We start from the raw sequence: 121896 nt of genomic DNA, 5'->3' as shown, positions 1-121896 counted from the left end.
AGACAGAGGGAAGACTGGATTCTGCACCTTGACTGCTAATCAATTAAAAGTGTTTTTTAATTTATTTTCACCTTGTGTTGCAATCTTCACTTAGAGTAACAAGAGAATAAATTGAAGTAATCAAATTAAGTTAGTGTGGCCTGATCCTATGTACACCTATGCATGTAACTCTCCCCTCAGTTTGATTCTGATAGGCATTGACATTAATTTGCAAGAATTCTTTGGTTTTAGTAGGATTATTAGGATTAATGTTTTGGTAGCTGAAAGCATATTAGCAAACTGTTGTCATGTTGACTCTCATAAAAAAACTTTCCAGAGAGGTAGTAACAATTGCCTCGTTGTGATTTATATAAGTGAAACATTTTGAAAATTAAGAGTCTTAACTCCTTATCTTTTGCTGTCTTCATTCTTGTTCTTCCACTGCTAAGGAAGAAATACATCCCCAAACTGGTTTCCTCTGAAAAGATGTGGTAACTTCATCTACCTGCTGCTTCAGGATTTCAGTTCTTTACTCCGGGCTTTATGAACTTGAACACAAAGGCACATCATCTTACTGGAACAGCAGAAGGTGACACAGAGACATAATATACAGAGAGAGACCAGTCTTTTTTGTGACCCCGGTCAACCCATGAAGAGTGAGGGCTCTCAGCCACCTAAAAGTAAGTAAAATATATAGTAATGGAAATAATGCATCCTACTGTCAGCCTGTAAGTACTTCTGCATAGACAGCCATGATAACAAGTTACACAAAGAAATAAATTAATTGGACAATTTTCTCAGCATTTTACATTTGAACAATGAAGTCACAGCATTCGCTATAACTGCACTAACCACAGAGATGAAATAAGATAGTGATTTATGGCACTCACTATGACCAAGCTACAAAATCTGATTATTTTGTACGTATTTTTTAGGTATTTACTGCATTTGCTTCAGAATACTGTGGAGAAAATGTATGCTAGTCGAGAGGATATTGGATATGATTTTGGAGATGACTCAAAAGTTAGAAGTAAGCCAATTAAGCCTAATCCAAACATCGATGGAGGATGGGCTTGGATGATTGTACTTTCCTCTTTCCTTGTGCACATACTCATCATGGGTTCCCAAATGGCCCTTGGAATACTCAACATGGAATGGCTTGAAGAGTTTAATCAAAGTCGTGGCTTAACAGCCTGGGTTAGCTCCCTCAGCATGGGCATCACGCTTATTGTAGGTATGTGCCAGCATCACAGGTTTTAAAGCTGTATAGACTTTTAAGATATGTTTGCCATCCATCCTTGAAGTATTTTCTTATGGTTGTCCCAAGCTGACCTTTTAAAGTCACCTGGACAAATTTTACAGTCTAGATGGAGAAAGGGAATAACAGGGAAGGTGACAGGGAAGACAGTCCAGGAGACTGCATAAGCAGGAAAGGAAGCCCGTGACTTCCAGGTCTGACAGAATTAATAAAACACAATCTGTGAAGCTTGGAATCCTCCCCATACTCTGTCTGTGAGGAGAAAATGTTGAATTCACACAGTTTGTATATCAGTTTGGCAGCTGAATGAAAATGTATTTTTTTAGCTGTAGTTGGATCAACCCAAAATAATATCTGGAGGAAATGTTTGTGTAAATATGTACATACACACCTATGACTCCCTAAATGAAGACTGAAAAAGCTGTGTTTAGATCTGCCTAAATTATTCTACTGAAAACAAGATAAAAATTCTTAACTTCTGGTAACTTGCGAAAAAGTCTTGCACTCACACGGCATCAGCCTTTGGAACTTTGTTCATTGTTTTAGCATTGTTTCAGCTTATTGCTCTGTTTAAGCTGTCCCTTCTTCATAGTAACTTTGATTGTAGGTCTTGCAGATATTTGCTAAGTATTTATTCGGTTGTATTTCTCTTTCCATGATTTTAAGAAGCAATATGAAAAATAAACTGAGTGGCATGAGTTGCCTGATGTTTTAACATTTATTTTAAGACATTAAGAAACTTAAGGTGAAAAATTACTAGAGCATAAAGGATAAAATAAATAATTTATAATTTTTTCATGTTTTGTCACAGGTCCTTTTATTGGTTTATTCATCAGCATGTGTGGGTGCCGCACGACAGCCATAATTGGAGGGATACTGAATGCCCTGGGTTGGATACTGAGTGCCTATGCAGCAAATGTGCACTACCTCTTCCTCACCTTTGGAGTGACAGCTGGTGAGAGCTGCACTAATGTTGGAAGGTTCTTTCAATTATTTTTGATTCCTCTGAAGCTTATCTCAGTGAGTAAATAGGAAACATAGACTGTAAAAGTTATTCCAGCTCTGCTTTCACGCTTTTTACAGTCTGTTATCTTTTTAGGGAGCTTATTTCCTCAGTGGATTGGGCCCAATGACTTCTGTGGTCATTTAAATTTGCCATGTGAAGGTGGTGCTTTTATCAGTTTCACCCAAGTGAATACATTAGAGGACATTTTTAATTAGGGGAATTACTGTAACCCAAACTCTGCCAAGTAAAACTGAAAGATGTGTTGCATATCTAGCTAACTCCTCTCCTTGTCACAGGAAAGAATAACAAATGTTTTCTCCAGAAGTTGCTGCACATTAATAAAATAGTGGATTATGATAACTCTGCACTGCTCCAAACCCCATTTTAAAGGGTGAAGTGGGTTACAGCTGGTAGGCAGCTAAGCTGCACACAGCTGCTGACTCACTCTCCCACAGTGGGATGGGGAGAGAATCAGAAAGGTTAAAATGAGATAAAGAGGGTTTAGTAGATAAAGCAAAAGCTGAATGCACAAGCAAAACAAGAGATAAGGAGTTCATTCACTACTTCCCACGGGCAGGCAGGCATTCAGCTGTTCCCAGCAAAGCAAGGCTTGGTCATGTGTAACTATTACCTGGGAAGACATTGCCACAACTCCAAGGGTCCTCCCTTCCTCCTCCCTTCCCCCAGTTTTATTGCTGATACAACATCTCCTGGTGTGGGATGTCCCTTCAGTCAGCTGGGTCCCCTGTCCCACTGCATCCCCTCCCAGCTCCTGGTGCTCCCCCCCTCACAGGGGTTAGAAAGAGAACAGGCCTTGCTGCTGTGTAAGCACTGTCCAAAACAGCTAAACCACGCCTGTGCTAGCAGCAGTGGTTGGTCACAGATCCAAAACACAGCCCCAGATGAGCTGCTGGGAAGCCAATTAACTATCCCAGCCTCACTTGGAATAATGCATGGGGCTGTATTTCATACCTACTTTCTAGTAACTGTTATTCATATTGGATCAACAACCACTCAGAGCAAATCATGTTGCTACAATTTTTAAGACCAAAATGACTGAAGTAATGTTATGTCATTTTAATGGATTAGATGTCTAGAAAACCTTTTGACATGTGTAAGAGCCCAATCAAAATACAAAAATATGTGGATTCAGGCATATTCCTTCAAAGCCAGCAGATCCTTAGTATGTGAAGGCACAGTTTCTAGTGATATGTTTCCTGTGAAAAAATTCAGTTACTTGAAGTAAGTTATGTAGAGGAACCCAGTATTAAGTACTTTGAGCACTACTCCATTTTATTTGCTGTTCATTCCTGAAAAGAGATACTGTTAATAGATATGAAACAAAAATGTGAAAGTTATCCATGTAAAAATTACAAAATTTAGGCTTTAATTACTATCTGAGCAACACTGAGCAGTTCAAGGGGCTTTGAAATGTTACTCATTCCACAGATAACAGTTAATGTTTGCAAATGAAGCAGTATCTATGTTACATTTCCCAGATGAAAACATTATAAAAAAAAGAGATTGTTTGCAATACTATTAATAGCTTCAGTACCCTGCATTCTCTTAAACTTCCTTTCACAGAATTTCATGGAAATCTACAGAATTTCTATATATAAATTTTTGTGTAGCTTTCTGGATGGAGAAAATACTAAGACTAGCAAAGATCACTGTGATGACCCTTTATACCACCATGCTATAGACTTCAGTAATGTTGTAAATTTCTGAATGGAGAACAGTGATCACAGAGAGGATCCTGCCTTTTTCAGAATTTCTGTTTCCATATATATTGAATATAATCAAACAGGCAGGAATTTACACAGTTCTTCTTCAGCCGCTGCTGCTTTTCAGAAAGAGCACACACAAAACAACAAATGGCAGAGTTTAAATAGACAATTTAAAGAGAGGTGAACACTGTATTTTACGGGGGGAAAAGAATCAGAGACAAAATTTTATGTGAGGTGGAAAAGCGAGATGTTGCAGGAGTAATTCTCAGAAAAAGTGTAGAGATACCTGAGAGGTTCCTTCCTGCTCCATGAGACCTCTGCTCACTGTCCCCTTCCTCATGATGTCCTCACTCACCTTCAGTCCCAGCCCACCCAGGGAAGTCTCTCTGTGTTCCCAAAGCTGCTGTTCCTTGCAGTGAGCACCTCTTGCTGCCATCACCTCTGGGCCTCCACGCTGTGCTTGTGACTCTGCTCATGGCTGCAGCCTTCAGTTCATCCCTGCGATCCCACCTCCCCTATCCATCCACAGCCACCTCAGCACATTCCCCAAGGGCCCCTCTGCTTGGGGCTCCCCTGGCCCCAGGCTGTGATGTTGAAGGGCTTATTTTTGCAGGCTTTTCTGGAATCACGGCTTTCTCTGGCCTAGCTGTAGCTGCATGAGCTATGTTAGCACCTAGTTAGGAAAACTTCTAAGTCACAAAACACTTCTGAATTGCAATGACAGTGAATTAGGAAGCATCTTCTGCATACACCTGTTCCAATCCAAACTCCTCTAGGAAGAATCTGCTGTGAGAAAAAATGGTGAAGTGTTACCTGTAATGATACGTTTGCACAACTCATCGCTTTCTGCTCGAAGTAAATGCCATGAATACCCACCCTGGTTTTAACTACACGTGGGGGTTTTTACCAGAATTAGAGATCTGCCTTATAAGACTGAGCAGCTACTGTGTGGCCCTCCCTGGGCTGCCCAAAGAGAACCAGCCTGGACTTGAGGTGCCACCAGTGCACTAACCCCATGTGCTGACTCCTCAAATACATGTCACGGTCACGATGGCTCCACAGTTACTGAACACGGACAGCAGCTCAGTGAGAATCTTCATTGCTGGGGATCTTAGGTGAAAGCAACAAGATGTGCTCACTAAGCAGTTCTGGCCGCTGATACCATCAGCTGTGGGTTGCAGATAATTGCAGATATTTCAAAATTGGCTGTGTCTATGTTTGTGCCCATAGTAACTGTCACTGATTGGTTGTGGGACATCTGTAACTTTCCAGTTGTTGGCATGCTGACCTCAGATATAGATTTTATATTCCCTGTGTTTCGTTTTTCCACCAATAAACATCAGTGTTGCATTCTTGCTGGAATGAGTAATTCAGATTTTGTAAAACCTACGAGACAGAAATGAAAGCTAACATCAGAATTGAATATTTATTATAGGTTTTACTACTATGCTTATACAAACTTAGGAATAAAACTGATTGTTTTTCCCTGCTTCTTACATTGTTGGCAAAAAGTTCAGATTTATTTAATTTTTTTTTTAATAGGCATTGGAAGCGGCATGGTTTATCTGCCTGCAGTGGTGATGGTAGGGCAGTATTTTCAGAAGAGAAGAGCACTTGCACAAGGGCTCAGTACCACGGGAACAGGGTTTGGAGCTTTCCTGATGACTGCCTTACTGAAGCACCTCTGTGCTGAATTTGGGTGGAGGAATGCCATGTTCATCCAGGGGGCCATCTCCCTGAACCTTTGTGTCTGCGGGGCACTTATGAGACCACTCTCTCCCAAAGACCTCCATGAAAAATACGTGGTGAGAAGTGATAGTGAAGAAAATCGAGCAAAAGCTCTGTCCCATTCTACAGAGACTATAAAATCTAATGGAGTCCCTGGTGAAGAAACAGAGAAAAAAGAAGAGGCAGCAAATGAAGAAGTGCTTGGCAGTGTGCAGCACATAGAAATCGGAGGTAAATCTGGAAGCGGAAGGAGCATGTATGGACTGCGCCTCTTTAAGACAGTGAGCCAGCTGACAGTGACAGTCAGGAAAGGCTTTGCACTCTGGTACTCCAGCTACTTTGGAGCTGCATCGCTGTTTACCAATAGAGTATTCGTGGCCTTTGTCATTTGGGCTCTCTTTGCCTACAGCAGCTTTGTCATTCCCTTTATTCACCTTCCAGAAATAGTCAAGCAGTACAACTTATCTAGGCAGGACAACGTTTTTCCTTTGACATCCATCATAGCCATTGTTCATATTTTTGGTAAAGTGATCCTTGGAATCATCTCTGATCTCCCGTGCATCAGCACATGGAATGTCTTCCTCATGGCTAACTTTACCCTGGTCACCTGCATTCTTACTTTGCCACTAATGCAGACATACATTGGCCTGGCTGTGGTTTGTGCTGTAATAGGATTTTCTAGTGGCTATTTTTCTCTAATGCCTGTTGTGACTGAAGATTTAGTTGGAACTAAACACCTTGCCAATGCCTATGGCATCATCATTTGTGCCAATGGAATATCTGCTTTGTTTGGACCACCCTTTGCAGGTAAAAAGTTCAAATTGCTAACCCACAGATGTTTGTGTAATGACCGTGTGACTCTATATTATTAACCTTCCTTATGCTATGAGCAGGTGTAGTTAACAAAATCACAGCTGCTCTAGAATGGACATAACATCGAGCTTTACATTGCACAGATGTCCAGGTCACATCTGCTGGGCTCCAGCTCACTGCCCTCACATTGCAAATTACAGTTCTTGGACATAACCCCCAAATCTATTACAAACTATCCTTATGATGTATGTTTCCTTAAAATAGTTATCACACTTTTTTTTTTTTTAATGAGAAAAGTGTAACCTATTTTTTCATGTTTTACATACTGTATGCGCTATACATATTCATTCCTTTATCCACATGAAGAAATGGTGATTAGTTCTCAGGGCAGGCTGTTTGTACCACAGCATTACCCCAAGGACTGTGCTGTGTGTTTGGGTGTCCCCCACTGCAAACTGCAAACTGATGTGTTGATTTAACTAACTTTGCTTTGCCTTCCTTCGACCAGAAATACCTACTTTGGGGGCTGCACTGCTCATAAGCTCTTTACTGCCATCCCCAGCAGAAGGAAGAAGTGTATGTTTGCTGTCCCCACGGTTACTTAGGATTAAACAGACATTCATTATACATTTCCTCATAGAAAGAGGTGAGGGAGTACGGAAGAGATACAGGTACTGATTGTCAGTACTAAATTAGACTCCAGCTCTTTTTTGCAGAGGTGCTGCTGAGAAGAAAGTTGTGAGAAATCTTGGGAGTCATGGCCATGGTGAGCCAGGGGCAGCTCTAGGCTGAAGGGAAGCCAGCAGCAGCATGAGCAGCCCAAGAAAGCGAGAGCCCCTTCTCTCCCCACCGCTGGGTGAGAAGAAAGCTCCCTCAGTGCCCCTTGAAAGCAGCAGTGTTCTACTCTGCCACGTCCCCTCCACACCTCCCAGTCTGTGCTCAGCCCGTCCCTGTAATTGCTCTTTGGTTACAGAGCACATTGGACCAAGCAGCTGAGGTAAAGAGAGCTTCTGAGCTTGTGGGTACATCACAGTGCAGCCAGAGTGGCGGGAGGGAGTTTTGCTCATTTGGGTTCTCAAACCTTCCCAGGAGTCGAGGCTGGAATGAGAGTCACTGCAGTATTGAGATTGTATCTGCTGAACAGTCTTCTGTTGGTATGTGAGGCTTGGAGACAGCTCTGGGGAATGTGTTTGCTTGCACAAGGCACAGCATTTGAACTAATCAGTATTGGGCATTTCACAGAGGCAATGATAGGGAGGAGAAACTAAATTGCTTTGGGATTACAAAATGTCGATTTTAAAATGAGACTTGTGATGACTTGTTTGAAAAATTTTTTTCCACAAAGCATCTGTAGATTTGACAGAAATGTTGTGAAAGAAATGTGAAGTATTTTCTGCATTTTCTCACTAAATGTGCTTTTTTTGTCAAGCTTTGTAACAAACATGTTTTTTCCTTATTTTCCAGGTTGGATCTATGACATCACACAAAAATATGATTTTTCTTTTTACATAGCTGGATTGCTATACATGGTGGGAATAATATTTTTACTTATACAACCTTGTATCCAAAAGAAACAGCCAAGAGAAAAATCTACAGAAGAAGAACAAGTATAGAACAAATTCCAGAAGTTTTTTTTACAGAACTTTTTTGTTTTCCTGTTTCTCGTGTATGACAGTATGAAGATGTTTTTCTTATGGAACCAACCACATTTAGCTGCACTTAAGTGAAAAGCAAATGTGCCCCATAATGTTTATAAATTATTAGAAATATGCTTTTAAAATTAGTTAAGCTATTTTATTTTAGAACTACCAAATACAGTGATTAAAAGCACACTGCTAGGATTTTAATATTAGAACAATGATAAGAACCCTTACCCTTGCTTCTCTTTTAACTTTTCACCATTAACCATTGGTGAAGATCCACTGACTGCAGTGCAGTTTCTCTGATTTACCCTAGTCCAATGAGAGAATTTGGTCAGGACATGAATGATTTATAAAAGTCCTTTCTACTTTGTATTCAATCTAATGAAAGATTAGTTACTGAGTATAAGAAAATGATTGTATTTCTTGCCTGGCTAGTCAAGTACTGTTGAAATGCTACTATAATAATTCCATCAATTCAGCATACTAAAATTACTGTTTCTGTGTGATGCAAATCTGGAGAAAAGTTCTCATATATTTCTGAAGTGATTCTGTTGGACTCAGTAGGTCCCTCCCAACCCAGTGTATTCTGTGATTCTGCTTCAATGATTTTTAATTTTATTTTTTAAAGTATCAACTGCATCTAAAGTAGCCATCCTCAATACATTGGCTGCATTTTAAATGCTGTGACACTTAATTCACCTGAAGTAAAAAACCTATAAATGCAGAAACAGGAAACATGGAAAATATCATTGTGACTGGAAAATGTTTCCAGAAACAGTTTGAGTTCTCTGGCCCCTTTAGCTCATTAGAGCTATTGTGGAATTTCATAACATTGCCACTGACTCCTTTCATGGGAATGAACTCTACTACAGCACACTAAATTTTGTTATAATTTATTTGAATTGTTCACAAACTCTGTTCCATATGAGCAATCATGTTGCTGCCTGTGATGTACACCACGAACTGACTAAGATTCTTCATGTTTGAGAAGTTTATTCACTAGAAAATTAGACACTTCAGAGCATGGAATAGCTAAAGAGCATTTAAAGTATCCAAATAATTTTTCTTAACATTCAGAATCTGGTAAACAATGAAGAAAGTGATGTATGGTGGTACAGGGCATATTTTTTTCAGCTTTGAGAGGTGAGTCTGATGTTAATTTTCCTATAAAATAAGAACCACTGTAAGTTTTCATCTTCTTAGCTTTATGAAAGTTCTTTGCATGATGAATCAGGTTCTTAGTTTAATATTGCTACGTGCTTCTGGAATTCCTTGAAAAGCAATTGAAACTTTTTAATTATATTGAAGAACTATTGGGAAACAGTTCAGTGTGCATCAATATCAGTATCCTGTTATTTTTTTTATGGCTGCAAGGTTGGTTAACAGAAAGTTCTGAATGTGTATCTTCTATGTTGCAACTCACCAGCTTCTTAGTCTTGCACTTCTACAACTCTTGGCAGGGACATGCTTTAAAGTATTCCTTAAAGATCCCTGAAATGAGCCAAGTTAAAAAATAAAACCTTACCTTAAGAAACCCTGAATCACTTTAAGATTTACATCAGTGCAATCGTCTAGGGTAGTTATGTATGGCCTTTAAAACTCACATAAGACAACTGAGGTGGCACTGAACTGCAACACATGGTGTGAGCACACAGTCAGTAACTTCTTAAAATCAGCTTTTGTAGTTGGAGAAAATATGCACGTAAATTTTCATGTCCGTTCTTTATTACAGGTTAAATGTCTTCTTGGTGGGAATGCTGCTGATGGCTCATTTGAACTGAGCTATCTTTTACTGATGAAATATATATTGTGATGATTTCCCTCATTTGCCTTTTTTTTTTTGTTGTTTTTAAAGATATGTATCCTTCATACATAGATCCTCACTTTGTCTTTTGTCAAAAGCAACTTTATTTGCATATTACAGTGATAAAAAACATGTAGTTCACTTGTGATATCTGCAATAGATCTTTCTATAGAGGTTCTTACAGGCCCATATCTTGGGAATAAACTTACATTACCCAAAAATACACTTTCTGATCATTTATTAAGTTAGTATTGTATTTTAGCCACATAATGAAATTTTCCTAAAATGTAATAATTACGAAGAGGAAAGAATATATATCGAAGTGCTTCATATACTTAAAGATCAACAATCATGGAATGTTTCCAACATAATGGTATATAGATGTAGAACAAAAAAATCCTTAATCTAAATCAGTGACTATTTAAGTATTAAAGTACTGGTTTATAAAGAAACAGAATTGTACAAGAACTCTGTATTCATGGTTTTTAATCAATTTATAAAATTCACGTTTAGTACTTGGGATGTTAAAAAGTTGTAAACTCCTTACACTCTTCAAATATTAAACTATTATACCCAAATACTGAAATCACTGTTTTTAATATTTGGGTCCTAAATCTAGTCAATTGTATAATATGTATTAATCAGCCTCTATAAATGACAATGCCACAGCATCTGCTGTAAGCCAAGGAGTACGTGTGGCACAGACACAAACCGGAGTAATCAGAATGAAGAAATGCAAAGTAGCCACAACCTGTTCTATTGCAGTAACTGCTATGATGCTGATTAAAACACAGTTTCAGGATACCCAACCTACTAAATACTGTAATATTTACATGTTTCTCCTGGTAAGGCTTTTTTTTTTTTTCCCTCTTTCAGTCCTTAAAAAGTCTTTTCCCTGTGTCTGACCCAATTACCAGCCATGCATTGTAACAATTGCCTCAATGGAACATGCACCTTTATTCAGTTAATTTTTTGTTCTGAGCACGGTGGTTCTGCCTCCTCTGGAGCTGTAGCTGATATTTGTGTGTTTGGAGGCTCCCAGGCCACTGCCCATGGCTGTGTCACACAGGCTCTCCCTAAGAGCTTCCCAGAGCACATTGCTGTCACACAGCCACTTGTAAGAGAAAGCAGAAGCTTAAAATCATCATTTGGCTTACTCACTGCTGATTATTCCACTGCACAAAATGTGTTTAGACAGCACAGAGGCCTTGTATGAAGGTCACTTGCAGTGCAAGCTGCCCACGCATTTTGAAAGACACAGTGGTAATTAAAAGTCACAGGAGATCAGCAGAAGTTTTGCCAAGGGTTGCCAGTGCAAGATATTGCATGTTCTTCTGTGAAAAATCTGAGAAGCTATTTTTGGTATAATATGCAAGGCCCTTCTGCCACTGTAAAAAAAAAAAAAAAAAAAAAAGCAGCTGTAATGCCACGTACTTTCCTGGTGTGTAATTCATACAGCTGCTCTGAAATCAACCAAGCTGTGTAAGCTGATGCCAAAAAACCTGTTAGGACATAGAAATTGCATCAGAAATACAAATCTGTTTTCAAGGTAAGTAAAAGAGGCCTTTGGGGTTTGAACAGAAATGCGATTCCAAAAAACTTTCAGATGTATGTAAGGATTAAGCCTATTTCTCAGGAGATGCTTCCCTCTTTCAGAATGACTCCATAAACAGAATCAGGTGGAAATAATACAAGGGTTTAAAAAAAAAAAAAGGAAAAAAAAAACCTTTTTAGATGCTAGAACTATCACAAAAAAATTATGAAGATACTCTGTGTCATATATTATCTATTCCCTGTGAATTATACAAGAGCACAGAAACATTGATTTCCCCCCAGATGTTCCGCTTTTCTACAGGAGCAGTCGCAGGAGCCTAAGTGCAGCTGTACTCAATGACTCCAATGCAAGTGGCAACAGAAATAGAAAAGCAGAAATCCTGGTGTAACTTGTGTTACACACTGCAGATGTAGCTGGGTACTTTGAACTGCTTCACTCTGCCCACAGCAAAGCTGTCTCAGAGTACATGTGCTCCTGGTTGTTCTTATGCAGGCACACACAGCATACCAGCACATTCTAGCACGGCAAAAGCAGGGATTATTGGGGGAAAAAATGTGTATAAGTGCTGAAATGAAAATGTATGAACCTTTTAAAAGTTCTCTTTTCATTTCAGTTTACTCTCTGCCTCTCACCAATCTGCTTTGCCCAAGAAAAAAATGACATTATTAAGTTAAAAACAGTATAGACTGGTTATTTTTTTGCATGTTTTTATTTCCAAACAGAGTGCTCTATTAAAAAAAAAAAAACACAGGAAGAAAAGCAAAACCGATTGTCCCGGCCATTCCCGGGCTGTGGGTAACCCCGGCCATTCCCGGGCTGTGGGTAACCCCGGCCATTCCCGGGCTGTGGGTAACCCCGGCCATTCCCGGGCTGTGGATAATCCCGGCCATTCCCGGGCTGTGGATAACCCCGGCCATTCCCGGGCTGTGGGTAACCCCGGCCATTCCCGGGCTGTGGATAACCCCGGCCATTCCCGGGCTGTGGATAATCCCGGCCATTCCCGGGCTGTGGGTAACCCCGGCCATTCCCGGGCTGTGGATAATCCCGGCCATTCCCGGGCTGTGGATAATCCCGGCCATTCCCGGGCTGTGGGTAACCCCGGCCATTCCCGGGCTGTGGGTAACCCCGGCCATTCCCGGGCTGTGGGTTATCCCGGCCATTCCCGGGCTGTGGGTAACCCCGGCCATTCCCGGGCTCTGGGTAACCCCGGCCATTCCCGGGCTCTGGGTAACCCCGGCCATTCCCGGGCTGTGGGTAACCCCGGCCATTCCCGGGCTGTGGGTAACCCCGGCCATTCCCGGGCTGTGGGTAACCCCGGCCATTCCCGGGCTGTGGGTAACCCCGGCCATTCCCGGGCTGTGGGTTATCCCGGCCATTCCCGGGCTCTGGGTAACCCCGGCCATTCCCGGGCTCTGGGTAACCCCGGCCATTCCCGGGGTGTGGGTAACCCCGGCCATTCCCGGGCTGTGGGTAACCCCGGCCATTCCCGGGCTCTGGGTAACCCCGGCCATTCCCGGGCTCTGGGTAACCCCGGCCATTCCCGGGGTGTGGGTAACCCCGGCCATTCCCGGGCTGTGGGTAACCCCGGCCATTCCCGGGCTGTGGGTTATCCCGGCCATTCCCGGGCTCTGGATAATCCCGGCCATTCCCGGGCTGTGGGTACCCCCTGCCATTCCCGGGCTGTGGGTAACCCCGGCCATTCCCGGGCTGTGGGTAACCCCGGCCATTCCCGGGCTGTGGGTAACCCCGGCCATTCCCGGGCTCTGGATAATCCCGGCCATTCCCGGGCTGTGGATAATCCCGGCCATTCCCGGGCTGTGGATAATCCCGGCCATTCCCGGGCTCTGGATAATCCCGGCCATTCCCGGGCTGTCCCCCGGCGCGGTGACAGTGGCCCTGCCCCGGGGCGCCCTCTGGCGGCCGAAGCGCCCCGCAGCGCCCGGAGCTGGAAGGGCTCGTCCCGGACACGGGACACGGGACACGGGACACGGGACACGGGACACGGGACACGGGACACGGGACACGGACCCAGCCGGGACCGGCCCGGGACACAGCGCGGAACTGCAGCCGCTCCCCGGGAAAGTATCGGAAAATGCAGACAGTGCTCACACCGCGGTGTCCGCGTTGGGAGTTCTGTTCGTTGTTTCTTTTGACGTGGAGCTTCTTTTACAGGACGTAAGAATAGCTACTCGTGAACGATCTCAAATCCTCTGGAACGCACACACTGAAAGCGTCTGGATCTCCTGGAGAGCCGGATTTATGACTCCAGTCAGAGAAATGCCGTGCTTGGGGTAACAGTGCAGATACTGCTGGGTTCAGCCTACAAGGATGGGATGGACATCCCACGCCCACACGGGCACACTCCATTCCTGAGTGGAGAGACCGTTCTACTTCCTCTGTTTGGAAATCTGAATATGCTACTCTATAATTCCACAGAGAGCAGCATTCCAGCATAAATTACTCTGGAAATAAAAGCTCATCTTATTTGGGCAAATTTTTAATTCCCTAAAATGCTGCTGAAATGAGAGAAAGGGAGCATGGCTTTACTTGTTCTGATAGTCTACTGCATTGTGTCAAAATCGTATTTGTTTTATTATGCAACTTAATTATTTCTAGGATTTCTTTATATTCCAAAATATCCAAGGCTTTGTGTTAAACTAATGAAAAGTTTACTGCCCTCCATAATACCTTATTCTACTCCACTCACACTCTTCAAATGACAGATGAATTCCAAATATACTGACAAATAATTTCCTGGTCTCTCTTCAATCCATTCTCTTCCTCTCCTTCAGTTATTTTTGCTCCCTTATTCTCCATTCAGTTGTTCCCCTGTCACAATATCAACTGATTTATCTTCAGACTGAAATAAAGCCCAGAACTTCAGCTTATCTACTCCCATCTGGCCTTCATCTCTAAATTAACGACACGCTCTATTTTCCTGTTTAGCCATTTCCTCCCGTGCTTTCTTTGCCCTGTCCCCTTTTTCTTCTGCACACTTGAACTCATTCTCACTAAAGCATCTGTAATGCCTTGGTAGCCACACAACAGGAACAGCAGCACAGCCATGTTCTCTAGAAATGCCAGTCTGACACAGAACTTTTTTTGAAATCCTGTCCCACATAGCCTCAAAATAATACAAACTCTGTGAGCAATCTCATTCTGATTGGGATGTACTCTGCACCAGACATGTCCTACTCTCCATATTGCAAGCTTAATCTGCCTCTCTGAAATCTTTCAGAGCATATCCAGTTGTCACAGCAGAAACAAGATAACCCGTTTTTAACTCCCTCATAAGGTCTCTACAGCACCCTTGGGGATAAGAATAAAGTTATTTTTCTCTTTAAAACATTTCTCTTCCTATTTTCCATAAGCGAAGATGTTTTTTTTCTTCTGCTTGAATTACTGCAGCAGCCTTTGTTAAGGCTCTGACAGGGATAGAAAATACAATTTCGAGGTATTCAGACCCACAAAAATAAGTTTCCTACATAATAGCTCTGAATGTTTCAGGTTTCCATCCCAACTTCCTGACCCTGCATAGACCTGGAGGCTGGAATAGTTCACCTCCCGAAGGCCTTTCCAATACATCTTCTCTCTTTTGCACCAACAGATTGCCCCTCATTCTCCTGCAGTTTCCAGGCTATCCTTCCAATCCCTCACCCCTCATTCAGCATGGAGAGGTTGCCCTTACTCCAGCTGTCCAATAATGGCAATTTCTGTTATTCACTCTTTAAAGTTTCAATTCAACGTGTAAATACTATTTCCCACAATTTCCTGAGAGCTGGGGAGAACTTCCTAGCAGGTAAGCAAAAGTCACTCCTTTATCCTCCTGTGTTTCTAACAGTTCCTTGCTGCAAAGTCTACAAAAAATATTGAAAAACACCTCTTTCCTTGCACTCATGTCTTTTGTCAAAGACATAAAATGTACGGAATTTTTGTTTGGTGATGAATTCAGTATAAGGAGATCCCAGTTTGTGGGTGAGATTTCTAGACACTAAATAATACAAATCATAACACAAAGCAAAGGTTTCGTATTTCCAATCCTGGAAGCAGTGTGCAACATCCAGCAATGGATGCAATGGAATTACCTGGATCACTGTGTTTATTACAAAACAAAAGCTTGCAGGATAAACACAGCCTTTCTAAGGATCTGGCTTTTACTGCAGCCATTCAGTTTGATTCATTTATTGTCTCAAAAACGAGACAATCCTTATTTACTTGTTGTCTTATGTAAAGCAGACAGATTGATGATTATGTTAAACCAGTGAGATGAATCAAAGCCAACAGGCTGCTCAGCAAAGCAAACAATTTCAATTTGAATTTTTTTGATTTTAAATTTTTACTGTTTCAGATCTGTGTGAAACTTGAGAAAGTCTGGCAATATCTTCAAGCTCCAGAAAGGAAATGATGTACAGGAGGAACAGGACAGGAAGCCGTTCCAGGAGGTCATAGTTACCTCGGCACAGACTGAGGACGTTCCAGAATTCTGGCACCAAACACTACAGCAATCTGAACCGGGGAAAAATGAAACCAAATCCAAGAGACAACAGATTTGTAAAAGCCTGAAACTTCTTTCCAATAATCTCAAGTTATGCAGGTATATCTTTTAAAAAACTATAACAACCAAACCCAAACTAACCCCACAAAAACCTTATTTTTTCCATGTTTTTCTAGGGAAAATATTATTTAACATGAATGTTCAGGTTCATTTTTGGATTAACTTTTCCACATACATATAGATTTTTATGTAAAGACTGTGCTGTTTACTCAGAGAGAGGTTAGTAAAACAACTGAAAAAAGTGCTGCAGTCATATGCTTTGGGGAAAATAATGATGGCTTTGACATCACGAGTCCCTGTAGTTGTGCTTCATATCTTACATAGGTACAGCTAAACCAACATGAAATTGAAGGCAGTTCCCTTCTACAGGGATGGGGCATTTTTTGACTTATTCCTTTGTGATCCAGTACAACACCAAGCTGTCATTCTTAAGTCTCCTACCTAGTGAGAACTGCCCATTCTGTAGTCAGCTGATTATTTCTGCTTCTTTGTCCAACTTGGAACCTGGCCTTTTGAGTTTACTCTTTTTTTCACATCACTTACCTATTTTATCAAATTTCTGTAATAAAATTACTGGTTCACTGTAAAATAGAATGCTGAATTAAATTTGCTACACTTTTAATGAACAATCAACAGTACATTTTGAAGCTGCATATTCTTTCCTAACAGAATGAATGCAGCCATCCAGATTTGTACAGGATTTTTTTCCTTATTTTTCATGGAAGTTGAAACTCTACCGACTATAGGCCTACTTTGATGCAGCAGTTTTCCTTCCAAAGTATTTTGTAAGATTAACTACACAACTGAAGGTGATGTGAATACTTTTGAAAGAGCTTTGAAAATTACATGATTTTACAGTTACGATGTTAAGATTTTTTTCTTCTTTATTTCCCCCCACATATTCCTGAGGTAACAATAGGGGAGGAAGCTGTCACATTTTCTTCCTTCATGTCTTTGGGTAGATGGCCCAGTATTCTGCAGCTCTCTTCCCCATGCTGTATCACACTGCAGGATCAGTTTGCTGTCAGTTCTCCTTTGCTTTTTTGCATTCCAGGCATCTCAGTTCTATATATTTGGTAATTTCCCTCAAATTCCTTATGCAAGTACAAAATGATCTACACAGTCATCTAAAAATGGTTGGGCTGATCTAATTCAAGCTGATATGAAGAATGCTCCAAATCTTCTCACCCTGGGAATGATGAAGATAAATAATATTTTCACTGTACGTCTATTTAATGTTGAATAATCAAGCGGGCTACCACACAGATATTTGAGTTTTTCTTTATTAGCAATTATTTATTTCTAGAAATAATAGTGTGATCTGGTTTGGCTACTCTAAAATATATTCAGTATTTAATTTTTTAAATTAATGTATGTGAAGCTAAAATGAACTAACTGTGAAAATCCATTGAACGTTAAGTTTTCTATGAAATTTTCATTCTGAGAGTGCTGGAGAATATTTGATGACTTGTACTAATTGTTCACTCATCCAGAAATATAAGTAGACCTCTCTTCTCTTGCTCCACACTATCACAAATTAATTTTCCATCACAGCAAAACCAAATACAAAACCTTGCTCTATTGTTTTTGCTTCAGGAAATTTTGAAAAGAAATGTAATTATACTTTATTTCAATGCCCAAAAAGAACAGAAAACATCTCAAAACAAACATGGAAGTTCACAGCTGTATGGTAGTTCTTATATATTTAGTAAAATGGTAATGTTAATAGTTCAGGTACTTTATAAAAAAAAAAGTTCTCTAAAAATCCCAATCACATGAAAGAGATAAAATCATAGGAATGAAAACCAGGAGATAATGACAGGAAATACCAACACTTAACAGGAAAATGTTTTAGTGGCAGGAATGTACCAAATATTTAGCAGCAAGCCATGGATGTGGTGAGAATTATTTATCTGAACCCTTAGCTGGCAAATAAATCAGTATGGATAACTAGAATATTATTCCAGTCAATTCAATTAATTTAATTATTCCAGTTTATTTAATATTATTCAATTATTCTTCTTCCAGTGTATATATGTGTGTATATATATATATTTGTGGAGAATTAATAGAAAAATAATAGTGTGTGAACACTTAGGAGCAGCAAAGCTCTTAACAGGAGGTGAGGAGGTGTAAAAACATCTGATTGTGTGGAACAGCAAGAACTATGGACAGGAATAATCTCAGTATGACAATACAACTGACAATAGTAATTTATACTTGTAATACTTCTATTTATGTTAGCATTTTTCTGAAAAGAAAACACCTTTATTTTATATTACAATTTTAATAAAAAATAGAGGGGAACCCCTCAATTTTAGAGATACTTTTAGAAGGAGGAAGAAATTACTACATTTTAGAAAAGAATGGCAACTGTGGCTTTCAATACTTCCTATATGGTAGGAAACCTCTGAACCACCAATAAGACTTTTCAAGAAAAAGCAGGCAGATTATATTTATAACCCACTGAATTATTTGTAACCTACTAAAACCACAGAATAACAGCAGAAAACTGCTTGCGAACAATAATTTAACTATCTAAACCATTGCACCCACGTAACATATTAATATCCAATGCTGCAGGAAAACCTTACACTACAAGCAGTGAGTGAGAACCAAACAGCTAGAATTCTTTTTACCAGCATATATTTACATCTCAAATCTACTTTTATAAGGTAAACTAAAAAAAGAGGTCAACAAAAAAGTATAGAAGACTACTTATTTGGAAGTTCTAATTTATAAAAAAATATGAACAATTTTGCCATGAATTAAAATGTGGTACAACTTTTTGCTTCAACTAATGGAGCAATTAGGAACATCTGCAAAACCCCAGCATATTTAAAGACTCTCTGAGCCTGAGCCAAGTTCAACAGGCAGCCCATTTTCTGTTGGTTCAGGACATATTCATTCCCCTTCTAGTCAAAACAAGCAGTAATAACTGGAATTAAAGATTGGTTTTGTCATGGACTGTGAGTGCTGATTGAAACTTTTTCCATGGTTAGTGCATATATCCAGCCCCTTGAGCTCAGAATGTGCAGCCTTTCCATCCATGAAGCACTAACAGGGCTCCCTTGCAGCCCTACCCAGCAGCCCAAGGTGGTGTTATTATTTCTATCAAGTTCACTGAAAATTGATCAGTTGCAAAAGTTAAAATATGGAACCAGAAACACAAACATAAACCCCACAAACCTAAACATAGAAGTGCAGGCCACAGGAACTCAGCAGGCCTAAAAATCTCTCAATTGTGCTGTAGGAAGTGTTAGATTTTAATAAGCAAAGCACCGAGAATGTGTTGGTCTTATCTGAGACTGAGTGAAGATACACTCAAGTTTATTCCTGAAGAGAGATAAATAATTGTACCCTCCCCCTACCACCACATCTCTTTCCCAAGATTCATATACTTCTTGGGAAAGCAGATCTCCTCCACCTTGGTGTAAATAATCATGGAATCACAGAATCACCAAGGCTGGAGAGACCTGCAAGATCATCCAGTCCAACCATCAACCCAGCACAACCATAATCATCTCTAAATCATTCTTCAAGTGGCACATCCAGACACCTCTTGAACACTTCCAGAGACAGTGAATCCAGAACCTCCCTGAAGAACTTACTCAAATAAGATGGTCATTCAACAAGATGATGTCTACCAAAGCTGTTGATAAGAAAAACAAAATTTGATTTGAAAATGACACTTTTCGAGTTCATAATAAAAACAGGGTAATTATGAAGTCACCTCTGTAAATATTTTTTAAATGTCTGTACAGAATCAGAAAACAAAAGCAGTTTATTTAAAAAAAATAAAAATCAAGATCTCACCAATCCAAGGTGGTTTTGTGCAATCAGGTCTCGGGCTGATAGAGCAGTTGCTCAAAAGAGACTGCAGTTGCAGATATGGACTTCTCAATTTCCAGACTAGGCCATAGGTCCCCTCATCCATCCCCAGCAGTTACTGAATTAAGGTGTTTTTGGCTCAGTATTTTCAGAGGACTGTTTCCCCTGTGAACCATGATCAATGGTATCTTGTGACATGACCCCATTAATCCAATACTGGGAATCAAAATTATAAGAAGAGGCAGAGCAATAACTACCTGGGACACACAGTTCCAGGGAACTTTGGGAAAATGCATCATTATTTCAGATGTTCTCAGTGGCCAGTCTATCTTCTTTGGTTAATTTCGTGGTGTCCCCGTGGCCTTTCTTTACGGGCTGTCTGCTCCTGAAGTAGTTTTGCACTTGCATGGTCCCAATCACCTGTTGCATTAGCAGTTGATTGTGTCAAATTAGATTGGGAATTCAAATCTGGTGGCTCATAACATGGTCATAGAAACAAATGTGCTGGCACAGAGCATTTTGAGTTATTAGCCATAAGAATGCTGCTTTCTGGCCCATATTTGTTGCTAAAATCTCTGTGATTGTCTTGTAATGAAACTATCAATGTTGCTGGGCTTTTTCATATATTTAGATTTACTGTCACATGTTTTTGGTTTTTTCCATTATTCACACATTAATCTTAATTAATTAATAGGAAAGAAGTATGTTAACCACAGCAATCCCATCTTTCATGAAATTTATTGCAGATCAGTTTTGCTAGATTATTCCATTATATGCCACCCAACATTGGTAATTATTATTATCCTCCTGGGATGCTATAATTTCTCTAAGTCTTAAACGATGAAATTCATTCCTAAGAGAAATTTTGCACCAACTGAAAATTACTTGCAACTGTGAAAGAAAAAAAAGAAAAAAGGCAGAAGAAATTATTATCAATTACCACAAGATAAATATATTACCAAATTCAGGGTTTGAGTTATGTAAATTCTACTACAGTCCCAAAAGAAAGTTTTCCTAAGATCAGACCACAGTTATATTACCAGTGGCTTCAAGGGACAATAAACATCCCATAACGAACCTGCAGCAACAGTAAAATGTTTTAACAACCCCTACATGCAAATTGTTCATGGAAATAAACACATCCTTAAAGATATCTCAGCTGGCAAGACTATAAAGATTCTGGTTTCATTTTTCATTTATTCATAGAATCACAATGTATCAGGTGTGAAATTATGTGGTTAAGTAGAAATACCCATCCAGCTGCTCAGGCATTCAAAAGTGGCAGCTTAGAATTAAACTGGGATTTTAACATTTGTAAAAATCAAAACTAATAGCACAGTTTGAAGCTCAGAACTTAAGACTGAAAACTGTGGCAAAAGCTCTCCAGAAATCCATGTTCAACTCACATTTTCGGAGACAGAAAAAGAAAAGAAAAGAAAACCTGCATTATAAAGCATGCAACTGGGACAAAAAAAAATAACATGAATAGTAAACTAGATAGCTATGAAATGGTGGAGTACAAGTGGTCCTTACTACCAGTAATTTTCCCAGGGTTCTCTTAAAACATTACATATATGCTTGAACAGAGTGTTGGCTTTTAATATTGACTTTCTTTTTGCTGCTGTCACAGCTGGGCCTACATGAGAGGAAAGTCATCATCATTCACACAAGTTGCTCATCAAGATCATGCTCCAAGCTACAAGTAAAATTCACTTGCTGTTGTAGACAAGGTTAAAACCCCTATGTATTTCAGTGTTACTAAAATTAATCTGGTATATTTCCTTCCATTTAATTGAGAAAAGTCAGAACTTTACACCGTCATATCTATAGGTGAGTTCCTGACGTGAGTGATAAAACTGGCAAGTGAGAATAGTAGTGAGGTGAACATTTATAAACACATTTACATACATGTATACATAAAAAAGTACTCCATAGATCTTTACTTTTTCTGTCATGCCAAAAAGGAAAATAAAAAACAAGCCTTGAGCTAACTGTCAATACTTCCATTTACTGACTGAAAAACACAGAGTTACTTTTACAAATCTTAGATCTCACAACAGTGGTTTACGTCCCTCAACATCAAATTTAACTTTAGATCTCTCTGGGATTTCAGTGCTAAAATGTAAGTTTTAAAGTTGAGCATTAAGTACTTGTAGCTTCTAATGAGTTGCATTCAGTTTAAGCACTAATTTTCAAATGAAAGGTCAGATTCCAGACTATCTGCTAAAGTAGGCCTACACCAATCATTTCCATGTTTTTCAAGGTTTTCTTTTATCCTGTTGATATCTCACATACAGCAACAGTAAATATGTTTGAATAAATGCTTAACATTTTTATCTGAATGTCAAATATAGCCAGGTAAAATCTATCATTTTGATGGTCATTGTGGCTAATATATCTTGATATGGGGTAATCATAATGGCTAAATTATGTATCTGATTGCCTACATATAAAATAGCTTTGATTAACACTCAGAGATATCTTCAGTATTCTGTAAAAGAACCTTATTGTGTGAATAAAAGGAAAAAGTCCTACTCAGTTCCATAAGTTAGTTTTATTTTACAATACACAGTCTCTAGTCCTTTGCACTGAAACAGTTGCATCTTTGAAGGCAAAAAAGCCCACATTCATCCAAACTGCATTCAAGAATTTAATATATGAAAAATAAATGATACCCCAGAAATATTTGATACATGGAATTAATATTTCTCTGATGTACAAGCACAATATAGACTACCATGTCATTAAAATAACATTTCATACGTGAATGGTAATGAGGATTCAGTGCAAAAGGGGTTATAAAGCCCTTGTCATTCTGTTTCACAGATGATGTTACTACCTGGGAAGGCTTTAGAACTTGAATGTTTGCAGCCCAGCACAGGGATAATAGGACAGTGAATGCTGTACTGTACTTCCTAAAGCTCTTTTTATCTCTAGCAGTGTAGGGAGAAGCAGCACACAAGGCTACTTCCATTCTTATTTGTGGAAAACATGAGGTGAGAATAAGGTCAGAACAAAACTGATACACAAATAGAGGAAAAAAAGGACATCTGTAACATGTTCCTCAGCTTGCATACCCTTCAACATAGTCCACAAAAATACAGCATATATGAGAAAAACCCCATTGTTAAAGGAGAAAAGAAACATGATTAATAGGCTTTCTCCTGGCCTTTTCATGTTGCTGTTGGAAGTGACATTTCTTTAAAAAAATAAACCAAACCAAACAAACCAACCCATTTCTCAGCATGAAAATGCCAAGTGTAACTGAAAAAGAAAATAGCTACCTGCCCCCAAAACCACTTACCAAAACTGATTAATAACTTGCTTTCAAACTTTTGAACTTGCATACCTAACAATGTTCTACAGATTAAATCTATAAATCTCTACAGAAAATTAACTATACACGATTTTAGAAATCTGATTCTTAAAAAAGCAGAGCTATGTTGCACCACAGATTACAATGTGTATAGATCTGTTATAAGATACATTAATCAATACTTTTCAGTCTGGGATATACAGTACAACAAAACAAAATGCATACAGATAGCAGATACTCAAAGTCTGCACTGCTGTAAGCAAGACAAACTTTTCACAGTACAATGAATAGTAAGTATTTGATATACTTTTCGTTTATTAATTTGTGTGTATGACTGAATTTATCTACAATGTAAGCTTAAATATATGTGAGTGCCCAAGAACATATTTATTCCAAACAATAGAGTGGGCACATGTGTGTTTAGGCTCTTGAAAAAGATTTTTATCTTTACAGAATCTAACAAACCTTAAAATGGAATATAAGTCAATACTCTGCAAATGAAATATCCTTGTCCATTAGGTGTTTTAATATGGGTATAAAAATGTACTTTCTTGCAGTATTGTTATACAATTCCAAATTATTGTTATTGGAATTATAAATTCCAAGGCATTTTAATAGGAATTTTTAAAAAACTACAGAAATACATACTTCCATAACATTGCCTCCTCTTAGTTGCTGTACCAGGAAGCACACTGCCACAGAACTCTGCCAAAGTGGAAAGATCAGGCCAACATGCAGAGGCACAGAAAAAGTAAAATATTCAAGTAATTTTATTGAACACCACTGGGATTTTTGAAACATTTTTCTTTCATTTACAGTAGAAGAAACTGTCAATACCACCACTCCATTAAAAAACTGCTTTATGTACAAATACCCAGGACAAATTGCAGTTACCTTGGTAATTTGTTAGCATGTGGTTATTTCAAATAAAATATTGCATAGAATTTATAATACTATACTATTTGCATAGATCAAAGATGAAGAATGGAAAGTGTTATGGGTACCTCCCGGTTACCATGGACACATTCCATTCTCAATGTTATTTGGAGGTGCAAGTGGTAAAAGAATTCACTACCACACTGCTTATTCCATTGGCATTTTCTTCATTAAAAAAGAGAGAAGAGGAAAGGACAAGCAAACCCAAATATAAACAGCAGCAACTAAACAAGGCTTCAGGTAATAAGTCATTGCAATTTTTTTAACAAATAAAACAACTAAAATATTAAAGTGAATATTAGCAAAACATAAATTGTTCAGGAAGTATCTATTGTCAGAATGAATCAGAACTCTAGATTACCAGAAGCATGGGACTCTTTACATTGTATGAGAAAGTAATATTTGAAACTTGTCATATGGTGAGCCAGCTTTTAAGGATGTGGGTCTCACTCTTCCTTGAATCTCATTCAGAGCTATAGAGGTAAAGACAAGTCTCACACATCAGACTCATACTATATAATAAGAAACCTCTGGGGGAAGCTGAGACAGTGTGAATTGTGAAACCCTGGACAAAGGCAAACATGAGAAACTTTCTCATTCTCCAGTATTTTTAGGATTTCAAACTTCAGATTAAGATTTTGCTTTGCTTAAAACTAGTAACTCAAAATACAAGTTCTCAGATTACAGGGTATACGGAGGTTAATTTTCCCCTTAAATTATTCTCCTTTAAATAGTTAAACATTCATTGGAGAAGGAAGGTGACTATAGAATGTAGAAAATAATGCTGTTGAGATTCAGATCTAGATTCAAACATTTTCCTCTGTCCCAGGTGAATGGCCTAAATCCACAGTCTTTGTTTTTAGCCTTGGATTTGTTACTACAGCCCAGGATCTCATTCCACTGTACAGTGAAGGAGCCGTCGTGTCTTCTACAGAGAAAAAGTCACATTCTCAGCTAGTCTTAGAGACTTCATCTGTACTATATCCCTTTCCCCAGACAATTTTATCCCACATTATATTACTTCTCCGTTGTATTTTTTCAAAATACAACCTTTGCTTTTGGTTGTGTTTTGTAGATTGGAGAAGACCATAAAAACTTGATTTTAAAATTAGAGCATTAAAATGCTTCTTCAGCTTATTTTTTAATTTTCTATTATTTTATAATTTTATCTTATTTTCCTTGCACAGTGTTGTTGCATTTTTACTACTATTTCAAATGGATCTATTGGTTTTCAAACAATTCACTTACATGTATTTTGGTTAAGCAATTGCCCACTTCACCCTCACTTAAATCTTTACAAAATAGAAGTGGAATAAATATCAGCATTACTGAAGTATCTTAAAGGACATACCTATAAGTTAGATATTTCTAGAATTTTTACTTATGAAGAGGCATCCTCTCATCATATTTTTTTCTGCTTTTACTCTAACATCATTGCGTCTAATTGAGAAGTAGAGGTTTTTTTACTTTATAGTGAGGTTTTTCACACAGTTGCATTTGCATCCACACTGCAGCTTTGACTGCATAAGAAATGAAGGAAAATTTGAGGTGGACAGCAGAAATCTTTAGGCTTAGACAAAACTATGCTCCTTCTGCAAGTGAATGAAGCTGAGGCTTTTAGGTAACTTCAAAAAATGCAAAGCAGGTACCTTAAAATTCTACTCAATTTCACCAAGAAGGAAATTGTCTTGTGTCTAACCATGTGCTGTGTCTAAACTATGGAAGCAGCTAGCCCTGACAATGGACAGGTAATTGCAAAAGAACTAAAATAAAATGTCTCATAACTTCACAAAGAGCTGGAGTGAGGCTATCCTTAGGCATGGACACTGACCCAGCTCAAGCCAATGCTATTTTGATCCCTGTGGGATAAGCTGCTGTGGAACGATAACACACACAGGCAATTGTTTCATGTGAGGCTACAATGGCATATTGTGATTAACTTAAAAGCAAGAATGCAGATCTTCTGGAACTGAAGAATCTGTTAAGTCTCGTTTTTTCCTTCCTGCCTCCAAAACCAGTTAGACTCTTGGTAATGAAAATACATGATTGGCCAAAGCAGATTAGTTTGAGAGTCCTGATGTGGTTAATATGCAAGAAAGTGAACATTAACAAATGCAGCCTAGAAATAAGGACTATACTGGTTTTAGGACTGGTGCTGGTATGTAGCTCAAAATTACTGGCAGGGTTTGACCTGAAAAACAAAGTAGAATGGACTATCAGGAGGTTGCAGTTAACAAAGTCCTATTTGGGCTTCTCAGAAGTCTTTGAAGGAAACTTTTTAGGAGGAAGCACAAAAAATGAAACACATCTAGGTGCAATAGTGCAAGAGTCCACCAAACTGAAATTAAACTATGTACTGATGCCACTCCACATTTCAGGCATGAACAATACGAAATCAAATAGGTACTAGTTGTTGCCCGTTATGTCTGTGAAATCAGATGCTTTTTGTTCTTTTGGCAATTTACTGACTTTGTTTTCAAATTTAAGGTAGGGCTTACAAGGTCTCTGCTTCATTTCACAACTGACACAAAACCTCAACATCTGCATTTGGTATAGTAAAGGAAATTATACAGATTACTATTATATCTACACTGATAGGATCTCTACAAGACAATAGTTTTTTTTCTGATATGCACTCAGGAGAAGAAAAAGTAGGTTTATTTGGCATTTACTTGACATAGTGCATTTTTCAGTATTTCTAAGAGATATCCACTTCATATATGCCACAGAACCTAAAGTGTAAAACTTAATACCCAGCTGTGCTAAAGTAACTGTTCTGCAAGAAAAACCCATACACATAATTGAGTTGAAATCCTGGACAACAGTGTGTACTTGAAAGTTCGTACAGATTCTTCTCAGGACCACATTAGTCATCATGGAAACCCACATACTTCCCTTCCTTATGTCTGCTTTGGTTTTGGAGAAAAAGAAGTTTTACTATTAATAGCAAGGAAAGCTAAAACAATTTAGTTAGCAAACAAAAATATAACACTGACTGTAGCAGAGTCCAGAGGTAAAGACAATGACACACAGAAAAAAGATAACTTCCTGGTGTCAAGGCAAACTGTTTTGTGCGGTGCTTTTAACAAATATTTCAAGTGCATGAAGAGAAGAGAAATGTCTCAGTTCCAAAATTTCACATGTAGCAACTATGAAGCTGATAATTTTTCCCTCACTTCACTCACACTTGGAAACATCAACCCACTTAACCAAAGGATTAGCTTTGCGTGTGTGTGCATGACTACCAAAGGCTCCCTACTTAGAGCATCTGAAAAACGTTTTGATAAAATACAGGAGGAAGATTCAATAAAAAGATTGGAAATATTAATTGCCTTTTCCTTTGAGGAATGCAGTAGTTATATTTGAGCACAAAATCTACTGTCTTGCTCTGGCCTCTTCCCCTTCTCTCAGTTAATACCTTGCTTATTCCTATTTTAGTATCGTTCTTCCATGGTTTTCTCAGAGCTTAATAGTTTTCTCAGAGTTTTCTCAGAGCTGGGTGGGAGAATAAATAAAAAGTGGAGAAAGTAAGAAAAAAAAAGTAGGTAAAGCTGTTTATCACAGCTGCTTACAGCACAGATGCTTTGGAAGCTAAGGTCTACCTTTGTACGGACTTGTGCACAGAGATCAGAGAAACAATACTAGAGCAAGAGAATGCAGAAGGAAGGGGATGTGCTGAAAGGGAAACAAAACTATCAGAGGGAATAAAATATTACTCTAGAGGATAAGAGTCTTCAATTACGAGCATGATACTTGCCATTTATTAATGTGATTAAACAGGCAGACCTAGATCAGACTGCCACAAAGAGATTATTCCTCTACTTAACAGAACAAAGCATGAAAGCAAAGTGCAAGACATAACATTCCTTTCTAGATGGGTAGGACAGTGACAGGTTTAATTTAAAACCATTTCTTTTAGTTTTGTCCTCCTTAATTCAGTTTCAATGTCTCCCTGTTGCAATTTCAGGTCTAGTCAATGCTTTGATTTTTTTTTTTTAATTTAAGTTTGATTTTGTTTCCTCTTTATTAGAGTAAAAAAACTCCAAACAACAGAACAGAGCAGTCAGACTTCTGCTATCTATATAAAATGTCCTGAAGTATGGTAGTGTTACAGTGCAAAGTAATTTTTAGGGAATCTGCACTTCTTTTAGCAGCGTCTGTACATATAACTGGCAATCCTTTTTATTACAGATGAAGTCTTAGTTAAATCACCCCACCGCTCCTTTCTTGGATACTTCTTATCTTCCTGATTTGCATACATCTGCCACCAGTTTAATCCAATATCTGCTGAAAACAGTTTTCCTATATTCTTACGTGGGCAGCTAACTTTCAGCACTGACATGTCCTACTCTAAATTTTGAGGAACATCTATTGCACTGGCCCCTAAAATCTCATCACATTTTTTGAGAACAAACTGACATTATCAGTGTGCTTTTCAAAGCTCCCTTGCTGTCTATTTACAGCTTTAATTCCACCTCGAATCAGAAGACAGGAACTCTAAAGAATCTATCACATGGTGCAGGCATTCCGATATACTTGACTCCTACGCATGTCTCATTTTTCAGAAAAAGTTGTGTCAACAAGTGTGCCCTTTCTCTCCATCAGTTATCAGCCCAGTACTGTAGGTAGCATGTGCTACCTGTTGGTTGATTTTTTTCCTCTTTCTTCAAACAATAGGATTTTTCAGTCCAATTTTAATTACTCATTTTACATGAAACTTAACATTTGTTACCTTCAGGTTTCAGTCTCACTGTAAAATGCACAGGAGGAAACAACTCAGCTGTAGCACAACTTAGCAAAAGCTGAAATCTCTCATTATCATTTGTCATGATAATTTGATCTGCACATGCATTAAAACATACATTGAATTTTCTGTCACAAGTATCTGCTTGCTTTTTTGATGCTTTCCAGCCACACAGCTTCTCTTGCCTGCAATCCCCATCTGCTGTCATTCCTTTCACTCCATTGTTCACTATCATCCTATTATGTTATTTAGAACTGTGGCTTCAGACAGTCTCCCAGGCTTCTGCTTCTACAGTATTATTTTGAGTTTTTCAACAAATGACTTCTATCATTTGACTGTGCACTAATGTTCATTCTTCTAGTTCCCACCCTTCTCCAGATAATTTGTGTAATTCAGGTTTCAGCCAACAAATTACATTTACACTGGTTGTACCCAATGCACAGTTTTAATCTAATTTTGTCAAGTACATCCAAAAGCTGCAGGCACTTTTACTTTGGTTTTATTTAGGTTTATTTCAGTTTAACACAAAGTAATTTAGTTTATACCAGATCAAAATCAAGCAAATCTTTAGAATAAAAATCCGTAGAGCAGTTTAGACCAGCAACTTTGTTTAAAATAATTTTTAGGTTGCACTGGTGCATAGATAAGAGTATTCATAGCCTCTCTTTCTTTGAGATAAAAATTCTAGACCTTTTCTAGCTTTTCCTTCTACACTTCTTGCTGCCTTCTTTCCCTTGAATATTTTGCTGAGTGCATTTAACTACTCTTGATAAATGAATAAATGCATAAATACATGGTATGCCTAGTTAAGTAAACATATCCACCATTTCTTCATCATGAATGCTAGCTACTGTGTATATGGAAAATGAAATCATGCAAACTGCACTTGGTTAATAAAAAAGTGACAGAAAAAAAAGAAATAATTGTTTTTCTAACTTGAAGCAGGAAAAAGGAAAACAAGACAACAGGAAAGAACACAAACTCACCTTTGCTAATATGAAAGTAGAATTACTCCTGGACAGAGAAAAAAGATTGATAATGATTTACTACCTAAGTAAGGCAAGTGAAAAATATAACTAAATCTTTCTTTGTTTCTAAAGAACAAGCACTGGCAATAAGGAACATGTGAACACTACTTGGTTACAGCAAGAAATGTTTATTTCTTATAGTTACATTCTTATAGTTACATTATTACGCAGAAAGTAGTTGTGATTGCTTACCTTGAGAAATCTTTGTTTTACTTTGAGATACCTTTGTGACCTGAAAATCATCCTTGTCAGGTAGGACTAGATCAAGTATGATACTTCTAAAGAAAACCACAAATATTAAAGCCATGCAGAAAACTTATACTGAGAGATTAAACATTGCAACTCTGTGAGATCCTGCTGTCTGTGTATTAAAGATTAGTTATAAGTAGACAAAACCCAGCTGAGGCAAAAATAAAAAAATACATATCTAGGCTACCAGTGATATAGTAAAACCAGATTAATAGTGAATTAACTAAGATTACATTATCATCTTTAACATACCTTAATTGAAACTCATATGAGAATATTCCAATGCATCTTCAAATGACAGCTCAACCACTACTGAAAAAGAATTTTATAAGCCCACACAACAGCACTGCATTACCATAGGCTCACTAAGGACTCAACTTCACAAGTAATAATCACTCCGTTAGTTATAGATCTAATTTCAAATCAGTAAAATACGTTTCACAGGGCTAAGCATTTGGTAATGTCTGTGGGGAAAAAAAGCCAAAACAACCGTCCTCCAAAAAAGAGAACTGAGTCTTCTGTGAAGGTAAAAATCTACCACTTACACTGCTGTGTGTAATGCCTTCTGTAGAGAAATCTTGCTCCCCTAATAATGAAAGTCCTGAAATTCCAGCATGACAGTGCAACACATCACAAATTGCATTTCAGTTGTTAAAACCCCAGATTTTCCTATGTCAGTTCTTGTGCTGTATTACATCTTCAATATTGCATCATGACCAAAGAATTCCCAAATCTTCCTGAAAACCTTATGGATAAGATCTAGCAACTGCATACACCCAGAGGTGGCACATCATGGAAGAAATGAGAGGTACCATCAGCAATCCAAACTGTAACATGTCACAACACTGCTAAACCAACTTATTTTAGCTTTGGACAGAAACACTTGGAGAACAATATTCATGTTTTTCCAGTGCAGCATTATTTCCCCAGAGAAACTGTCTCCATTTTCCAAGCAGCTCTACTGTTTACTTTGATGTCTGAATTAGAGACAGCAAAAAAGCAAAGGCGATTTCCCTATGTATTTTAGGCTTAACAAACATTTTCTTGATCATAACTGCTTAATACTCCATGACACCATTACCATGAAAATGTTTGATTCTTTTGGAGATACACTTGTTTAGCATAGCACAGCATTTCCTGAGCTGAGACAAAATGGCTGCCTTCTCCTGGCCTCAACAAATTAGACTTGAAATATTTCTACTTTACAGCAACAACAACAAGTTTCTATTTTATGCAGTTGAATTCCTCCATACAAATAGCTTATAATAAAAATATAATTTTTTAGAACTCCCTCGTGAGAAATTTCTGTGCTCTTTTTGTTTGCTAAGAACCCAAATGTCTGTTTGAAGAGACTTGGATAGAATCCAGCTAGGTAGTAACTGGTATGGCATCCCTCAGGTTTCAAATGTAAATAAAATAGTAGAATTGTGAAAAAGGTTCATCTCCCACAGATCTTTACTTAAGACATATCCTTCAAAAAATTGTTTTGTGAAACATGAAACTATTTTCAGCTCAATTACTATTAGAACATCTGTGAATTTCCCCCCCTCCATCCATCTGGCTTAAGCACTTCAAATGGCATCTGCTGTCAGTCAAAGAGGTTACATATCAAACGTCATCATAAAGACTTTAAAACAAGCCCAAGATATAACAGTTAACTGTATAGTACCTTTTTTTCCAAAGGGAGGAGCTGTCTTTGCAGGTTTAATAAATCATGAAAGTTCTCACAACTGAAAATCAGCCAGCCCACCACTACAAGGATCATTTATTAATGTCTCCTAAAATGGAAATTTTATTGAAAATTATAAGTTGTCGGAGGGTTTTGTTTAATTTTTGTTTGGGTTATATTGGTGGTGTGGTGGTGGTGGTTTTTTGTTTGCTTAGGTTTTTGTAGTGTAGGACCTGCAGAGATCAGTTACAGAATTGGGTTGTTTATTGAAAAAGGATTTTTTTTTTAAGAAAATAGGTTCTCAAAGATTTAAGTGCTGTAGGTTCAGAATTTTTGTTTTCAACTAAAAAAGCCAGGAAAAAACCCTGTATTTTTTAAATTGAAATAACTAATTGACAATTAACAATAGGATCTTTTAAGCAAATACTGTAGTACTCAGTATCCAAAATAATGTGCTGTGCTCATAATGTATTGATTTAATCAGAAACTGATTGAAGACATAGAAGTGAACACTAAACAATAGGAGCAATGAGGGGGAAAGAACAAGAACATTCATCAGAACTGTTTGCCCAGTTACTTACACTGTTTGCTCATCTACATGTCCTGTGTGTATCTTTTAGAGAAGCCAGTTGCTGATCTCTGGCCAAACACACAGTTCTGCAGTTGCATATTTGAGAGCTCAGTTATCCTGGCTGTTACATGAGCGGATCATGTGTGGAATATTGCACAGAACCACGGCAGCTTTGTGAATGCACCACACTGGTCTTTTGTGAGTAAGTAGCTGAACATTTTACTAACATGACAGAATCTTCTGATTAGTGTAGCATTCATTAAATGGTGACAGATGCTAGTATTAATTACATGTTGAGCGGATCATTTTCCCATTACATTTCTTTTGTTACCAGCCTCATCATTCCAGTTATCAGCCTGCCCTATAAGCAGATTAAGCACCAGACTTTTTTTTTTTTTTGAGGGGGGGGATGTGTGTCTATATTCCTTGTTTGACCAAAAGGAGTGACTGATCTTTCCTACACTACCCCACCATCTGGATTCCTCTTGCACTTTTCAAAACCTGCATTTATCATCTGTTAGACAATTTATAAGAAATGTTATTTATTTGGCTCTCTCAAGCCATCTTACATTTAATGTTGGAAGCCATAGGATTAGTCGCTTGCCTTGTACAAACAGATAACATCTATTGTTTTTTTGTGATAAACTTGCCAAATTATAATTGGCATCTCAAATATTAATTTGGCATTTCAGGATTGAAAAACATGTACAGTGAAAGGTATATGTGAAACAAGTTGCCATCCCTCAGGTCAGTCTTGAGCCAAAAGATTCCCATTCTGTGTAATAGTACATGCACTCAAACAAAACAAAAACTATTCACCATTCCCGTGAATACTAGCAGGATTCCTAGAACACATTTTATGCCAAGAATGATTTTTTTATTTATCATGTTTATTCTGACATGTACACCAACCTCTCCTTCATAACAACTCGGAGCAGTCCTGGAAAAGAAAAAATAAAACAAATAAAAAAATAAAATTTGAAAAGTAAAAATGGCAAAGTCATTCATTTGGAAAAAAATTCCACCATAAACCAGAAGGTTATAAACTGAAAGTTGACAGAGGAGAAAGACATTGGAATAATAACTAATCGAAGGGTAATCAAGAGTCTGTAATGTGATTTTGGTAGAGGAAGTTAAATACAGTCCTAAAATTTAAGTCACCCCGGATTTTCCAGAAGACATGAGGAAGTAACAATGCTTTTGCATATGGCACTTGTTAGGCTTATTATTATTAAAAATGAAAGTATTAATGGGAATAAATGCAATGAAAAGATGAGAGCGACCAAGAAGCAGAGAGTCTGTTTCACAAATGGAGACTGAAAAAACAAAACAAACCCTATACAGAGTGTGCATTTATTAAGCATATACATCATACATACACACATACACATATATACAGCATTGTTACCTACACACAAGATACCCGAACAAAATAAATGTCAATTAATCTGCATAACTTCACTTGTTCACTTCACCATCAGAGATGTGATGGTCTGGAGCAGTTGTTCTGTCTGAAGTAGCAGAGGAAGAAAAGCTTCACTACCTTTGAAACACATCTAATCCCATTTATGCTATGAAGATCTATTATGTAGCTAGATGAAACAGCAAGCACTGGGACTGGACGACCTCAAGTTGTCTCTTTCAGTCTTATATTTCTGTAGTGGAACCGGCAGAGGCTCACACAGGGGAAATAAGTGAAATAGTTTCTCTGCATTTGTAAAATTACGGTTGCTGACTTAAAATAGCTATTTGAAAAAAGTTATTTTCACTGATGGCTCGGAAGATCTCTCCTTCCACACAATACAGCTGGGTGAACCGTATTCTGTGAATGCTTATTTATGCAACTAAGTTTCTTGCCCTAACACATTCTTAGGATCTTCTGTATTTGCACAGGATTTCTGGTTCTGTGACAGTTTGACTTTATAATCAGCTGATGCCTGGAAATCCTGGTGATGACCACAGGAACACAAGCATTGGAGCTTTGTAAGACATGCCCAGCAAATTGGTACCTTCATCCTGAAGGAGCTGAATTTACTGCTCCTGTAAAGCCCAAGTAGACCATTCAAAGAAGGGCAACACCGGACAGAATTATGGGAGCTTTCATACAAATCCACCATGCAGCAAAACTCCCCTTTTTGCTTTTACAGGAAAACAGCAGACAGTTCTGAAACCACTCACTTCCAAGAATGGGGCTATTCAAAGTAGCAGGTTTCAGCATTCATGTAACCCCTGTGCCAGGCTGGGGGCTTAGACTGTGAGACCTCTCAGACTGTTACTTACCAGGAGACTGTAAAATAGCACACTGGGAATGTGAACCAACAATGAGGCCCCCTCTGTTCTAACCCAGGATAGGCATATAAATATATTTCACATGAGATACAACTTGGAACATCAGTGATGTACCTTCTTTCAGCTGCTATTTTTGACAGGTCTCTTCTCAGGAGATTCCATAACCTGTAGAAAGGTTAACTAGCATCCAGAAATTTTACATGTACAGAAATTAAAACTGGAGACACTACTTATGTGAAGGTGTTTTGAGGAGTAAGGAATTAAAATTTGAGTGAATTGGGGAGTTTTGCTGCAATCAGATACATTAGCTTCACAAAATATAGTGATATATTCAAAAACATACATTCACTGCACAATACTTAAATGATCTTATTGCCATAAAATCAAAGCTGAATTTTTCAAATAGTGCAAACCAGATATTTTTCAATGACACCAACTTCCTGGTAATGCTTTGTAAAACGAACGTTTGCAGAACAATTAGAACTTACTCACACTGACAGTTACAAAGCTTTTTTTTTTTGCATGGTTTTTGTTAACTGACTTTGGTTTGTTTTCAGGATGTATTTGGGCAGCTGAAAACAAACCCAAGAATAGATACCTGAAGTGTGTGACAGGAAACAGATATGAGAACCAAAAACCTGAAGACAGTAGTAAGAATCATCTTGTTTTTATTATCTGAGTGCAATAATGAATAGCAAAGACCCCACGACATTCACATTGCACAGACAAGCAGAGCACTGGTAGGATTCCTATGGGGTCAGTGGGACAGGCCCACTACAAGACTTCAGCTACTCAGAAGCACATATTTCCCAGTTATTGTGCAGCACTTCTTCCCTAAAAGAGCATATATTCATTATTTCGACTTACTTTATGATAACAAACTGAAAACTCCCTCCTGGTTTAAAATATGTTGTAGGGGTTTTTTGGGTTTTTTTTTTTTTGTTCTGGTGAGACATTTAGAAAACTTTCTCAGAAAAGTTTCTGAAACTTTACTTCTTCTAAATCAGTATGTCCAGCATGAGACAAGCATGTGTTTGTCTCTCTAATAAATATAAAATAAGTAAACTAAGCAAAAAAATGGGTCAAAATGAAACAAAGATTATAGTACATTTTCAGTTTTATTTCATAATTTTATGAACTTATAATCAGATTTCATTTTAATTTCATGTTAAATTTCATTTGTTTACTGTCCAGCATATCTCATTAATGATTTTATTACATTACTCTGAAAAATGCTCATATTGCACATTTTGCAGGATATTTCAAAACAAAGGTTCAAAAAACTCTTCCAGGATATTTAGCATTGCTTATTTCCCTGTTTGAACAAACAGTTATCTACACTGGTGAAAAGCAGGACCTAATATCTCCAGGTACCATGTGGAAAATATATACAGCCTTCCCATTCCCAGATGTTAATTTTATGTTCTTGGACATATGACATGCAAGATTATTCCTTACCCTTTTTATCCTGTTGCCTTAAGTCTGATTACGCCTAAAGTGCAGCTAAACTTATCTTTCTTTATAAGGAATTTGCTGTTCATTGTGTTAAACAATGAACCACATTTATTTGTGAGCATTTCGGAGAGTAGACTTATGTCTGTTCTAAGGGTACAAAATCACGATGCGTATGTACCGCTTCGCAAGGCTACTAACTCACCATTTTGAAACATTTCTATTTCCTCCTTTCCTCTGGTTCCTCACTCAGAGCCCCATCCCACAGGCTCGGGAAAGTCCAGGTAGAAGCAATGTCCCACATATTGAGGCTTCTCGCTAGACCCATGCCTGGAAATACCCTTTCGGTTCCCAGCCCCTCAGGAGGCCAGGCCAGCGGCACTTACCGGTGGCGCCTCCCGGGTCGCTTCCTGGCGGCGTTAACGGGGCCCCTCGTCCTGCCCCGGCACGGAGGGGCTCCTTCCTCGCGGAAAAACCCTCGCTAAAGCCGCTGCCGCCTCCGGCTGTCGGTCTACCTTCCTTCCTTCCTTCCTTCCTGGGCGGCGGAGACAGCGGCGGCCCCGCGCGGCCCCGCCGCCGCCATTTTGGGACGCCGGCGGGCGGTCTCCACGGCAACCAGGAAGGGGCGGACATCGCGCGGGGTCACGGCTAGCCCGGCCCCCTCTTAAAGGAGCAGCGGCGGCGGCCCCGCGGTGCCGGGCAGGGTCTGACCCCCGCCGCCGGTGCCACCAGCGACCCGCGCCCCGGCCATCCCCCGGCCGCCCCGAGGGGGGGACATTCCCGCGGACCCGAGGTGACGACCCCGGCGGAGGGATACCGACCGCCGCCGGCGCCTCCGCCGAGCGCAGCGAGCGGGCCGCGCTCCGGGCCGCGGCGGGGGCTGCGCGGGGGGCGGCAGCCGGGGCAGGGGCCGCCCGCCGGCCCGGGGCGCGCGCGGGCCCCGGCGGGGCCCCGGCGCCAGGAGAAAGTAGTCCCGCGGCCTCCCCCTCGCGCCGCTGGAAGGGGTTCGGCGGCGGAGGCGGCGGACGAGGCGTCGATCGGTGCTGCGGCTTCAGCTGATAATTGAAGGGAAGCGAGGCGGCTGCTGCCGGGAGGAGGGAGGCACGGAGCGTCTGCGGAGGCCGCACCGGGACAAACTAGGTACCCGGGGCCCCTCCGCTCGGTCGGGGGGCGCCGGGAGGGCGGGCGCGGGGCGGCGGGGCGCTCGCTGGGCCCCTCGGCCACTCCGGGCCGGGCCTGTTGTGTCATCCCGGCGTTAGCCGAGCTGCCCTTCCTGGCGGCCCGGGGCAGGGGGAGGGGAGCGGCGCCATCCCGGAGCATTGTTGCAGATGGGGGTGGGGGGGCGAAGGGGAGCCGGGAACGACGCGGTGCCGCGCCGGTGAGTGTTTGGGGAGGCCCGGAGGGGTGGAATGGGGCCCTCGCCGTGGAGGGAAGGGGTGGAAACGGAGCTGACAAAATGGCCAGGCGGTCCCCGGGCCCGCTGCAGGGCCGGCCCTCGCCCCCCGGGCACGGGTGCCGGGGGCCGCCTCGCCTCTCCCGGGCCGCCCGGCGGGGACGGGGGCGGCAGCGCGGCCGCCCCTCCGCGGGCCCTGTGTGCCTGCCGATACAAAAGGGCAGTGTCAGTGTTGACACTGCCGTGCCGATTTCGATGCCCTTCCCCGTCTTCCCTCCCCCACTCCGCTTGGCCCCCTTTTCCTTAGTGGTTCTTTCTTTCCCACTCCCCTTTTATTTTTTTGCCTCCCCTTTAAAGAAGGTAGGGAATATCTTAAAGGAAAAAAAAATAGCAATTTCTCTTTCTTTCCGTTCTGCCCAGCTCGGTAAAAAATGCTAAACAATCGGCCGACGTCCATATTTCACAAGCTTTTTTGGGGGGAGGAAGAAGGTGGGCAGAAAACGGAGGCGCCCGTGGGGTCGGAGTCACAAAGCTGGCTGCCCACGAAAGGGATTATTTTCGCAGCTAAATGTTTTCGAGCTGATGTTTTTCTTGTTTTCAGTCAAGAAGCAAGTTGCCCGGTCCTTGCGTTTGCTTGCATAATGCGTCGTACTTGGAGGCTGATCAAACGCTGGGCTCTGCCTTTCCTGCCTGGCGCTTCCCCCTTCCCTTTCCCGGGGGCTGGGGACTGGGACAGGCCGGGGGTGGCACCGGGCTCCCGCCTGCGGCCCCGGCCATCGGGGAGGGGAAGGAACCGAGGCCGGGGCTCTGGCCAGACCTGCAGGCCCGTCTTCCTGTGTCCAACTTTTTTATTGTTCCCCCTTCCGAGTGCCCGGGCTCTCCGGCAGGCGGGGGCTTGCGCGGCTCGGCGGTCCCGGAGTCTAGACGGGGAACCGGAAAATAATAGGGGAAAGAATGGAAAGTTATGTCAAGGGCTTTGGGGGAAAAACATCGACGTATCGAACAAAGGTCCTGCCTGTGTTGGAGAGAGAGGCCTGCATGTGAGGCCTGATTGTGTCGCATTTACACACGGGGAAGAAATGAGCGCTTGGTACTGGCCTAAATTTATTCTGTAAGTCTGGCAGGGAACTTAGGAACGCTTTCAGAGAGTGTGTAGTTTGTTTTGGGAGCGTTTTTATTATGTGTAGCAATCCAGTAACAATTTTTATTTTAAATCCTTTTTTCCCCTAAAAAGACAGTTCAGGTTGGTTTTTTTTTTTTTTTTTTTTTTTTTTTTTTTTTTTCCTTCCTGTCTTGTTCAGCAGAAATAATACTGATTCGGAGCTTCTAACCCTGTAATGCAAAACTTTACTCAAACAGAGTAACTTCTACTGTTTGTGTTGCGTGTAATATGAATTTTGAGCTTCCTGGTTCTTTAAAGGCTGGCACAAAGAGAAGTTGAGTAGTTACCAGCTGATAAATTTGAAGTACATCTATTATAATGAGAAAGAAGAGGAATTCTGAGCACTTAAGTTAATTTTTCAAGATTTTCTTGTGGGAATGGACACTGTGGATATACTTTTGTAACACTTTAAAAGCTAGCAAGCGTCGCTGTGATTATTTCTGTTATCTCTTGTATGGTCTTTTCTTTTCAGTTCTCCCTCTTCCACTCCCCAAACTACAGTGCTAATTGTACAGGGTTGGGATTTTGATTTGGCTTGGGTTTGTTTTTGGGGTTTTTTTTTGTGGGTTTTTTTTTTGGTGTTCGGTTTCTGAGCTTTATTAAGATATTTGTTAAGATAAAATTTTTAAACGAGTTTTATTTTAGGTATGTAAATATACATAATGGACATGAAAGCACTGGAAAAACAACTGCTTTCTATTGTTTGGTAGCCTATTTAATAAATACTGATAGGAGTTAGATGTATTTATGAAAATATTATTATTTCAGTTTTTACAGCTGATATTTTAACAGAATATGTTGTGTTTGAACTAAGAAGTTTAAAAACACTGGTCTGGTGAATAAGTTCTGTAAATAATGCTTAAAGTTTTTAAAGCTTAAAATATACATGTTTTTAACTTGTAATAGTTTCTATATTTGTAAAATGCAGCTGATTGTGAGCAGTTCTGTTTTTTGGATCTTAAATGCAAAGGTATTTTTAATTTTTATTGTTTGCTGTATCTTATGTTTGTGTTAGAAATACAGGTAATCAGATTTTTTCCCATTCTTAGGGTCTTTCTGAGAAAAATGAGTAGTATACTTGAATTGACAACCTTGAAGTCTTCTATCTCCAGATGGTTTCATAGCTAGGAACCTAAACATGTCTTAGTTCTTAGCAGAAAGATTGTAGGTCATCCACAGTGTGACATTACTGCTTATTAATACAGCAGAGCTACTTCAGTAGGAGTGCCAACCTGTTGAGTAAGAGCTTAGGAAAATGGGGTCTTTTGATGTCTTGGAAAAGTTTTTCAGGTCAAAGTGACCATTAGGGGAAATAGTCTACATCTTCCCAGAGAATGAATAATCAAAGCTGTCATTCCTAATCACAAATCATGCACAAATCTATTTTTTGGTTTTGGGTGGAATTTTTTTTTTTTTAAGTTTTCCTTTTTATATTGTACTTTGACTGTCTTCAAACCTAAAGTGTAAATATCACAGAACAAAACCCTGTGATGAATACTTATTCTTATAAAATCATTCCTAAATTTGAGGCCTAAAGCTATGGGTGACAACATTGTTCCTTCTTCAGCAGTATAGCAAAAATAAAATGCATTTTTCTTTAATGTGGTCAGTGGAAACATGATCGATTCCATGTGGATCCTTACATCACTGATAAGTACAGTTACTCACTGCAGCAGTCCAGAAACATAACCTGACTAAATTGCCTTTGTCTCTAAGTGATGAAGCTGAAGCAGAAGTACTAAAGTTAGTAAGTAAACTACATGTGTGTACCTAATTTTCAGCTAAATGCATCTCACAGCTAAATGATCTCTGTCTATGTTTTCTAACCAAGTAATTGGTAAGCATCATGTAGAACACTTCTGATCATGGATCTCTTTTGTTACACTGGGGCTAAATTATTGTGACAAAGTGTAATCAAATACCAAAGTTGTACAACGTGGTGAGCTATGGCATCGGCAAAATCTTAACCTAGGATGTTTCAGGGATCTTCCTTTGGCCTGTTGGATGATCAGTGTCCTGTTCATCACCTGTCAAATTAGTAACACTCCCTAAAAAGCACTTTGTTGATCCGTTTCATCAAGGTGTCACTGTCCCCATTCAGTACTGGCTCTGAAGGTGTAGTACATTGGAATATTTTTTTTTTTTTGTACAGTAACTTACTGGCTTTGGGTGAGTATGCTTAGTTTTCTGAAGGAGCAATATTTTAAATGTGCCCTTAATATTTTAATCACTGCATAGTATCACAACAGATTTATGGCAGTATATGAAGCAACTTCTTGCTGAGAGTTTCCATAGCTCAGTTTTGAGCTTGGTAACTGCAAAACAAAGCCGTATTAACTTTTTCCCTACTTACGTACTTTTTTTCAATTTATATGAAATAAAGTGCTTCTGAAGGAGCAAAACTATTTTCAGAGTTCTTAGTGGTCAGCAATAATGAAAAAATATTTGTATGTAGCCACTTGTCTCAAGATCACTTTTTTTTAACAAAACAGTTGCTGAATTCATGCTTTAAAGCTGTCTTCTGCAAATAAAAGAAATTTTAGCTGTGTATCAGATGTGCGGTGTCTGTGGAGGGCAGAGCTAAGTCACCTGGCTTCTCCTAAGCCTGCTTTCAGGTTTGGTACGAAGTTCAGTTTGGGAGCAGTTGTACTCCTAATCCTGCCATCAGGCTGGTAGAGTCCAACTGTGTAAATATGCAGTCATACCCTCCTTCAGTTGTGTCTGGCAGCCAAGGTTCAAGCACACAGAACCAATCTGTTTACTCTCCCTGTCTGTGATGAGCCTTGTCTTGCAAGGTCCTGACTGTTGCCAGTCTAACTTGATTCATGAAGGTACTTGGTACAAATATGGCAGCAAGCTGCCCTGAGAGCAGTAGATGGTCAGCTCTGGAAGGAAGAATGGAAATATTATTTTCATATAGGAGAAATGGAAAATTTAGATGTACTATCGAAAAAGTTAATCATGATAGTTTTATACTGGACTTCAATATCAATGATGCATGAGAAATACTAACCATGATGTTCAAGCCATGGTTGCCCTCAGTTGCTCCAGACAAGCCTCTCTTGTCAGGATTTGTACAGAAAGCCTGTTTGGAAGGGACCTGAGGAACTTGGCCCTTCTCATATTTGACTCCTTCTACCCTTGAATAGTTTTTCATTGATTACAACCTGATGAAAAGATTCATCTCATATTCTCAATCATTCGTTTTCTTGAGTGATAAGGAGGAAAAAGCCCAGATCTTATAAACATACAGAGGTATGTGTGGAGAGGAAACTGGAATGATTCTATCAGTATGTAGTAAGACTATGCTGGCTCATGGACTGGGGGGGAAATCCCATATTCTCAAGTGTTTTCTGAATGATTTGCTTTGATAGTGTCTGTCCACAATAAAGTGCACATGCTGAACTGCAAAGATCTGACCTTCATAAAAGGTATGAAAGGGTCTGAGTCATCTTCTGGAATGTGAACCTTGAGTTGTAGGGAGCAATTTGGTGTTTCAAAATGGAAGCTGAGGTTCCCTGCTACTTTTTGAATAAGGTGGCTTTTTTTAAAGATCTGAAAGGCAAGATGTATTTCACATTTATTCTGCTTTCAGAGCAACTTGTTGCTGACAACTTGTGTTTTATTGCATGAAGTACAAATAGCTAGACTTAGTGTAAAGAAGGGCAAATTGTTGCTAGACTTCTGTAAAGCTGGAAATAAAATAATACAAACATGTTCTTTATTTTCTGATGTATGCATGTGTTTTTGGGAGCAAAAGTGTTAAACTTTCAGGAGGCAGTCAAGCCCTGAGATGGGCATTAGATTTAATAATAGCAGTGTGTGCCTTCAGTTTTGTGGCTGGCTATTTGAAGCATGGTTAATACCAGTTTTTTGTTAATGCAGAGCAGTAACTCTAATTTTTACCTTGATTTTCAGGAGCAGTTTTTATCAGTGAAACTATTAGGAAAAATAGGTGTGTGACAAATGCATGCTCCAATGTAACTAAGTGCAGATTCAGCTATGTTTGCTTTTAGAAAACATGTATGGTGTTTTGTTCTCCCTCTTTTTTCTCCATATCTCTCTTCTGTCTTACTTTCCTTACTTGATAGTTTGTCTTACCAGCTCTGGGTAGAAGAAATTCTCTCTCTGTACATCAGCTTTTATATGCTTGAAGTCTGTTCTGTACCTCTGCTCCAGTCCAAGACTGCTTAGATGTAAAAGTACAGGTAAATAAGTGTGGAAATCAAAAATACACTCTTGTATCTTCCGATTTGAAAACATGGATTTTTTTTTTTTTTTTTTAGGATAAGGAGCAACATAAATGAGTTGAGGCACCAAAATAGGAAAGGTGGAAACGATGCCTAGTAACACTAGTCAGGGTGGACTCTGATATCCTCCATGCCTGCCCTCCTCCCCTTTCCCTCCAACCCTAAAGAAAAGGAAAAACACACACTTGCATCCCACCCACTCACCAAGGGACTTGAATTACATGTCCTTGATACTGGTATAATGATTAGTTGCTTACTTGAACTCCTGCAGGTCGTGAGGAGAAGCTCTCTTTGCATGATGTATGCTTTTGTGGAATATGTGGTAGATGTGTGTTTTTGGACAAAGTAATAGTGTAAGATGTGGTTAATGTCAGGGCTAGAGGATGGCATCTTATCCAAGTTAATAATGTTCTGTGTCTTCTAATGTCAAATCCCTTATGCAGTTAGCTTATTCAGTGTAGGGAGTGTCCTGTCCTGGAAGGTGTGTGCAGTGTAACTGAATCTTCTGATCACAAGTGAGATGTGGCTGTGCATTTAAAGAGAACAAATGAAGAAAGTAACTAAGGGTGCATATTAATAGGCTGTATGCTGAATTTAAACTTGGAACTCTGCCTTTGTTAGAGTGTTTTCTTCCTCTTTATTTTGAGGATACACTTTATTTTTAATCAACTTACTGACTGCAAACTGTAATTTCTCCTTAAAACTTCATTTGTCTTGAGCTTTGCAGTTGTTTCAGGTGTGATGGCTTGATGAACTCGCTCACTGTACAGGGGTGAGGGGAAGGTAGGAAATTGCTCAGCTGAACTAGGACAGCAGACAGTCATAAGCTGTGTCAATAAGCCTGAGTGAACAGTGCCTGAGAAGTAGGTACCTGTGTGATCTTTAAGTCAAACAGCTGGAGAAAACACAATTTCAGCTGAATCTCATTTAACAAAAGGGATGGAAGCTGCATAACTTAGGCAAGCTTTAAGCCACAATTCCAAGTGTTACAGCTTGTGCTTTAAAGATCTGCTGCAGTCTCTTCCACAGTGTTTTTTAAGTTTATGTGTTGACAGTGGGTGCTGCTATATCTTACTGTGGTAGTATTCTGCCTGTTGTGTTTAGCAGATAATATTCTACAATAAAAGACTGGTAATAAAAATTAAGACTGGTGTTAAACCATAAGACTGTGGATTAAAGAAGCTAGTTTCACTCTTTTGCTCAGTTACAAGAAACTTGGTAGAAGAACAGATACATTCCTTTGCCAAAAGTAAGATAGGAAATACATGTTTGTCAGATTTCCTCTGTGGCAGCTCTTAAGTTGATGTAGTTGTGCTGTGTATTCCTAGACTTGAAAATGAGGATAGCCTTGCTGGGTACCTGACTCTTGACAGCCCCTCTGAACCTTCACCAACACTTTGTAACTAGAATTGGAAGAAGGGTGTTAAGGGAAATGCTATTGCACACTTCAGTCTGCACATTTAAATACTCCATAGAGTGGGTGGAAAGTGAGCTCTCTTCAGATTAGCTGTGAAGACGGAAGATGAATTTTGTGAAGTTAATGATGTGAAGGAATTGTATCACTTTAATGTCTTCTGTTAATGTGGACATATTTGAGCTCTGTGGCCATACTTTTTTTTTTTTTTTTTAATAGTTTAGAGATTCTTGACATATTATCCACATCAAACTGTAGTTTGAACAGGATGGACACTTAAAATTCTAACTTTGTGTTTTATGGAGAAGAACTCGAGTAAGCTAGAACCTGGGAACTTTATATTTAAACACTTGAGGTAAATAGACATGTAGTGATGAGTTAATTTTTGGGAATACACTTAAACTAAATGTAAAGTTGGCTGTGAGACTCCACTGAAGTGACAGGCAAAGTAATCTCAATCTGTTGCTTTCAGAATACAATGTGGTGACCATACTTGTTGCTAGACTTTGTGGCTTCCAGAGGTTGCCTGGAGTAAAGTATATTCCTGTGTGCTTTTCCTCTCACAGACTTAGCCAAAAGGTGTTGAAATTATTCTCATAGTTTAGATAGTCCTATTAAGTAATAAGTCAGTGGGTAAACAGTTGTATCATCTGTTTTTCAAAACTTCCTAATTAATGTATTTTATTCAGATGAAATCTTGGGCTTATATCAGATTGAGATATCACACTTGAATGCTAACTATGATTCTAGCCCCTGTAGTTTTACCAGGAGCACTGTCAAGTCCCTCAGCCTGTTCTCAGCAGTCTGCCTGTGCTAAACTGGTGTTGCTTCTGTTTATGGCATCTGTTTGTTGCAGTTTCACATCTACCTTGCACTTACTGGAAACCCTATTAGGACTCATTTGTACTCTTATTTTAATTAATTAATTTTAATTGAATTAATTTAAATCCTATTTTAGTGGTGTTGGAGCATCTTAAAAACTTTTATCAGAAGTAAGCCATTTAGATCATTCTGCATCACCAGATTGTATAGTTGGATTTAATTTAAAAGCTGTTTCCTCTTCAGCTAAGAAATGGTTTCTTCCTTAGACTCAGAGTTGCAATACTGTTTATCTTCACCAAAATGATGTCAGGCTGTTTGGAAGGTCAGCTTAGTAAGATGGCAAATCAAAACCAGATAGCAGGTGATTATGCTGATTGATCTAACAGCAGATTTCAATTAGTATTTTGACTTTCTCTGTTCTGTAACCCATTCTGAAACATCAGTTGAGTTGAACGTTAGCAACTCAGTTACAAAATTTCTCTGTTGCACTTTCATAGGACTCCTGTGTTTTTGTCTGCTACTTCTACATAGAGCTCTTTCCACAAATGGAATAACTGGTTTGGTTTTTGGAATATATTAACTTTGGCAACTTTCCTCCCCCTGCCCTCTCCTTCCCCCCCCCCTTTGCCTCCCCCCCCCATGTGGGAGATATCAAACATGAACATATGGGCACAGAGTGACACAGCAATAGGAGGATCAAGCTGGATAAACAACCTCTGCACAGACTAACCCTATCCAAAAGTGTGGTATATGGTTTGTGGCTTTTTTATTTTTAAATCCTAGAACTTGCTGTGTACTGCAGTAATTTGCTTTGTGGAGGGCTGTTTTCTGCCTCCCCTCCTCTTTCTCAGGAGAAGGTGTGGGGACAAGTTTTCTCTCTTCAGTCATAACAGAGCTTCTGTGGTGGGTACCATGAGACAAGAGGGTCAGGAAAAGCTTCACAAACTGTAGGTAATAGAGGTGTTGGCTTCTTTGCAGTATCTCCTCTGACTTGTTGCACCTTCTGAGAAAGAGAATGGCTGTTACAATAGCAGGAATGGTGTTTTAGTTACTTCCAAAGTGGGGGGGGGGAACTAGCTTTTTTTAGGAACTTGAGCCTTTAAAGAGGTTTTTGTTCCTGGGCAGCTTGAGCATCTCCTCTCTGGTGGGCATAGTAGGACAGCAGAACTTGTTAGTCCTCTGTAAGGACAATGAAGACACTCTGGGAGTAGGCTTAGGAAGAAGCCTCATACTTGCCTTCTTAGTTCTTCAGTCCTCCTGGGATATTCTTTCAGCATGTCATGTCTCAGAATTTAGGATCATCTAATTTCCAGCCTGAAAGTTTCTCTTAAGTGTTTGCCTGCTAACTGTATCAATACTATCCTATCTTTATTTTCTTCTGTTGATGTTTTACTCCTAGCACTTACTGGAAGTAAGTAACAACTTTGTTGCCAGGCTAAATAATACAGGTTTTATTAGTTAATTCTTTAAGATCACCTGTCTGATTTTCAGCTGGATTTCATGTCCCTTGACAAAGGCCCAGTGTGATGGGATAGAGTATTCCAGATAAACACTGTTTTTACAAAAGCACTGAGAATTCTCAGTTACTCTGTAATGGGGTATTTAACTAAGCATTGGTTCCTCTTCCACAGCTCCTCTCCCATTCCCCTCCAGCATCACTCTGGGAGGAACTGGAACATGTAGTCACTAATGCTTAGGTCAGCTGGGGGGGTTTGGCTTACAGTAATGCTTTTTGGGTTCAGTACTGAAGTACAGTATCTCCATATTGAGTGGTAATGTTGTACTTGACAGCATTTCAAGTGTCTCTTTAGAATACTTGACTGTTCCATATTTTGATATATCCTTACTATTTTGGGTGAGGCACAGAGGTGAGAAAAGGGAACTTGTAGGTTTTGATAATTTTGTAAAAAGGGGAGTTTTGAGGGAGCAGCTCTGTGTTTAGATAACCATATCACCTGTAGAGTTATTTGGAAATAAGCAAGGCTGTAATAATAAAGCTTTCATATTTTTCTCTTGCACGCAACAGTCTTCCATCGTTACAAACGCTTTCTGTTAAACTTGTGCAATGATGCGGTCTGTTTGGATGCTACTTAACAACAATTTAAATAGACCTGGGTTTAACAAAACAGAAATGAAATAATGAATGACCTCTCTTCTGTGAGCCAGGAAATAGTAACAAGTGCCTAGAGTTGTGCTGTCAAAAACTAAAATCTTCTGCTTCTGGGGTCTGTTGATGTCCTGTCATTACTGAAGTATGATTTCAAGATTTAATGCCATTACGAGTTAAACATTATTACCTGCCTTCAAGTGTTAAAAATGTTTGAGCACCCACAGCTTACAGAGACACTGTTTTTCAGCTCTTTTTCAAAACCTTGGGCCTTTGACTGCACATTCAGAATAGCAGTGAATATTTTAAGTCCAGTTACATCTGAATGATAGAATATTCTTACTTGAGTGTGTTTGCAGTAACATGGCTTTGGCGCTGACTGGGTGGAAGCTGTAGTCCTCATCAAAGAGTACTTTTTTGCTAAACTTTGAAACTTTAGTTCAATGAGAATGTCAATCTACATAAGTTCATGGAGTAAACAAATATAATGTCATGGCACTACTGACATGGGGAAGGGAATGTAGGCTGTCCTGTGAGAAGTGCTTGAAAAAATAGACTTTGTTTCTCAGGAAAGGAGAGGGCCTATTCCTGGAAATAGGAATTTCCAGAAACAGTCTGGACCAAGGGTATCTCTTTAAATAGTAATTTTAAAGCAAAGATACAATTCTTCCTTACTGTATTTTTTTGTACTGCTTTAGGTTGGAGGACTTCAAATCCCTGAATTTTGTGTAAAATGCCTAATTGCCAGCTAAAGGCTAACTTGAGGAGAAGTGAAGTGCAAAAGTATGTACAAGTGTTCAGCTTTCATACCACTGATTCTAGCTGTGTTGTCATAAATGTTACAGCTACACCGGGAAAGATAGTTGCTCCTGTGGGAATCTGTGTGCTTATGTCCCTCCAGGGAAGGCATTCTGAAGATGTTAACCTGCCATGCCTAAGCTTTCAATGGCTGAGTCAAGGAGTTCAAGAACTCGGTTTTGTGTCTACAGATTCAGGAATGCTGCTCTGAGTGTGATAAGTAGAGGAGATGCAAGCTACTGTATTTCCTCAAATTTTCACCTAACTCTGTGAGACAGAGCCGAGTTGGGGCTTGTGAACCCCTATCCTGGCCTTATGTATATGATTTACCTGGTTGAAAAGCCTACTACAGAAGGGTTTGGGCTTTCTGTTGGCAACATCAAATGCAGGATGTGACTAGTTCAAGCCCAGACCTGTGGCAGCTAGAAGCAGCAGCTCAACCTATGGCAGAATATAGTGATTTAAATGTCTAACTTTAGCTTAGATGCATCCAAAAGCTAGGTAGTTTGTTACTACGTAATAGTATTCCAGGTTGTGGCAACAAACTAGAATTGCATTTACTCTTGGGGTGTGTTTGCTCTATTGTTGGGAAGGTTGATGGCCCAGCTTTGAAGTGGGAGTAACTTGAAAATACAAATTTGTGACTGGCTATCATTTAAACTGTTTTGCTCTTTGTACTTGAGTAGACTGGAGTATTATTTGTGGTGGGAGAGTGGAGGAGAAGCTGATGTAATTTCAAGTTGCTTCATCAGAATTTGAAAAGTTTAACTTGTGACAGTTGGTGATAGATCAAAGTGTCAGGTTTTAAATTGTTTCTGTCCACTTGTACAGATGCAATCTATACTTTTGACCAACTCGCTACGTTTCATGCACTGAATTTTAACATGAAAATGGTCTGCAGTGGCATAATAGTGAAGCTAATGATTGTACTCTATCCCTCATACCCTCTGAGGTGTGTGGGACTTTGGATAAATACATGCCGTTGTTGGAAACTGCCTTCTGTATAGTACACAAGACTTCCATGTAGGTTTGGATTAGAACAACTAACTTTCCTTCCTGTTTTATCGAGGTGACCATACTCACTAGGATATCTCCCGTGAAATGTAGTTGCAATTTTTAGCTTCTGTCAGTACTTGGTATTCTTTGGGAGATATAATGGAGCTCAGCTGAGCAACTGCATAGTGCAGACTCATGAGTCCAGTGCCCTCAAGTCTGGCCTGTTTGTTTTCTCTCCTTAGTGTGTGCTGTAACTTCAGTAGTGAGATAAATATTGTATGAAGAGTATGAGGAAGTGTAATCACCACTAAGCTTAGAATTAATAGAGTTACAAAAAACCCAAAAAACAAATAGGTGTTTTGCTCAGAATGTCATACTTGAGTATGTGCAGAATGTTTATGCTGTCAATTTAAAAAGTATACACTATAAAACACAGATTATGATGCCACATCTGAAATATTTTTTCTTGAAAATGCGCTTCTGAAACTTTCAGGCTGGTATAATGTAACTGTTTAATATAGTAAATACTGCCATGTTAGTAATATGCTAGTGGTGCATTCTGGCTTTAATACAAGAAAAAAACCCTCTAGACTTCTATTTTGAAAATTCAGTGTTAGATGGTTTAACTTTCTAACAAAATAGACATTTAATAGAAAATAGTTTCAGTTAGTTTTTCATAGATAACTGCATATTTGGAGAGCAGTGTTTTCATCATCTTTCAATTCTGTGGAAGAATTTTTTGTTGGACAGATCAGGCTGTTTTCAAATAGCAGTGCATGATGTCTGTGTCCCAAAACTGGTCTGTCAGGGGGCCTTTGAAATACAGAGTAAACGTACAGAAAAATTTTGAAAAGCATAGAATAAAGATCCAAAGTCAGCGCAATTAATTTGGCGTTTTTGGTAGCTAATAGAGGTTGAGGTGTTCTCGTAGCACCTCATCCCAGTAGTTGATGGGAGAAAAGATGTATTTCCAAGACTTGACCTGGGGAAATAGAGGCGTTAAAGATACTGGGGTTGCTAGAATGCTTCTTTGCTCATTATTCATATGTGGGACGGGGATGCTTGTGCTCCCAGCTGAGTGTCTTTGGTTTGCAGAACAGATGGAAGAGTAAGACAGGCTGCAGCCTGTAGGAAATGTGTTCATTTTACATTTGATACATAGGATACTGTGCAAATGGGAGGGAAGAAACTGGGCTCCCTTCTGGGCTTACAGGTATTTTCTGTCTTTCTTTACAAGCCTGTCTACTTCATATTCTTTTTTATCTTCCTCTGAAGACACTCCATTCTCTGTGCGTTTTTTACTGAAGTGTTGTAAAGAGTTATTTTATCTTGCACCATGATGAAGCTGCCCGCTCCAGTTAAATACCCTTTTGTTTGTCTTCCTTAACTAGTGCATTTTATTAAACGGCTTATAAGAGGATGAGAGTAAAGAGGATGTGGAGTAGTTCTGGAGTGTGTTATGGATATTCTTTAAAGAAAAAAACCCAAACTGTGGAAAACAAACCAGAAAGATAAGAAATCTTACTTGGTAGTTGAGTGAACTTTGCTTCAAATTCAGTGTCATATTAACAGTTACTAATGTTTGCATGATTTTCATGTTTGCAAAAATACATTTTAGGAGTGTAGCAAGGATGGATGCATCACTTTGCTTCGAGGTATTATATCATTGATGTATGCACAAAGCACTTAGAAGAAGCATTGTCTTCCTTTCCTCTCCTCTCCCCCTCACCCTGTTCTTTTTCAGTCCTAGACAAGGCCAAAAGTAGTGTGTTGTTTTGGGGGGCAGTAGATTGTAGGTTTGCTCATAAAACCTAGTTAATCATTAGTGTTGGATGAAAGGTCACCAGTATAGGAGACAGCTCTTTGAGTATTCTGATTGGGTCACAGAGAAAATTGCAAGAGCAAAGGCTTATCAAACGAGCTATTGTATTATCTTCTTCTTAAATAATCATTTTGATCAAGCTACAGAAAACTTGCAGCTCTGCTTGTTATTTTTTGAGTGTCTCAGGCTAGTGAAGAGATTGTATTCTTCTGATATGTGTTCTGTATTCATCAGAGAGCGGCAGTTTAGTTGGAATGTAGCAAAAAGCCTTGAACAGTCTTGGGCAGTACCTATTGGAACATTTTGTGGGTAGAACGTAAGGAGCCTTTCTTCCAGCTCTGAAGTGATTGACTATTGACAAGAAATTCAGACTTGAAGAAACCTGGCCATGCTAGGACCTTAGGAAAAACACCTCATTAGTGTTACCTTGTTAGTCTTGTGAGCTGTAACATATGGGCATAGTTACAGTTGTTCTTGTTCAAGGAAAGTGTGTGGGTAGCCTGGGAAAGATGAGGTCAAAAGCATTGGTGAGGTGAAACAGAAAAATGTCCTAGTGGTTCTTGCACGTAAGGAAGGGAGGAGAGGAATTTGTAGCAGACTTTTTTTCTATGTATTCAATGATGCTGAGTTCTTATGTAGCTTAAAACTAAGACTAAATCTGGCATCCTGCTAAAAAGCACTTCAGAGAGTTCTAATACTTAGTTTTGCTCAAGGTCAGCATCATGTACAATGCCTTGTTCCTACAACATACCCTTGTTTTATTTATGGAGCATTGAGAAGGTGTAAATGTGCAGTGGAGTAGACACTTGTCAAAAAAGTGTGCCATAAAGTTATTTAATTCCTTCATAAAACTCTGGCTTCTGACAACTTTATCTATGACTGTAGAAGTTTGAACTTTCCTTAAATAAAATTGTGGGAGCTAAAATTGTATGTTGTTCTGTGTGTTTAATGTGAAAGAATAGCTCTGAGCACTGTAAAATCATGATCTTAAAATTTATAGGATCGGGCTAAAGACAGCTTAATCCTTAGTGTTTGACAGGTGTTTCTTGGGTTGTGACTTTGTTTTGCTCAGCTTTACACAGATCTTCTGTTTGTACAGATATTTGGTAGGCAGTTTGGTTCATGATTTCATACCAGGTAAATGTCTTTAATTGTGTCTGTGTCAGTAATTTGGTATGTGTATTGGAGCTTGCTCCTAATTACATCACTTTAAGATATAAAGTAAATGTATAAATTTTTCTGTGGTTGAGAGAATATGTCTATGGCACATAATTCTAGGCTGCTGCTGGTTTGAGCACTGCCCAGTTTAGAAATCCTAGTTGTGTTTTAATCCCTTTTTTTGTTGTTACAGTATTCCTGTGATAACCAAAGATCCTTATGCAGATCCAGTGCTGAGGAAGCCGGAAACTTAACCTGTTTTAATTGGATTTCTTCCTCAATGACTGCAATTAAACCATTTCCCAGATTGTGTCATGTGGCACAGGACTCTTGCTATGCATTAGGCCCATGACTTTCCTGTGTAGCATAGCATTTGGATGAAGTCTCTGTTCAGGAGAACAGCATAACCTGCTTGAGCCCAGGGTGGGAAAGGAAACCTCACCAGGCATCAGTCTGAATCAGGGCTAGACATCACTGATTAGAAAAACAACACGAAAGCTCTTGAAATCCTCCTGATTTGTCCCAAACTTGTCTAAATTATATTTTGAAGATGCAAAAATCTGAAAACCCATTCTAGGTGAGTAGAAAACAGATGAGTACATTCTACTTGGTCTTGGAAGCATAGGTTTTGTTTTTTTTTTTTTTTTAAATTTCTTTTCTTATCTTTGTTGTTTTTAAGACATGCTGCTATTGCTGAGCAGGTTTTTGTAGAGTGATTTAGACCTGAAGCTGAATATTACCGAGATGAAGACCCAGTCTTCTGCTTCTTTACCTTATTTTTATAAGACCTGTGGTCTTGAGTTCATCTGTGGAATTTTTCTAATCCACATCTGCAAGTTAACTGGTTTTTGTCTTTCTTTTTCTTCAGTCTAGTGGCTGATTAAAGTTCTTTTCTTTTCGTTTTGTTTTGGTTTTGCCTGTACCCTTCTAGTTTTCTGCGATATTGCAGAGATGGTCTGTGTTAACTTACACTCCGGGTGACCAAACAATGTTCTACTAGCTACTGAGCTCACTTGATGTCTCAGTAATTTAAGACAGCTTGGCAAAAGTTGATTAGGAATTTGGCAGGTCTCAGAAAACCTTCCACGCTGCAACTTGGGGCACGTATTGTCTAACAGGCTCTGCAGGTAGGACATGGCTGTGCACCGTATCAGTATTTGTCTTGTGTTGTTGCACTTGGTTTTGCTTAAGGGCTCTGCGTACCAGATGCAGGTGAATGGCAAACTGCAGTTTGGCACCATCTGGTCTGTGGCATTGGAATAGGGAAGAGGCTTGGTGTTTGAGCAGTAGGTTCTGCCTTCAGACTCAGTGTTGTAGGTAAATGCAGCTCAAAGGCAGCTGGGCATTAAGCATTAGGGCAGATGTAGAGTGGGTGATGTACTTCTTTTGAGTATTTCTTGGTTCACTTGCATGAAAGTACTGAAATAAGCTACTAAATTGAAATTTGTACAAATCACTCAGCTGAGGTTTTTCTCTGGTAATAAAAATAAATGCCTCCTTTCCCAACTTTGCCACACCTCTTTTACTTGGTTTTAGCTTGACCACCTGCTTCTAGAGTGCTTTCTTTTCTGGCAATGGCACTGATCTGTACTTCATGGAGGATTCTGTGCTTTGATTCATGTTGTCTTACAGAAGATAAACTCCTAATTCAAATTAATTCCTGTCTTCTGAGTAGTGTCTTCTCCATTCTTACCAGACAATGTGGTTTAGTGTTTGTTTTGGATTTTAATTTTTTTTATTATTATACTGTTAGTGAAAGCTTAAACCACTTTTCAGATAGTGACTTTTGGCCTCTACTAAAGAAGGGTTTCTAGAGAATCTGAAAATGAAGATCAGGTAAGATTTTAATTCCATTGCTTATGATGTCTTTCAGTCAAAAGTCTGCAAGGAATGAGGAATTCACATCAGCTCACTTTGTACAAACAGCATGGTTTTGGTCAGAATTTGGCTGTTGGAAAAATGTGTTCTTTTCTCTTGGAGAGAGGTGCTTTTGTTTGATTTTAAAAAGGAAAAGAACTATTACTTTCGTTGTTGTTGCAAGTTGAAACTACACTTCTATTAACACTTGGTAGCAGAATTGCATCCTGAGGTGCTCATACTGTAGACTGTCAGTATGTAACAGTAGTTTTAAATGTCCTGTAGAGGTGAAGTCAGGCTCTTGCGGTAGGACTGATTTGGCAGAAAAATTTTGCTCTGTGACACAAGTGTACAGAAGATGAAACTTTAAATATTCCTCACTTTTCCTTTGTTTCCCATTGCTGGGCTAAAAGGAAAAAAGATCTCTCAACAAAGATAAGAATGCTGGCTCAGTATTTTGCAGCAAACATTTGCTGGTTTTGTGTGCCTGTTCTGTGTGTGGTCTAACAAATCCTTTGTGTTACTGACAGGGCTTAAATAGCTCTGGGCTGCTTCTTAAGCTGAGCTGTCTCTGGCTGGCTTGCAGCTATCCAGATCAGACTATTCTTGATATAGATTGACTCAGGAGTTTCTGGTTCCTATGCTTTTGATAATCTTTATATCTCCATATTAAAAAATTTAACTGCTGCAGAGTTGACTGAATTATGCAACAAAACTTAACGTTTAGCAGGTTAAAAAGCCAAAGCAATATAGAACACTGAATTTAGACTTAGAAACTACTGGTGTTGTAAACATGAAAATATTTTCTTGAAGCTTTGAGTCCTGGGTCTGTGCTACAGTCAGAGCATTCTCTTCCTTCATTAATAAGTTCAAGTCAAACCATACTGTTTTTTCCATGACACCATACTGGTGACATGGAAAGGTGTCAAATTTGGTTTATTTGGAGAAGAACAACTTTAATATTAGAGTTCTTTTACAAGGGAAAATTCTTTGAAGTAGTGAGTAAACGTTCTAGGAGATTATTTTTATAGTTAACTATTACTTACACACTCAAAAACAAAAGGAATAGTTGCTGTTGACGGAACTTTCAATACATTATGTAAAACTACAGAGAAACGAGGGAAAAAATGAAATGCTTTTTATTTTTCCTAGTTTCTTGTTTGGATGATGATCAAAGATGTGACCTGTGTGTTGTTTTGGGAACCAAAGTCCAGTCCAAACTGTAATATTTCAGTCCTTGATGAACATAAGAGATAGAAAGCAATGATGTGGCAGAAGTGAAGAGTGATGCCCTCAAGAGACTTATATTTGTTCCATGCAACTTCCTTAATTTTTCTCCTCAGACTGCAGCTTCTGTTTTTCCTGAGGGAGAAAAAAAAAAAAAGACTATAGGAGTAAAGGCTTTCACTGTCTTAATGTTAGGTAGCCCTCTCAACCACCTTCCAGGAGTTCAGTTAAGATTTAGACCTGGTTTTAATTTCTTGGTGCACAAATACAATGATTTTTTTTCTTCAGTAATGGAATGAAGCTCTGGATTCTTGTGTACCATGAACTGGGAACACCAGTTGTACAATCAAACCTGATACATCTGAGCTTGCCCTTGTATGTAACCTGAACAAACTTTAGTTTTGTTGTCCCTTGAATCTATTTGGATGACTGGAAATGTTCTGCTGTCTAACAGCAGGTGCTTAATTTTTAAGATTTTTTTTTAGCTAACTTGTAGCCCTCCCCTCCATGCATATGTTTCTCTTGGTTCTTCAGCTGACAAGTTGGTTGTATTGCTGACTGCCAGTGGTACCTGTACTTCTTGGTAGTTTTGAGTAGTGCCTCATTTGCTATTTCAGTTTGACTTTTCCATAGCCCAGAAGGACTTAGTGAGGTTCAGGCTGTGGCATAAAGGCCAGTCAGTTGTTTTACTTCTAAAGGAATGATGATCGTCAGTTCTCTGTAATCTTAATGGAACAAGTTTTTACATTTCTCTCAGGTCTTTGCAGTAGTCTTTAGTTTTCTTTTCCTGTATCAGGTTCAGTGAAAGGTGTCTGCAGTCTCAGACTTCAGTCGACCTGCTTGAAGCAGGGGAGACTATTCAGCCTCTGCAAGTCAGTCATTGTCATAGCACTGTTCTTACCAGCACCAAAACATTTGATTAGATTTAGAAACATGTATTTAGATTTTTTTTTTTTCCCTTAAGCAATACTTTGCTTCTCAAACCTTCCAGTCCTCTCAGAAAGACAGTAGCCAGAAGTCAGTAGGTAAATGTGTTACTTTGCTTGGTTGGTCATGGCATGGATGACCTTTTGGATCACATAACCCTGACAGCCTGGGCATTCCTCTGGCAGGTAGTGCTGTGCATCTTTTCAGAGGTGTTTTTGGTGGTGTTATCACCTGTGGGAGCTTGTCAATCTTCTTGTTGCTGATAATGAGTATTTGAATTACCAGTTAGCAGTAAAAGATTACAAATGTAGGCTTTTTTGCTCTCCTCCCTTCCTCTTTCATATGAACAAAAACTTTCTCTTCCCAATTGTCTCTATGACATTAGACATATATACATAAATGCAGTCTGGAAACTTAGCTAGTGCTTGCATCCTTTCAGGCTCTTAGACACTCATTTTGCTGGTCTGTCAAGGTGGCCTTTAGGACTGCCACTGTCTTGGCTAGAAGGGCAGGCAAGGGCTGAGCTCTTGAAAGCCTGGAAGGGGAAAGCTGACTTACTGATTTATCAAGGCCCAAAGTTTGGTCTAATTTTCTGGTAGCTGTTTGTTGTTAAGTCAGTGGAACAGGGAATAACTCCTGTTCCTTGACTGATTTATTTTACTTTTTTTCTTTATGTTGAAATATTCCAGTGGTGTCAGAAGGGGTTAAGAGTTAAAAAGAACTCTTCCTCTGAAAATTAACCTAGGAAGAATTTTTTACTGAAGTTTTTCTCTTTTTTGTTGGCAACTTGGAAAATTATTCTCTGGCTAAGAGCTTACATATTGTCTAAAGTTACTCAGTGTAAAAATGGGTATATGAGCTAGTCTTAATGTATAATATCTTCAGAAACTAGACTCCTTTGAAGTTTGTAGCATATATGCCCATTTTTCTTACTTCTTCCTCTTAGTCTAGGTTACTGGATTGTGATTCTGAGGAACTAAAGGGGAGAGAAGGAGGACTCTGAGTTCTGTGTGATGGCAGTGAGGAGCTGGACCATAGCTCTTCTCAGAGTAGTTGTCCTTGGAAGGGATGGGGCAGTGTGTCCTTGGGTATGTGTACATCTTACACAGATCTGAGATCTCAAGTTACTTGAACTGACATCTATGGCATGAATTTTTAAAGTTTCTGATACTTTGTTAGTGTCTTCTTTGCATACTTTTATATATGGCAATGCTTTGATACCTCAATCTGATATTTTTGTTTCCCTTTCTTTGTTCAGGGTAGCTTTTGTGATTCACCTCTTGCTCAGGATTCAGTGTATTTTGTCAACATGGTTAGCAATTGTCACTTCTCAGAATGAGAGCTGTCTGGTGTAATTTGAGGTCCTACTTTCACCAGAGGGTTGAACCGTATCATCTCAAGAGATTCTTTCCAGCCAAGGCTTTTTTTTAATATTTCTGACATAACTCTTGTACTTAGTTGAACTCTGCATTAAAAAGGCATCTGGTCTGAAGAGGAGTTTGCCTCTGAATGCTGTGAAATTCTGCTTGTCTTCCCATCAATACCTTATTAATGTCTCCAAAGAGAAATGATAAAAGTGATGCAGCCATATAAATCTGGAGAAATTCTGTGCCAGAGTTGTAGAAATCTATTTGCTTACAGCTGTACGTGCTTGTTTCCAGAAGAAACTTCCTTGATAACCTGCTTGTCTGCCTTCTTAGCAGTGAGGTAATGTTACATCATTAGAAGGCTGTGGAGTCTTGTTTATCCTGGAGATTTTAATGTATGTACTGAATTTGCTCTAGTTAGGTGTCTGTGCATGGCAGTTCTCTGTGTGTAGTTCTCTAGTTCTTCTCTAGCATTGTCGAAGGAAAATACAAAAACAACACAGTCCACCCTAATATGTGATTCAGCATGATTTTGTGTGGTTTTTGTATCAAAATAACTTCATTTTGATAAAAGTCACCGTGTGAGTTTTACATTACTAGATGCAGTGCAGCAGGGAAGCCTTAGTGCACTCTGGCATCTTTGAATCATGAAGGCAGCTTATGGCTGTTCATGGAGAGAAGGTACAAATGGGAGCAGATAAAGAAATTTAGTGTTAGCTTGGTCTTCCTGTGTTGGAAGAAGAAAAGTTGATCATTTTCTTAAGACTCAATGGTTTCATGCAGCAGAATAATCTGGGATTTGCAAGAATGCAGATGAAATGCATATACCTTACTGCACCCTGAGGCTCATGGGAGAATGTATTTTCCTCTTGTTTGTGTAAACAGAAATTTACTGTCAGGAAGAAGAGAGGGATGATAAGAGTTTAGGACATGTTGCAAAAAATTTTTCAGTCTGTTATTGTATCTACTCCCTAAAATTCTTCCATGAGCTACTTCTACAACCAGAAGGGACAAGAGGCTGCTAAACTGAGAATACAAACTCCTGCCTATGTGGAGCTTATATGTTTAGGGTGAGGACCTTAGTGGAAAAAGAACAAGGATGAGTGGATAACTGTTGAATTTGGAGAGTATGGGGAGGGAGCTGCAGAAGACTGAGTTTAAAGCAACTCCCTGGACTGAAAAGTCAGATTAAATAGATTTACTGAAGTAGAAGTAGTAATTGAGTACTTGCAAGTGCTTGCCTGTAAGGCAGATATAGAGGTGTGTATGTCTGCTCACTTGTGAACAGTGAGCAAAAATGAGGTGCAGCTGAGATCAGTTGAAAATGATGTAAATCTGAAACAATTCAGCAATTACTAAACCAGAGGCAGTAATTTCTTCAGTTCAGTCACAAGTTACGTCTGAGCTCTTAAATGGGTTATATGCTTATATATTTGAGCGTTTTTCAGTCTTAAGTGACAAGATTTATCACAGAAACAGCTGTTCAAGTAAGTTATTGTTGTCCACATTGAAGTAAAGGAATACAAATCTGAAGTTTTAGGCTTAATATTTTCTGATATGTACGCTGAACTCTGGGTTCTGGCTGGGAAGAAGTGCAACTTGCTGGAAAAAAATGTTCTGAACTTACAAGGTATATAAAAATCCTCCTGTCTTTTCCTTTTCCCCCCCTCCTTTTGCCTAATACTGACTTTGGAGCAGTAAGTCTGTACAATTTTGAGGAGCTGGATTGCTGGAGCAGCATTAAATAAGGCACTGAGGCTTTTTGGGCTAAACTAAGAGAGGAAGGGCAGTGTACTTATCTCTAAGCAGGTAACAGGTATTATAATGGAGCATTATAGGCAGAGATGCTAGACATATCCTGAAATATTCAGGAGAGTGCAAGAGTCTGGAAAAAAACTCTTGCATTACCAAGATTATTGCAAGGAACTTCAAACCCAAAACCCAAACAAAACCACCGCCCAAAAGAACTGAACAAATCCAGACCAAACAAACACCCCAAACAAGTTTTGGAGCTCAAGCAAGTAGGTTAAGAAGGCCCTTGTGGAAGAGTTTAGTTCATTTTTTTACAGGTAGTGTTACTGATTTGCCTTGTTATACTACTAGTGGCCCTAGAGCATGTTGGAATTCTTTAGTTTACTTACTGTCTTTTTCTCTCTGTGTCAGGGTCGCTGCATTAGTTCCTAGTATCCTTCAGGGAGTGATTTGGATGCTGAGCAAAGGCTGATACAGGCTTGTTGTGTAGTTCTGTTTTCCCAGTTTGCTTCAAAACCATGGGAGCATGTTATTTGTTTCCTGTTGGCTTTTCCACAAGGAGAAAGGTAAAGGCTTCACTGCAAGGTAACAGGTGGTTTGTCTTGTGTTCCTGTAGAACTTCTCCAAGCAATATGTTGACTGTACATTAGCTATAGTATTTGCAATGGGCATGTTAGTTCTACAGAAATTAATTCCAGTTGCTTTCCTGTACTGTAACAAAGATGACACTAAACTGTCATCAAATAGTGTTTGCTAAAACTCAGAAATACTATGTAGCATAATAAGCACTAGATAGCAGTGTTGTTACATGACCTCAGAAGATATGTTGTGGGTTTATATGAAATGCTGGCTTTTGGAGTTCATCCTCATTCTAAAGACTTTACTGATGATGAGAGCCTCTGCAGGCCCATGCTTTGGCATCATCATAGCTAGGAATATGGAGTTACAAAACATTACCCAAAAAGGCTTATGTGCAGATAACTTTATGCTAGAAGGGGACCTGAACTTAAAAATTCCTAAGTAGCATTGTCTCTTGTGGGAGCATGGAGGTCTGATGGATGGTTATAGCGTTTTGTTATTCTGGGTGTGAGGAAGAACCAGTGTAGTTGAGGAGATTGTCTTAAAATCTGGTAGGACTGCACTGGCACATTTGGCTGGTTTCTACTGAGTAGGTTTTTTTTTGTGTGTGGTGTGGGTTTTTTTTGAGTGTAGGTGTCTGATGATGGGAAAGAAGCCACGTGTGCTCAGATATAGAGGGACAAGTCTGAATGAGAACAGTTGATATTTAGAAACATCTGGGCTCTTCTCTTGTTTTTTTAGGATGTGGAAGATGCAGTTGTGAAAGTCTCTTCATTACTGGACTAATTTGTGACATGGTATTGTGTGGCTTGCAGTGAGACTTAAGTTAGTGTTTTGATGTTAAAGGTCACAGCTGAATCATGAAGCTGCATTATATTTAAAAGCAAACTGGGAGTTACATGGCAACAAGTAGTCAAAAGAAATGCAGCTAAGTCAAGAGGTATCAATATAGAAGATAACGCTGGACATCTTGACTTGACAGATGCCTTACAGGATAAAACAGTTGTCATTTCATTCTTCTACACAGCTGAAAATACCGTGTGTATGACATGTTGTGCTACATAACTTCTAAGCACAGACTACTTGAAGTGTCTGGCTAACCCTGTGTCATGGTTTAATCCCAGACAGTAATCAAGCTCCAGGCAGCTGCTTGCTCACTCCCCCACTAGTGGGGTTGGAAAAGGAATTGAAACAGTAAAAACTGGAAAACTTGTGGGTTGAGATAATGACAATATAATAAGAAAAGCAAAAGCTGTGCATACAAGCAAAGCAAGACAAAGAATTAACTGCTTCCCATGGTTGGGCAGGTGTTTAGCCTTCTCCAGGAGAGACAGACACCATCACTCTAAATGTCCTCTGCTTCCTTTTTCTTCCCACTTTATATACTGAGTGTGAAGTCAGGTGGTCTGCACTATCTCTTTGGTCAGTTTGGGTTACCTCTCCTTGCTGGGTCTCATTCCAACCTCACCTCCACCTCAAGCCTCCTCACCAGCATGACTCAGAGTACAAAATGCAGAAAAGGCCTTGGCTCTGTCTAAGCATTTTTCACAAAAACATCTGTATTATCAACACTGTGCTCTATTATCAATGCTGTGTTCAACAGAAATCCAAAACACAGCCCTGTACCAGCCACTTTGAGTGAATTCAAGTCTGTCAGAAACAAAAGCAGCACATCCAGGCAGATCAGTGTTAAACTAAACTTTCTCTAGGGAGGGCCAGGATTGCCTGTGATGCTTTTGTCAGCTGGCTCTTGTGGTGGTGTGTGGAGAAGCCCATGTTCTGGCCCTAGGTGGGAAAGTGCATGGCTAACCTAGCAGAGGTCTCAGTGAGCACTGCTCCTTGCAGAACGAAACCTGCTGGAATGCACATTTTAATTGGTACAAGGTGAAACAATAGTTCTGTGGCAACCATTTTGTAGTATGACTGAAAGTTTGACATGAGTACAGTTCCAGTGCCAGCTGACCTTTGTGCAGAAGGGGACACTACTCCCTCATTTTAGAAAAATGCGCAAAATGTACCTCATTTCTGATATTAGAGGTATTTGTTTTTCGTTTTGTGTTTGAATACAAGGAAATAAAAAGGGAATGCACAACAACTCTTGACAGTGCCTGTGACTGAGTTCAGCTGGACCCGTTAGGTAGTGCTGGGCCCTTGCTCAGCTTTCAGCCTGGTTAATGCTAGGTTTTGTTTCTTGCATTGCTGTTCTGGAGAGAATGCTACAACTTACAATCTCCTCAACTTGGCTGATCTAGCTACACCAGCAAGCTGGCATGATTTCCAGTAGTTGCAAGCTTTTTCTGTTTCATTGTAAGTCTCTGTGCTCTAAAATGTAAGAAGTTGTAGATTGATGGTCTTACATGTTACTGTAAAGTTTTAAAACTTTGTTAGTGGGATTATTGGCTTTGATTAAGGAGTTTGAATAAGAGGAAACAATTGTGTAAGGAAAAGTTCACCTTTTATGTTTATAACTTTCTCAACTTAGTCATCAGGACTTCTACATAGAGGTTTATCAAACAGCTGTATTTCTGTGGGATTGTGTATTTCGTGCTTTACTTATATTTCAAGTTCCTAAGCATAAAGTAAAAAAAAACCCAACCCAAACGATGAAGGTTTAAAAAAACACCCCAGCCAAAACCAATGAAGGTAAAACTGATTTGTTAATTAATTCTACTTTCTGTGTTTGTGATTTGCTGCTGTGGTTGGACCTCTTAGTAGAAAGAACCTGAAAAACTTCCAAAACTTCCTGTGATGTGGGGGTTAGGATGGAGAGCAATTCTTCTGCCTAACTTTGTATTCTTACTCAAATCCTGGAAATATTTAAGGTATTTCTGGCATGCCAAGTGTGACCTTTCAATATTAGTTTGTACTATTACAGTGTAACAAGACTCAGTCTGAGCTAGCAGAATCCTGGTCAATAATTTCCTATGCTGCCCAGGTATATAGATGATACATGTGTTCCTTTTAGCAACATATCTGAGGTAACAGGTTGCATAATACAAATTTATATGGCTGGTTTCTTACGGGCTATGGTAAAACTGCATCATTTAGGATTCTTTTTGTCCCCCCTTGCCTTCCTGTCACCTTTGCTCATTTCTATAGGCCCTTTTCAGAAGAATAGACAATTATGTTCAGCTATTCACTGTTTTTACTGACAATGCCAAATCTTGAAAATTACTTCATTGGAGACATTTGAATTTGAATCTGAAGCTGCAGTGTTTTAAACTTTTTTGTGACAGACTTCTTTCTTACTGTGCTCTGGATATAATAGGTACCAAATCAGCATATAGACTACTGAGTTCTTAAACTTGGATTACTTTCCTTCTTACAGCTTCTTTTTTTTCACCTGCAAATACCTTTTTTTACTAGATTCCACAAAATTAGAAACAGTAAAACTGGATTTGCTGATTGTCGTCCTGTTGCTATGCGCTATGTGGAAATACCAATTTAGCGCAGGATACAGAAGTCACCTCTCTTCACTGAGGAATTAACTGGGGCTTGTTCTTGCAATACGTCTGTTTCTGAGGACTGTGGCTGGGGGTTATGATAGTCTTCTATAAATAACTATCAAAATAATATCTGTAGACCTCTAGCAGTCACAAAGCAATTCCAAAAGTAGTAATACAAAGTTGTCCTAGATTATTTTTTAAAAATAATTGTATACATTCATTAATCCTTCTGTCTCAAATACCTTTTCCCTTCAATTTAGCTCTCATGAGCAGAATTTCTGATTATAAAGCCAGATCTTTTTTCCTGAATGACTGTGTCTTGCTTTATGCAAGTGAAAGTTGCATAAATCAGACTAGAGAAAGAAGCTGGAAAGTGCTGTAGATATGTTGTGAATACTGCTGCTTTTTCCTGAAATGGGCTTTGTAATCTCCTATGATGAAAGCTAAACTACTTGAATACTGTTGCTCTCTATCAAGCACTGAGTTTTTCCTTAACAGATACTCCTAAATTGCATTTGTCCGGTCTCCTTAGAATTAGAGAAGCGTGCTAGAAAAGAAGCATGTCATCGCAAAATTAGAGGCATTTGTAATTTGGGTTGGAAGGGATCTTTAAAGGTCATTTAGTTCAGTCAATCATCTGTATGCTATATATACCAAAACCTGGTTGGTAAATGTCTGTGTGTTTTATAACTAAAAATTATTTGAAAGTTTTTCTCTTCAGTTTTTGCTTAAACGATAGCATTTTACATTTGCCTCTGGAGGTGTGGCGGTGAGTGTTCATGCCATGTATCTTACAGCTCTTCCTCTCTTGTCTTTCAGTGAATGATAGTGTCTAGAAAGGGTATGTCCCTTCAGGAGAGAGGTGCCAATGTCCAACCGGCCTAATAACAATCCAGGGGGGTCACTGCGACGTTCACAGAGGAACACTGCCGGGGCCCAGCCACAAGACGACGCAGTAGGAGGAAGGTAAGACTGCTGTCTATGAGTGTAAAATGTGTAACACTGAAATGGGTGTGATTTAGAGAATAATGTTTTCCACCCTGCAGTCCAAGCATGGAAACTTGCATAAAATCTTTTTGCCCCTGAAATGCTTACCTGCACTGTTACTGCATGGGATAAACTCATGGATAACTCACAACCATACTGTTTAGCTAGAATAGCAGTAGCAGAGCTATAGGGGGAAAAAGATCTGTTTTCCATAAATCAGAGGTAGTAACAAATTCTTTCCCCCTCTTTTTTCTCTGGTATTAAAAGTGTGGGAGGGGGATGACAGAGAGAGTGTGTTACTGGGAATTAGGGAAAATGCATTCCTCTTCGAGAAGACTGAATAACTGGTACTCTGTTACCTTTGTATTGCATATAAATCCTGTGCAGCTGTTGAATAATTCAACAAAAAAAAAAAGGTTTGCTATCATTTAATATGCCTGATATAGTGAGCAAGTGGACCAGATTGTATTTGCTCTGTGATTGCCTCCGCAGTGCAGAGCAAAGAGGATCTTAAAACTTCTTCATAGATTACTCTATTGTTATTGCCATAAGTGAAGCAGGCTGTATGGATATAAGTGTTTCTTTAACTTTGTTAAAAGATCAGTCTAACGAAGGTGTTTAGTGTGATGGTTGGCAGATCTGTCTATGTTCTACTTTCTCAGATACATTACTGGTGCATTTGTTAAATATGTGTACCTTGGGCTTGATTTTTTTTTTTTTTTTTTATTAAATTTGGGATGAGTATTAAAATATTGCAGGTCAGTGTCAGTGGCACGAAAGTTTTTTACTATGGAGGAACTGGGCTATGAAGTTTAATGAAGAAGGGGTGTATTTCTTACTAGTCTAAAGTCTGAGAACAAGTTGAACTGTTGAATGGGTGAAGAAGGCCAGCTTCTAAGGAACTATGAGGAGAATAATTCTCTAAACTAGGTCTACTGTACAAGTGGAAGAGTAGATGATAAACACAAGGCTTCTCCACTCGAATAATGTGGCATAAGGAAGGGGAAATTTTTGGGATGCCTGAGACAATTTATTTTCAGTCATTCTTGCATTTGTTGTCAGTTAAATGAAACACTTCAGTTTCAGCTGTAAAATCGTTTAAAATAGAATAAACTGTGGAAAGACTAGTTTCAATAATATGCTCATACATTGTGCAAATAACTGAACTTGGGCTGTATCTGTGTTAGTATTTCAGTTGGAGCTGGGAGTGTTTTGAAGCCAGTCAGTCATCCTCACCTGCTGTGTTTTGGCTAATGTGGAATGGTCTTGGAGCACTTGAACTGGAATCTTTCTGGATGAAACTGAACTGAAAGTTGTGCTCTATGAGAGCAGTTTGTGTATTCTGGTCACTTGTGGTTGTAATCCGGTATGCTTTGAAGTAGAAAGCATTGAAATGCAGAGATGGTGGACACTGATTCTTAATGGCAACTGTCTTGCTTTATAGATTTTCTTCTCTTGATCCATACCACTTATTGATGTTGTTGTACAGACAGTGTGAGATTTTATTCAGCCACTTTATTAGATCCATGTATTTCTTACCCTCCCCCAATAAACAACAAATCAATACACAAAGATTAAAAACTCCTAACTCCCCCTCTTCCCAATAAAAAAGAGGGAATTAGACAGTAATGTGACTCTGTAGAGGGTTGTTGCTTCATGCCTAAAATTAGCCACAGAGTTTGTAAGCAGACTTAAGGGCCACACCTTCTGAAGTGTTGGAGGTTACTTCACTTTGGTCATAGATATGCAATCATAACCCTTCGAGCAAGGACAGGTTTCGATACTGTCTGAACTTGTGTACTTGATTGCATTTCTGCTTTGTATAAATAGCTTTCTCAGTGCTAGAAATGAGGCAGCTTTTTTCTTAAAGCTTTTTTGTGGCTGAGGTGCATGCATTTCCAAAATACAAATTAAGTGATGAAAGGTTGGAGAGTCAATGCAGTTTGTCACTTGTGTATTCAGACTTGGATGTGAAGGCTAATAATAAAGGTAAACTTGTGGTATGGCCAGATGGCCTTGTAACAGCCTTAGAGTTGCCTCAATCTCTTTTATGCTCTGGCTGGAGTGAATGCAAGAGACCTTAGTTGATAAAAGTGTTAAAAAGGAGAGAGTCAGGAGAATGATAATACTGCCAATCTGAAGTACTAATATATGTCTTTCTGTGATCTTTAACTCTTCTACAGCTTAAAGGTCTTTTGTTAAAACTGCCAGTTTAACTTGCTGAGCTGCTACTGTTCACTCGTATGAAGACCTTGGAACTTCTCAACTTCTCTCTGGTCTGTTCTAAATGCAGAAACTCCCTCCTGTTACATTGAGTATTGACAGACTGGCTTAACCTGGAAACAACAATGCAAGCCTATTTTCCTCTAGACTGGGCTTGTTTGATGTCCCCATAACGTCAATACTTGAGTCAAGATGAGCGGGGGACGCCTGTAATGGTTTTCTGCTGGAGTTTTACCAGCAATTTCACACTCAGCATAGTAACTTGATAGGAGCTTTCAGAGTTTGATTTTGAGGTGCATTGTTTAAAGGTACAATGATACTAGGCTCAAGAAAGAGTAGAAAGACAGTTGCTGTTTATTTGCAGTTTGTGCTCTAACAGTGATGTGCCCTTTTCTCTAAAAGAAGAAGGGAGTCTGTGTTTGAAAAGGGGTATATGAACTGGTGTTGTGTCATTCCTTCCCCATGTATGCATTGTAAGCGAATTTGCCTTGGTGAAGTTGGACTAATGTGATTCTTCCTTCACTTTTGGATGTCAGTAGTGATGTTGCAGTAACTGATTTGGATAAATTTCAGCTCTTGTGGGTATTACAGTTCTTAGTGGTTTTACTACCATTTTGAAAAGTATTTGGTGTTTACCTCTGAACGTAGATTACTGTTACAGTGGCACTTTTCTAATGGTACAGCATAAACCCTGTCTGAAGTGTCTCTTGGAGCACTCTCCCCTGAAGGGTGGCTCTCTTCAGGTTAAGAAAGCAATAATGATGCTAAAGTTTCCTTTTGCAGCAGTAAACAGGCAGATGTGTTAATGAAGCTTTCTTTTCATAGGGGTAGGAGGAGGGGGTGGAAGGTACTTATTGTCATCTTCATAACTGTATCTTGACATTGTTGCCATGTGTGTTGAAGAATTGTGCTCTCCTGGCTTAGCTCCCAGTGATGCCATAGGATTTACTTTGAATGGGACCAATTTTGAAGTGGTATTGTGAGGCACACAATAAGATCTTTTCTGGACATGGAGCAGTTGATTGTTCTTTTCACAGTTGTGAGTAGTGTTTCGCTGTGTTGGTATAGAGTAATGGAAGTGGTCCCATGTACTGGAACTTTTTTTACCAGTGCTGCAAAAATTACTTTATTAGTGGCATTAAATGACCGTGGTGCTTATCTTTTTGCATGTCGTTAATCTTAAGGAATCTTTAGGAATAGTAGCATTTAAAGTAGCATATCACTTCAACAAGAATGACTGCTCTGCTGTTGTTCTGTATGAAAGTAGGATACTTTATGAGCAAATTTTAATGTGTTGGAATAAAAGATAAGCATGTTCTTGTATATTTGGAATTGAAGGCTAAATGATAAGTGAGATCCTTGTTGGCTGCATGTAGGACTTTGTATAAGCTGAAAGAGTGCTTTTGTCAGTTACATGGCTTTTGTTCTAGACAGGATTGTTTTTGGACCAGTCTTGGTGATCTGTTAACTGGTAAGACCTTACCTGAGATCTGTAAAAGACTAAATATGATGTTTGGGTTTGGGGGGAAGACATTTGGAGTATTTCCGAGGTGAGAAAGTAGACATTTTTCCACAGTTTTTATCTGTGCTATTGCTTTTTTTTCTTAATCTCATTTTTGATAGAAGTAAGAGGAGGATTTTTGCAGACTTTGTTTGGAAGCATTTAATAGCTCGCTCTCAGCTGCTGAGGAACATGATTAAACACTTTGTTTATTAACTAACTTCAAAAGGTATGGGTTTATTTTTTTTAATATGCACGGAGTAACTCTGAGAACAGGTTCTAGTTGGTTCTTTATGGTTTTGCTCAGGGCTGGCATTTTCCACCATATTGTTTATATAACACAGCAAGCTAAATGGTGGTTAGCTTGTCAACTTCTGTATGTGTGTTACTCTAAACTTGAGTGTCTGCCTGTGAGTTAAATGTGCATCAGCAGACTGATGCCCAGTTGAATGAGTTGTTGGAGTTGTTTATGAAACTGTCTTAAAGTTTGGGGAGGGAAGGGAAACTAAAAGCCCCTACAAAACACAACTTGATGGTGCAGCAGGAGCTCAGTTGAGAGTGGAAATGAATGAATGCAAGCTTATAAATACTTAGCTCCTTATTTTTCGTCATTAATGGGGAACTTAGTCTCTGAAAACACTTGTTGCTGGAATGATGATTCTTAATGAATGATATTTTAATGGAAAAGACAGAAGAACTTGCAATGGTAAGTTAAAAGTGAAAAGCCTTGGATTATAGAAAAAAGTACATGTAGCTTACCATCTTAAAATTAGCCTTCCAGCTTTGCAGGGATATTTTATAGCACGTGATTGCTCTACAGGCATTGCTCAGTCTGATCTTTACAGACTATTCCTACCTCTGTACATGAGTTAAGTTTTTGAAGGAGACCTTAAGTAAGCTGTCACAACTTAAATATAAATTGGGACAATGATACTTGTTGGTGTGTGGTTAAAGCTTTTATCTTAACCCTGTGATCAAATTCTGTGTTCTTGTTCTTGTATAAACCTGAGAGCTCATGTCATATTCCTGTTGTCTGACATGCTACTGCATGCATAGTTGCTATTGTATTGTGGACCTTCTCTTGGCAGTACATGCAAAGTGAATGATTAAAGTCAGAGTGAGAAGTGAGAGCACAGTAGGTGTTTTAAAATTAAATTTAAAAAAAAAAAATCCTCACTTGTGACTCCCCATTTGGGATGTTTCTAGAGTAACCTTTCTGCTCAAAAGGCTGTTTGTACTGATAGCTTAATGGATAAAGAAAGCAAAGCAAGTGCTAATACTCTGCATGTATTTGTGACCCCTAGGATATGGGTGTAGCTTCAGTAGTCCACACAAATTGGACATTAGTATGAAAGTGTATTTGTAAAACTTGTAAGAAGCAGAAGGGTTTAAATGTGAAAGGAGAAGAGCTGGAAACAAGTGGAAACTCTTCAGTGCATGTTTTGCCTCTGTTGTTTTAGCAGTATTTTAGTTGAAAAGTTCTTCAATTACAGTGTTTTGTGAAAATCTAAAGCAAAACAAAAATCTTTATAGAAAGTAACCTTTTAAAATATACTTCAGAATAAATGAACCCTGATCAGTTTAGCTTACATAAAACTCGAGATTCCTGCCAAGTGTAAATTATGTAATAATGTCTGTTATTTCCATAATAAAAACATTTCATGGGGAAAATTAAATTTCACGCCTTAATCTTTTGTTGGGAAAAGGAAAATCCAGACACTTAAGATTAGGTGAAACATTCCCAAGTTTACCTTGATAGAGTTTGCCATTGTGACCTCAAGATTTAGCTGTCAAAATGAATTTATTTCACTTGATTTTGATAGTAAATGATATTTTTTACAGGATAATAAATAAAATTAATTGCAGTATGGAGAAGATACTGTTAATTTAATCTTTTCATACTGTCATGCTCTTAGATGGGGGCACGGAAAGTGTTGAATATGTACTGTCCATGTGCATTCATCTGAGTAACTGCCTAAGTGAGAATAATTCAGAAGAAAGCAGGAGGAGGAAAGTTATCAAGAAAAAGTCATTACTGGAGTTTACCTGTTTAGACTCTTAAGTGAGTTAGCATTTAGTTGTCATCAGGATGGTTAGACTTGGTACTTGTTTTCCACTGAGATTCAAGTTTGTGTTGAAATCCTGAAGGGGATGGGGAAGCTTTCTAGTCAGTAGTATACTCTGGCTTTACTACTAGACTTCTGGAATTTCATTGGAAGAAGCTATTTTAAAACTTGTGGAACTCTTACCACTTCCACTTAGTCTGTTGGCCTAAACTTGATGATATTTGGGGTCGTGGGTTAGAGCAAGACATTTAAATTTCAAGTCCATAATTCCTCCCCATCCTCCATGGGTGTTTGCAGAGCTCAGCTTGAAAGCTGTTTAGGCCTGGGTTCATACCATACGACCATGTAGTCTGCAGTTCTTCAACTTTGAAACATTTCTTCTTTCAGCATTAATACTAGACAAGTTTGAGGTTTTTCAGAGGTTAGTGGTTCTTGGGGCTTCTGTATAGGTAGGATACGTGCAGTAGTTTTTCTGGTGCTAGCTGAGTCAAAAGTGCATTTTATCCAGGGAAGTGCAAGTGAGATGTCTCTTGCCTTAGCAATTATTTATACTGTCCTGTTCTAAATGCTGATGAGCACTCTCTTCTGAGTCTTGCAGATGGTAATTCTGAGTGGGTTTCAAAGTAAATGTGGAATATATGAAGATGTAACTTAGGTCTTAAATTTTATCTGTGGTGTGTAGTATTATCTTTGTCCTTCAGTCAGGGCTCATACCATAAACCGTTTTTTTCATGGAGCTGAAAGTTGCTTAGAAGACCTCTTACAGCTTATCTATTTGAAACTCGTTCCTGTCCCTGACATCACAAGTTTCCTGTCTCATCTGACTGCCTTCATTGGTGGTGTGCATTTCTTCATTCCTCTTACTTCAGCTATTACCAAACAGCTCTCAATCTTTTGAACTGGTAGATCTTGCAGCCAGAAAATAACTGGTATGGCTGAGCTTTCCTACCAAGTGCAACTGGCTGCGTTCCCATTCTGAGCACTTGATTATTTTTTTTTTTTTAACTGAAGAGCAAAGATGTAAATAGTCATAACTGTATAAAGACTTAATGCCTGGAATCTGGAGGTAGATGAATATGTATCTATTTTTGAGAAGAGATCTTTGACAGATGCTCTAGTCTTGTGCTTTACTGTGCTAGCTTAATGCTTAAGTGAATAATTCAGTAATCTTGCACACCAGAAAGATCTGAACTTACCTGCAAAACTCAGATGTAAGAAGATGTTTTATTCATTTAAAATGACTGAATAATTGTGTGCTTTGCAAAACAGTTACACTGGTTGTGATTTGTAACTGCGTCAGGTGGTTCTTTTGAAATGCTGCTTTAATACTAGGAGCTGATGTGGAAAAATTGGTAGCTGTAAATTTATATGTGTAAATGCTCCAAAAATAAACAATATTCCACCTACAGGTCTGTATCTTTATCTTGGAATCCTGATAGCTTTCTGTTTTGACTTTCTGCTGACAGGTCACATTTAGGGCAGGCAAAACATAAGGCACATAGCCCTCCTGAGAGTAGAAAATCTTTTTCAAAGACACCCAAAGTGCAGTCTAATACTACTTCTGAGCAGTCCAAGGGACACTTTTCTAAAAGGTAATTGTGCTTCATATTCATATGTTAACCAGTGTTATCTGCACTTCAAAAATTTGTATAATTATTGAGTTATACAGAGTTCTAATAAAACATGTGACTAATGGATATTTAACTAATCTAGGTATTGCATTCACTGGGTATATTTTAGTGTTTCCACTTGCATTTATTTTTTCTTTTTTTAATTCACCAACTAAGAGCATTCCATCAGTGATGGGGAGGAAATGATTTCTGCATAACTAGTCCTGGAATACTTGCAAGGTCTTTCTCCCCTTCTTCTGCTTCATGTTGGGGGAAGATTGCCCAAGGAGTTTAGAGCAATGTCCAATGTGAATTGAAATGTGCAGTAATCTAAAGTAGGCCTGTGTTCAGGGTAATCATCTTGTTATTGCTTGTCTGCTCTTCATATCCTTCTGTTATATACACATTGGAACAGCTTTCTATCACACAGAAGAGAATTTTGCTATTTTTGTATGTGATTCACTACATCAATTTAAAGATTGATGAGAAACTGTCCTTTCTTTAAGAGCCTTTCTTGAACTAGAATCCAGTTGTGACTAGTTATGCATTACTGAACACTCCTTACTCTCTTGTGGAACTTATATTTTCAAACATTCAGTTAATAGATTCATGGCTTGATTTTTGTTTGTTTTTAATCAGTTTGATATATATATATGAAAGTAAAATCTATTCAAGTTAAACTTACTTTTTAAAAAGATGTATTGTGCTTTTATTTTGCAGTCTACTTGAGTTTTAAGCTAACAAATATGTGCAATATGATGGTTCAGATACAAGCATGTGGGAGTTTTTGTTTGCTTCAGTGTAAACTTAACAGTGTTTCTTACGTGCAGTGTCCTTAATTATTAAAGAATTATGACATTTTTAATGTGAAATTCTTGCCACTGTGAGGCTTCTTGAGTTCAACTCTAATGCTCTTCCTGCTTACTTCTACAGAGGCTGTAGTTCGTCTGCTGTTTTAATACCACAACAAGAAGATCCAGAGAGAGTCAGTACTTCAGAAAAGCAAAAAACGGGGCAAGTGCCTAAGAAAGACAATTCTCGAGGAGTTAAACGCAGTGCTAGTCCGGATTACAGGAGGACCAATTCTCCTAGCTCTGCTAAAAAGCCCAAAGCACTTCAACACACTGAAACTTCCTCAGAAACTAGCAAGCCACATACTAAATCTAAGAGAAGACACTCAGACCAAGAGCAGCCCAAATCTACACAATTGCCATCAACGAGCAAGGCTCACACCAGAAAGGGTGGAGCTGCTGGTAGCTCCCGAAGTCAGAAAAGGAAAAGGACAGAGAATCTGTCTTGTATAAAGAGTGGGTCATCAGTTGAATCAACTGGCACTGAAGAAAAGTCAGCAAAAGTCTCCAAGCTGGCTTCAAAATCGGTGACCTCAGCCAAAGCTGGGTGTAGCACCATCACCGATTCTTCTTCTTCAGCTTCCACCTCTTCCTCCTCTTCTGCTGTTGCCTCTGCTTCTTCTACTGTTCCTCAGGGTGCCAGAGTGAAACAGGGAAAGGACCAGAGTAAGGCCAGACGTTCCCGTTCTGCATCCAGCCCCAGTCCAAGAAGGAGTAGCAGGGACAAAGAACCGAGTAAAACAGGTGGCTCTTCAAAGTTTGACTGGGCTGCTCGATTCAGCCCCAAAGTCAGTCTCCCTAAAACAAAACTGTCTCTACCAGGCTCTTCCAAGTCGGAGACATCAAAACCTGGACCTTCAGGACTACAGGCTAAGCTAGCAAGTAAGTCATTATTTTCTGGAAAAATAAACACACATGTTTTAAAATCAAGTCTTCTAAATAAATGCTTCTGTTTTTTCAAGCTGCTTGTGCTCTCCCTGGAAAAATTGACTTTCAGTATGTTCTGCTGAGTTAAGTAAAGCTGTGACTGAAACTATTTACAGCTAAAGCAGATGATTTAAGTTCAGTCAGTGTTTTGTAAGGTAAAGTTGCCTCTGTGTCTAACAAGTCAATTTTAAAAATAAAATACATGCGATGGGGGCATGTATGTTATAAAACACTCTTGATTATATTCCTTTTGTCAGATTTTTATTCCCCCTCATTTTCTTAAGTCTTCTGTTCTGAAGTGGGAATGACAGATGCTGGAAAACAAATAGACCATATGTGGTTTCTTCTTTCAGCTTACTTTCCTGATTCTTCCTTGTGAGAATCTGATGTTTGAAAACTTCAGTTTTGTAAACCTGGTGTACATAGTGCTGGGGATATTAGTCACTTTATCTTCCAAGTTGCTCCTACTAAATATGGCTTCTTTCTGGTGCTGAGTTTGAATAGCAGCTACTGTTCTTGAACATGATCACTGAGAAATATAAGCTGTTTCCAAGCAGAACGCCTGCTTGCTAGTATGCAGATATGCTTGTAGCTCTGTCTTGAAAAAAATGTTTTTTAATGTGTTTTGCTGCCTTTGTGTACTGAATGATTTATTAACTGCGTGTATTCTCTAAAACTTGATGTATGAGGTTGGATTCCTGAGCTTGCTTACTGTTTCTCCTTTACTTAGTCATGATAACAAGTAGCTTGCCCCAACTGGGACACATCCATAGTTAATACTAATGCTGGAAATAGGTGAAATAATCAAAAGCAACTGGGTGTCTTCCTGTATAATCAACACAGGTCAATTAAATTTAACAGATGTGTTTTGGCTAATGTGCATGACTGGAGTATTGATTCTGGAATGATGTAACAGATGAAGAATGGCATTTGGGAAGGAGAGAGGAATTACTTGCTTTACAGCAGGGTTTTTTTTCTATCTGCTCTGTGATTCAAGGCTACCAGGTGATGAATTCCAGAATCAAAACTCTGATTTTGCACAGGGTGGAAGGAGAGGGGAAGTGAATAGAAGTCAGGGAACAATGGGAATGACCAACAAGTTTTGTGGTAAGTCAGGCTGCAGGCAATGACGAAAGGCAACAAGAAGAAGAAATAGTTTACCTCCAGCAAGTGAACAAGAAGATGAAGGTAGAGAGTAATTCATGTAATAAGTTACAAAACTTCCTGAAGGAGTGAGAAAGGGGAAAGGTTGAATAGCACAGTGTGAAGGCCTGTGTATGTATGTTTTGGGTACCTTGAAAAACAGCATTGAGAATGTGAGCCTAAACTGTTACTGCAAAGACTGAACTGAGAAAGATACTTTGACTTAACTTTCTGGTCATAGAAGAGCTAAAGGTCTATTGCTAGAAGATAAGATGCTCAGATAGGTGTGACAAAACCAAGTTGGTAGGGAATATAGGTGTGTGTATAGAATGTCACTGCTAAGGGGCACAAAGTGTGTTGAGAGATGTTTCTCGTGTTTTTTCACATTTCTCTACATGTGATAGAGAATCAAGTTATTTTCTATAGATTACATTTCAATTTGAGGGAGGGGAAAAGTACTAGCAGATGATATTAGGAAGTGTGAAATGTCTAATGCCTCTTTATTTTACCATAGATTACAGCAAAACTTATTCCAGTAAATATCATTGATCACCAAATACAAGAGCCCAACACAGAACAGAAATATCTTGAACAGTGATATTTCCAAACAGTCTCAGCCTTTTAAAGAGTGATCTCTGACAACAGGTTGAGGTTATCTTGGAATCAGTAAAAACTACTGTTAGCTTAGTCTTCTAAAAAAGAGGAAGGTTGTGTGGCATACACTTTCAAACTATTTGGACAAATTTGAAGTATGTTAAGAAAACACACATTTTGAATAATGCTAAGAAGTTTCATGAAAATAGGAAGAAAATAAACCAGTAGGATAGGTTATTGAGAAAGAATGGGCAAGTTCAAATTTGTTTTCTGTAGCAGACCAGTTGTCTTAAAGGATAAGTAAGCAGAAGAAAGTGGTGTCTCACACAAATATTAACACTCTGATGCTGTCTAAAGCAGGAGGGCAGAGAGTGGTCTAGATAAAACTGAGGTGTATACCCTCCCAACTGGAAACAAGTCCTTGAAAGTCAGAGTAATTCTGTGTAGAAACTAAAAGCTTAAACTTGGTAGACTTTTGTGAGTGTTAGTATTATGAAATGTCTTTGTAGAAGTCTGGAATAGGACTTATAGAATTAGCGGGAGATAAACAAAAAAGCAAGTGTAACTGCAAAAACTTCAGGAAAATGATCAGTAGAAATGGTTCTAGGAAAATAAGTGGGAGAATAAGGGTGATTATTCAGGCTAACATAAATCATAGAATAGTTTGGTTGAAAGGGATCTTAAAGATCATCTCATTCCAAACTCCCTGCTACAGGCAGGGCCACCTTCCACTACACCAGGTTTTCAAAACTGCACCTGGTTGGTCATGCCTATATAAATACAATGCTGTTCCCTTCTGGAGTTGATGTAGTTTAAGGAGTACAAGAATTATTGTTAAGGGATTGTGATCATGAATGAAAAATAAGAACAGCTGACCTGACTTAGTCTACTGAAGAGAAGAATGAGGAGAAACATGGCTGCCATCTTTGCCAAAGTTTTTCACATGCTGGAGGAGAATGAGGAGAATACCTTGAGGTTTCTTGTCCAGTCCTTCTGGATAGCTAAATAGGTGTTAAATTCAGCCCAGGTGACTTTCAGAGTGTTTAGCTCAACACAGTAGTGACATCACTGAGTAACGGCTGAAGAATATGTTGGAATAATAAAAACAGGCTAGACTAAAGTTCTTTACGTCTGTTTGAGCAGTTGAATATTTCTTCCTGGGGGAAGAGAGGAAGAAAGCAAGTTTCTCCTTTTGCTCTCATGACTTGACTGTTTTCACATCCCTTTCAGGCTGTATCTGTTGTAGGAGCTTTTTAAATGTTACAAATTGGGTCATGTTACTGATTATGTAAGAATATAAATCAAGCTTGATTATGTTTCCATTATTGGGGAAGTCTTTGCTGTCCTTTGGGTGTTGTCTTGTGGCCCTTAAGTAGGAAGAAGCTGGCAGCAGTGGCTGGGACAGCAGTGCTAAGGGTGGGGTAACTTGGATAGCTGTCCCTGCCTGGGAGGTCTCTGTCTAGCACTTGGAGATTAGGGGAAAGCCACATGAACATGAAGACAAAATACGAGTGGTACAGAATTCCTGGCTTTGAGGGATTTGGCAGTGGTGAGGGGAAAAAAGAGTCAGAAAATAGCTCTGAATTGGTTTATTTGGGATTGTGGGTAGAGTACTGGGTGATGGTACTTAGAGCCTTGGAAATGTGGACTTGGGATTGAAGCAGTAAGATGGTTAGCTTGGAGATACTTGGTTTAATTGTGGTGACAGGCTGTGTGGGGCTTTAATAAGTTCTGGGGATGGCTGGGTTGGTACTGAGGGAAGGTAATAGAGGAATTTTAGAATGATAGGAGACTGTCTTGCCTTCCTCTGCTATAGCTCTTTTTACTCTATCTCAATTAGTGAGAAGAGCAGCCTTGCACAGGAGCCAATCTGAAGTCTAAAATTCCAGTCCTAACAAGTAAATCACTCCTGATTGCCTTTCTGAACTGCAGATGAAGGGCTTTCTAGGTTATGAACTGGTTGTCTAACTTTGTTTTGACTTGGGTAATACATTCAGACTTAATAAGTGATTGCAGTACAGCTGCATTCAGAACTTTTCTTTTGCACAACAGAATCTTCCTTAAAAAGATGCTGACAAGTAAACATGCTTAATGTGAAGTTAAGATTTTTTAGTTTGATTTGTTAGGCCATGCTATTTCAGGTTTAGCCTGTTTGAATGTATTTTCCTTCTGACTCATAAACTTGAGTGCTTGGCATGCAAAATAGGATGATGTCAGGGCATAAGCAATATTGCCATAAGAAAGCCTGTGCTTCTGCTCTAGTTCTGAAGTTTACTTCTGAAGTTTTTGCAGGTGCTGAATATAAGGTGCTTAAAGCTGATTTTCTTGGAGGGGTTTGGATTAGAGATCATTTAGTTAAACTTGACACCCACAAATCTGTGGGCCCTGAAGGGATGCACCTACAAGTGCAGAGGGAGCAGGCAGGTGTTACTGCTAAGCCACTCTCCATCATCTTTGAAAGGTCATGGAGAACAGCAGAGATGCCTGAGGAAAGCCAGTGTCACTTGAGAAAGGGCAAGGAAGAGGACCCAGGGTCCTATAGGCTGGTCAGACTCACCTTCATCCCTTGAAAGATGATGGCAGAGCTCATCCTGCATTCTCATTTCTAAGCATGTGAAGTAAAAGAAGGTCGTCAGTCGTAGTCAACATGGATTCACTGAGGGGAAGTAATGCTTGGCTAGTCTGATAGTTTGCTGTGATAGAATGGCTGAGGAGATGAGGGGAGAGCAGTGGATGTCTGTCTTGACTTCAGCAAGGCTTTTGACTCTGTCTCCTGTAGTATCCTTGTAGCTCAGGAAGTGTGGATGAGGGGAACGACAATGGACTGGGTTGAGAACTGACTGAATGGCAGAGTTTGGAGGTTGTGCTCAGCAATGCAGTGTCCAGTTGGAGGCTTTTAGTTGGCAGCATTCCCCAGCAGTCAGTATTGGGTTCAGTCCTGTTCTACTGGTTCATCAGTGACCTGGGTTAGGGGGCAGAGTGCACCCTCAGCAAGTCTGATGATACAAAAGTGAGAGGTGTGGCTGATAGACCAGAGGCTGTGTATCCAGCTAAACCTGGAGCAACTGCAGAGTTGGGTGAATGAAGTTCAAAGGCAAGTGCAGGGTCCTGTGCCTGGAGAGGGTAACTTCACACACTGCTGCAGGTTAGGAGCTGACCTGCTGGAAAGCAGCTCTCTGGAGAAGGACCTGGGAGCCCTGGTGGGGAACAGGTGGTGCATCAGCCAGCAGTGAGCCCTTGTGGCTAAGAAGGCCAACAGAATCCAGGGGTGTGTTAGGAAGATCAATGGAGTTGATCTGCTCCTCTGCTCTGCCTTAGTAAGGCCTCACCTCAAGTGCTGCGTCCAGTTCTGACCTCCTCAGTTCAAGGAAGACAAGGAACTATAGAAAAGGTCCAGTGGAAGGTTATGAAGGTAATGAGGGGACTGCAGCATCTTTCATGAGGAAAGGCTGAGGCATCTGTGCCTGTTTAGCCTGGAGAAAAGTTGTCTTATCAATGCATACAAATACTTCAGGGGTGGTTGTCAAGAGGTTGGGGCCAGACTCTTGTGCTGCCCAGCACCAGGACAAGCAGCAGAGGACACTGACTGAATACAGGAAGTTCCACTGAATAAGAGGAAAAACCTCTTTTAGAGTGACAGAGCAGTAGAACAGGCTGCCCAGAGACACAGTGGAGTCTGCTTTTCTGGAGATACTCAAAATGTGCCTGAACATGAGCAGTGAACCTGCTGTCGCAGTGAGTTTGGATGATCTCTGAAGGTCACTTCAGCCCCAGCCTTTCTGTGAGTCTGTGACCATTGCTTTATGTATTACAGAAATAATGCTGAATAAACATTTTCTGGAGATAACAAACCAATTCCTCTGAGAGCCCTTGCTGTCTGTGACAGTGTGACTGGTGCTTTCCTCCATCAAGCACGCACAGGGCATCTTTAATCTCATTTTCCTGAACACTGGCTGTACTCTGTTTACTGGTGAATGCTTGCCACTTTAAGCCTCCTGTGACTCCTAAAGATGCAGGACTAACCTTCAATTTGGAGACTGTGCTGGCCATCCCAAATTTTAATGACAATGTGAGTGAAAGGAAGAAGGCTCAGTTTGAAGAAATTAGCAGTTCTGCACTTAGGATATTGGGAAGGCTCTAAGGATTTGCAAAAGATGCAGGTGGTAAGATTGACTTAAAGTTGATTAAGAAGGCTTCTTAAAGGCAGAGTGGCATTGAACAGCAGGAAGGGAACATGCTGTGAGAAGACTTTCTTTGCTTTCTCTTTTAGCCTTTACAATTAATAGAGGGAGGTGGAAGCTCAGTTGCACTCTGGTAGATGCTCAGAGACAAAATAAAAGACTTGGGAAAAGAAACACGTAGAAAGATCTGATAAGTAGAACATTCTTGAGCAGCAGGAGAAAATGTCCTCAGCTCTTCTGGATGCTCAGGATGTAATGTATTCTGCAGCTCACCCACCAAGGAGTAACTGGGTAACTGTACATTCTCTACAACCCTCTTGAGGTAATTCAAAGAGATGGCTCAGCTAATTTAATGCCACTCATGGAAAAGGACAACCCATTTTATTGCATCTTTGCCCTGCTGCTTCGTGTCTGTACTCATCTGACCCTTAAGGAAGCTCACTCACCAAACTGGCAGAATACTAGAACAAGAAAGTGTGTATCATATGTGTAGTTTGTACATCTTGGGATCGATTTGGGGACAATAAGAGATTGATGGGCCATATTTCTGAACAACAGTAAGTTGTTAAGCTTGTTCTGATGCTTTGTGAAACTCTTGCCCTTAGCAGAAATCCTGTTTTGATACAAGCATCTTCACTTACAATGGATGTGTGGTGTCTCATCAATAGCCTGTTACTAAGCTAATACGAAGTTACCTAATTTAGGTTTGACTACTTGAAAATGACTACCCATGGATGTGAAGTAGTAAATGATGTGCTGACATAACTTAGTTTTCCTTATGTGTTATATATGAGAAAGTGTATCTCTGAACTCAGTGGGGCAAACAAATTTTATCTGTGGAGTAGTAGAGTGCTATACCTGGTGCCAGTTGAAGGATGTGTTTTCTAGTGTAGAGTACAACCAGCTCTGAGGGGAATTTTGATGTACTATTGTACTTCTGAGTACTTGAGAAGTGTAGCTATGGCATGGGATCCTGCTGCAGCCATTTCAAATGAGTTTTGTCTTGTATCTCTGCCTTATGACATGTTTTCTCCTGTCACACCTGTCTCCCCTCCCCCAGGTATTACATATACTATATGTAAGTAAGGTTTGAGTCATTGTATTGTGGTAGCTTCAACTTACAGTTTTGGTTTCAAAGCATATGTAGTAAAAATGCCACTACTTTTCTGAATGTTGGAAAAAGTTATGTATGTTCTATATGTACAGACCATGTGAAAATTCCAAGTGACTGGCCTGCTTCAGTTCAGTGCTTGGTGGCTTTTAAATACAGAACATTGTTTTCTTAAGTTGCTACGCCATGTATGTGGTAAATACATGAATATCAGGTTAACATTCATCTGCATAGACCTTAACTGCACACAGCATTGTGTTTCTGGGTCAAATACATGTTTGAAAGGATGTGCTATTGTCCAGATCAGTAGTAGTTTTATAAATCACTTTTTTGTTACATATCCAGTCAGAGGCTGGATTATCATTTCATCTCTCAGTACCACAATTCTGCATTCCTGGAATGTTTTAGGATTAAGGAAACAGGAGCTAGTTTGATAACTTTTGAACTCAAATGCATTGCATGTTTAAATATGTTTTATTTTTGCTTTGTTGCCAGAAGAGGGAGCAGTAATCTAATTTACTTTCCAGAAATGTTTACATCTGTTCTAGTAATAACATGTCTGAATTCAGTGTTATGATGTTCTCTTATATTTATTTTTTGTGGCGATGTATGGATGGGGTCACTGCAATGTCAAACTGGGCCTGATAATTTTTGATTTTTACCCTAAATTATCATTTTCATGTTTTGGAAGCTGCCATTGGATATTTCAACCTGATAGCTTGCTGAGGATCATCTGAGAATGTTGTATTGCAGGGGGTTTTTGTGTGTTTAACCTGGTTCTGTGGTGCGATGTTACCAGAACAGTGGCTTTGTCACCTAGACAAAATTGTTATCAATTGGGTCATTTTTCAACAATGCAAATACTTGTAAATTAAACACTGAAACTCCTTTTCCAAAGCTGTGAGGATGTGCTTGCTTATTTACATCAAGGATGGCCTTATGACAGTAAGAGGGGCCGAAGGGCTGTAGTTGAAATAGGAACACAAATAATCCATGGGGTAAATCTCAGCACTGATACTGCTTGACTCCTTGAGGAGAGTGTGGGTCTAACTGAAGACAGTTTTTTAAGCCATATTAGTGTGAATAAAACTGACTAAAATGTGAGATTGCAACTACCACTTCGTTCTCTCTTGAAGTGTATGTTGTTTTGTTTTTTTCTGTTTAAGGCTAAGGCATCTTCTTTTAATTGTTTGAATATGGAAATAATACACTTGTGTCCCATAATATGATACCTATTTAGCATTGAAAGATGATCTATAGCTGTAGTATATAGTTTAATAAAAAGTACCTACATAAAAGCTTGGAGTTTAGTATTACTTAATGAGTAAAAGTAAATGTCTGAACCTTTTAGTGGTATAGCTGTTCCGTGTAAGCTGACTAAAATTGGTGTGGGCTTGTTTTGGTTCTTATGTAGAAGCTGTTCTACATGGAGGTTTCCTGTACACAAAAGTTTAGTTGCTTTGTAGAGCTGCTATGTGTTTCAGGGTGATTTACTCTCAATTCTTTGCATATTGCATAGGTCTAAGAAAATCCACGAAGAAGCGCAGTGAATCACCACCTGCTGAGCTCCCCAGTTTACGGCGGAGCACACGGCAAAAGACCACGGGCTCCTGTGCTAGCACCAGGTAAAACTTGGGGAAATGGAACTTGATTACTACGGTGAATTGGTATTCATATCATTTTCATGCATGAAAACTGGCCTTGTCTGTCTCTGATGTGGTTGTTGTGAAAGTAGCTGTAGCTTTTCAGGCCTGCTGGATTACTCTGTACACCAGTGTCAGGGATAGCACGTAGAATTTGTCACCATCAGACTTCCAGGAAGTCCCTCAGCTGTGGAGGTGGAGGAAGAGAAACAAGTAATCCTGTCCTTAGAAAGGTGTTTACGAAGACAGACAGTAGTGCTGGACTACTTACTTAACAGGCAGAAGGGCTGAACGTCTGTCTGTCATGAGTAGTGAAATAGATAATTGTTTTGAAAAACAAGACTGTGGTACCACACAGGAGTCAGTTTTAATAGGGTGCACTGTTCAGCTGACTCAGCTTGTCAGCAGTTTCATCTGAACTGCATCTAAGTACTTAATGTACTTCCTGGTGCAGAGGAGCAGTAGTCCTGAATTAGTAATTTTAAGCAGCTGGTAGATTAAATGGGAGGGGAGAGTTAATGTATCCAGTGATGCAATAAACTTCTGTAATTGCATATATTGTGAGGCTAGACATAGGAAGCCTTAAACTTCATTTTTGTTCTTATGCCTAGACTGCTTAGTACTTCTAGCACATCCTCTTTTCTCTCTTTCACACCATTAAAAACCCAGTTCTGAAGTCTTGGTTTTGTTGTCAAGTGTGTGTTAGAATTTGACTGTTTAGTTTGAAGGCATATGTATTTGTAGTGATGAAGGCTGTAGTATTTAAAACTGCAAACCTAAATATGCTCATCCTCTCCAGCTTGTTCTGACACTGAAAACCAAGTTGGATGTCAGAGTCTTCCTCTTGCTTTCAGTAGTTTAGAACTTCCGGTAAAGATGACTACTCTTATCATTGGCCTTCTCAAATGTGTATGTGATTTATAACTAACAGTCACTTTAAGCTTGTTCATTTTTGCTTTTATATTTCAGTAGACTTCCTGGTCATAAAATGTATAATGTAAGGACCTGTCTGTAATGCCTTAGTGTAAACAAACCACTGCCATGGTGCAGGGCAGGGAGTGTACAGAAAGGCTGGATAGTTTTGTGAAGATAGGTTCTTCCACTAATTGCTCGTTCGTGCAATGTTACGGCAGTGATGTACAGAAACATTATGTAGTCTCTAGTAGGCTTACATTAATAAATCTCTTACCTTAGTTCATAAGATCTGAAGCTTTGTTTTGTGAACCTTTAGTCGGCGAGGCTCTGGCCTGGGCAAAAGAGGAGCAGCTGAAGCTCGCCGACAGGAGAAGATGGCTGATCCTGACAACAACCAGGATGGCGTTAACTCTTCAGCTGCACGGACAGATGAGCCTCCCCAGGGAGCTGCAGGTGAGAAGGAATTCCAGCTGAAGAATTTTTATCATAGTTTGCTGGTATAAAATTCTTACATTTAAAAGTAGTTAAAATGGATTAAGTTCTGAAGAGAAGTTATTTAAGCTGGTAAATAATCCTGGAAGGTTTTTGAGTGAGAGGGACCCTTACATTTGATTATGATTTTTTGGCTATTTAGTACATGTTTCAGTTAGCTTTTTTTTTTTGTAGCATCCGAACTATATCCAGGAATCCAGATGTTAGTTTTTAAGCTTCTGGTACTTCTTTAAAAAGTAACTTCAGCTGATGCTACATAAATGCCACCAGCTGAAAAGACATTAAACTGTTCAGAATACAGAAGGCATGCATTACCTGTAAAAGCTCTTGAAACTACTCAAGTTCATGTTCTACAGATTTTCCATTGAAATTGCAAGCATGTCTGTACTGAATGAATTTGTAACCAAGTTGAATACTGTTACTTCCACAGTTCTATTAGATGATGATTTTATCATTTGGTCTTAATTAGTGAGTTCAGAGGAGCTGTGCAGTATTTCTGCTGAATGGTAAAAAATACTAAACATTCTGTGTTTAGAGCTGGCTGCATCAGTACAAAAAGTAGTAATGGAAACTTAAGTACAGCATAATATTCAATTAAGAGAAATGTACTTTTATTAAGGATACAGGTAAATCTGTCTGAATTAGCTGTATTTTTTCTTCTTTTTCTTGTGTTGATAAAACCATTCTCTTCAGCTTTTGGAAAGTACTAGTCCTCTAGACTGGTCTGTTTTAAAATGAAGTTTTACAGTTTTGCTGGTGGCAGTGTTAAATGTGGAGTGCACTTTTGATGGCAGAGCCTTTCTTTGATGTGAATTTTGTGGCTTTTAAAGATACTGTAACTTGCATTGATCTCTCATTGTTTCTTTAGCTTCTAGTTCTGTTGCTGGAGCTGTAGGTATGACAACTTCTGGAGAAAGTGAGTCAGATGATTCTGAGATGGGAAGACTACAAGGTATAAAAGTTGTTACTAATTTATCTTTCTGGTTGTTAGCTGCCTATAAATAACAATAAATAATTCTGTAGGACATTCAAGTGGGAAGTCTGTATTTTGTTTCCCTGTCTGTGAATGTGTTTTTGCTTACAGTAATTCTGAAGCAGGGATTTACAAGCCGTAATTCACAAAAGATGCAAGGATGTCTGGAGGGGGGTGGGATAGTGTCTTTATTAATTTAAATGGGCAATACTAATGATTTTCTAGTGGGGAAGGGGAGTAGAGAACTGAGAACTCAGTCCTATTAAGTCAGCTCCAATATGAAAATAACTTTTTGCAAGCATGTTTTAAGTTTAGAGGCCAGATTAGGCCTACTGTATATACTCTGCCTGCTTCTGGATAACATTTTTTTTTTGGTGCTTGTCATTGATACCCATGTTGCTGTAAGCTTTGACCAAAAAAGTCTGAATGTTCTTAAAATGCTTGCTTTTGTGCTTGGGCTAAAGGAGTCTGGTCTTTTAAAATCAGTGTATGGCAGGTATAAACTCAGTTTGCACGGTCTGCAACTGGTCTAATGATTTTACTACTACATTGCAGGGAGTCCTGAGATCATGATCTCCCTTGCAAATGAAAGGTTTTTGTTAATCTGGATATTTATTGTGGAAGTGAGTGCTGTCAGTATCAGTTCACTTCTTTATAGTTCTCAGTAAGTACAGATACGCATTAGGAATAGTGGGCTAAATTGGTTTTCACTATTAATGATTATTTTATTGATCGGTAGTAGTCATGGTTGCTACAGCAAAAGTCAGAATCACCCACTTAGTTTACCTTAAGTAATAGTACTGCAAAGTATTGATAATCAATCAAAAATGAAACCTGCTAATACTTAACAGAGTTCTTCTGTCTCCTGCTCATCAGCAAACAAAGCTGTTGAGCCTGTTTTTCAGTGTCATTTTTTTCAAAGTAGTAGTGCCTGCAGGTCCTGAAAACATGAAGATAAGCTTAACCTGCCCTGTGTAGTTTGAGTTCAGATTTGAAATTACAGCCTGATGTATCTGCTGTTCTGGCTCTAGGCTTATAACAGTTTAATAGATGAGATTACTTTTGTGAAATACACAGCTGTGGAAAGTCAGCGGGTGACTTCGTAAAGGACCTTAATGCTCTGATAGAAACAAATTAGTTGCTTGTTTCTTTAAGGTCATCTTTTTGGTGTTTTTTCAAAATCGAGGTAGCTGCAGGCATCTAATCCTAACTCTTAAAGTATCAAAATTCTAGTAGTCTTAATGATAACATCACGGAATTTAAACTTTTTAAAATATACCTAGAAGCTTTGACAATGGCTGTTATCCTCTGTTTGCTTTTAGCTCTATTAGAGGCTAGGGGTCTTCCTCCTCACCTGTTTGGCCCTCTTGGTCCTCGGATGTCGCAGCTCTTCCACAGGACAATTGGAAGTGGAGCTAGTAAGCAAAGTTTGTCTAATTTGACTTAATTCTTTCCACTTCCAGACTAGTAGAATTCAGCCAATAGTAAATCTGATATTTGTATTAGCTTCATTAGTTTAATTTAGTATTTTACGTGTTGGAGACTTGTGTGTCATGATAGTGCTAGACCACTTGTCAACAATTTTAATTTGCTTGTCTTCCTTTAAGGAAGAAAAATTTGCATTAGCTGTATTTCTTTGCTTTTCTTTTTGGGGCATCTTAATGTTCCCTTCTAGGTGGGAAAGGGAGGGTTCTTGCCTTTTCACCCCTTCCTTATCTTTTTCTTTTGCATGATGGGCTGCTTAACAAAAGACCTCTCCAACTCCCTCGGGTTTTTTGCTAGCTTTAAACAAATGCTTAAGCTAGCTTTAAAACAATTAGTAGATGTCAGTTCTAAGTTATGTTGGTTTTAGTTTCAAAAGCGTCATAGGTTTCAGACAGAATGAATTTCCTTCAGACATTGTGTCAATGAGAGCGTGGGTCCTTAGACTTGTTGCACCAGGTCTGCGCTATGCAGCTGGATGAGATGTGCACCTTCCAGTCCAAGTCTGGCTTCCCAGGAGAGCTAGAGGCAGCCTGTTACACTGCATGCCGAGAAGAGGATGGGGTCTCATGAGTGCTCCATGTGCTGTATTATCTGGGGGGTATTGCAGAGTCCTTTGCTGCACAAAGGTGGGATGGTTTGGGTTCTGGCACCTGCTGTAGGTTGGCAAGATGGCTGTGCTGAGCAGTGTGGCGGACTCCCTGTGCTGACCAGTCTGCACTGGAAAGGCAGCCAACAGTGGGATTTTGTCTCCCTTCCCTATTCCACCTTTTTATGACAGGGAAAGGAAATGAAACTACAAATACAGAGGAAAACTATCTCTGGTCTTCCACTCTGGCAGAAGTATAGCATAACAGTTCCCTTGAAGACTTTCTAATACCTTGTTTCCTAAATTTTTTTCTGGATATCTAGGTTCTAAAGCTCAACAGCTTTTACAAGGTCTCCAAGCCACTGATGAAAGTCAGCAACTACAGGCAGTGATTGAGATGTGCCAGCTGTTGGTTATGGGAAATGAAGAAACATTAGGAGGATTTCCAGTCAAGAGTGTTGTACCAGCTTTGGTAAAGATTTAATCTCAGATTTCTATTGGAGGATATAATATTTCACTCAATGTTGTGCTTAAATTAAGTCATCGTTATTTATATTGTCTTACTTCTAAGTGTGTGTATGTGTATCTATCTTACTTGGTTTTGAGAGGATGTTTTGCTAGGTTTTGGTAGTCCTATTAATATTTTATCAGCTCAAGAATAGGTAGTTGTTCTTTTGGAATTCTTACGAACATTCAAAATCCTGGGTCAAAAGCTACAGTAGTGATTTTTACCCTTTTTATGATGATATCTAGATACATTTTTCTAAACAATGAATACTTTTTTTTTAAACAGATAACACTGCTGCAGATGGAGCACAACTTTGACATTGTAAGTAATTTGTAATATTTAAGAAGCTTTTGAAATACAAAAATGTTAACTGAACCTAAAATCAAATATCTGTGTATTTAATAGATGAATCATGCGTGTCGGGCCTTAACATACATGATGGAAGCACTTCCCAGATCATCTGCTGTGGTGGTAGATGCAATTCCTGTCTTCTTGGAAAAGGTAAAATGAAATCAACACAGTGATGAAACAGCATGAGGGGATTTTATCTTTTGTTTTAACTTTAGGAAATGCCATCAAGATGGTGGCTTCTTTTCATGGCTTACAAGATAGTATAAAATGTGCGAGAAGCTTCTAAAGCCAGGCTTAATCTTTGCTCCCACCCTTACTGAAAAGTGCTCTCTCCTTCACTGAGAACTTCTTGTTGGATTGGGGTTGGAAACATACAAAATGTGTAATTATGAGCTGTCGCCTCTTGGAGTAGCTCCACAGCTGAGGTAGCCTTAAACTGGCAGGCTTGGTCAGAACTGGCATTAGCACATGTGTCTTAGTAGAGGCTGTATGCCTGAGTGTTTATCAATGTGATTATTTTTGCAAATTGGTTTAGAAATTGATGCACAAGCTTTTTTGTTTTCTTGTAGCTGCAAGTTATCCAGTGCATTGATGTGGCAGAGCAGGCGCTTACAGCCCTGGAGATGTTGTCACGCAGGCACAGTAAAGCCATTCTGCAGGCAGTAAGTAAACCCAAAAAAGGCAGTTTTGCCTCCTCCAGCTCTGCATCTTGGTGATCTTCTGTGAACACGAAATAAGAAAACAACTTCCTGTGACTTCAGCAATACTGAGAGTGAAAATGTTCGTTTGTTTTGTTACAGGGTGGGTTGGCAGACTGTTTGCTGTATCTGGAATTCTTCAGTATAAATGCACAAAGGAATGCACTAGCTATCGCTGCCAACTGCTGCCAGAGTATAACACCTGATGAGTTTCACTTTGTGGCAGACTCTTTGCCACTGCTAACACAAAGGTTAACCCATCAGGTAAGAAGTTGTTAAAAAATGGAACATTTTGATTTTGAGCTGAAAGCAGTTTAAAGGTGTCTCCAGATACCTGGTTCTTTGCGGTGTATTATTTGCCTTTGCAAGGTCATAATTGACTTTAAGCTTCTATTCTGTCAAGTTGTGATATACCAATGTACATATGGACCTCTTGTGGTTCTGTAAACATGATGTTTTATAAAACAAGACAAATAAGGTACTTGAGCTCAAAGCATGAGTAATGGTTTTGTAGTCCTTGTAAGAACAAGGACATCAGTAAGAGGCAGGCCGGTAGCATTACTGATTTTATTTTTTCTTAACAGATAGGCTGCAAGGTTTTCTCTCAGTTTAAATTTAGAACACCCTCAGTTTGAATTCTGTGGGTTTTTTGTGCTTAAACTTCGCCATAAACCCACCACCCAACATTCTTAAAAAGTTCCTGCTTTTGTACAATAGTTTGAAGTGATCAATCTGGAATCAAGGGGCTCCTGAGGGCAACATATCCTGCAGTGCTGCTGTGTTCATAAATTAGCACTTACAACGACTGGTGCACCAAAGATATTTTTTGTGAGCTGCTTGGTTGGCAGTTCCCTGTTAGAAAGATGAAAAAAGAGAACTATTTTGTTTGTTAACAAATGCACCTAATTGGAAGCTTCCAGGTAATGGTTTTGTGTATTGTTGTGCTATTCTTAATTTTGCCTACATCTTGCTGAAAAACTACTTGAATTTTTGAGGCAGCTTCTAAGAAGCCAAATGACAGCTTTAGATTGTACTCTCGAAACAGGAAGCACTATTTTCACCAGTAGTAGGGACAAGTACTAGTCCTGATCTCTGAAGAGAAGCTACAACCCACCAAAGTAAGATTTCAAGAAATTTTGAAGTGGAAATTTTCTGAAAAAGAATTGAATTAGCTCTTAACAGAATAGTTAAGGTTGGAAGAGAGCTCTGTTACCTAGTCCTACCTCCCCTGGAAGGTGAGCTAGGACAGATTGCCCAGGAGCATGTCCAGATGATTTTTTTTCTGTTTTTAAGTATCTTTAAGGATGGAGACTTAATCTCTCAGGCTAACCTCTTCCAGTGCTCAGCCACCATTATGGTTAGTGTTTTATGATGTTCAGGTGAACTTCCTTGAGCATTTCATTGAACTTTTAACTAGAGCTATTTTTAGAGCACTCTTTACTTATGTCTTTAAATTGGCTGTGTTGTCTTTGCTGCATAATATCAAAATCAAGTGTCATGTTGTCTGTGGAACAGTAGCCTTAACTCCTGCTTATTATCTGTAACTCACGTTACTTTGCCTTTGTAGCTGTTTTCCCTATTGTTGCAGAATCCAAAAAGAATATTAGAGATCAATTTATTCATCTCTAAAGGTCCATGAAAGTATCTGTGTTGCAAGGGGGGGTGTTTCCCAGGGAATATGTAGGAAGCACAGCTGTATCAGGAGGTCAGTTTTGACTCTCAGTGAACTTAAAAGTCAGAGCTGTAACGTTGTGTAAAATATGATCAGGCTGACTCTCTTGGAGAAATTTTATGAATGCCTCAAAATGACAGGATGTTCTAATGCAAGTTAAAATATTGCAATTTAAACTAAACTTTTTTATAACAGGACAAAAAGTCAGTTGAAAGCACTTGTCTGTGTTTTGCACGCCTAGTGGACAACTTCCAGCATGAAGAGGTAAGAGTATGGATTGGGGGTGTATTTCTGCTTGCTTCTCCACCCATCTTGTTTCTCTGGAGGTCTCACCTTTCAAGGACTAATGTTTCCCGTTTTGTTGTTCCCTCCTGAAGAACTTGCTGCAGCAGGTTGCTTCCAAGGATTTGTTAACAAATATCCAGCAGCTCTTGGTCGTGACACCTCCTATCCTGAGCTCAGGAATGTTCATCATGGTGGTGCGCATGTTCTCCCTGATGTGCTCCAACTGCCCCACCCTTGCAGTCCAGCTTATGAAGCAAAGTGAGTTCTTACACTTCCATGTTCTAGGAAACCTGTTCATGTAAATGCCTACAGTTAGTTTGGACCTCTGTGGTGTTGATTATATAAATATTCTGCTATTTTGGTTTTTCTATTATGTTTCTCCTGGGATAAAAAATTCGGTTAAACTTGTTGAAAGCTTTTATCCAGAGGGGTTTTTGTCCTTTTTTCTAGTTCTAGCTGTTGTTACTGCAGTGCTCACTTAATTTTGAGTCTGTATTGGCCACACAAGCTATTTTCATTTCAATACAAGCTGAATCATTATTTTCTTAGTTTTTAACATGTAGGGGGAACCATGTACTTCTAAGTGCTGCTTCTAGGGGAAAGCATTAACAAAATTAACTGCTGTAGAGCTCTCTTAGTTGTCCCTCATTCTCTTTGTTCCATCTCACAGATTTTGACTGACCACTTCAACTGCCCTTTATCTTTCCCTGTTTTCTTCCTTGTCTTGTATATTGAGCAGTTTTGTCTCCCCTAGTTGTCCCTTAAAGGAAGAAAACACAAACCCCAGAACTGAGAACAAACACATTTCTTAGTGTTCAAAGAAACACATTTTGTCCTGTAGTCCAGTCTCTGTTTGCTTTGGGCAGTAACTATCTCTTCTGTGTAGTGTCCAGCAGAAAATGGATTCCCTATCTGATACAGGCAGTCTCATGAATAATAATTTTTATAGATATTGCAGAAACGCTTCACTTCCTCCTTTGTGGAGCCTCTAATGGGAGTTGTCAAGAACAAATTGACCTTGTTCCACGAAGTCCTCAAGAACTTTATGAACTTACTTCTCTTATCTGGTAAGTCTTGCAGTCTTAGATTTTGGGTGTGGTTGGAATGCTAAAATCCTTAACTTCACTAAAGTAAGGCAAACAGTTTTCAGTTTAGATTGGCTTGATTGTATACTTTTAGTAAAATACTGTTTTAATGTTCTTTACAGTGAACTGATGCCTTGCCTGCCAAAAGAGGGGATCTTTGCTGTTGATACTATGCTAAAGAAAGGAAATGCACAAAACACAGATGGTGCAATATGGCAGTGGCGAGATGACAGGGGTCTCTGGCATCCCTATAACAGGATTGATAGTCGAATAATAGAGGTAATAATTCCACACGTTTGTGTGGTGATGTTTTTCAAATCTGCATGTGGTTGTATGGGGAATTAAGTGCTTTCTCTGTCCTTCAAAATATCACTCTGGATCTTTCTGAGTAAGAAACACAAGTTTCCTCAAACATCTTGCTGTCATTCTGCAGTATTTTGGTGTTCAGCCATAGTTAATCACTCAATTGCTGTATTTAGTATATTTCTGTCATCATTTTTCTTACTGTTTTCCCCTCTCCTCACCTTTCATACAGTTTTCTGTTTGTTAGGGATTTCTTAACTTGAAACTCTTCCTTGATTTTAGGCAGCTCATCAGGTTGGTGAGGATGAGATAAGCCTGTCTACGCTTGGGCGTGTCTATACTATTGATTTTAACTCTATGCAGCAAATAAATGAGGATACTGGAACAGCTCGTGCCATTCAGCGAAAACCAAACCCTTTAGCCAATACAAACACTAGTAAGTACAGCTCAGGAAACACCTGGGCTCTCTAGCTGTGGCTAATTTATGCTGGGTTGTGCAGCAGTTTATTGCTTAACTTAAGAATTTCTTACGGCCTCTGTGGTTCATCTAACTCTTCTGAATTACACGAATGAACAAAGCTTTATAACAAAACTCATCCTTGTTGACATCTGTGCTTTTTAACATGTAAACTCCTCCTGGGACCTGAAAATGTGTAGAAATGGGAGGGAGCTGGGGGTGTTCCTGGCTTGGGATTTCTGAAACAGTTCTATTCATACAGCTCTTTTATTTAATGAAGACTTTGTGAGGGCTTCTTACTATTATACAGAAATTTGTAAGAAAACTGAAGAAAAAAAGACTAAACTCCTTGAAAGCGGAGGTTTTGCATTTTGGATTTTATCTTTTCAGTTTGAGAGTTGAATTAAATCAGTTTTAACAAAAGAAAGTAATCATCAGAGGAGAAACACAAAGATCTGTCCAGTGATTTGTTGCACGCTTTCTCACAGGTGGACATTCGGAATTGAAGAAGGATGATGCTCGAGCACAATTAATGAAAGAGGACCCAGAACTGGCAAAATCCTTTATCAAAACACTGTTTGGTGTTCTTTATGAAGTATATAGTTCTTCAGCTGGACCTGCTGTTAGACACAAGTGCCTTAGAGCAATTCTTAGGATAATTTATTTTGCTGATGCTGAACTTCTGAAGGATGTGCTGAAAAACCATGCTGTTTCAAGGTGGGTTCATTAACTGCTGCAAATGAAATTAATTTTGAGCTTACAGCTCAAGCTTGTGATTACTTTTATTGAATCATGTTTTTCAGGGGAAAAATGATACTTAGAAAGTTTTACTTCTTTTCCAAACACTGAGGCTGCCAGCTCTGCAGGAATTTTTTGCATCATAGATTTTGCAGTAGTTGCCCATGCTAGGCTTTCTTACTAGATACTTAGGTGGCCTCTGACTTTGTGAACTAGGAGTGTCTAATACTACCTTTTATTGGTTTTTTGATTTCTAAAACTTGCCTATGAAATTCTCTGTGGGCAAGATAGCTTTTGAGGTAATACAATATGAACAATGACAGATGTAATAGCATTCAACTGGTAGGTTTTATTCATGAACTCTCTCCTACTTGTTACACAAAAAGTTGGGGGTCTGAGGATGCAACTGGAAAATAAACCAAGTAGTTTTTCAAGGACAGTACCAAGTTCCAGAACACCCTATTTATAAAAGTCTCTCTCCTTTATGCCATGTTAAAACTTGGTAAAAGTGATACAGGTAGGAAGAGACCTGTTCCAGTCCTATTGATAATTTTTATAAAAGCACTATGAAATTTGTTTGCTTTCAGTCCCCAGTGCTGTGTATGCAAGATAAACTGACTTGATTTAAAAAGAAAACCCCAGCCAAAAAAACCCACAAAGCTAATTCTAATAAATTATCTGTTTTAGTCATATTGCCTCCATGCTGTCGAGTCAAGACCTTAAGATAGTAGTTGGAGCCCTGCAGATGGCAGAGATTTTAATGCAAAAGTTACCTGACATTTTTAGTGTTTACTTCAGAAGAGAAGGTAAATCGTGGTTTCTTTTTTTTTTTTCTTCACCTCTTTATGTAGTATCTTAAAACTGTGTGTCCACTCTCCCCAAGCTGTAAAAATTGAATATTGTTCTTGAATAACAGAGGCTAATCTGTGCAAGCTCTCCTCCTATTACTAGGGGGGAGCTGCCCCAGACTCTGTAGGAGATGAGCTTGTGTTTTGAGACTCTGAAGCAAGTTTGTACAGGCTTCTTAGATACTAGTGAACTCAGGCTGAAGATGGCTCACTGAAATTACATGGGAAGTCTTAGTGGAGAAAACTGATGAATCTTTGGCAGGAAGTCTTTTTACTAGCCTTTGTGCTTGGAGTTTCTTTAGCTACTGTTCATACTAGTCTAATTTTTTATTTTTAAACTATGTAGGTTAACTTCTTGAAGAAAAGATTTAACTGCTTTTAAAGCTTAGTATTAATGGGTGGGATGAGCACATACTGCCATAGTCAAAGCAGAGGTTCAAATAACAGTCAGTTCTACATTTTCAAACACCCTTTTTCCTGCCACCACATCTCTCCCACCCCCTCCTCTCCCCCTACCCCAGACCAACCCACCAAACAAAGATCTCTTCTGTCTCAAAAGGGGTGATGCACCAAGTAAAAAACTTGGCAGAGTCTGAGGCTTTGCTAACAAGCCCCCCAAAAGTATGCACTAATGGATCAGGAACGCTGGGAACCACTACGACCATAAACACTGGCACAGCCACTGTTGCCAGCAACGCAGCTGCAGATTTGGGCTCTCCCAGCTTACAGCACAGCCGGGAGGATTCCTTGGATCTGAGCCCACAGGGGTAAGTGCACTTCCTGAAAGGGAGCTGTTCGTTCTGGCTTTGGTGCTTTCTTGTGGGATTTTGGGGGTTTTTTTCTGTAACATGGGCTGCCCACACAGCATCTGCATTTCACTATGGTATTTTCCTCTAAAGGGCTAAATTGGAGTGGCGTTGAGTTTTTCAGGGGGTAGCTTTGTTTCATTTTATATTTAATGTTTAAAAGAGGAAAAAAGCAGTGACCTGGTAGTTATATTAAATAATTATATTTATAGTTATTATAATATTTATTTGTATTTATTATTATCATAATCATATTAGATAATTTTCTGTTTTGAGAGAGCAACAGTTTGTGGTCTTATCTAACTGTTAAGGACAGTGATTCTTTCAGAGCTGTAGGGCATGGTTCCTTTCTGCTGGCAACTGGACAAAAAATAAAAGTTATCCTCGAGTTTTGTTGGAAGGCAATAGTTTTGAACACTTGTGGAATTAAAATAGAGTGTGGGAATAAATTACTAGTTTGCTCTTATTTTAAAGGTCAAATATTTGTCACTTTAAAAAAGAATTCAAATATGTGAACTTGCGAAGTGTGATTGAGTAGAAAGGTCATAAATTGAAGTGTTTTCTGGGCTTTTGTAGGGAGGCATGTCAAGTATCCAATGTTGGTTGGTGTTTATTCAGTAGAGATTTGTGGAATTTTGTTTTCATTTTAAATGTGTTCAAACAAATGGACAACCAAATGCTTACCCAATTAAAGCATGAAAATAATGAGAAACCTCTTTTTAGTGTCACTTCTGTCTCTATTTGGCTACTCATTATAGAAAGATGACAGCCAGCAAAACCCTTTCTACTTGTCCTGTCAATTAGAGAGTTGAGGCCCGTGCTCCTAGAGTGGGGAATATCCTCCTTATGGGATGGAACCTGTTCTTTAATTCTCAAAGAAGTAGTTGGCAGATGCATTTTAAACTGAGGGAGGGGTGTGTGCATAAATATATATTCATGGGTGGAAATAAGTAACTTTATTTTTAAATTTGGACAGACGACTGAGTGATGTTCTAAAGAGAAAAAGACTGCCAAAACGAGGGCCAAGGAGACCAAAATACTCCCCTCCAAGAGATGATGATAAAGTAGACAATCAAGGTAAATAATTCTTAAAGTATGACATTTTTAAAGTAAGCTTATAAACTGCAGAAAGAGCTAGCTGTAATAAACCTGTTGATTCTCTTAAATTTTGTCTTTATTTCCTCCAGCTAAAAGCCCTACAACTACTCAGTCTCCTAAATCTTCTTTCTTGGCAAGTTTAAATCCTAAAACATGGGGAAGATTAAGCACACAGTCCAACAGTAATAATATTGAACCAGCACGAACAGCAGGAGTAAGTGGTCTTGCAAGGGCTGCTTCCAAGGATACCATTTCCAATAACAGGTACACTCAAAAAAATCACAATACTTGTAACATGATGTGGACTATGATCAGGGGATTAAATAGCAGCTAGAAAGAAGCTGGAGCTCAATCACAGTTAAAAAAAATCTGGAAAAAAGAACCAAGAAATTAAGGTAGAGAAAATAACATCTGAATAGTTTAAAGTTGCATGGTGGAGAAAAATGAGAAAAACCATGTAAGAAGTGATCTGTAGAGAGAAGTGCTTGACTGTGTTGGAGTAAAAGCAAAGGGTTTTGGTGGGACTGCTGTTTAACATGGAGAGAATGATATTCAGGTTGTATTTACTTGCCATATTGATGTATGCAAATGCTAAGTGTGACTAAAAGCCTTTTGTGTGCTTCTTTACAGAGAAAAAATTAAGGGCTGGATTAAGGAGCAAGCCCATAAATTTGTAGAACATTATTTTAGTTCTGAAAACATGGATGGAAGCAATCCTGCACTAAATGTATTACAGAGACTTTGCACTGCAACTGAACAACTCAACCTCCAGGTTAGAAGTGGCAAACTTACTTAGAGTGTGTGTGTGGGGGGTAATTTCTTGCTTGACTTGTGAGTCAATTTGACTTGGAGTAATTTTTTAGAATGAGTGTGTAAGCTCTGACACACACCACTTGTGATAAAAGACAAGTCCTAGCAGTGTGTCATTTGCCTAGCATTTAATTTCAAATTCAGGAGTTCTGCACTTAAGTGTCAGGGATCGACTTTATTCTCAAAGAACAATACCATTTGTAGTAAGAGCTTTGAGATTGAGGGGAGGAGAGAGAAGCAGCATTTTGTTAAAATGATAGAAGAAATACAGACTGGGGAAAATGTGGTAGCATGTCAAGAACTTCAGCCTTGCTTTTCAGAAAGTTGTGGTCCTCGATAGGTGGTCCAAACACGTAACTTCTGAACCAGCACAAGAGCTGTGCTGTGTTCTGTGCTTTGATCTGAGCAATGGTTGAAATATGAAACTTTCCCTCCCTCTCTTCCACATTGGTGTATGTTTTATGTGACATCTATCTGAGTTGTTGGGGTTTTGTTTGGGGTTTTTTTAGAACAGAAAGCACCCCTGCTTGGAGCTTATCTTTACCTTGAATAAGATAGAAATGGGACTCTGTATTTCTCTCAAAGTAGAGAAAATGTAGATGTTGACTGTAATGTCTCCCCTTGAACACAGACACATGTACCAGATTATTTGCCCTACATTGCTGCTTGTATTGAGTTACTATACATTCCAGACTTCCCTTTTGTTTTTCCCCCCTCCCTTTAGAGCTGTTTCATGCAGTAGAAGGAGAAGTTGGATTTCTTAAGCCTTTAATACCTAGGTAGTAAAACACTCTCTTCTCATTTTTCAGGTGGATGGTGGAACAGAGTGCCTTGTAGAAATCCGTAGCATTGTCTCGGAATCTGACGTCTCCTCATTTGAAATCCAGCATAGTGGGTTTGTTAAACAACTGCTGCTCTATTTGACATCTAAAAGTGAAAAAGATGCTGTTAGCAGGGATATCAGATTGAAAAGATTTCTTCATGTATTTTTTTCTTCTCCAGTAAGTTTCCTTGTTTATTTTTCTGGTGTGCTTAGTTGTCTTTTTCTCAAATGTTCTTTCTCATTAAAAGGGTTTGGGAGATTCTGTGTTCACCTTGTCTTAAAGGGGAAATATAGAATGAATGTTTTGTTTATGTAGAAGTTGCATTAACACTGCAATTTTCACATTGTTCAATGTCTTCGTAGGTCATGAACTTTTTTGAATACCCTGAAATTACACAAAGTTCCACATAGCAGTGGAAAAAATGCCAAAATGGCCAATTGTCTGAGTCTTGAGCAACTTAAAAGTTGTTTCTGTCTTTTAAGAAGTTGATATGGAAGGAGTTTGGATAGTAATATTATCACTTAGGACTAAATACTGCAAGAAACTAGTGTTCTGTTTTTAAAGGAAGAAATTTGAAGTGGAAGAGAGGAAAGCGGATAACTGAAACTCGCAAAAAGCTTATTACTCATGGTTAAGGGTGAAGACTTAAAATCTGTTGGGCTATTCTGTTGAAACCAGGAGAGAAAAGTACATTTTTTGCAACAGGTCTTTCATAAACTTGTGACATTTACTCATCCTGATACTGCTGCTACTTTCAGTGAGAGCAGGGATTCTTCATTTATGGTATAAATTGTTTAGGATGGTTTAATTCAAGCAGGTAACTAAAGATTGGCGTGTATTTCAGCTTCCTGGAGAAGAGCCCCTTGGAAGATTAGAGCCATTAGAAAATGCACCTTTGTTGGCATTAGTCCATAAAATGAACAACTGCCTCAGTCAGATGGAACAGTTTCCTGTTAAAGTGCATGACTTCCCTAGTGGAAATGGAACAGGGAGCAGGTAAGGATTAATGCTCAGGTAACAGTATTGTTGGAAGCTCGTGTTTTCTAGAACTTGTTTCAAACAACACTAAAAGGGATAAGTACAAGTAAAAGTACAATTACAAGAGGAGGTTATAGAAACTTCTGACCCTGTTAAAGACAAAGGCAATGACGCAGTTGGGTTTTTTTAGTCAGTGGAAGATGAAATATTGTACTATTTCCTTACCATCTTGAAACTTGTCTCACTTAAATTGGGCGTGATAGATCAACTTTAAATGCAATCTTTAAATTTACCCTTTAAAAGTCCAAATGTCTTCTTTATCCCCATGTAACAAACACTGGAAAGAAGCAATATATTTATTGCTTGGACACTTCTGTTTTTTAGCAGAGTAATTAAATTGCAGGGAGTGTATTACAGTGCTCAGCTTTGTTATTCATATAGGTTCTGTTCTCCAGGATGATAGTGGATTAAGTGATAAGTCTTGGCTGTCAATAGAGTTTAAAATAGCTGTTAGACCTGCCCTGAGTCTTAAGATACAGAATAAATTTGGAATCAAGATTGGTAGTTGTGTTTTAGGTAACAAATCTGAATGACTAAAGACCTGTTTCTACAATTTCTTTTCTGTACTTGAGTAAATCAACATTAGTTTTTATTAATTATATAACAGGGAATCTGTTTCAATACAGTTGCATGTAAGTTTTGAAAGTATATTTTGGTGCTGGCTAAAAGCTCAGCATGAGAGGAGGAGCATTGAAAATGACTTCTTGAAAACTCTTTAAAGTTAGAAATGTCAAATGATCTTCTTTGTCTCAGGTAGTAAGGTAGTGTGGAGAGGGTTTTTTCTTCATTAATAGTGACACAACATCCATTTCACCTGATGTATTGGAGCCTCACACTATAGCATTAATCTGACTAACATTAAAATTCAGTACTTGTTTTTTTGCGAAACTTAAAATCAGTGGGAATTAATGGAGTACACTGACTCCTTATGAGAAGAAATCAGTGTCTCTATACTGGCTTTTGCAAATAATATGTGCTCTGTAATCTCAGATTGCTTCCTTACATAATTTTGGTATAACTACCAAAATTAAAAAGCTGCTAATCATAGAACCAAAATCCTGCTGTTCTTTTTTGCTAGAGAATTAAATATGGGAAGGCAGAGTGCTGTGGCATTGTTTGACTAAAAGTTTTACTGTGGATTATGTCAGTGAGGATTTTGAGGCATTAAGTTTTGGTAGTCTTTTACTAGCACCTGGAAATAGAAGCAGCCCAAGATAAGAGGCTTGTTGTATAATACCAGCTAGCTTGAGTGTTGATAGTTTGGTGACGTGCAATGTATATATAAACTGTTCTTGGCAAGAAAAGGGGAGCTTTCAGGTGTTCTCTTTAGGTATTTATTGAAAAAAATCCATTTAAATGAATACTTGCATTTTCCACGCCCATTTCTGGTTCTTGTTGCACTGCACATAAACACAGCTCTAAATCTCTGACAACTGAGCTACTTCAGATTTCAAAGGTAGTCAGTATAGGCCACTATACTATATACAGTATAGTATATTGTAATCAGACCTCAGGCTGGGCTTTCTCTCAATTCACATAGCTTCCGGATTTTGTTCCACTTGGATTTTGATGTTGTTGTAGAAGAAGACTTCTAATCTATTTATCCAAATCATAGTAGCTTATTTTTAGGGAAATAGTCTGACAAATAATACTCTGAAGAAGTAAAATTGTAAATGCATGTATAAGCCTACTGCACTGCATTTTGATGCAATTATGGTTATTAGATTCTTTGTGTAGCAACTTTTTTCACAAATTATTTTGAGTTTTTCTCTTAACAGAGGATCCCAAGCTTTAAAATTCTTCAATACGCATCAGTTAAAATGCCAACTGCAAAGACATCCAGACTGTGCTAATGTGAAACAGTGGAAAGGTGGACCTGTGAAGATTGATCCTCTGGCTTTGGTACAAGCCATTGAAAGATACCTTGTAGTTAGAGGTATTTATATATTATACAGTCACTTGTGTTTTCCTTTTTGGAATAGTTCCTGCTGTCAGTGTGGAGTCTGTAAAAACCTGTGAGGATTATGCTGAAGATAAACAGAAGGTGCCTCTGAAGATACCTTGCTCACAAGGGAGGAGATTAAAGCTGTAGAGAATCTTCTTTTTCTGGGACAGACTGTTTCCTGTGGTAAACAGTTCAGTCAAAATACTAACAGAAGTATTACTGCTTTACTGTCACACTGGCTGTAGCTTGGCAGTTTTGATGCCAGGTGTTGATACTGAAATTTGTTCTAGCTGTTCTGAATCTTACCATTTTTAAGTGATGCATTTTGGAACGGTTTGAAAGTTTTAGAAGTTTTAATAGTCAGAGTACCAAAGCATTATCTTTCATGAAAAAAATCCAGTGAGGATGCCTTTCTTCTGTCTTGCCTCAGGCTATGGAAGAGTTAGAGAAGATGATGAAGATAGTGATGATGATGGGTCAGATGAAGAAATAGATGAATCTTTGGTAAGCTTTTGCTCTGGGAGTACAGGGAGGGTGCAGTGTGTGGAGGGCCTTAAAGAAAAGCTATGCAACAAGTTTACTAACTTGAGTGTATGTGTGTTTGGTGTGTGGTGTTTGTTGTGTTGTGTGTGTTTTTTTTTTTTTGTTCAGGCTGCTCAATTCTTAAATTCAGGGAATGTGAGACATAGATTGCAGTTTTACATTGGAGATCACTTGCTGCCATACAATATGACTGTGTACCAAGCAGTCAGGCAGTACAGTTTACAAGCTGAGGAAGAGAGGGAGTCTACAGACGATGAAAGCAACCCACTGGGAAGAGCTGGGATTTGGACAAAAACGCACACCATTTGGTAAGTTGCCGCGAGAAATCCAGGAATAACTTCTCCAGTTTACTAAATGTATATACATCAGGAAATTTGGAATATTAGCAGTCTCTTCTTTTTTATCCCTTCAAAAACGGTGGAGCTTTGAATTTCCTGATGTGCTTGAGATACTTAAAACTTATTAAGATTTCACTGCTAGCTCCTGATGTTATTTATAGCTCCTGAGTAAAACTGGTGAACAAGCAATGGGGAATTTTAAATTGCACCTTCTAGATGGGGAGAAACTATTCTTAGCATTAGGTAACTAACCACAAACAGTAGAGAATGTGCAATATGCTACTGATGGTCAACTTCATACTACTTTTCCCAGTTGATTGGTGTGAAAGTGAATGTATTCTTTGGCCATACTTTGCAAGAAACACTGACACATGACTGTGTTGTACTTCTTAATGTTCTCCAGTCTCTTTCTTCTTAACGTTTAAATGTGCTAAAGAAAAAAAGCAAGCAAATAAAACCCCTTAAAACAACCACCAAAAAATGCCCAAACCTTACCTAACCCCAACTCTAACCGCAATCACTTCAGGTTTTTGTTCATACATTCATGTTCTCTTCTTCCAGTTCATGGAGCTGAAGGTTCCCTGTTTTTTCTCCCCTGTGTAATACTTTGCTTCAGAGACTGGATCATATCCCAGTGCAGTGTTCTTGTCTTTCTGCTTTTGACTGTCATTCAAGTAAAGCTCTGGAAATCTGAGAACTACCACCTTTAAAAGTTCTTTTGTGTCCCTTTAAGTTAGCATTTCAAAACTTCTAAAGTTTTAACTTTTTTTTTACTTCTTAGGTACAAACCTGTGCGAGAGGATGAAGATGGTAATAAGGACTGTGTTGGGGGTAAAAGAGGAAGAGCACAAACTGCTCCCACAAAAACCTCCCCTAGAAATTCTAAAAAACATGATGAATTGTGGCATGGTGAGTGTGGTACCTTGCTATGTTAGATTTCCTCTCAGTCCTTTCAGAACTTTCAAAATGTTTACTGCCACTATACGATTTTTTAAAGCAGGCGTAGTATAAAAAATAGTAAGCATGTATTTTTAGCTGTATATTAAAACTAAAAGTGAGATATTTACTGAGTTGTTTAACTGAACTGTTGTATTTAAGTGAATGCTATGACTAAAACTCCCTAGGCTCCTAACAATTAAATCTTGGGAAAACTTCGAATTTCATTGTTTTGCTAACATGTTTTTTTTCCTGCTAGATGGTGTATGCCCTTCGGTGTTAAATCCTCTGGAAATTTACCTCATATCTACTCCACCTGAAAATATAACATTTGAAGATCCTTCATTAGATGTTATTCTTCTTTTGAGAGTTTTACATGCTATCAGTCGATACTGGTATTACTTGTATGATGTGAGTAGAGCATTTCTTAAATCACTTCGATACTTGGTTCAGGACAGAATCATCTGTAACATCTTAAATAACCTTTTCCCCCGTCCACTCCCCCTCAAGGAGACAGAATAATTGCCATCTTTCCCTACATGCTTCTCTAATTTCTGAGAAGATGAAGGGCTGTAAATTCTTACAGTCAGTCATATTTTCTTCATACTGTATTGAACACAATATCCATGCTTTGTCCTTAAGTTTAGACCAGCATTATTCCTGTAAAGGAAATTAGTAGTAAACATCTACTTAGTCCTCCTTTCATGTCTGAGACCTTGGATGAACAAAATGGCAGTAAAAGTTTTAAGAAGTTTTTTTACTTTCCATGATAAGCAAATTAGAAGCGTTAAAAATCTTTTTAACAAAGACTTGCTACTTCTTTCAGCATTTCTCTAACTAGAAATACATTGCTTTTATTTAACACAGAACGCAGTCTGCAAGGAGATAATTCCAACCTCGGAGTTTATCAACAGTAAACTGACAGCAAAAGCAAACAGGCAGCTTCAGGATCCTTTGGTAATTATGACAGGAAACATCCCGACTTGGCTGACAGAACTTGGAAAAACATGGTATGAGTGATTTGCTGTGTAGTGTCTCTTAATTCCAGTTCAGTTAGGAATCTTGGCTGGGCAGCACACTGCATCCTCCTTACAGGACTCTTGAGTATTTTTTCTAAATGGTGGAAGGTAGAATAGTGGTGTTGCTCTAGGCAGAGTCTCGTTTCTTTCTGCTGCCAAATATGGGAGCTTGTACTTCAATCTTTGATCTGTCGGGTTTATTAATTTTTGTACAGTTGTTATAAAGGAATTTTGTTTTCTGATGTAAACTTTGCACAGCCAAGGCATTCAAGTATATTGGGCTACTTTTCAAGAAGAGTCAAAAGTTTCTGGAACTTTTTGTCTCCATATATTGCATTTCAAAAAACTCTTGCTCTTAAGCATTGTAACTAAAACTAAGGTGTTCTGGAAGGCTTCCTTTGGAGGCTGCTTTCACCGCAGTGCGTAATAAAGCACTGGTTTTGGGCATACTACATTTCTGTTGTGTTTTAAACCAAATACTAGTCAGGGATGCTGCTTGGAACACAGCTGACTGATCCAATGCTCTTCACAGCCCGTTTTTCTTTCCATTTGATACCCGCCAAATGCTGTTTTATGTAACGGCCTTTGATCGTGACCGAGCCATGCAAAGGCTGCTGGACACGAATCCAGAGATCAATCAGTCGGATTCTCAGGATAGCAGAGTGGCACCGCGGCTGGACAGGAAAAAAGTGAGTGCATCTTGTTTCAAATGCAATGTCGGGTCTATTTATTTTCATATTGTCTTTAAGATATCATTGTGAGCAAGGCTTCTTTGTAGAACTTGATGTCGTGGTGGTTATAGTGATGGAAGGGGAGTTTTGTTCCTGCAGGCCCCCAGCAGAAGGCGCAGTGTCTTCTCCGTGCCGGCCGCATGAGGGCAGGAGGGGCACCCTGACAGAATTCCTGAAACTAAACTCCTGCAGTGAACACAGAGTTTTAGGCAGCATTAGTGATATTTCCACATATTGGCTTGTAGACCTCTGTTTTGCTGGATTCTCAGAAATATTCAAGTAATGGGATTTAGACCTTTAATAAACAAAAAATACTGTCCTTGTATTTGGGGAATGTAAATCACCGGTCACAGCATAATAAAACCGAGCTGTGCCTGTGTTAAATTTGAGGGAGTCTTTATACCTGCATTGAACCTGGAGATATATTATCTTAATATAAGATCTGCTACATGTGCTATATGATCTTGAATACCTGTGGGGAAAAACAGCAGGAGACAGAAGAATTAAGTTCAAAAAGAATATAGCTGCCTACATGTAGGAATCCCAGTGGTGTTGGGGTTTTGTTTGGGTTTCAGCATCTTTACTCTGTTTTCTTCCCTACATATTAGTTTGAGATATATAATGTTGCATGACAGTACTTTGCTATATCATAGTCCTGTTGCTATATTCTTGACAAGAATAGTACCTATTAGTTATACTGATGTAAATGTTAGGCATTGTTCTTTCGTTTTATATCAAATACATTCATTCTAAACAGTTTTCATGTAGAAGCAATAATTATTATATCAAAGCATAAGCTTACAAATTGTTGAACTGAACTGTGGAGCTATTGGCATGGGGTGGAAAAAGTGTGCATAACCAATTTTTACCTGTTGTACCTTCCTTGGGAGCTGGAACTTAAAGCCGTAATTTCATTGCATAAAACTTCTCTCGTGCAGCGCACTGTGAACAGAGATGAGCTGTTGAAACAGGCAGAATCTGTGATGCAGGATCTAGGCAGTTCAAGAGCCATGTTGGAAATCCAGTATGAGAATGAAGTAAGTAATATCAGTGCAGTCTAATTTAACCCCTTTTTACTGAAGATTAATACAGACTAGCTACAGCTTTCCTACAATGGCTTGGTCAGACCCTTTATCTTTCACATTGTTGGTGCTAAAGAATTTTATTCTTTAATTATCCCTAATCCACTTGATTGTGATTTTTAGTTGCTAGGAGAAACTCTTTCTGATCTAAATTTCATATTCAGTTGTAGTCAGCAGAGCTCATTATTTTTTTTTCTAACTCTTAAGCAAATAGCTTAAACAGTGTGTGTTCCCTCTATATTATGATCATTAGGTGGCTAATACTTCTGCTCCACTGTTACTTCCTCTGCAGTGTCATCTTTCCAGGCTGCCTCTGTCATGTTGTAAATGTTCCTGTAGTTAGGTTCCCTAGATGCTTTTTGCCATGCAGTCTATTTTACAGCAAGTAATGTATAATATTTCTCAGACGAAGTAACGACTTTTGTATTCAAACTGACCTAATGGACTCATTTATCTCTTTCTCTCTCCTCTCACCTCCATCCTCTGAAGGTTGGCACAGGCCTAGGCCCTACACTAGAGTTCTATGCACTTGTATCTCAGGAACTACAGAGAGCAGACTTAGGCCTTTGGAGGGGAGAAGAAGTGACTCTAGCCAATCCAAAAGGTAATTGCTCTATTACTTAATCTATAAATATTGATTAATATTTAATTGATTCTAAGTTGACTTCAGTTATGTAAAGAGCACCTCATTTTGTGGTAGATAATGTGCCTGATGATAGTGTGTGGTTCTTTGAGGGGCTTTTGTGTGTGTTTGGTAGGGTTTTTTTATTATAAGAAGCTTAGGTTTAGGTTATCTGAATGCCACTTGCATCTTGAAAGAAACTATCAGAGTAAATATTGAACTCTTTTATTTTTCCTTTTTTTCTTCCTCAACAGGAAGCCAGGAAGGTACCAAGTACATTCATAACCTTCAAGGCCTTTTTGCACTTCCTTTTGGGAGAACAGCCAAGCCAGCTCACATTGCAAAAGTTAAAATGAAGTTCCGTTTTCTGGGAAAACTAATGGCCAAGGCAATCATGGACTTCAGACTGGTAAGAATAGAACAGAAAATCTATTCTGAAGGGGTCACATTACAGTACTAGTTCTGACAGTTGTGGGATGAAATCATTAAGTGTTAAATGGTATTATTATTGCTTTCAGCTCTAGAAATAAGGGCAGTCTGAGGCAGGGCAGGGAGGAAGACAAGCATGCAGCTGAACTTTTGTGGGGGAAAAGGGTGATACATGCTGAAGATCTTTACCCTGGCTTTTGAGACCATAAAGTAAGAAAGGAAAAGTCATTACTGCTGTGTGTTGCAATTTCCTTCAAGAATGTTCTGGGCTCATTGTTACTGCAGTTGCTGATTGCTTTAATGTATATGCACTAGGCAGTCACTTGGGTTTTCCTGATGGTAAATTTCTGAGGCAGGAACACTAGGACATGGTGTTTTGGTGTGTGCCAGAGCTGTGAGATAGTATTGTAGATCTGGTCAAGAGATGAAGTAGTAAGAGAGATACTTCAGGAAGACAGTTCAGTACTAAACAGTTCTGTGCTTTGGTTTCCAGGTGGACCTTCCTCTTGGACTTCCTTTTTATAAGTGGATGCTGCGCCAGGAGACTTCATTGACATCGCATGACTTGTTCAGTATTGATCCAGTAGTAGCCAAATCAATATATCACCTTGAAGATATTGTAAGACAAAAGAAGAGACTTGAACAGGATAAAACTCAGGTGGGGAAGTAACCCTAGGAATGGAAGAGTGCGTCTTTACGTGTTAGGATTTTATGAAATAGCAGTAATTCAGAATGTGTCATAGGGCTTGAAACTAGTTGTAATAGTGATAATTACTTTGTTCTCAAACAAAATACTTCAATGTTATTAGGTCAGTGACTAATAATTATAAAATGGTCTTTTTGTAAAGTCTAGCAAGAAAAATTCATTATGGGATTCTTCTGTGTGATTAAACACAGGCAAACATCTGGCATTTTTAGACATTTCTTCTAACTTCTCTTTTGGTTCAGTTTAAAAAAACCTAACCAACCTAAATATCAGAGAAAAAAAAATCTATCCTTGCTTTTTTACGAGTTGATTTAATCAGAAATTTCAGATTTTCATAGAAGTGCCATTTACATAGGGTTGTTTTGGTTTTTTTTTACTGCAGAGCAGAAATGAGGTGAACTGTCATCAAGCATGAGCATACAGGTTGTTTCAGACATAGACATTAATTTTTCAAGGCTATCTACTCTTAACTGCAAACACCACAGTTCACTGTGGCACTAGTGATGAACAGTCTTTGGCATACATGCTTTTTCTAGCATCCAATAGGTGGCAGGAAGTAATAACCTAATTTAATCCATCTGCTTTGTTACTAGTGCAAATATTGTAAGCTTGTGTGTCGTTGCTCCTCTTTACCTCATTGTCTCACTTTCTCTCTTTGGTCATGGATTTTAATTTCCCAAGAATTCTAAAAACCTGAGATCTGGTGGATGAAAGCTGAAAAATGTCAGTATGCATGCCAAATATGAATGCCATTCACTCTTCAAAGGAAAAAACAGCCTCTGAGCCATAGCATATTTCTCATTTCCTTTTCTTACAATAGTATTTTCTAGATAGTTTGTCTTCTGGCATATTATGTAGTTGCAAAACTGCTAAAAACAAGTGTGCACCTGGGATCTTTCCACTTAATCCATTAAGCCTGTCTGGTTTCTCTTGGTTTACTGTTATGCATGAAAACTCGAGCAGGAAAGCAAGGAGAGCTGTACCAGTTTTAATGGTCATACTCTTAGAGAAATGTCTGATTAGTCAAAGGTGCTTTAGAAGTCAAAACTTTCCGATAAGTTTATTTGAATTAATTGCTTTCATTGGTTTTCACTTCCGATTTTTTAGACCAAAGAAAGTCTACAGTATGCATTGGAGGCTCTGACTATGAATGGCTGCTCAGTGGAAGATCTAGGGCTGGACTTCACACTTCCTGGATTTCCAAATATAGAGCTGAAGAAAGGGGGAAAAGATACACCGGTCACTATCCACAATTTAGAGGAGTATCTCAGAGTATGTAAAAGCAAACCTATGATTAAAATTCTCTTTTTTCTTGCTCTCAGACAGTTTGTTGCCATATAGATTTCAGTTCATTCTCATGAACTAGGCATGACAATAATTTTCCTACTTATGTCTTCTCTTCTGTACTAGTTTATTACTAAAACTGGTAGAATCTAATTGCTCCTGACTTGAAAATTGTGTAGTACAAAAAATCCAGTTTATATGTAATGAGGTCATCAGAAGTTTTGCTTTTTGTAGAAAAAGTATTGGAAGTGGATTAATTGTAAATAGTTATGATAATGAATTTTTTAGGAATAGTGATTTAGCAAATTATTTAGCAATACTGATCTAACATCTGCTACACAGTGGCCTTTGAACTGCTGTGAATTTTTGGGGCTCAGACTTAAGGAAACATTTGCAGTTATGAGTCAAAATTAAAGCATTAGTTTTTTGTCTGAAAAGCCAAAACCAAACCAACAAAAAACCCAAGAAACACTGAACCGGTCAACCAAAGAACTCCAAACATGTGTGAAAAAAACCCCAAACCCTGAAGAGAATCCATAAGGAAAAGATAACAAAATATTGCCAGAATAAATGAACACTTCACCTGTGTATTGATTCATTCCTATGCCAGAAGGGACATAGAAAACTAGAAGGTTGGTATTGCTGAACAAAGAAGTTGTTTCTGTCTAAGGAAGTGATGAAGGGAATTGGTTACAAGCAGCCTAGAAAAAAAGTGAGGAAAGACAGGAAGAATGCAATGTTATCACATGAAGCTGTGAGTGGGATGCAGGGGAGGATCACTATTCCAGTTACTAAATGCATTTCCTGACAAGTGAGGGTACTGCCAGATTCACTCTGAGGACTGTTAAGTTTTGAGGCACTGATCAGAAACACGTCTGATGTTCTGGTAGAAACAATAAGGGTCATGTAAATTTCTGCCTATCACCTGAGAAATTTTGCAAAGCTGTTCCATAATCCTTACAAGTGAATATTGAGCAGTTTCTATTCACCTTATAGTTCCAAACTGTTACCTATCCACTTCTCATGTATTTATTTGTTAAAAGTAAATTCTGCTAGTCAAGAATCACTTACAGAACTTAATGTATTTGGATTTAAAGCTCTTTGCACACCTAACAGTGGAGCAATGCAAAGTTCCACAGGTTATTAGAAACAGAATTTGCAGTCTTTATTTACTGGATAATGTGGCATTCAAGCATTTCCAGTCTGATTTCCATAGTTTGCAGTATTTTTTTTTCGTTCCCTCAGCAGCCTGTATCAGATATCTGATACACTGAGAAAGGCTTACAGATGGCTTGGAGATTCTGTAGTTGTCCTGCTGCAGGCTTCTGGCGTTGTAAAGGGAAAGGAGATGACAACAGAAAACTTGCTCTCCTCTTTCTAAAAACTTTTTGACCTATTTTCTTAAAGGACCTCTGTGTAGTTTTTCCTGTCTTCGTCTATATAGCTTTATGGACTTGATGTGAAAAAAATAGAAAAGATTTCAGAGTGAAAACTAATGTGCTCTCCATCACAAGTGTGAAGAATTGCATTTTAGAAACAGTATGTTTAATTGATCAGCTGGCCTGTACAGCACCCTGTGGGTCAGCTGCCTTGCTCTTGAACATGTCATTTTCATTAAAATGTTGTGTGAGGATTAACATGAAAAGTAGTTTATGAAGCTGGAATATCCTACTGTTGCTTTTCATGCCTCTCTTGCCATCTTGTCACTCTTCCCTCTACCTCCCTGCTTTCCCCCCAAGGACAGTTCCCACAGGAGCTGCCTTTATCAGAAAGTAGAACTGCTTCAATTACCAATATAGTGAAAGACTTTATTCTCTATCTTTTTTTGTCTTTTTTTCCCCCTCTCTCTCCTGTTTTGTAAAGAGGCCACCTTGCTTGTTCTAAATTTGTGGAAAAAAAAAAAAAAAAAAAATATATATATATATATAGTTTCAGTAGTGTAGACTTTTGTCTAGCAATTTGATCTTTCCTTTGAATCTGCAAGAATACAGTGCAGCTTAATTATGCCACCTGCTCTTGATCATAAAAGTAATCACAATTGTAGGTAAGCAACTTTGCTGTTAGAATACCCATAGAATGTTCTGTGTTGCAGAAGAGCTTTTTGTGCTGCTGGTGCTTGCTGCCTTCCTTTTCAGTATTAAAACTGGTTTGTGAAAGTAGTGCAAGATATCTCACATGAAATTCAATGACTGACTCTTCTATTGGAAAACTTATCAGCAGATCCTAATGAACTTTTGTATCTTGAGAACTTTCTGGAAGCAGGAACTCTTCCCTTATTGGGATAGGGTTACATACCTGCCTCAGGACTCCAGCAGGACCCATGAACTTTTTAACCTGTTCAGATACATCCATAGATGACTTTAATCAGCACCACAGGCCAGAGCTCTTAACACATTTTAAACTAGCAATTCTGTGTTGACAACACATCTTTTACAAGCAGCCCTCATTTCCTGCTGGATGTGAGGGTATCCAAGGCAAGTGTAATCATCAATAGCACTGACTGACAAAAGAATCTGAGCTTGGCCTGCAATCTGCCGTATAAAATACCTTAATTTAGTGGAGAAATACTGGCTGCAGGAGGTTTATTTAGCAAAACTGGTCTTATTTATGTCATATGCCCTTCCTTCCCCCCCACTGGCTGTTGTTTCAGTATATGCTGTCCATATATGTATTTGGAAGATAATTTCATGTTGAGGGGGTAACCACAGATACAAAACCAAAACGAAGCAGAAAAAATACCCTCAAAAAGCCTAGATTAGTGTCTTCCTGTCTTTTGTATTATGATTCTTAACCATATTCCAGTAACTTGAAATCAAGTTACTTTTGTTCCTGTGTATTCTTAGAATATTAAGCTACTTAATACATCAAACAGGCTAGAGTTACTTTTTAAAAACTTAATATTAGAGAATTGAGACCCATATATTTCCATGGGGGAAATTAAGATAATACCACCAATGATGCCCTATGGATTTCTGCTTCAGGTGCTGCATTTTAAGTGGTGTAGAGAGAGAACACCTAGGTAAGGCTTTTTAACAATAACAAATGTTCAGATTTACTTTAAATTATTCTGATAAATAAGTTCAGTTTAACAAGCTATTCTGAGTTCTGTTTGCTTTGTTAAAAACAAAGGCAAATAAGTTGTTTAAATTCTGCCAAATGTTCATGTTAAGGGTAATTTAAATTATCAATTAAGGCAGAATGAGGCAATTCTGTAGAGCAGCTCCATGAATCAGTGTGCAGCCTGTGGTAACTCCAGTGAGCATATGGCTGGGCTGCTGGAGTTTGGCTGCTGCAGTTGTACTCTGTAGTGATCACTGCATGCTTCCTTTTTTCAAACTGAATTTTTCATTTTTATTTTTTTCTTTCCCTGCAGCTGGTTATATTCTGGGCACTAAATGAAGGTGTTGCCAGACAGTTTGACTCCTTCAGAGATGGATTTGAGTCAGTGTTCCCCCTTAGTCATCTTCAGTACTTCTATCCTGAGGAGGTTGGTGAAAGTGTTTTTGCTGCCGCTTTTATAACCTTCTGTATGTATGGGCAGTCTTTACCTGGGTGCAGGGCATTCGTGGCAGTCTGACATTGCATTTCTGATGCAGGTTAGTTAAACTGAGTGTCCCTGAAATTCCACAATTAACTCTTAAAGATTCCTCTGTTCAGTAGTCACTTATTTAATGCTTTTATTATGAACAGCTCCATTTTCTCTAGGTTGTGTGTATCCAGCTTTTTTGAGAAGTGCTTTAATTTATGTATCATACTTATTTTTTTATGGAATATGGGTACTCTAATTCCTTGTATTGCAGTACCTCTGAATAGCTGTAGATAGATGTGGATGCTACCTGAGTCTTCTGTTAAAACAATAAAACAAGTAGTCAGCTTTTTAGCAAAGCTTCAGACAGTAAGAAGAAATTCATGTAAAGGGGTAAAGAATAAGCATAGTTGATCTTGCTTTATTCTCACCACCACCATATCAACTTCTTTGTAAAATGCTCAGCACACTTTAGTGGACTGAATTGAGTCACAGTTACGGTTCTCTGGACGAGAAGAGAGAATGTTTTATTCTTTGAGGAGTCTGAGGCCTGTACTTTGAGGGGTTTGTTTATAAACTCAGACCCTTGACTTTGGAAACAAATACTAAAGCACGCTTTGGAACAGTGCATTAGCCAAGCCTTTGTGGTGCTCCTGGAGCTTTGCAAGGCCAAGGGGAACATTTACTCCTTGTTGTGTAATTTTACAGTTGGAGCAGCTCTTGTGTGGCAGCAAGACAGACACTTGGGATGCAAAGACTTTAATGGAATGTTGCAGGCCTGATCACGGTTATACACATGACAGGTAAAATAAAATACTGTGTTGGTCTTGTTAAACAAACAAAAAACTAAAATAGTAAAAAATACTTTCTTGAAATCATCTTCATGCATTGTTATTCAACCTAAGGGAACTATATGACATTTATTTGAAAATGTTCATACTGTGCTGAATATGAATCTGATTAAATTATTTTAACTATAAACAAAATAATATTTTCTTGGTTCTTTTCCCTCCTCAGTCGAGCAGTGAAGTATCTCTTTGAAATTCTCAGTAGTTTTGATAGTGAGCAGCAAAGACTGTTTCTTCAGTTTGTGACAGGCAGCCCCAGACTGCCTGTAGGAGGTAGGTTTTCCTTATTGCATATTGCTGTGCATGAAATATGGATGTATTTCTGAATAAGATGATTACTTCAGTATAGGAAGACATTCCTTAACTTATGTGTTTGAGAGGTTCATACTCGTGTCACATTTCTAATTTCAGAAGCAGCTGGGCAGACTTCAGGCAGGCGTAATTCTCATAACGTTTGTGTTCATCTCATGACACTTCTACAGTTGGCTCTCCAGGTTTAAATTGTTGCCAGAAAATGTGTCAGAGGGCAAAAGAGAGTTCAAAATTTAAATAAAACTGAAAGGTCCTATTACTCTGGTTTTTGGCTAGAGGTGCATTAAGTTATGGCAACAAAATGATGCATTGTAACCTGAAAACAATAGTCTCTTTTCCAGAAAGGAGACAACACTTAGGATAGTGTTAATCTTAGGTAATTTCTCCTCTTTTTGAATTTCAGTATTTAAGTAAGAGACAGTGCAGTGAACAGAGAAGTTTTCTGTCTTTGCTAGGGACTATTGTAGAATACACATATTACTGTATTCTCAGCTGAATGCTTTGCAGATCAAAACAGAATTCATGTATCTGTTCCAATATTTACTTCTTTGCGATTTGGGGGAAAGACTTGATTATTCTTTTTTTCTAAGTATATTTTAGGATCTCTTCTATGGATACATGGTACAGACACAATTGAGCGTTAGGAGTATAGAAATGATAGCTGGAATAAGAATAATCACCTACTAGAATTGTAGATGAATCCTGAGAATCTTAAAAACTGTGTGTGAAGCTAAGAAACTTAAAAATACTGTAATTGGAATAGAATTTGTACATGTACAGAACACAATTAAAAGGAGATTCATCCAGCTTATTCCTTAATTTTAAATTCATCTCGGGAAATGAATCTGCAGGCAGCATTTTAGGTATTTTTAGCTTGTTAGGCAGCTTTATAAAGCTGTATTCTAAACTTCTGAAGGTGTCCAGGAAGTCAGTTGTGTGATGCTTGCTTCTGTCCCTGGGCGTGTCTGCAGTGAGCTGTGGGTGTTCAGGAGGAAGAGCCTTGATTTGAGTGTCTTTTCTCGTTACCAGGTTTCCGAAGTTTGAATCCTCCCTTGACGATTGTACGGAAGACGTTTGAGTCCACAGAGAATCCTGATGATTTCTTACCCTCAGTAATGACTTGTGTGAACTATCTCAAATTGCCGGACTATTCAACTATTGAGATAATGCGTGAAAAACTCTTGATAGCTGCAAGAGAAGGGCAGCAGTCATTCCATCTTTCCTGATCACAATGAAAAATGCAATGTCTGCCTGTTACAGCAAAAGAGAAACTCATGATTCTTTTCTAAATATATCACCTGAGTCAAGGAAACGTGTTACGCCTTCTTGTTGTAGAAAAACGGCTTGCAGATTATAAACAAAGACACTTGGTTGATATTCATTAAAAGCCCCTCTGGACTTAAAGTGATCAGGCCCTAAAAGTTGTTGTGACAAGGTTTCTTTAGCAAGTTCTTGTTTAAATTATCATTTATTTGATGAGTGAAGTTTTTAACTTGCTTTGCTGTGTGAAATTTAAAAAGGGATGTTTTTCCAGGCTGGAACAATAAATGTCGCTGTGCAGTTTAATACTGGGCTGTGTGTATCCATCTAGCTAAGTCTGAAGTTTTTCCTCCAAAGACAACTTTTGTACATAAGTACAGAAATTAAAATACACCATGTATTTGACGAATCTAGTTTAGTAGACTAGTTCTGTGTACCCTCACCTGCCTCTAATTTTACCCATCCTCATGTATTGTCTGATGTGCAATTCACTTGGTTCTTTTTGTGTGCAACATTCAACAATTGTTATGTTTTGGTTAGCATGGGCATTTAACTGCTCCGTGCCTCTTTCTCTGATTAAGATAATTTAAATTTTACTGAAATCAAATATATATTGTCAATATAATTCAGCCTTTGTAACTAGGTAGAACCTTTCTTATAGCATAGTTTTACTGTAGTGGTAGGATATAATGGCGACAGTCGTTACCAGAGCGCTCCAGAGCTGTTTACACAGTGATTCAGGCAGCAAAAGCCTCCTACCAGAGGCAAGGAAGAATTATTTCTTTCATGTAGTTGAAGTCCAACAGCTTGGGCTGGCCAGTGTGTATTGTGGTAAGGCCCAGAGCATTTCGAATTGATGTAAAGTTTTTTAAAAGACGAATTAGTCGTTTCATTCCCTGTTTGAGTAAACAGTTTTCTTGTTCTTGATCTGAGTTCCTGGCTAATTTTGTAGTTTTTTCTTCTTTTTTTTTTTTTTCCTTTTTTTCTTTCCCCCGTGCTAGCTTGGAACAAGCAGTTCAGCCTTTGTCTTTTGACACAGATAAAGCACCTGTAAGCAATGCTCTGTCCAACTGTTTTATGTGCTGATTTCTCAAATCTGCAATAATTTACTTCATCAGGTTAATGTTTTTACCTGAATATAAATAAAAAAGTTTGCTTCACCTTTTTGTTCATAGTTTTGTACTGTATGCCTAAAGCTCAATTGTGTAAATTACTGTAATGCAAGTAAATCATCCTAAATCTACTTGGCTAACAACCTGCAACTTGTGGATGATTTACTACTAAAACAAGACCTTGTAAGACCTCCAACTTTGAGGGAAATTTTTTCCTTTCTGTGCGTTCAAAAAACGGGCCATTACAAATATTCCTGAGATGTACCTGCTACATAGGTAATCTTTATGAAAATGTGATAGTGAATTACTTTTATTCAACTTTGAGAAATCAAAATTCCTTTCAGTGCTTAGCAATTGTTAAATTCTGGCTAATCAGGGTAGTTATTTCCCCTAAACTAACAAGTTTTCTTTTATCCAGCTGAAGAACGCGTACTTCCAGAACATGTAACGGACATTCTTCCGGTGAACACTCACAGAATTACCTGTGCTTGCTCAGACCAGTGCCACTGAAATGTAATACAGACCTGTCATGAGCATGAGTAGAATGTGAAATCCTTGCACAAAGAACCTGATAACTGAACAGTTTTTTATTACCGTATTAAACCTGACCGAAGGCGCTTCACCCTGTACATACAATAATGGTAGCGCGCAGTGCGGCATAGTTTGCATCCAACTTCAAGGCAGTGTTTAAACTATGGACTGGTGTTTAAATTGTTCTGATAACTTGATCAAACTGAGCACAAACAAGTGTTTATAGTGTGTGGATAGCAATTTGTTCATTTTTTAAGGTTCTATATTTTAAAAAAAAACTGACTTGTGTAAAAAAAAAAAAAGAAAAAAGCTAATATTTTGTATTAAAATATCATGTGTATTGATACTTTTTTTACCCATGTTGTCTCCCTCTAGAATCTGGCTTTCATTGACTTGGAAATTTTGAGGAACTTTCAGATTTGATAGTGTAACTGTTTGTGTAACTGTTTCAGTGGGAAAATAAGTTGGTTGCCTGTTTAAAAAGGAAGGAAAAAACAAGGATCTGTGGTGATGTGATTTTGGTTGTTTTGGCTGTCCTTTTGAGCTCAGACTAAGGTTTTAGTTGGCCTGAAAAGTGAATGAAACCCTTTTGGATGACACTTGTTTTTTCCTACCAAGGGCAGCTTTTAGCATATTAGAAGAGCAGTCTAACTTAAAAGGTGTAAAGATAGTAAGTTACAAGAATAAAATGAAAAGTCACATTTTGCATGACTGTAGTATTGTCCTGCAAACAAGTAATATATCTAAGAGTAGTTCAGAATGAGTGGAGGGGTGGTGCAAGATCTTAAGGATTCCTCCTTTTCAGCAATTTTGGATTAAGGGAAAAGCTCACTAAAATCAATCCAAGGGGGTGTGTAGTCATCGTAGTACTGCACTGCTTTGAATACCTTTATAAGGTATAATAAAAGGTACAATCAGAAGTCTTTTAAAATAGATGCTTTTTTAGTATGGTAAATTCAGTTGGTTTAGGTAGCACCACCAGTTACTGTTATGAATGAGTTTCATGTCCTTCTGTATTAACAAAAGTAGCAAAAAAAATCATGTGTGAATGAAAGGGCCGTCCAGGCACAGATAGCTGCTACTGAACTTGTGCAATGCTTTGTTTTTGTTGTTAGATGTTGGCTTTATACCAAAATCTCTTGTTTAGAGAACACTTTAGCATCCCATCTGACATGAATTAGTTACTGTGCTTCTTCCTATTTTCTAGGAAGGTGCACAGGAATTAATTCCAATCACATGTCAAGTCCCCATGCCCCACTGTCAGACTTCCTCAGATACTCAAATTTCCATATGCAGACTGCTTGCATGATTGAATTGTCCAGATTCTTCCTTCTTTTCTGTCAACCGTGTGTTTTATTTTATTCTGTCTTCCTTACTGAGCTCTCCTCTGACGAGAAGGTGGGTGCCTCAGGGCAGGGACTGGTGAAATTCCAGGTGCCTGTGACACCTGTGCCCTCTCTTCTGGTCCCTGCTGGAGGTAGGGCTGTCATCTGTGGCGTTTCTGGGCCCTGACCCTGCTGTCTTCACACGAGTAGTGCCAGTTCCCATGCTCTGAGCAGCCTGGACTCTGCAGAGGCAGGAAGTTAGAGCCTACCTGACGTGGGAGTGAATACCATGGTTTCAATATGAATGTGCCTTCCCCAAAGCCAAAACTTTGCTGTAGCTAAAGCTGTTGGTCGAATGGAGAAAACTGGACCGCCTTGCTGAAATGGATTCTGGAAATGCTGAAATTCAAAGCGGGAGTATAATCTTCTGATAGGTGAGCCTTTTCTAGGCTTGCCCTCTTTCTCCTACTTTCCCTCTCCTGGTCTCTTGATTGCTTGAACTGGAAAACATCTGTGCTATGTGACCTCTTCCTGTGATCCTGCAGGACCTTCCCAGTCTGTTCCCAACGTGCCCTAACTGCCCCACTGTGTAGTGTTTTTGGAGCTGTTCTCAGGTGGGTGTGGGTGGCTGCCCCAAGAGGAGTGGCCACCCCAGCCCAGTGCAGCAACAACAGGCAGTGCTTCATCAGAACGTTGGTGCCTGTTTGTACAGCAGATGGGGAGCATTCCATCCTCTGCTGCCTGTGACTGACAGCAAATGGCTCAAGGAATGACTGATGCCTCTAGAGAAATACCAGGTCCTTGTCTCCTGGTACTGAAACGTGCCTGTATTGATGGGGTATGAAGCTGCTTTGGGGGCAGAGGGAGGAACAGATCCTGGGTCTCTTCCTTTCCTCTCTGCATCTGGGGACTAGTGACACGTCGGGCTGTAAGCAGAACTAAGTAGAGGGAGAATAGTTAAGACACACACAGTATTTTCAAGGCACTAGATTGAAGTTCCTGATGGCTCAGGATTTAGTTTGGCAGCAGCTTCTGGGAAAGCTGGTTCAAAGAGGAAAAGAGAGAAGAGCAAAATGCTGCAAGATACAAAACAAACCCAAACTACACTAAAAAGTGTAACAGTAGATATGAAAGCCCCTCTCCCACATGCCCTTCACAAAAGGGGGAGGAATTCTAAAGTCTTTCGTGGTACTTTCCCATAGAGGAGAGCACTGAGCAGTCAGTTCACCCTGGAGGCAGTATGTTGGGGTAAAGCAGCACAGGTACTGTGGCTTTCATCTTGTCTGCTTCTGTCCAGTTTCCTCTCCCACCCCTCCCTTTAGGATTAGGATTGCTGAACCCCCAGAAAAGACAGAAGTAGATAAGCCTGGGGGAGAATGTGGGACAGCAACCATCCTGTCCTTGCCTGAGAACAGGAAGAGGTGGAAGGAGGAGGTTTCCCTTTGTGAAATACGAGCTTACACAGTGAAAGCCAAGGCAGGTTCGTGCTCTGGGGATAGACGTACTGCAGTTTTACCATCTCAACTGCTACTTCCCGAATTAATTTACTCTTCCTTTAGCTGCTATCCAAGGTGTTCTAGGCTAAATATAGGCCTGGTCTGACTGCAGCTCAGCTGTTCTTGGGACTTGCATGCAGAAACCTCTTTGGCAGGCAGGGTGACACAAGCACTGATCCAGAAATAGTTAGCCAGTCTAAGAGGTGGCATTTTATTTCCCAGCCGCATCTTCCAGCCCTTTTTACAGATTCTTACTTCACTGTATCAAAACTGTCAAGACATTGGCTAAACAGTAAAAAATTGCTGGCTGATTACTTTTTTCCTCCACAATGTTTCCCATAGTCTGTGCCATGCTTCTCAGAAAAAAAAATCTTTATGCCTTTGTAGCTTGGTATGCTTAACTCACTGGAAGTACTGATGTTACTAACCATACAGAGAGGTTTCCCACAGTTTTGATATTTCTTGATATGCAAAGGACCACCTTTTGTTCTGGGGTACTAAAACTATAAATGCTAAAACTATAAATTCAAAAGGGGGAAAAAGGAATTTTGAAACTTAATCAAACAGAAAAATTATTCTATTTTTAGGAACACTGGGTTCTAAGGGTAGTGATTTCCATTTTATGGCCAGCAGTACTGGCTACTTCTGCTGGACCAGAAGTGGGAGGGAAAGGGAGAAAGTGGCTGGAGAGCAGTTCTGCTGGAAAGGCAGAGCCCTGGTCAGCAATGTGCCCTGGCAGCCAGGGAAGGCAGCAGCATCACACACTGCAGTGCTGGGAACACATCTGGTAAATCAAGGGAAGGGATTATTTCCTTCACTCCATATCCCCAGAGGAGAAATGGTGCAGTTCCCATGACTTTTTTAAAACCCAACTGGGTATATCTGTTTGTTTTACTAAAATGTACCACAATTTTAAAATGAGCTCTCTCTAGAATTTAAAGTCAGAACCATGTGACAGCATCAAACTAAATTGTTATGCATCTTACCCTTGCACTGTTTGTGCCACATCAGTCCCTTCAATTTAAATAAGCTCAATGGGAGAAATTCATATGCAGAGAGAAAGGTCTTCAAATTTTCTGAAAATACAAGGGTCTTAGTTTCAGCTGCAGATTATGGGTAATCTCCACAGCACTCCTTTTCAACTGGCTGAAAATCACAGGCCTTAATTACTTACACTTTTCAAAATAGAAAAACTTTTGAAAATTGAAACTGGCTTTTTCTTCTGTTTTTAATAATGAATGAATTTGCACTTACCTGTGATGAGAAAATGTTACAACTCCATGTTCATGTCTGCTCCAGCAAGCAACTGGCTGATTCCAATTTCTTCTGGAGTAAGTAGTTAACATGATTTGACAGCAATTATGGAAAGATGCCATATTTTCATATAGAGGATTTTCTAGAAAGAGCAGTTTTCAGAGGTATTACCAAAAAAATACCATCCTGAAAATAGAAAGATAGGAATTAGGAATGTGCGATGGACAAGACAGGAAAAAGTTTAGTTGTGTCCGGTATGTGGACTTTGAAAAATGAGTACTGATAGATGAGGATCCAGCAGTGGGGTGGGATGTCCATGGAGATGCTCAAGATGTTTATGGTCAGGCTACATCACTCACCTCCTGCTTTACTGTGTTAGTGCAAAGTTCAGTGATACAGACCTGCAAAATACATTTTCTACCAAAATCTCACTGTGCAGGTTACAGATTAATTAAGCCTTGATCCTAAGAAATGTATCGGCAAAGGAGCAGACTAAGACACTGTTTAGGATCCTATGCCCAGTGTTGAGACCCTTGTACATTCCAGGTGTCAGTAACATTTGATATTGTTCAAAGCTGTTGGCAGAATTTAGTAGAAGGCCTGATTTTGAATTAGCATAGATCCTGCATGTCAATGGCAGGATAAATAGAAAAAGATATATATCAAGAAACTCCCAATTAGTTCAAATTAGGTAGGATTGCATTTTGTGTATCAGTTATTTGGTGAGAAGTATTTATGGATCCACCAAGCAATCTTTGTTAATGAAGTTTCATAGAAAAACATTTGTCTGAAGAACAACAGTGAAAAAGCAGATCTGGGAGTTCAAGCTGAACAGACAGCAGGTCATAGGAGGAACACAGGTGCTTTGTGCCCTCCCCAAGGTGACCCTGTAACTCAGCTGCCTCTGCTCTGCCCCAGCAGCACTGATCTCTACCACACCTCTTCCAAAACTAAGAGCAGAAGTGATGTACAAGTTGCATTAGGTAGGCAGTGGAAGTTTACAACTCCTGAACTGTGGAAGCTCTGATAGAACAGGGCCAGAGGCTGTACAATACCAGCTGTATATTATACAGCTTTATGCCACTTTTATCTTCTCATATCCTTGTTATTTTTGCTACATGCATTATGTGTTACAATTACTGTCCCCACTCTTGCTTTCTTTTTTTTCTTCTCTCACAGTTTATTTTTCAGTAGTCTTGCACTAAAACACATTCAACTGCTTCCTTCTTACTAATAATTTAAAGGTTCTATCCTTCAGTGCTGAAGCACACTATTTCTGACCAAATTATACTCCCGAGGTAGTAGCACTGATGTCCAGATATTTCATATCTGTTAACTCCAAAAAAAGCCTTTAATCATTCTTCCAAGAGATTTACTTTTTTTTTTTTTTTTTTTTTTTTAAATACACCCCACCTCCCTGTCACTCTGGCTTCAAAAATAGATTCCTGCATCCGCAGTGGATCTGAATGTGCTGAAGCTTTGTGCAGGTGCTCTTCTATCCACATACATCATTCAGTGGTTGTATCAGATCCATTATGTAACTGGGATTTTTGTTTAGGTTTTCACTTTTTTTGCTAGTAAAGACAACGATGCTTATTCCCATTCAGGGGACAGATAGACTCTGCAGCTTTGACTGTGTTAATAGTCTCTTTTCTCCATGTATATGTTTTAGTTCTCTTTCCTCCACCACATTAAATATAAAGTTCTTCTTTTACAGTGCTCTGAGAAGGAAGAGTTGTTCCCTCTCCTGTTCTTCACCTTGCACTTGAATTTACTCTCAGGTTGCCTCAGGCAATTTAAAAATCTTTAAAAAGGTCCTTTGTCATAATATTTGCCCCAGGAACGATCATGATAAATGACAATTGCTGTGGATGCTTGTGGCTTGTTGTGATGGTTGATACTGTCTCATTATGCCCTTCACGATGGGTTGTTTTTCTGTAATGCCTGACTTTCCCTCGTCTTGTGCTTCAATGGTAAGAAAAAGTGGAGAGGCCTTTTTGTCCTTTCTGTGCACAGCATGAAGCAAAACGTGGTTATGAGAAGAGTGTCTCAGAACTGCTACCCGATCTGGAAATGGAAGCAAAAAATTACCAGTTGCTAGAGATTTACTTTTTAATCTTATGTGAGAAAGAAATTAAACTATTCAATTTATCACAATAGTTTTAACTTTTAAATAATTCTCAAATGGAATAAGGCAATTCCAGTTAGCTGTAAATATAAGCACACATCAAAGATGATATGGCTTTTCCTGTTATTTAAGAGGTCTACCTATTTGAGTCTTAATAATGAAAATGCATCTCTTTCACATCTGAATTAATGTGAAGATCAGAATATATTATATAATAATGTCTTCTATGTTTCATGGTATCATCATTGAGTTTTAGAAGGTCTTAAGAAATCTACACTATTTGCTTTGTATTCCACCATATCAGCAAATCAGCTTTCCAAAGGGTAAATATGCACCTTCATTCAATTTTTATAGTAAAATTAATCTTAGTTCAATGTAATCTTCTTACTTGGCCAGGGCCATTTATGAAATTTACTGAAGAGTTCAAGTT

General features: G+C 39.0%; 3 protein-coding genes and 1 long non-coding RNA gene across 20 annotated transcripts; 2 read left to right on the top strand and 2 right to left on the bottom strand.

Annotated features, from left to right (window-relative positions):
• The first annotated feature begins 314 nt into the window (after positions 1-314).
• SLC16A14 (solute carrier family 16 member 14) lies at positions 315-10841 on the top strand. Its single transcript, XM_066326323.1, has 5 exons — positions 315-659; positions 915-1213; positions 2049-2192; positions 5513-6505; positions 7976-10841. The coding sequence occupies exons 2-5, from the start codon at positions 952-954 to the stop codon at positions 8122-8124; spliced, it is 1548 nt and encodes a 515-aa protein (XP_066182420.1). The 5' UTR covers positions 315-659; positions 915-951; the 3' UTR covers positions 8125-10841.
• Positions 10842-19789: 8948 nt separating this feature from the next.
• On the bottom strand, positions 19790-20394 carry LOC136365806 (uncharacterized). Its single transcript, XR_010744414.1, has 2 exons — positions 20157-20394; positions 19790-20064 (listed from the first exon to the last, which is right to left on the bottom strand). It is a non-coding gene; the product is annotated as an uncharacterized lncRNA (long non-coding RNA).
• A 12879-nt stretch (positions 20395-33273) lies between these two features.
• Positions 33274-36786, bottom strand: LOC136365661 (centrosomal protein CCDC61-like). Of its 2 annotated transcripts, none has more exons than XR_010744387.1 (2): positions 36359-36505; positions 33274-33352 (listed from the first exon to the last, which is right to left on the bottom strand). XR_010744387.1 is itself a non-coding variant. In XM_066326322.1 (2 exons), exons 1-2 carry the CDS (start codon positions 36784-36786, stop codon positions 33303-33305), a joined length of 297 nt encoding a protein of 98 aa, XP_066182419.1. In that variant the 3' UTR covers positions 33274-33302. The 2 variants fall into 2 exon arrangements, 1 of the variants encoding a protein (XP_066182419.1); XM_066326322.1 differs by lacking the exon at positions 36359-36505 and adding an exon at positions 36540-36786.
• A 25-nt stretch (positions 36787-36811) lies between these two features.
• On the top strand, positions 36812-114780 carry TRIP12 (thyroid hormone receptor interactor 12). Of its 16 annotated transcripts, XM_066326313.1 has the most exons (43): positions 45843-45947; positions 64050-64196; positions 71474-71599; positions 72551-73212; positions 73291-73350; positions 81944-82049; positions 83299-83435; positions 84343-84426; positions 85770-85865; positions 86842-86990; positions 87312-87347; positions 87432-87527; positions 87947-88039; positions 88178-88339; positions 89943-90011; positions 90125-90290; positions 90982-91099; positions 91240-91396; positions 91703-91856; positions 92366-92594; positions 93303-93421; positions 94023-94230; positions 95246-95346; positions 95457-95631; positions 95998-96139; positions 96987-97178; positions 97846-97997; positions 99803-99975; positions 100415-100488; positions 100636-100835; positions 101647-101774; positions 102061-102212; positions 102669-102811; positions 103353-103509; positions 104490-104588; positions 105123-105237; positions 105510-105664; positions 106178-106342; positions 107498-107662; positions 111048-111161; positions 111909-112003; positions 112218-112321; positions 113390-114780. In XM_066326313.1, the coding sequence occupies exons 2-43, from the start codon at positions 64099-64101 to the stop codon at positions 113584-113586; spliced, it is 6123 nt and encodes a 2040-aa protein (XP_066182410.1). In that variant the 5' UTR covers positions 45843-45947; positions 64050-64098; the 3' UTR covers positions 113587-114780. The 16 variants fall into 16 exon arrangements, 14 of the variants coding, with proteins under 14 accessions (XP_066182408.1, XP_066182405.1, XP_066182418.1 ...); XM_066326311.1 differs by lacking the exon at positions 45843-45947 and adding an exon at positions 36812-36946 and having other exon boundaries at positions 72551-73350; XM_066326308.1 differs by lacking the exon at positions 45843-45947 and adding an exon at positions 37089-37293 and having other exon boundaries at positions 72551-73350.
• Positions 114781-121896: the final 7116 nt, after the last annotated feature.

Source organism: Sylvia atricapilla, chromosome 10 (assembly GCF_009819655.1).
Source record: "Sylvia atricapilla isolate bSylAtr1 chromosome 10, bSylAtr1.pri, whole genome shotgun sequence".
NCBI lineage: Eukaryota > Metazoa > Chordata > Aves > Passeriformes > Sylviidae > Sylvia > Sylvia atricapilla.
This window is presented reverse-complemented; position numbering and strand designations above follow the sequence as displayed.

Coding starts and splice junctions, on each gene's coding strand:
- SLC16A14 (XM_066326323.1), top strand. CDS start 952: ATGTATGCTAGTCGAGAGGATATTGGATATGATTTTGGAGATGACTCA. Junction 2,193..5,512: donor CACCTTTGGAGTGACAGCTG/GTGAGAGCTGCA, acceptor TTTTTTTAATAG/GCATTGGAAGCGGCATGGTT. Junction 6,506..7,975: donor GTTTGGACCACCCTTTGCAG/GTAAAAAGTTCA, acceptor CTTATTTTCCAG/GTTGGATCTATGACATCACA.
- LOC136365661 (XM_066326322.1), bottom strand. CDS start 36,786: ATGTCCGCCCCTTCCTGGTTGCCGTGGAGACCGCCCGCCGGCGTCCCA. Junction 33,353..36,539: donor CGACCCGGGAGGCGCCACCG/GTAAGTGCCGCT, acceptor TTTCTTTTCCAG/GACTGCTCCGAGTTGTTATG.
- TRIP12 (XM_066326311.1), top strand. CDS start 64,099: ATGTCCAACCGGCCTAATAACAATCCAGGGGGGTCACTGCGACGTTCA. Junction 92,595..93,302: donor AAAAACCATGCTGTTTCAAG/GTGGGTTCATTA, acceptor TATCTGTTTTAG/TCATATTGCCTCCATGCTGT. Junction 101,775..102,060: donor ACATGATGAATTGTGGCATG/GTGAGTGTGGTA, acceptor TTTTCCTGCTAG/ATGGTGTATGCCCTTCGGTG.